General features: G+C 45.8%; 1 protein-coding gene across 1 annotated transcript; it reads right to left on the reverse strand.

Moving 5' to 3' along the window:
* Positions 1–19262: 19262 nt before the first annotated feature.
* Positions 19263–108779, reverse strand: LOC147668874 (uncharacterized). Its single transcript, XM_086948380.1, has 7 exons — positions 108694–108779; positions 107971–108033; positions 107237–107299; positions 99547–99609; positions 46437–46499; positions 46259–46322; positions 19263–19283 (listed from the first exon to the last, which is right to left on the reverse strand). Exons 1-7 carry the CDS (start codon positions 108777–108779, stop codon positions 19263–19265), a joined length of 423 nt encoding a protein of 140 aa, XP_086804506.1.
* Between the last annotated feature and the right edge of the window lie 35400 nt (positions 108780–144179).

The raw sequence follows: 144179 nt of genomic DNA on the forward strand, positions 1-144179 counted from the left end.
GGGGAGACTCAGCCAAAGGTGGGCAGGGTCCCCAGCAGAAGAGTGGGGGGGACAAGGGTAAACAGAAGGAGTCTCAGAAAGGGCCCCAAAGTAATCCCCAAGGGAACCAAGGGAAAGGTTCCCAGCCTCCCCCTGAGAAGAAGCCAGGGGCCCCGACGGGTAAACCTGTTCATAGGGGCCCCCTAACCTGCTACACTTGTGGGCAGGTGGGACACCGGTATTACGATCCCCAGTGTCCCATGAAGAAATCGAATGCACCGCCGAGTGCACCCCCCCGTCAGTTGGCGAGTGTAGCCCTGGGAGGGGAGGAGATGGTTGTCCAAGGTGGGAGGGGTCCCGCAGAAATGTCCCTGGTCTCGCTAGGAGACATGCAAATGGTCCCTCCACCCCCTCTGCCTAGTAACACTAGTAAATATAGGCAGTGGGTGACCATTAATGGCCATAGAGTGGAAGCTCTCAGAGACACCGAGCGAGTGTGACAGCTGTCAAGTGTCACTTGGTGTCCAGAGAGCAGGTGGTTCCCCACGCATTCTACCCTGTGATAGCTGCTGACAACTCCCAGAAAGAGTGTGAGGTAGCTCAGGTTTCCTTTGAATGGGGGGGAGTTTCAGGTACTCTTCAGGTCGCTGTGAGGCCCGCCATGCCTGTCGATTGTCTCCTGGGCAATGATTTAGAAGACTCCCCTTGGGCTAAGGTGGAGAGAGAGGCGCACTTGAAAATGTTGGGTGTGCCAGAGTGGGTGTGTGCAACCACTCGATCGATGACAGCGAGTAAGGGTGTTGATGGGGTCCCGGAGCCTGAAAGTACGGCCCAGGACCCAGCTGTGAAGAGAAGAGGCAGGAGGCGCGGGAAACCGGCCCCCGTAGTTCCCGTGGTCCAGGAGGAGGTAGACCCCGAGGGGGATGCCCTGGAGCCCACAGGGGAACAAATTGCCGAACTGGGAGATCTGCCCGAGCTGACCCATTGGCAGCAGGATGGTGGTCCCTCCAGGGAGGAATTCTGTGCCGAACAGAAGGTGTGCCCTTCTCTTGTGGGTATGAGGCAGCAGGCCTCAGCCCAATCCTCAGGTGATCAGTCAGGGTCACATTTTGTGTACTGGGAGAACGACCTCCTGTATAGCGAGCCTAAGGCTGCTGAGCCTGGGTCAGCCCGTGTGCTGGTGGTACCCCAGCGCTTCAGAGCCTTCCAACTGGGTTTGGCTCATGACGTTCCTTTAGCTGGACATCTGGGGCAAGACAAGACCTATGACAGGCTTGTCACCCATTTCTATTGGCCTCAGATGCGAAGGGATGTAGACATCCATTGCAAGACTTGTCGCACTTGCCAGGCAAGTGGGAAAAGCGAAGGAAGCAGAAGGTTCCCCTCCAACCTTTTCCAGTGGTCAGTACCCCCTTTGACCGGGTGGGTATTGACATTGTTGGGCCCCTGGACCCCAAGACAGCCCTGGGCAACAGGTTCATCCTGGTCTTGGTGGACCACGCCACACGGTACCCGGAAGCCATCCCTCTCAGAACAGTGACGGCCCCCTTGGTGGGACGGGCGCTGATGGGTGTTTTCTCCCGGATGGGGTTCCCCAGAGAGGTGGTGTCAGACCGAGGCACCAACTTCATTTTGAACTATATGAAGTCTCTGTGGAAGGAGTGTGGGGTAACCTACAAGTTCACCACTCCTTACCACCCTCAAGGAAATGGGTTGGTTGAGAGATTCAACCGTACCCTTAAAGGCATGATCATGGGTCTTGAAGAACCAATGAGGCGGAAATGGGACGTCCTCTTGTCATGCCTGTTGTTTGCTTACCGAGAGGTGCCGCAAAAGTCTCTAGGGTTCAGCCCCTTTGAGCTTTTGTACGGTCACCCGGTAAGAGGGCCTTTGAGTCTGGTCAAGGAAGGCTGGGAGCAATCTCCCAGGAAACCTCCCCAGGATGTATACAGCTACATGCTGGCCTTTCGGAACCAGACTCGGCGCTTCAGAGAACTTGCTCAGGCAAATCTGGAGGCCAGCCAGGAGGAGATGAAGCGTTGGTACGACCGGAATGCCACTCTGGTAGAGCTTCAGCCTGGTCAGGAAGTGTGGGTCATGTCCCCTGTGGAACCTTGTGCGCTCAAGGACAGGTGGACTGGACCGTTTAAGGTTGTGGAGAAGAAGAGCGATGTCACCTACTTGGTGGACTTGAAATCTCCAAGGAACCCCTTGCGGGTCCTGCATGTCAACCGTTTGAAGCCCCACTTAGAAAGGTCCGAAGTGGGCATGCTCCTAGCTACAGATGCTGGAATGGAGGAGGAGAGTGAGCCTCTTCCTGACCTCCTGTGTGCTAAAGAGCAAGACGGGTCAGTGGATGGTGTGGTCCTCTCTGACACACTGACCCTTGAGCAGAAACAGGATTGTCGCCACCTGTTGGGACAATTCCCGGATCTGTTTTCCTTGGTTCCGGGTGTCACTCATTGGTGTGTCCATGACGTTGACACTGGAGACAGCCCTCCTGTGAAGCACAAGGCTTACAGGGTGACTGACAAGGTTAGAGCATACATTAAGGAGGAGGTCTCCAAAATGTTTGCGTTAGGGGTGATTGAGTCCTCTAGCAGTCCTTGGGCCAGCCCAGTGGTCTTGGTCCCGAAGGCTGCAGCGCCTGGTGCTTCACCAGAACTCCGGTTCTGCGTGGATTACCGAGGACTCAATTCGGTCACGAAGACTGACGCGCACCCCATCCCCAGAGCTGATGAGCTCATCGATCGGTTGGGGGCTGCCCGGTACCTCAGTACGTTTGATCTAACGTCTGGGTACTGGCAGATCGCCTTGACTGATGGGGCAAAGGAGAGGTCCGCATTCTCCACACCAGATGGGCTATACCAGTTCCGGGTGATGCCCTTTGGGATGAAGAATGCCCCTGCCACCTTCCAGAGGTTGGTCAACCAGGTCTTGGCTGGACTGGAGGATTTCAGTGCCGCCTACCTGGACGACATCGCAGTGTTCAGCGCCAGCTGGGAGGAACACTTGCGCCACCTCCAGGAAGTGTTGTTGGCCCTGCGCGGAGCAGGTCTCACAATCAAAGCCAGTAAGTGCCAGATTGGGCAGGGTTCTGTGGTGTACTTGGGGCACCAAGAAGGGAGCGGCAAGGTTGCCCCCCTACAACCCAAGATTGATACCATCCTGGCTTGGGCGCCGCCCAAAACCCAAACTCAGGTGAGAGCCTTCTTAGGACTCACGGGTTACTACAGGAGGTTTGTCAAGGATTACGGTAACATTGTGCACCCCTTGACTTTGCTGACTTCCAGGAAGCAGCCACGAAACGTGATCTGGACTGATGCCTGTCAAACGGCCTTCGACACCCTGAAAACTGCAATGTGCAAAGCACCTATACTCCAGGCACCCGACTTTTCGAAAGAGTTTATTGTCCAGACGGACGCTTCAGAGCATGGCGTGGGGGCTGTTCTAGCTCAGGTGAATGAAGAGGGCCGAGACTTGCCTGTAGCCTTCATCAGTAGGAGGTTACTTCCCAGGGAAACGAGGTGGAGTGCGATAGAGAGAGAAGCATTTGCTGTGGTCTGGGCGCTGAAGAAGCTAAGACCCTACCTGTTTGGGACTCACTTCCGGGTTCAGACAGACCACAGGCCCCTCAGATGGTTGATGCAGATGAGGGGTGAGAATCCGAAACTGTTGAGGTGGTCCATTTCCCTACAGGGGATGGACTTTACGGTGGAACACCGCCCTGGTACAGATCACGCCAATGCTGATGGTCTGTCCAGATTTTTCCGCCTTAGTGATGAGGACTCCCTCGGTCAAGGGTAGTTCTCCCCACATTTCAGCTGGAGGGGACACGTGTTAGACCTGACATCATTGGCTTGAGTCTCTCCTCCATTTTTTCTGTTTGCCTCCACTGTGTTACGATGTTTTGCTGGTATATGCTTTGGGCGCGGTGTCACTGCTGATCAGTGCCACAGCGCAAGTGCTCCCTATGTTAAATTGATGTATCTAGTGTATCCATGTTTGGCTTATTTGGTTTACTGTCAGTCCCTAGTCTAGTGCACCAGGAGTGCCGGGGCTTGTAAATACAAATGCCGCTCGTGGGCTTGCAGCACGTGTTGTGCCACCCACAGGAGCGGCCTCGTAAAAGAATATCTACGGGTCGGTCATTGCGAGACCCACGTGCAGCCTCGTGCTGTCATGCAGGCTGCGCAGGTATACCTACTTGCCAGCCCCTTGAACCTTCCCTTGACTTCATGTTAGTCACCCCTATGGTAGGCCCACGGGCAGGGTGCATTGTAAGTATAAGGTAGGACACGCCTGACCAAGTTGGCATGTCCTAATAGTGAATTACCGCCATCTTCGTTCTTCACTATTGCGAGGTAGCCTGCTCTCCGTTGGGTAGAATGGGCCGCCGGGATTATTAATGCTATGATCCTAGCTGGCTCGGGGAGCATGGTGCAATGTCGAGTTTGGTATCCCTGAACTCGGGGTTTAATTACGCATCCGTTGGTGTGGATGGTCTTTGGACTCTGGGTTTGAAAATAACACTTTTAGAAAGTGTCTATTTTCTTGTCTAACCATTTCTGGTTTCTGCTGGTCTTGCGTGTGTGTGACAGGAGCTGGGTGGCTCCACAGGTCTGGATGAGTCAGTGTGGGATGAGTGGGACATTTGCGTTGAGAGTAGGGGGAGAGTAGTTGTTGATAGCCTGCCCTGCCTGATACAATGCTGGCTCCACCTCCTGCCAAGCGGCTGATGGCTCTGTGCCTGCCATGGACGATCCTAGCCCCACCTCCTGCCAGGAGGCCGATAGCTCTGCTCCTGCCAGTGTCAATGCTGGCTCCACCTCCTGCTGGGCGTCTGAGGACCCAGCCCTGCTCCGTGAATACGCCAGGTGCTTCTGCCTGGCTCCACCCACAACAGACCCAGGATGTTGGGAAAGTCCCCGACATGGACAAAGGGATCAAAGCCGGAAAGGGGTATAAGAGAAGGACCCCTGAACTAAGAAATCAGATCACTTCTGACAAGGAACCCTGTAACCAAGGACAAGAGGCCTGCTGATCTGAGGACTTGCCTACCCCTTCTGCCAGTGTGCTGTTTGCTGGGGGGAATCCTGCAGTGCTTCTTTATTTTTGCCGAGGAACCAGGAGAGAGGAACTTTGTGTGTACTCTCACGCTTGCTAAGAAAATCTTCAAGGGCTGGAAGAGTGCCAGTCTCCTGCTGAAGTCACAGGGCTAAAAGACTTCATCTGCTTAAAGTGCTATTTGCTGGAACTGTGAATCCAGCACCTCTGAAAGAACCAGCAATCTCGACGCCGACGGACGTCGCCGAATCCAGCTCGACGCGGTGGGTAACGGCCCCAGTGTCCCGCTTCCTCGACGACCGGCCGCCGGGCCCGACCGACGCCAGCAGCAACGCTAGTGAGTGGGAGTACGGCTCTAGCTCCAGAGGACCTCGTGTCTGCACCGCTGCTGATCGCATCAACTGTGTGCCCTCTCGACGCCGTGAGTGCTGCTCACTCTGTGCAACCGCATCATCGACGACGCCTGCTGAGGCCTGATCGACACAGAAGACGCGACGCCGGATTGCTCGACGCCGCTGATCATCGTGTGCTTCATTTTCCGAAGGTACTGTGTTGTTGGGGGTCCGTGTGACTCCAGGCTCGACGTAGCGCTCCTCGCGGTCGACGCCGAACCTTTGGATTAACTTTGCCTCGACGTCGTGTAGCCCCCGTGTGGGTTACCCTGTTGCTAAGAACTGTATTGCCAAGAAGAAGATTTGCTTGATACTAAAGACTTTTGTGCTAAAGAAGAACCTACCTTTGAACTATCCGATTTCCCTCCCCAGAGTATTTATTAAGATTGTGTACATTTTTGTCGTTATTTGGTCTTGTGCTAAGTCTTATATAAAAATACTTATTTTTATAATACTACTGTGTCGTGTCCATTTGTAGTGTATTCACTTTACTACTGTATGTGGTCATAAATGCTTAACACACAGCCTCTGAGATAAGCCTGTCTGCTCTGCCAAGCTACAAGGGGGTGAGCAGGGGTTATCGAAGGGTGTGATCCCCTTGCCCTGACTAGAAAAGGTGTGTCCCTATTTGTCAGAAGTGTATACCTCTGCCAACTAGAGACAGCCGGTTCTAACAACTACTAACTTTAGGACGCCTAAATGCCTTCTGTGAATACCGAAAGTCTTAAAATTACGATTTTTCTCAATTTAGTAGTAGTAAAGTTAGGACAACTAACTTTAGGATGCCTAAATGCCTTCTGTGAATACCAAAAGTCTTAAAATTACGATTTTTCTCAATTTAGTAGTAGTAAAGTTAGTAGTCCTAACTTTACTACTACTAAATAGAGAAAAATCCTAATTTTAAGACTTTCGGTATTCACAGAAGGCATTTAGGCATCCTAAAGTTAGGAGTCCTAACTTTACTACTACTAAATTGAGAAAAATCCAAATTTTAAGACTTTCGGTATTCACAGAAGGCATTTAGGAGTCCTAAAGTTAGTAGTCCTAACTTCTGTGAATACCGAAATGACTAAGTTCATTCTGTGAATACCAAAAGTAGTAAGTGCATTCTGTGAATGCCAAAAGTAGTAAGTTCATTCTGTGAATCGGGCCCCTAGTGTCTCAGATTTTTAGCAGTTTTGCTAGTTTGACCATAGAAGAAACCTAACGGGTGGGCTTTGATGTGTTCAGTTTTATGGGCTGGCAGATGTAAACGGTGTAACATCGAATGGGTAAGAAAAGGATTTTAAAAATTCACAACTACACAGTCCCCTGGAGAGCTTTTTTTGCTCCTGCCAACCCAGGCAAGTCTTCTGGTCGATAGTATTTCAAAATTTCAAGTCGCATGTCCAACCTGAATGTTTCTTCATTCAGTACACAACTTTATTTTTAAGCGACACCTGGCCTTTCTTCTGGTTGAGCACTAATTTAGGAACATTCGACAGCACTATAGTACATGGTGCTCCATCCAGGGGGATCTAACGCCATACGTCCTTGGACACTGTGCGTTGTAGGGGGCATATTATCAAGGGGGTTTATCTCCGCTTTTTTGGCTTTAAAAGCCAAGAAAGCGGAGATAAAATTACCTCCCTATTACCTAGCTGTCGCTAACACCAGTTAGCGACAGCTAGTAGGAGATAGCGACCATCTTGGGCCCCACTTTGCATGTCAGTGATATTTATCACTAATGACATGCAAAGTGGGCGTGCCAAGATGTTAGCGACTGAAAACAGTCGCTAACATCGCTGTCTCCTATTACCAACTTTTGGAGATATTCGTGCTAAGCGCGAATATCTCCAAAAGCTAACACCTGCCCTGAGCAGTTCTTAGCCATGTTATCCAATGGGAGGTGGATAACAAGGCTAAGAGCATTAGCTCGGTAATGCATGAATATCGCTGACTTTTCAGCGATATTCATGCATTGCGGCAATTTTTATCGCATTTGCGATAAACCTTGGTAATACCAAGGTTTATTTGCGGTAAAAATCGCCGCAGCTCAGCGGTAAATTTTTGTCTCTAACCAAGCAATAGCGATAATTATCGCTATTGCTTGGTAATATGCCCCTAGGTTTTCAGGACTAGAAGTCATACAGTACCCAAGATGCGAGGAGTCTCTTTGGATGCATGTTGTATAAAGTCTGGCGAGACCCCTACATGCCATTACCCCGTTTTTGCCCTTTATCAGCACATGACTTTCGATTGCTCCTTCTACTGTCAATGACCAAGCAGAAATGTTCCCAGTGTTTCCAGGCTGTACATTAGGAGCCAAAGTAGAGTAATCACCAAAGGCCTTACAAAAACCTCAGGAACCTGTCGTCCAAGTCTTTTATTTTGCTTGATATTTCGGAGCAAAAACTAGTAAGCAGTTTGAACAACTTATCCAATTTTTCAAGGCATGTGTCCTTAAGACTGCCCTCAAGCTCAGTCATATCTGGAGGGGATTTTCTATTTCTCTATATGAGACTTTTCCTTTCTTGTTTTTTTCCATCAATGAAGTATTTGGGGGAGTAGAGGGCCCTGAAATACTATCAGTTGTTGGATCTTTTATCATGCATCGATTTGTGGCACCAAGTGGAAGAGAGATAACTCGTCCTGTGGCTTACGTTCCATCTTGGGCTAAAGGGAGAGGGTGAGATGAGGTGGTGGAGGACTCCCCATTAAGATGTCGTTTGGGAAACAGATGTTACATCCAGTTGCAATGTCAAAGTCAAATGCGGAGTTGAGTCTCTCAAATAGCATCTAACCTGGCCTCCACCCACCCTATTTCAGAGTCAATTACATATAGGAAATTACGACAGGAAATTTTTGATAGACTTAGTTGTAGAATTGTTTTGCAGCGCTTTCTGCAGATAAATCACATTTGCGTGTCCTCATATTGTAACAAGCACCAACCAGTTAATTAGTGAGGAAAACATGATAGTTAACTTGAAGAGGCTTGATAACTTTTGGGGTCCTGGAGAGTCCAGGTGAATTTAGGGAAGTAGGTCCAAGAGGTGAGGCCCAGCCCAGCCTTGTCCAGCCATGGGCCTGCTTTGGCACAGTCACTCAACCAGGTTCATTCCACACGCTTCCTGTGCCGCCGGCTATTGCCGTTCAATTTATGAGCCCCGGCCCAACCTCCTGATGCAGCAAGAGCCCACCCATGGTTTTCCTGAAGCAGCTACAGTGCCGCGGGCTGTTGCCGTTCAATTTATCTGCCTCATGATGCAGTAAAGCAATGTGGGCTTGGTAGTCCGCAGAGCCCAACAACAGTGTGCCTGAAGCATGCCCCACGCTGCGGGCATTTGACATTTAATTCATGGATCCCAGCCCCAACTCGTGAGAACGTGAGAAAGAAAATCAATGTGGGCTTGGTAGTCCATAGAGCCCAACTGAGGTGTGCCTGAAACATGTCCCCGAATCAAAGTACCTTCACCTAAGAACAGCATCATTGAACTGCTAACCTACAGAGTCATCAGAGTCCAAAAACAACAACAGACCTACAAAAATCCCCAGGAGACAATACAGATTCACTATATTTCCACAAAATGAACCAATCATTCATATCGAAGACGCTGCATGCCATGGAGTGGTGTGGCTCACTGGTTAGAGGTGTTTGTACCGCGCGGCGGACAACCAAACCTTAAAGAACCCGAACCGGCTAACCACAGGTATGAGCTCTTATCCTTGATGGCACTAGGTGATTTGTATCAGCATAGATCTCGAAAGTTCCACTACGGACTAGGGTGCTAAGCTCCAATTTTGTATGTTTTCACAGAATCAACCCCTTTCCCGGCGATTTACCGACACCAAGGCACATTCTTTGCCACGTGCAGGTAAAAGTCTATCTCATGGTGTGGAGTCATTGCTAAAGGTTTATTCACACAACTATGGTATTTAACCCTGACACCCACTCTGTATATTGTTACAGACTCATTGTTCCCAGTCCCCGTCCTGAAGAGAACCGTCAATAATCCGGTTCGAAACGCGTCGACATTCCCACCCTGTGGTCATTCAAAAGGGTGCACCTAGGAAGAGAAAGTACATACCACCTGGGACCCTAGTGGTGCAACCCAATATAAATATTGAACCACAGTGTTATCAGGCAGGCAGGCGTACTACTCCATCTGTCCCCGCCTGTCCCTTGGTTTTACATCCCCATGGACTGGTTGTACCCTTGCTTTTTGTATGAATTTTCTCACTGTATATAAATGCAATTAATGTTTGAATATTGAATAACGTTATTGCTTTTTTGGTGTGTCATTTATAACTGTCTGTATTCAATTGTGTTTCTTTCACCTTGTAAATAATGTACATTGGTATGTGTGTATAAATGTAAATACTGTATTCATGTATTCACTGTCGTGACAGTCTTTGGTTTGCCCATGCGTTTTGAAAAATCTGAAAAACCAGATAAAAAATTAAATAAATTCGTTTTGGTATAGAAGACCTTGGCTACGTAGTACATATTGACTGCGTGACTGATACTCACGATACTAACTTTCCCTATCCAGCCATTCTGTTCTGTTTACTTTGTTGTTGAGATCCGGGCTGGGTAGACGTAGGATCCAAAACCTTTTTTGTTCTACAGTTTGGTTGAGCGGGCGTTGGCTCGCAAGGTTTCTTTCATTTTTCGACATAAAAGTGTAGTCGATTTTTTCATTGATTGTAGCAGGGGAGGCCTGTGCTTCCCCCCAAAAAAACCCAACATGGCTGAACAAGACACGTTATCGTTCAGTGAGGATCACATTAAAAAACTAATGTCTGACTCCACACTCTTTTCATCTGTCAAACTCAGCAGCACAGCCAAACAGCTCAATTATGCCGAAAAGTTAACCAGACTTCGGAAAAAACATGTCCGAACGGAATTACATGGCCACTTTCTACTTGCAAACTTGAGAGCTGGTACTATCCCATGGGGCCTCCAGATCAAAAACGTCCCTGTCATCTTCACCGATGACCCGGTCTACCGCAAAGGGTTCAGCTTTATCAGCACTAAATGCAGTAGGGACCTAATGGTTCACACAGTCGAGACTGCCCAGCGAATCCTCAAAAAAGAAGAAGAGGAAATTGAGGAACAACTCAAAGCCATTAGAGACAACCATACGGAAATAGAGGCTAAAGCTCTTCTTGAAAAAATTGAAAAGGAACTGGTCACGTTTCTAGACAACACCATCAATTTTAAAACAACAAAGTTTGAAAAAGATCAGAAGAACTTCAACATTGACAATGTGTATCCCTACCTAAAAGACGAATTCTATAGCAGATCGGACTCAATCAGGTATTTGAACTCCAACCAGGGGAGATCAAAGAGAAGATTCACTACCTTCTCGGAAACATCTTCCTCTGAATCGATGGAGGACTCCGATGCAGGAGAGGGCCCGTCGAATAGAAATCAGCAGAACAGGAACACCCCCAAGAGGCCTTTTTTAGGCCAAGGCCAACAGCCAAAGAGGACAAGATTCAAGCCCCAATGGGAAATGACCACACGCAAGAAGCATTACAACTCATAAAACCGTCGGCCATCATTAACATCTCTGAGAAGACTTTGTCAAAAGCTGAACAAGAGGTCCTAGAAATGGGCCTTTCCTTTGTCCCTGGTGTTGCCATGGACTTTACCAAGATAAAACTGGAAGTGATGGAATTCTTTCGGAAGATCCGACTGCGATGGTTTTTTAAGGATGCAAATGAACAAGTCACCACGGAAGCTTCAGGCTTGAGGAACAAATCCTCCTTCTGCCCAGCCAATCATAATGTTTCCAAAAACATTCTAGCGTTTGAACGTTCAGTCATGTCATCACTCAACGTATTAGAGAATCAACGCCCTTTTGTTCCAAGAAACATTACTAAAAAACACAGAGAAGCCATTCTAGAACTCAAGACGCAGAAGGAAGCGGTTATCAGGCAAGCGGACAAAGGTGGAGCGGTGGTCCTTTGGTCCAAGGAACTATACCGGACAGAGGGACGCAATCATGTATATAATCAGGAGTGGTACCGTAAGATCAGTCATGACCCAACTGCCCAAATTCAGGACCAAATAAGAGGACTCGTAAATGCAGCCAGGGACGCAGGAATTCTGGGACCAAAGGAATCACAATACCTGATCAAACAACACCCACGGACTCCACATCTGTACTTCCTTCCCAAGGTGCATAAAGACCCCAAAGTACCACCGGGGCGCCCAATAGTTTCTGGGTGCGGCTCTGTCCTCGAGCCCATTTCCAAATTCGTGGATGTATTCTTGAAACCGCTGGTTGTACAAGTGCCATCCTACCTGAGGGACACAATGGACTTTATCAACAAGGTCGAAGGCGTACCATTTGATCCTTCTTGTCAGTTATTAGCTACCATGGATGTGTCTTCGCTATACACCCAAATACCTCAACAAGATGGTTTGGATGTCATGGAACTCTATCTGGAGGGTCGACCGCGCCCACACAGGGTGCCTACAGAACTAATAATCTCTCTGGCTACGGTGGCCCTCAAGAAAAACTTTTTCACCTTTGAGGACGAAATGTTCTTACAAATTAAAGGCTCGGCGATGGGCTGTCCTTTCGCTCCCGAAATGGCCATCCTGTTTATGGGCCAGTTTGAAGAAAAATTCGTCCTGAATAACAACCCCTACAGAGATTCCATCGGACAATGGCTCCGATTTATAGATGATGTTTGGTGCGTGTGGAATGGCACATCTATACAATTGGAAGAATTTCATGTGTGGCTGAACAACAGGAGCCCGGATATTAAATTCAGCCTGAGCTATCATGAAAAAACCCTCCCGTTTCTGGATGTTGAAGTCTCAGTGAAAGAAAATGCATTGTCATGCTCTTTGTACCAGAAGAAGACGGATAAGAACAATGCTCTTCATTACAAGAGCTACCACCCGCGCAGCCTAAGGGATAATCTCCCTTATGGCCAATATCTCCGCGTGCGACGTAACTGTACTACCATTGAGCAATTCGAACTACATGGACAAGCCCTGACCTCTAAGTTACAGGAACGTGGCTATCCCCAGAAGCTCCTGAAACACTCTATGAAGAGAGCGATTTGGACACCCAGGGAACACCTCCTTGAGAAAAGATCCAAACCCGCGACGGACCGGATGGTATGCGTTTCCACTTTCGGCCCCCACACCAACCAGCTGCAAAAAATCATCAGACGCAGTTGGCACCTGGTCAAGGAAATCCTCCCGGACATAGGCGCCCCCCTTTTTGCTCTGAAAAAGAACAGGAGCATTGGGCAAATTATAACATCGACTAGACCGCAACCTAAAAGGGATCACCAGAATACCATCTTTGGAGCAAATCCAGTCACGGGGCATCGCAAGTGTGGGACCTGTTCCGTCTGCGAACTCACCATGGAAGGGTCACTATTCACAGATGGGAAGAAGTTCTGGCGCCACAAGGAACACACGAACTGTAAAACCAAGTACGCTGTGTATGCCATCCAATGCCCATGCAATATGCTGTACATCGGCAAAACCACTCAGGAGGTTCGCCAGCGCATCATCCAGCACCGCTCAAGAATCAACAATAAAATCCTGACAGCTCCACTTGTTTCACACTTTTTGCAAAAAAATCATTCCAGTCAAGATATCAGATGGACAGTCCTGGCAGTTATCAGGGGGGGCAGTGGAGACCCTGATCTGCGCTTGTCTCAGAAAGAAGCGTACCTCATTCTGAAGTTTGACACGTCCAACACTGGCCTGAACGAAATGTCTGAAATTTCCAGTCTGTGATCCACTTTGTAATTTTTCGGCTGAGCTTGGTTGTGCTGCTGTTTTTAACTCGGTTGTTTATTTTCTACATAATAGTCTGCACTTGTTGTACCTTTATGATTGCTGTTGCACTGCCTTGGCACCCTGTCCACCATTTGGCAGGTTCTGAGTATTCCTAACTCACTATGTCTGGTTGTTATAGTGCCCAACACGTTGCAAATCTGATTGTAAAGACCCATGCCCCGGTACGATCACACACTGAATTCACGATGTCTTGTGGATATAGTGTCCAACAAAAGCCTGTCAATATTTATTAAAAATGGCCCGAACTACACGGACCATGATCCTTCACTCACTCCGCCCCCTAGCCACCCCCACAAGCCAACCGGCCCGGGAGTTTTCAAATAATCAAGGTAACGCTGAGACACACTGACAGACTGTGCTTGTTCCAGTCCGAGACACTCCGAGTGATCGAATCCTCCTGATAAAGTAAGTGTACTGCAGGTTCCCTGCAAAACGCGCTAAGCGCCACATTGCTATGACCACCCGCCCCACTGGAAAGCTTGGTTTAATTACCTTTGCTTTTTTGTAACGCAGGTCCCTAGTCATTTATATACCAGCCCTGAAGTGATTTTTGACATCAGACGCTACACGTTTCACAAGCTACCTACTCAGGTAGGAATTGTTACTCGGCTCCGTAACTCACATATTTTGTGTCACACTGAAGTAGTAGTCTAATCTCGCGCACCGATTTCTGTGTGTCCTTTTCAGCTTGCACAACGAAACATAGTCAATATGTAAGCAGTTCCACTCACGTGTTTGTACCGCGCGGCGGACAACCAAACCTTAAAGAACCCGAACCGGCTAACCACAGGTATGAGCTCTTATCCTTGATGGCACTAGGTGATTTGTATCAGCATAGATCTCGAAAGTTCCACTACGGACTAGGGTGCTAAGCTCCAATTTTGTATGTTTTCACAGAATCAACCCCTTTCCCGGCGATTTACCGACACCAAGGCACATTCTTTGCCACGTGCAGGTAAAAGTCTATCTCATGGTGTGGAGTCATTGCTAAAGGTTTATTCACACAACTATGGTATTTAACCCTGACACCCACTCTGTATATTGTTACAGACTCATTGTTCCCAGTCCCCGTCCTGAAGAGAACCGTCAATAATCCGGTTCGAAACGCGTCGACATTCCCACCCTGTGGTCATTCAAAAGGGTGCACCTAGGAAGAGAAAGTACATACCACCTGGGACCCTAGTGGTGCAACCCAATATAAATATTGAACCACAGTGTTGTCAGGCAGGCAGGCGTACTACTCCATCTGTCCCCGCCTGTCCCTTGGTTTTACATCCCCATGGACTGGTTGTACCCTTGCTTTTTGTATGAATTTTCTCACTGTATATAAATGCAATTAATGTTTGAATATTGAATAACGTTATTGCTTTTTTGGTGTGTCATTTATAACTGTCTGTATTCAATTGTGTTTCTTTCACCTTGTAAATAATGTACATTGGTATGTGTGTATAAATGTAAATACTGTATTCATGTATTCACTGTCGTGACAGTCTTTGGTTTGCCCATGCGTTTTGAAAAATCTGAAAAACCAGATAAAAAATTAAATAAATTCGTTTTGGTATAGAAGACCTTGGCTACGTAGTACATATTGACTGCGTGACTGATACTCACAATACTAACTTTCCCTATCCAGCCATTCTGTTCTGTTTACTTCACTGGTTAGAGGTGGCAGACCTGGAAGCAGAAGACGGCCCGGGACCAGGGTTCAATTCCCGACGCGGTAGGGTCGTGAACCAGGGTCAGCGGACTCGATAATTCGCCTTGGTGCCTACTCTAACCAGGGATCACACTCTGCAACTCTGGGCATTAGCTTGCCTCATCTCCATAACGGCCCCCAACCAACGCCGGGGATGCCTGGTTTCACCTTGGAGATACAAAGGAGGGAACATCTCACAGGGAAAGCCAGGACGGGTTCCCCAGCGGTCTATAGCGCCAGGATGCCTCTGGGTAGCAGTGCGCTTTACAAGACACACATATTACATTAAATTACATTACATCTTCAAGGAGGTGGTGATGGCTGGGACACTGCTGGTATACTGCAATTATGCTTTGATTTCCTTGATCCAGCATCCACTTACTATCCTCCTGGTTCCTTCTTAAATCCTCTGCCTCGGTTGCATCGTGACCCGTAGCCTTTTATCCTAGAGTTGACTCAAGGTTGAAATATCTCCCTTGCAGTTCTTTTTCACTGAGATAGTACAGGGCCTGGCAAACGTTCGCCTAATATTGAGTGCTTGTAATAATACTTCATGTACCTAAAAATGATTAGCAAAATGTGGTCACAAGTTGTGAACCGACTTTTGGGGTATCAATTCTGATTATGGGAATACACCTATGAATATATAGGTACGATCACAAAATACGGACTCGTAAAATAACGTGCCTAATTAATATTCATTATGCAAATCACAATTTGCGACCTATGCGATTGACCGCAATAACAAGGATTGTGGCCTGCAAGGGACAGCATACCACCATAACTGTGATTGTGTTTAAGTAAATAAAAACGTTTTTTTTAAAGGAAAAGGGACTCCGTTTAAAACATAAAAGAGTTTTGTGTTTTTAAAAGTTTCGATGACAGTTGACATGGTTTCCCAGGACCACTGCCTACTCTCCCTCAAACTTTACATAAGATTCACAAAAGGTAAAGAGCTCAAGGGGGACCTCTTCCTTATTGCAAATCAGGCATCACCCCTTTGAAGTGTTGGTATCTGATCAATGGTTTGCCACTGCAATTGCATTCATAAACCTTTGGAATAGTTCTCTGCGATTCGTAAATATTCACACCCCCTCATATGTGTGATTTAGACAGAGTTGCATCGCCCTTTTGCAAGTCTCAATTAGTTTTCTGACTCGTAAAAGAACTTTAGGACATAAATACAAGTCCTTTTGTAGTTGCAAATACTGTGAATTTGCAAATCGCAGATTTTGCAATCGCTAAAGGGTTTTGTACATGATACCCAATATTCCCGTTATTTCTACCATACTGTTCAGTGATAGTCCAAAAATGTGTGTACACAAAGTGCAAAATTACCCTAAGGACAAAAAGTAAAAAATAATCCACCCTGTTTTCTAGACTAGGGACTTACAGGCCAGCCGTGAGGGAAACGGCTCGAAAACAGCTCTACTCCCTCCTGACACCTGCCGTGAGGGGAACGGCCACAGCATCTTCCGCAAATCACCTGGTGCCACACGCAGCTGGGGAACTTCATCACTGAGCTGCCCCGGGGCTACAAGTGACAGGACTCACGTCACACACGCGCCAGGAGGTGCCTTATCTTCAGGGAATGCCTCTCGCCCGCGAGTCATGTGCGGGAGCGACCGGGAGAAGCCTGGGACAAGGGCGGGCCATCTGTGGCCATCAGGGGCCAGAGGAGGCCGGGTCGGGCCACCCCACTGTGCTGGAAGTAAACGAACATGGGTAAGCGCAAATTACATACGCCGCTGGAACAGGGGGGAGAGCAAGCTAAGGTCCCCAGGAAAGCATCGACCATCATATCCTATTTAACATCAGCAGTGGGGGCATTGTCATCTGAAATTGCCTCAGCAGAAAAGGAACTCGGGCTGCACCATAGTAGTACTGCACTTCCGGCCTCGCCCATTGCTATATCCATCCCGGTGAATCAAGTTCCCTTGGAACCACGGGTAGTTATTATAAATCGCGAGGGCCCACAGGAGGTTGCCATCTCGGGTGATAAGGTAGCTGAAGAAGTTCGTCAGACAGGGATTGACTCTAGTAGCTCCCTGCCACATTCAGCAACTGACAAAGGGCATTTAAATCCCCAGAGACAAACATAAAAAAAGGGGGAAAAGGGTGGCCCTAAACAGAAACTAAACTTGAATAAATCTAAACAGCCTGCAGCCCATTGTGACATTAGTAACCTAGAGTCAACCTTACGGGATATGATGGATAACTTTTTTTCCACTCGGTTGGAGCTGATCCTGACAAGTATAGCCAAAGACATTATAGATACTTTGAACACTTGTGTTGCAAATCTTGTCAATAAATGTGAACGGATCAACATGGCTATACAGGGGCTGGGAAGTGTAGCAGGTTCCAATTATTCTCATGGTCCTTCTCCTGGTACCACTAATTCTAATCTTGGGATTTTAGGTACTCAAGTGACAGTGAAAGGGACGGGTGGACATAAGGCTGTAGATAATTTGAATCAGTCCCTAGGAATGATTAGGGGGTCCAGTGCTCCAGACCTGGAAGTGGGGGGGGCAAGCATGTGCCTCCAGAAAGAATAATGGTCAAAAACGGGCACCTCCAACTAGGAGTCATAAGGCTCATACTGAGCAACAAAGAAAGACCCATTTTGCAAACCAAACTTGCATCAATCTTCGCCAAGAAGCTGCCCCTTTGGTGTTGATTCTGGTGGGGATCCCCGCTCTGCTAGAGGGTGAGCATGAGACTACTGATACCTTGCTTGCAAATACAAAGAAATGGTGCGATCAGAACTGCACGGGAGGACAGGAAATCTCAAGCAATATTACAATGGCAAGAAGGGTGGGGTGGTTGGGGAACACACGCAAGGCAATCAAAGGCGATTGTGTTGTTTTTAATTTTAACAACTCGTCCCACCCACCACGACTACTTTGGAACACCTCTGAAATGTAGAGTGAAGAGGGGACTATCAGGGCACTCCCGTTAGGTTATTTTTATCCACCAATGAACAGGGGCAGTGATCCGCTTAAGCTAGTTCTTGGGCGTGGTGACAGTCCTGAAAATAATATTCCTGGTTCTCATAATAATGTGGGAAGGGAATGAAGATCTGTTGAAAATAATTTGAACTACGTCAATCAACCCAAACCCTGGACCACTCAGGTTCTCAGGAGAGCTTACCATATAGTTTTATCTAATAGATTTTCTTCTCTATCTCAGATTAACGATATAGAATGACTAAGCCCAAAGTGTGAAATGTCCTGTCCCCTACCAGGAGTAAGTGATCCTATGACTAGTGAGACAAATAAATTTCGATTAATGTCATGGAATATCTCGGGATTACAGTGGAAAAGGGGCGACAAAAACTGGCTTTCATCTTTAGTCCCTTTTGAGGTTGTCGCCTTCCAAGAGACATGGGATAAGGATGGTGATTTTTGGGTAGACGGTTTTAAGACCTTTTCACTACCAGCCCGCCCATCACCGGCAGCGAGAGCAAAAGGGGGACTTATGCTCCTTGTCTCAGTAAGACTAAAGGGTTTAGTGAATTTAATAGATTCTTCCTCCCCAAATCTACTTATAGTGGAACTTACAGCTCCAAGTAATAGCAAATTCTTAATAATAACTTTCTATAATGCGGAAGAGGGAGAGCACTGTAATGAACATCTTTCTTACTTGTCACAGTTTTTAGAAAATTACAAATCACAGCAAACCACTTTTGTGTATTTTATTCTTTTGGGGGATTTTAATATTCATCTATGTAAATCAAAATGTCATATAAAGGTACTCCAAGGCCCTGCTCATGCTACTTTACCCCACTTCGAACATACACTAAAGGGGGAGGCGTTGGAATTACTTTTGGCATCCAGTGATTTATATGAACTAAGTTTTTATGAGATTAGGGAGAGGGTTAATACATTCAAGGGTCGAGAAAATGATTTGATTATTGATTACATATTTTTATCTCCTTGGTTATTAAAACATGCTGTATACTCTCAGTTTAGTGACCATAATCCAGTGATATTACAACTGGATCATGGTTTTGAACTCTTAGACACTGGGCCTAACTCTAGAGGTCCAACCAATCTTAAAGCGAAAGCTCAAGGACGGAGGCTGAACTGGACCAAAGTAGTTCCAGCACTTCTCCTTGACACTTTAAATATAAAGGTTAAGGACGAAATATTAAAATGTTCTGATCTCTCCACACAAGACGAGGTAACCATTTCCGCCTTTGAAACTATTTGTAAACAGGTTGCCCTGGAATTAACCGTCCCCACTAGACCCAAACCCAATAAATTAAAACGTTGGTTTGATTCAAGATGCTCAAGGGCACATCAAAGACTGCTTAAAGCATTGAAAACACAACCTAGAAATAAAGAGTTGATAATTGAACTTAGGAAAGAATATAAAAATATTTTAGTAACTCGTAAAAATGAAATTAAAACCAGGGCGTGGGAGAGTCTGATGGATAAGGAAGTCCTAAAAGACAGTGCTATATTCTGGGCTATTATCAATAGCCCATTATTTACAGGTGAAGAGAATGGCTCCCAGGAAGTGAATATCTCAGAGCAGGAATGGATGTCCCATTTTGAAAATATATATGCCAGCAAAGAAGTTTTCCCGCCATTTGTGGCGGATACCAGTAACACCGAGGTTGCAAGTTTAGTGTTTAGCATTAAGGAATTGGAGCAAGCTATAATTGAAACGTCTAGTAATAAGGCCCAAGGGCCAGATGGCGTCCCTGCTGATCTTTACAAAAGTAAGCCTAAATTGTGGGCCAATATTTTGGCAAACTTTTTTAATGCTTCTGTTATTGTAGGGTTCCCCGAATCATGGGCCCACTCTGTCATTATTCCACTATTCAAAAAGGGCCAAAGAGGGGACCCACGCTGTTATAGGCCCATTTCCTTAATTGATTCATCTGTTAAGATTTTGGGTAAAGTTATTTTATCCAAATTAACGGCCTGGGCGACAAATAATAAAATTCTGACGGAGTGTCAATATGGGTTCAGAACTGGTAGGAGTACAGAAGATCAGTGCCTACATTTATATCTCCTAACCCAGAAATATACAAAAGCCTCCAATGTGTCAATCTACCTTGGTTTTATGGACCTCTCCACAGCTTTCGATCTAGTCAACAGATCGAAGCTGTGGAAGCTTTTACTGGATTTGGGTTTTGACCCTTGTTTGGTCTATTTTTTGGCAGCCCTACATAGGGACCTAAGGGCTTCGGTAAGGATGTCCCAGGAGGGAGCTTTCACTCGATCCTTTAAATCCGGTAGAGGGTTCAGACAAGGCTGTATTCTGGCCCCTCTCCTATTCACTTTATATGTGAATGCTTTGGACATACACCTGGAAACAGTTACCCCGGACGTCCCGTGTATAGGAGACAGTTCCATCCAGGTTCTCCTATACGCTGACGACGCGGTGCTGATTGCCCGCACCCCGTTGGCCCTACAAAGGTAATTGAATGCATTTGGGGACTTCATGGATTCCATGGATCTGGTTGTAAATAGTGCTAAATCACACACAGTGGCAATGGGTGTAGGTAGAAACAAGTTAAGATCTTTCTACTGTAAGGAGGTGGAACTTAAAAGGGTGAAGGCCTTCACCTACTTGGGGGTCTTGTTCGATGAACGATGCTCCTGGAACCCCCAGCTCTTAGTAAAAAAAGCCATGTTAACCAGAGCAACGCTTGCAGTCCAAAGCTTCGCACAATGAATAGGGGGGAGGCCTGTTGAAGCTGTACTTTCAATTTACAAGGCAAAATGTTTGGCTGTAGCACTGTATGGTTCAGCCATCTGGGGGTACAAATAGGGAGAAGATCTCCAAAGGGTTGAAAATAAATTATTTCGTCCCCTGTTATCAATCCCTCATTCCTCATCTACTTTTGCTATCCATCAGGAACTAGGGATGGGGTTTGTGTCAGATCAGATAAGTGTGGCCCCTCTCATTTGCTGGCTGAAAGTCTGGCTTAACCCAGACTTACTCCTTTACCAGCAGATCTTAAAAGATTGCCTAGGCTTGAAAAAGTAAAAGAAATAAAGTGGCTATCTTATGTAAACAAAGAGCTGCAGAAACTTGGGAGACTAGAGCTATTTGAAAATCCTGATGTTATTGTTAAGTGGGATATCCCATGGGTAAAGAAACACTATCGGGAGCTAAGATGTATGGAAAGGGAGGATATGGAATTAAAAAAACCTATGGTGAGGGCCCATTATATGCTAGTTACAACACCTCAGATTGAGCCATACCTGCAGCTAGTTACAAGACCTTTTCATCGCAGGCTGTTAACAAAATTTCATTTTAATTTAATACATTTTGTATTGGGTACTTATGAAGGTTGGAGTAACCCTACTGATATAGCCCTTTGTAATTGTGATGACAGTTCTATCCAAGACACAATGCACTTTACCCTTTTCTGTGGTCATTTTTATGAAATTAGATTGAAATTTATTTTACCACTGTTTAAGAGAACAGGGATTGTCCAGGCTAAGCCTGCTTTGCTTTATTTACACCTATTGGAAACTCCTTGGATTATTTTTAATATAGCGAGCTACTTTGTAGCAGACGTACGTCTTAAGAATCAAAGATGTCTAAAAAATGTAGTCCGCTGAACATTGGTTTCCCTTACAAATTCTCCTCCCCACAAGTTTTATTTAATGCAATTGTTTTTAATTTGTACTGTATTATAATCCCTCTTTTAAATTTTAAATTCATAGTTCTGTTTTATGAAATGTAATTGTTTCAACGATATCAATTGAACTGTAATGTATGAATTCTGTGATTTCTATGTACCTTTTATGATTTTAATTAATCAATTAAAGTGGTTTTGACTTGACTTCTAGACTAGGGAGAGGATCCCATGGTGTAGAATTATACAAGCTTACTTTGTTGTATGCATATTTCAAGGTGTGCTTGGGTGCCTTCTCGTCATAGTGAGGTTGACTGGAAATTGGAAAACACCAGAGGTAATTGGAGAGACAAGGTTAGAGAAGCAAGACTGCTAACACAGTCTGCAACTCTGTGAGCTACTCTTCTTGCTAGAGGGACAAACATATATTTTTTTTAAATAGCCACTGTTGTTGTGGCTGCCGTCAAATGTAGACATCAAGGCTTCCATTTAGATTCGGGCTAAAGGAGGGAGTACACCCTCTCCAAAGTACTACCCTCCAATTACATAACGGTGATGGAAAAGGGTATACGATACACCAGCCATCAGAATGGGGTCGATGAAGTGCTTGAAATGTAATTTTATAAAGCATGCAGTTTCCCCAGAATGTTTACTCGCATGGTGCAGAACAATAAACACAGGCAGTAACCAGCTAATAAAATGCCAGAGAAAAAATAAGCGGAAGTGAACAAAATAATTGTTTTTTTTTTCAAAACAGAAAACAGGATTTATTTTGGAGAACGAAATCTAGGAAATTTTGGGGCATATTATCAAGGGGGTTTATCTCTGCTTTTTTGGCTTTAAAAGCCAAGAAAGCGGAGATAAAATTTTCTCCCTATTACCTAGCTGTCGCTAACACCAGTAAGCGACAGCTAGTAGGAGATAGCGACCATCTTGGGCCCCGCTTTGCATGTCAGTGATATTTATCACTAATGACATGCAAAGTGGGCGTGCCAAGATGTTAGCGACTGGAAACAGTCACTAACATCGCTATCTCCTGTTACCAACTTTTGGAGATATTCGCGCTAAGCGCGAATATCACCAAAAGCTAACACCTGCCCCTGAGCAGTTCTTAGCCATGTTATCGAATGGTAGGTGGATAACATGGCTAAGAGCATTAGCTCGGTAATGCATGAATATCTCTGACTTTTCAGCGATATTCATGCATTTCGGCCGATTTTTATTGCTTAGGAGATATACCTTGATAATAGCAAGGTTCCTAAGCGATAAAAATCGCAGCAGCTAGGCGATAAAAATATCGCCGCTAAACCAACATAGCGATAATTATCGCTAGTTGTTGGTAATATGCCCCAGTGTTTCTCAGTTTGTTTATGGTTTGCACCCGGAGATTAGCTTGCATAGTCAGCCGAATGTGATGTGCTGGCAATGAAAGCCGTAGGATGAAATCGTGCATTATGCAAAGTATTGCAGTGATGATTTGGAAGCAAGGAGAAACTCCTGATGGCTCAGAAGAAGTCAGCAGAGTTTTTTGTTTTTAGAATGGCCCATATATGTCAAATCCATGTTGAGGTTCTTGTGTTTGTGATGGATTGCAGAAGGTTAGATATCAAGGTTGTGGTCAGGTTATGCAGAATGGGAATGGTGGCCCATAGGTTAGAAGGTGAGGGATACCGGTGGTCCCAAATCCATGGATGGGCATAGATATGTTGAAAAAGACTACTCCATGTCATTATAACAAGGTGGGCTATTTGGAAAGCAAATGTAGGTTGAATCCAAATCAAATGCAAATTGATGATCAATTGCAAAATATGAATGTGATGCCAGGTCAAAATATGCAAATGCATAACACCCATAACCCTAAAATATCCAAGTCTGGTTATTTCATCCAAATGTAAGTGACATGTGAATCTGAATTCTGGGGGGAGGGGAGTACTAGACTGCCCCCGGCAAGATGGCTGCACCTTAGTCCAGCTCTGCCGGCCAGCACTTGCAATCCGACTATAATCCTTTTCATCTGGCTACTGAAACACTCTACATTTAAATGCTGTGTATGGGGGTGACTGGCAATTCCCAGAACCCAGAAATTTGACTCCGGAAACTCGGTAGCCATCATTGACAGCCTCCAGCCATGGGCCACATGGCACGACTTCCGTATGCAGAGCAAGGCCCGTGCTGTTATGGAAGCAGGGTATAGGCCGGCAGGCTGCGAGATTGAAGCAGTGCCTGCAAGTTCTGTGGAGGCACACACCGGAGGAGTGCTAGTTAGAGATATACATGGTGAGCGGGTGCGACCGAGCCGGGAGACAGCTGAGGTGCGGGCTGGGACTGCATGGGCCAGGAGCCCTGGTGACATCATGCAGAGAAGCCACGTCGGCGTACCTAGGCGCACAGACACTATCCGGCAAGCCTGCTGGCAGACATAACATTATGGACAGCATTGCCTGTGAGAGGACGATGGCGCTCTTTACCGCTTGCCCTACTGCAGTGCACCTATATGACTGCTACAGAGGCAGCTGCAGCAGTACTGCTGGAATCCACAGTCCAGACCTCGCAAATATATAACGCTGTGAGCCCCCTGCTCACTTTGTCTCTATAATAAGACTCTGCGGGCTGATCTCCTTGAAACCGTTGAGCTGCTTCCATCCTCGCTGACAGTGGAAACCTGAGGTGGGCCCTTGTTGACTATCACTGTGCCACTTGCCTCTTGTCACACTTACATTGTGGGTGCAGAGGCTTGGCAGTCCTGCACTGGGGACTAGCCCTCAAAAGGCCATGTTTGCGCCATTCCCGCTGTACCCCATTGTGTAGAGTCCACTTAACGCTATGCTCACTTCTCTTGAACATCAGGTGGACATTGTTGTAAAGGCTTTTCTGTGCAATGCCTTCCTCAATCCAATCTCTAGATAATTTGGGACTGCTGGATGGGGTGCTATCAGGGCTGTCCATCCTAAAGTGCACTGCTGTGCTGCTCCAGTGAGGCCTCCTGCACGCAGTGAGCCCTGGTTCATGAGTTTGTGACTGGTGGCAGCTGTTGCAGGGAGAACCAAAGTGAAATTTCTGGCAATTATGGGGAAGGCGGACTGCACCCAAACGCGCCTACATTTTTAATCCAGGCACTCCATTAGGGTCCCGTGGGAGACGATGTCTGACCAGGAACAAGTGGTGGGATCGCATGGTGCGACTGCCCTGGTAGCCCGCTGGTGGCCATGCAGCACAGCCATCAGTCCATAGATGGAAAGACTCATTAAACCTCTGTCTAGACCACATGTCTACACAGCTTGACAAGCAAACGGCACACATCATAGCTGCGGAGCAGCAAATCTTCACCACGGAAGATGACCTCCAGTCAGTGAGCACATAGTGCCTGAATTCGGAGAAAGTCCTGTCAGTCATACAGGCCAAAAATGAGGATTAAGAAGCACACACATGTAGAAACAACTTGCGCATCACTGGCATTCCGCAATCCACCAACACAGGTAAAATAGAGACTTATGTAGAAACACTCCTAACAAAACCTTTTAACCCTGAACAGTTGTCACAGCTACTGGTGGCTGAGAGAGAAAGGCACGTTCACGTCTGGGTGCACTCCTGCGCCCAATAATAGTACAATTGTTGTTTATTTATGCGTTTTTATATAGCGCGGACTTTACCCGAAGCGCTTCACAATAGGAATAGTAGTGAAACATGAGGAAAAATTGCAAGTCAGCATGTTACAAAAGTAAACGTTACACTAAATAAGGCAATAGTGACAATTGTGCATGTATCAAGAGCAAACGAAATACAAGAGGTAGCAAACAATATGTTACAAGAGGAGAAAAAGTGACATGTGTGTATGTTACAAAAGCGTACGAAGTAGAAATAGAGGCATAATGCTGCACTAAATGGCAGATACTCAAAACACAAGAACAAACGTTACGTTACATGAGGCAATGGTGGCAGTTGTACATGTATCAGAAGCAAACAAAGTACAAGAGGTCGCAAACGATACATTACAAGAGGGAAAGTGACGTGTGCATGTTACAAAGGAGTACACAATACAAGTAGAAGTATAATACTGCAATAAATGACAGACTCTCAAACCACAAGAACACATTGGGAAGGCACTTCTATGGTCATGTAGAGTTTTCTATAATGGAAGAACTTCCTTCAGATGATAGAGAGGGCGTGAATTACATTTGGAAGTAACTTTGAAGGAGGAGAGCTTTGAGGTCAGTTTTGAAGGCCTGGGGAGAGGTGGTGGTCCGGAGCTGAGGCAGAAGTGAGTTCCAGATTATCATCGCGTTGCCTGAAAAGGATTGGGCCATCGACCTTTCCTTCTTAAAAGTGGGAGGTTCAAGCAATAGATTTTCCACATTACGAGATGGTCTAGAGCCTCCAGAAAGTTTCAGTTTATTCACCAGGTAGCGAGGAGAGGAGTGCAAGGCTTTGTGGGTGATACAGGCAGTCTTGTAGATAGACCTTGCCTCGATGGGAAGCCAACGGAGGGTGGATAAAATGGGTGTGATGTGGTCGCTTCTTTTGGCCCAATATATGAAACGAGCTGCTGAATTGAGAACAGATTTAAGGGGGGACAGGTGGGATGTGGGGAGGCCAGTAAGAAGAGAGTTGCAGTAGTCCAGTCGAGAGAGAAGGAGTAGTTTTTGTCCTGTAACTCCAGTTCTGTAGTACGGGTATCTCTGTTATAGTCATAATCTAGTGAATAGTCCCGCCCATGTGTGTGGACCCCGGAGCAATCAAAAATAATCTCTTAAAGTGTCGAAAAAATGCAGAACTGTACAGACACTTAAGAGAGAATTAAAGACAGATAATGCAGCCTATAAAACCAGGCTACACTGTCCAGTACTTCAACTAGAAATTCCAACAAAAATCCACAAACAGCAAAGCTTGTCCAGATTTCCCTTGCCTCAGGAGCAAAACCCCCTCTGGAATGATAGAGAGGAAGACCTGGACAGACAAGCCCCATGGGCTGCCATTATGTGGCTCAGAACAGGATACTGTGCCTTTAAGAGAACTTTCCAGAACTTCACAGTATCCCAGAATGCACTGCAGGTCCCTTTTACTTTCAGTTCTTTTTGAAGGCGTAACACGCCAGACCTGTAGCATCCCTTACATGAATATCTCTCTCCACCGGGGAGGAGGGAGGCCGCTTATGACTATAATAGAGATACCCCTACTACAGAACTGGAGTTACAGGACAGAAACTACTCCTTCTGCAGTAGGGGATCTCTGTGTATAGTCATAATCTAGTGAATAGAATGGCAAGCCGATCCCCACACCAAAGCGGCGGTGGAGAAACGAGAAATAACACCACTATTGTGCGAACAAATTTCGCAGCGAAGCCTGCCCAACCTGAGCGTCTGCCCTGCCATCAGTGTCCAGACAGTAATGCTTAGCAAAGGTATGAACCGACTTCCAAGTGGCCGCCTTGCAGATTTCTGCAATAGGAACATTACGGAGCAAAGCTGTTGTGGCAGCTTTGCCCCTGGTGGAATGAGCCTTAGGTTTACCCCCTAAGGTCTTATTAGCCTTTTGGTAACACAGTTGTATGCAGGGCACAATCCACCTAGAGATGGACTGCTTAGAGGTAGCAAAAGGGTCCTGACTAAACCATAATTGATAAATAATTGGTCTGACCTACGAATATCTTTGGTCTTATCCAGATAAAATTTCAACACCCTCCTAACATCCAGGGAATGTAAAGACCTTTCCGCTGGAGATGAAGGATTCTGAAAAAACGTAGGCAAAGTTATGGTCTGGTTGACATGAAAATCAGAAATAACTTTGGGAAGAAATTTAGGGTGAGTACGCATAACAACCTTGGCAGCATGAAATACAGTATAAGGTTCTTTGCAAAACAACGCCTGAATCTCACTCACCCTGCGGGCCGATGTAATGGCCACGAGGAACGCCGCCTTCCAGGACAGGTGCTGCAACGAAGCCTTATGAATAGGTTCAAAAGGCTCCTTCATCAATCTGGACAGCACCACATTCAATTCCCATGAAGGCGAAGGAAGCCGGACAGGAGGGAATACTTTCTTCAAGCCTTCCAAAAAATCTTTGAGCACAGGGATCTGGAAGAAGGAAGTCTGTGAAGGGCATTTCATGTAGGCAGTCAATGCAGCGAGATGAACCTTAATGGAATGAACATTAAGGCCAGACTGCGCCAAATGTAGAAGGTAAGGAAGGATGATGTCTTCCTTGCACATCGTCAGATCATAGTTCTTGGACTTGCACCAGATACAGATTCTCTTCCACTTGTAAGCATAGGAAGTCTGAGTGGAAGGTCGCTTAGCCTCCTTCAGTATGTCCATGCAATCTTCGGGTAGATTTAAATGGCCATATTGCACTATCTCAGGAGCCATGCCGCCGAACTCAAAGACGAGAGGTTGGGGTGCAACATCTGCCCCCCGAACTTCATGAGAAGGTCCGGCCTGCACGGCAGCCGTATGTGCCGCAGGAGAGACCGGTGAAGTAGGTCCGTGAACCACCACTGCCTGGGCCATTCCGGGGCAATCAGGATCATCAGCGCACTGGACTGGGACAGCTTAATGAGCACCGCCGGAATCAGGGGAATGGGTGGAAAAGCGTAGAAGAAAGCTGTTCGACCAGTTGATCCATAGCGCAATCCCCTGCGTCCCCTGCTGGTAGTACCTGGAGGTGAAGTCTCGGCATTTGCTGTTTTCGGCGGTGGCGAACAGATCTACATCTGGAGTCCCCCACCTTGCGAAGACTTCTCCTAGTACTTCGTCGTTTATGACCCATTCGTGGTTTTCCTGAATCAGTCTGCTCAGTGCGTCCGCCTGAACATTCTGCACACCTGGCAGATGGGTAGCCGTTATCGTCAGTCCTCTGGCCAGAAGCCAGTGCCAGATTGCCTGCGCCTCCTGCGACAGAGTGCGTGATCTCGAGCCCCCCTGCTTGTTGAGGTAATACATCGTGGTCGTATTGTCCGTCTGTACAAGCAGAGAGTTGGTCTGAAAGGACGGATGAAAGGCCTTCCGTGCCAAGTGAACAGCCCTGAGTTCCAGGAAATTGATGTGATACGTGGACTCCATCGGGGACCACGTTCCTTGAATTTGTAAGTCTCCGGAGTGCGCCCCCCAACCGTGGAGAGAAGCATCCGTCACGATAGTCTGAGTGGGAATGTCCTTGTGGAAGGGAACCCCTCTGAGGAGATTCCTCACTGAACACCACCACTTCAGAGACTGAAGAGCATGCAGAGACTCCTGCAACGGTCTCATGTGCAGCCGTGCGTGTGGCGTAGGAAGATACAAGAGGTCATCGATCCCAGTAGAGAAGACACCGTCCTCACTGTTGTAGATGCAGTGGTCATAAGAGCCTGAGCCTTCCGAAGGAGTGATAACCGTCGCTCCTCCGAAGGAGACACGCTTGCTGACAGCGTATTGATGGTGGCTCCCAAGTACTGAATGCACTGGACCGGAGTCGGGACAGACTTGGATATGTTGATGTGCAACCACAGCTTGTTCAAGAGAACGCACGTCTTATGGAAGTGTGCCTGAGCTTCAGAGAAGGAGGAAGCATTGATAAACCAATCGTCCAGGTACGGGTAGACAAACACCTTGTTCTTCCTTAGGTGTGCTGCTACCACTGCCATGCACTTCGAGAATGTTCTGGGCGCAGACTTCAGCCCGAATGGCAGTACTGTGTATTGATAATAATTGGTGCCGACTTGAATTCACAGGAACTTCCTGTGTTTGTGTGCAATGGGCACATTGAAGTATGCATCCTGTAGGTCTATTGCACATAGCCAGTCTCCCTGTTGCAACTGAGGGTAAATCTGATGCAACGACAGCATGCGAAACTTTTCTCTGCGAAGTCCAGAATGGGCCTGAACTCGTTCTTGTCCTTCTTGCGAACCAGGAAGAACAGGGAGTACAGACCTCTTCCTCTTTGAGACAGAGGTACGTCTTCTATTGCCCTTTTCCTTAACAGGATATCGGCCTCTGCCTGGAGCTCGAGCAGTTGAAACCGCAAGCTGACCGGAGGAATTGATGGAGGCGGGCTGGTGAACCGAAGACTGTATCCATTGCAAACAATATTCAGCACCCACTTGTCCTGAGTAATTTTTCTCCACTCTGCCAGAAAAAATTGAACGCTTCCCCCCACCGGAGCGGGTAATGGATGTAGGGGAAGTAACCGTTCAGGGTCGAGACCCGGCCGGGCCCTTGTTCGCTGTAGAGGACTGCTGTCCCCCTCTACCCTTCTGGCGCTTCTGGAAAGGTTTCCAGAACTGCTGCTGTTGTTGCTGCTGCTGTCCCGAAGACTGACCTCGTCCTCTTCCCTGTGCACCGAACTGTCTCTGGAACGGACGGTAGGCCTTCTTTTCTTTGGGCTTCTCCAAGCCCACAGTCGTCAGGGTCTCTGCCTCCGCCTTCATGCGGGCCATCTCATCATTGGCATGCTTTCCGAACAGGCTTTTCCCGGAAAAGGGCAGATTGCCCACCCGCTGCTGGGCTTCCGGCTTGAGTGATGTGAGCCTGAGCCAAGCATGGCGCCGCTGGTTGATCCCATGACAGTACCCTTGGGCAGCCAAAAGAGAGACATCCGCAGCCGCGCTGATGACCTGGTTTGACACCAGCATCCCCTCATTGAGGATCTCTTGGAAGTCCTCCCTCTTGTCTCGAGCAGAAGTTCCGTGAACTGTTGCAGGGAGTCCCAGAGGGCACGGTCATACCGCCCTAGCAACGCCGCATCACTGGACGCCTTCATGGCCGTGGAGCAGTCCCACAAGCCTTCCTTCCAGCCGAGTCGATCCATCGGCTTTCCTTATCGGGCGGCACGGTTGAGGACGGGGAGGTAGAATGTAAGTTCCTGGCCGCCGTCACTATAACAGAGTCAGGCACCGGATCTATCCGCAGAAAAGCCGGGTCCGAATCCGGGACCCTGTACTTCTTCAGAAGTCGGGAGGGAGCGGCCTTCACCACCGCTGGCGTGAGGAACAGCTCCTCCACAGGCTCTACCAAACCAGGCACTAGTGGCAGTAGAGGGCGAGACAAATGCTTCTTGTGAAGCGTTTCAAATATCACGGACGTCGTGGGTGTTGGAGCCGTCACCGTGATTCCCAATTTTGCAGCCCCCCTCAGGAGAACCTCCTGGAACGTGCTGATGTCGTCCACCGGAGGCACCCTTGTCCCCGGGGATTCCGACAAGGTCGGTGATTAGGTCCTGGTCCTGGACCTGGTGGAGTCCGTGCGGGATCTAGATCCCCGCCTCCTATGGCATCGTCTTGACCTGGTGGAGGATCTACGTCGACTCCTCAATCTCCCTCTCCGTCCGTAGCGTGATCGTGACTTCCTTGGCTTCAGTCGATCCGCCGGTTCCACCGGAGCGGGCGACTTTGGTTTGGCCGGGGCCTTCGACTTAGGGATCCCCTTGGGAGGGGTAGGAAGTCTGGGCAGTGAGACCGACCTCGGAGGGACGGAGGCGGCTTTTCTGGCAACTGAGTTCGAGGTACAGGTTGCGGAAGTGGTGGTAAAGGAGGAGGAGTAGGGGCCCTCGGAGGGAGACCCCTAGGCAATGGAGGCGGGGGTGTAACCGGCCTCTGTGATGGGGTATACACCGTGTAGTACACCGAGCCCGGTGATCCACCTTCCTTTCCAGCCTGGGACGTTGGCGAACCTCCCATGGCGTCAGACCTCCTTCCACGTCTCTTCGGCATCGAAGAACGGCTACCGGACGGCGAGCGTCGGTCCCTCGACGTCGAGCGTCTTTTCCTTGGCGTCGACCGTCTCTCCCTCGACGGCGAGTGCCTTCGCCTCGTTGCCGACCTCATCCGCCTCGACGACGACCTCCTGCGCCTCGACGGCGACCTTCTGCGCCTCGACGGTGACCTTCTTTGCCTCGACGGCGATCTGCGCCTCAACGGCGATCTACTCCTCGACGACGAGGATCTCCTCGATGACGATCTTCTCCTTTTCGCCGACGGCGAACGGCGGTGTCGCCTCGACGGCGAGCGCCGACACCGGGCCTTTCGACGTCGATCACTCGACGATGACTTCGACGAGGACGACGACGAAATCGTCACAGGAGACTTTGACGGCGGTCTGTTCAGTTCCTTCGACGTCGAGCGTCGACGTCGCTTCGCTCCAGACAACGGGGAACAGACTGTAGTCATCCCTCTCAATGCCGTAGTCGGTGCAATCGACCCAGATCGAGAATGAGGACGCTTGCTGGTCTTCCTGCCCCTGGGGAGCCCCCCAGAGGCCTCAGCACGGGCAGAGGAAGCCCCTCCAGACCCACCTTGCGCCTTCAGCCTTCTTTCCTCAAGGCCCTGAAGCCTGATCTTCTTTCTGTCCTTCAGGGTCCTGCCAGAGATGCCCTGACAAATCACACACTCCTCTGGGACATGGGAAGAGGGAAGGCAGAGGATACACACCTCATGGGGCTCGGATTTGGCCTTCTTCCTGGAGCACTCCGGACATTTGTCAAATAATGCAGGCATATTTGACATCAAAAGGGTGCAAAAACCAAGAAGAAAAGCACCAAAGTACTTTAGAAAGCACTCAACTTGAAATAAAAGTGAAAAATCACCAATAAACCCTTGAAAAGGGAGAGCTCAATGCTCCAGGGTCCTGCTTGCAGGAGCTGGAAAAAAGAACTGAAAGTAAAAGGGACCTGCAGTGCATTCTGGGATACTGTGAAGTTCTGGTAAGTTCTCTTAAAGGCACACTATCCTGATCTGAGCCACATAATGGCAGCCTACGGGGCTTGTCTGTCCAGGTCTTCCTCTCTATCATTCCAGAGGGGTTTTTGCTGCTGAGGCAAGGGAAATCTCGACAGGCTTTGCTGTTTGTGGATTTTTGGTAGAATTTCTAATTGAAGTACTGGACAGTGCAGCCTGGTTTTATAGGCTGCATTATCTGTGTTTAATTCTCTCTTAAGTGTCTGTGCAGTTCTGCATTTTTTCGACACTTTAAGAGATTATTTTTGATTGCTCCGGGGTCCACGCACATGGGCGGGACTATTCACTAGATTATGACTATACACACGGATCCCCTACTACATAACCAGCGATTAGACCAGGGTTTTAAGGTCATGCTGCAGGAAGAAGAGACAAATCCCCCAAAGAAGGCGCAGTTGGTATTGAGCAGACTTTGCAATGGAATTTATGTGGGAGAGTAGATTGAGTTTCGTGTCAAGTATGACACCAAGGGATTTTGCGCTGTCAACAATGATGGGTTTTTTGTTAAGTAGATTCATCTGATCCAACCATGATTGAACCGGGGGGGGGTAAATTGAGGAGGAGAGGAGGAGGAATTCAGTTTTAGTGGGATTCAGAATCAGTTGATGAGTAAACATCCAGTTTTGAATGGTGTCGAGAGTAGAGCTTAGGATGGAGAGATCGTGAGTGGAGGCAACCTTGAGATAGATTTGAGTGTCGTCCACATAGAGATGGTAGTGTATCCCGGATTTACTTAGGAGATTTCCCAGTGGTTCTAAATAGAGATTGAACAATGTGGGTGCAAGTATAGAGCCTTGGGGAACACCTTGACCTACCGCCAGAGGGGATGAAAGACTATTCGCTATATTGATCATTTGGGATCTATCAGGGAGAAAGGAAGTAAACCATTTAAGCACAGTGCCTTCCATGCCAATTCCTGTTGAAGAGTGTTAAGGAGAGTGTTGTGATTGACAGTGTCAAAGGCTGCAAAGACACAGTGCTCAGATTGCCTCGCGGGAAGAAAGACAGCATGTATCAGGGCAACAACATTGTTTTTTTCCCTGATTTTATAGTAGCAGTGCAGGTAACATGGAGAGTTCTTACTCATCAAAGAAACAGTTCCAAAAGGCCAGAATTTCTTATGCTATGCTTTACACAGCACACCTACCTGTACCGACTTCACGGGCGGCCAAGGACTATCTTAAGACTATCACCCAGAAGCAACAAGTTCAGCCTGTGGAAGACTTTAATGATGGCAACCGACTTCACACTTAAGATACAGCACTTTGCACTAGTCCATATAAATGCTACATGAGGTGGGACATGCGTGGGGATGATCTTGGGGGCCAAGACTTCCCTGCGATAAGCCCTGCCCTAAATTTCTGGCTCCACTATGCTGGCGGGAACACTGTTGCTTTCTGTCCTAGCCGCCTGCTGTCACCTGGCTGACTGCTAGGAATCCGGCAGCACCATAAAGGGAACATGTATGCTACCTATTTATGGTAACTTGTTGACTGAGATGATGCTTCCTGTTATGTTTTTGTTTGTGTTCCCTCCTTTTTTCGATCGTGGAAATGTCTTTAGGATGGTTGGGTTTCTGAAGTGGGTGGGTTGTTTGGTATGTGTTGTTTTTCTGATCTTTACTCTTCTGGAAGTGATGCTGTGCAGATCATAATATTCTAATACATTGTCAGTACCACTGAAGGTCACTATTTTACTGTCTGTTTTATATGTTCTGAAAAAGCAAGTTAAACCAACTAAAAAAAAATGTTAATCTGAACAGTTCAGAAAAACATTTCATGAGCCATGACAGTTTCCAACATTTCCCGACCTTTAACTTCAGTATCAGAGATCCAGGTTACGCTCAGTCACACTAAAGATGCCTGGGAGAGGAGGAAGATTGCGTGCTTGATGCAGTCTTTGAATGTAGACCAAAGCAGCCTTATGGGGATGTGGAGATGAATGGCCACCAGTGTCATTTCTTATTGACGCCGAAGCCACCAGCTCTACTGTCAGAACTGTAGCGGTCCTAAACCTACCCCTCTTAGTAAAACAAGTCCTAATTGTAAGTAGATTGTGAATTCTGTTTCAGCTAAAGTCCATGTGAAGATAGGTTCCCTTGAAGAGGAACATCAGTTTGTAATATATGATTTGAGTCCAGTCAATGTATTTGGCTGTGATCCCCTCTGCAAATTGGATTGCATGAGCTATTGTTCACTGGATGATGTTGAGCTTCGGACTCACAATGAGGATTTAGATCTTAAACTGAGTGCACAAAAGTCATCCATTGAATTATTTCCGGCTTTGACACTGAAGACTTACCTTTGACTTAAAAGACTCCAAGAGGAATTAAGCATGGGATTATACTGGGAAAGATATTGGCCTAATAAAAGATGTTGAACCTGTGAGAGTAATAGTCAAATAGAATCCAGAGGATTCTCAAATGCCCTGGTACCTCTCACCAGAGAAAGTGGCTGGAATTACTCCCGTAATAAAGTCAATATTAGAGCAAGGCATCCTAAAAGACTTTTAGGGAGCCACTGCAATTTTCATATAATGGGTTTGCAGAAACCAAACAAGAAATGGAGAATTATGCAGGGCTTTCAATAGGTCAATAATATTGTTGTCCATTGTCCTGTGGTATCAAATCCTGCCATGCTACTGTTGCAATAATAGCTTGCAATGCTGAGTGGTTCATGGTCATCAACCTGTCCCAAGCATTCTTGTCCACTTTTCTGCATGAGGACAATCAGTTCCTCTTTGTATTCCAATTCCAAAATAAAGTTCTGGCATGATGCCGAGTCCCTCAGGGGTATACAGAATGCCCATCAAACTTGAATCAGACACTAAAAAAGAATCTCAAGACTTGCAGCTGCCTTGCAACTCAGTCCTGGTTCGGTGAATCGACGACCTATTGGTGGCACCAACAGTGCAAGATGTAGGCAGGCAACACACCATCTTTACAGAGGCTTACCCATAAAGAAGTGCCTGATCTGGAACATTTGTATGCCTCCCTTCCTCAAGCTGAGAGAATGTCTCTTCTGTACCCCGGCTCTAGGAATGCCTATATTAGAAGGGTTTTGTTTTGTATTGCAGTGAAAGGGAGGGGTGTTCCCTCACTGTACTCACACAAACCCATGGAATTTCTGAAGGACCTGTTGCATATTTCTTTGCCATTCTTGAACCGGTAGTCGCAGCATTACTGAACTGCCTAAAGCCCGTGGCTGCAGCTAGAGTCAGCATTCAATAATGTGAGTGTATAGTAATGGACTTCAGTCATACAGCTATGGTTCCACAGTCTCTTGAGATCTTTGCTCACCTGCACTCAAGCTCAGCACTTAGCCATACCCATTGCGCAAACATCACTCTGTGGAGGTGCTCCTGTTACAACCCTGCCACACTGTTGCCTTTACCTGTGACTGATGAAAATGATGATGAGGTTGACCATGACTGTTTGGATGTTACAGAAGTGTGTACCAAACAAAGACCTGACAATCAAGATGTTTCTCTGGAAGAACCTGATTATATGTTGTATGTGTACGGCTCTTGCTTAAGAGAAGAACGAGAACTTTTAGAAGTAGTTTATGCCATTTGCACCTTAGAAGGAGTAGTGGGAGAATCCTTTGTGTGATGTGACCTATGCACAGGTGACTGACCTAATAACCTCACTGAATACGAATACTGGTTTAGTGTGGTCTACAATGTTGGACAGTTACAGTCCCAGATGGGCTGATTGACTTATTTTGGCTCTATCTGAAATGTAAATTAAATCTTTTGACGAGGGTTCATTGACTTCCTCTGGTTCAATCTGAAATGGAAATTACATTTTGGACCTGCTTGAGGATCTGCAATTGCCCACTGAAACAGCAGTTGTAAAATGTGCAGCACACAAGAGGGGATATGATGATTTTGGGACCACTGGCAAACGCTACATGGATGAAGTAGTCAAATAATGCACTCTTGGATCTTGCAAATTCAATAGAAACTTTCGAATGATTCTGAAAATGATGCTGCCACAACCCTCTTGTTTACTGTTGCTGATATGTGGGAGGAGATCAAGCGTTTAGAGGAGGAAGTTATAGAAAGTGAAGAGGAGCGATGGGTCAGAGCAGGGTGTGTGAAGAATGGAGTTGAAATTTGGGTTTCCAAAGACGGGAGACCATTGTCTTGTTGGATGCCATGTTGTCCCTATGGTCAAACATCTTCATGGCCCAACTCATATACCGAGAGATACGAATGAATAAGATGCATTGATATGATCCTCTTTTTCATGTAATAGTCACCGATGTGTCATCTGTGAGCAGTTAAATGCAGGGAGGAGAACCGTGGTGACACTGAGTCATGTAGGCAGAACAGGTGGTCTCCATTGTATTCAACTCAATATTTTCAGATGCCCGTTTGTAAAGGGCTCCACTACCTACTGTGCGTTTTATCACTGGATGGACGTATATCCAACTACGAGGAATGACAATCTCACTGTGGCCAAGCTGTTATTGTGGGAGTTGGTCCACCGATTAGGTCAGCCGATTTCTTTGTAGTCATATCACTGGAGTAATTTCAACAAGATTATGTGCATGCTGTGTGTAGCCCAGCAAGTGGATTAGAGACTTCATTGTAGTTACTGTCCTGAAGCATCAGGTATTGTTGAACAGATCAACAGGATGCTGAAGTACCAACTTGCCAAAGTGTGTGCGTCCACATCCCTTATGTAGCTGGATGTTCTTCCCTTGGTGCTGATGAGTCTCCAAAGTACCTCTGACCGGAGGACAGGACTGTTCCCACATGAAATCTTCATGGAAGGAACCATGAGACTTGAGCTGTGACGGCTCCTGCGCTTCTGAAGATGATTTGGTTCTTGACTACTCTAAGGAATTGTTTTCTGTCTCTATCACGTCAAATAAGCAACTCCCCTTCCAAGCTAAGACCAGTGCCATGACCTTAGTAGACTGGGTCCTGGTGAAGAAATATGTCAGGAGGTTGTGTCTGGAGTCCCACTGGCATGGCCCCTTATAAGTCATTCTGGTGACAAACACTGCTGTGAAATGTGGTGGCCTTTCAAAATGGGTACATGTTTTTTGCCCCTAAAGAGTGGAAGAAGCTGGCGAATAGGTGGTGACAACAAGCACTGTTTTGCAGAGTCAAGCTCCTTAGCACCCTGGACAACTAGAGTGGGGAGAAGAGTATGTCAAAGGGTCTCAAAGTCAACCAGAGATCAGTGCTGAGCCTGTGGTAAATGAGCCAAGAGTAGCCACGGTGAACCAAGTTGAAAAGACAGTAAACAATAACTCAGCCCAAAGAAGGGCCAAGAAGTGCAGGCAGAAGGACGTCAAGTTGAGAGAAGTAGACAAGGAAATGTGAGAGACTGAGAGATGTTGTGTTAGAGGAGCACATCCAGGAGACAGTCAATGAAGAAACAGAGACCAGTGAGTAAAGTGATAGTGAAGATGAACAGCCGGCAACCAAGGGATCAAAGATAAGACAGGTGCCTAGTCGAAGCCACTCTGCTCCTTGCATATTTTGCTGAGAGCAAGCCATGCTCGAGAATACCCAAGACTTATAATCAATAGAAAGGGCTTGAAAAGTCTCAGTGAATAGGCCTACCACAGTGAAAATTGATTGATTTTGATTCAAGTTCAAGTGAACTGTTACAAACAAGCTGACCTTTTCTGAATTTATGAAACATCTTAGGGCCCAGGCACCAGTAAAAGAGTAGGGTTGTCATTTTAGAAGACGTTGGTGTAGGGCGAGGGATAACTTCTGCTAAATATATACTTTTCTCGAAGTAATCAACATTTTGCAGATGGGCACAAGTAGAAGCAGACAAAGATAGCTTGATTTAGTTTTTGATATTTGTGTTCCTTGAAGTCTGACTCTGAAGAAACCATTTAGTCTATTTCACCAACCCAATGTTGAGTCATATTAACTATATTGGCAGTCACAATTTTTCATAATCTGCCTTTAAGTAGGCTTATGTTCTCCTGCTAAGCATGCTTTCGCCATAGCTTGCTATTTTAACTTATAAAGGCAAGCATTATCAATCAATCAATCAATCAAGAGTATTTGTAAAAAGCGCTACTCACCCGCTAGGGTCTCAATGTGCTGGGGTAGGGGGGGGCTGCTACTGCTCGAAAAGCCAGGTCTTGAGTTGCTTCCTTAGGGAGAGATGGTCCTGGGTGAGTCGTAGGTGGGTGAGGAGGGTGTTCCAGGTCTTGGCCGCCAGGTAGGTGAAGGATCTTCCTCCGGTGGTGGTTCTGCGGATTCGTGGGACGGTGGCGAGGGCGAGGCTGGCGGAGCGGAGCTGGTGGGTTGGCGTGTAGAACGTGAGGCGGTTGTTGAGGTATTCGGGGTCCAAGTCGTGGAGAGCTTTGTGTGCGTGGGTGAGGAATCTGAACGTGATCCTTTTGCTGATGGGGAGCCAGTGCAGGTCCCTCAGGTGGGCGGAGATGTGATTTTGTCGGGGGATGTCCAAGACGAGTCGTGCTGAGGTGTTCTGGATGCGCTGGAGTCTTTTCTGTAGTTTGGCGGTGGTCCCAGCGTAGAGGGCATTCCCATAGTCCAGACGGCTGGTGACGAGGGCCTAGGTGACCTTTTTCATGGTTCCAGTGGGGATCCAGCGGAAGATCTTACGGAGCATGCGGAGAGTGTTGAAGCAGGAGGAGGTAACGGCGTTAACTTGCTTGGCCAGCGTGAGGGAGGAGTCAAGGATGAAGCCCAGGTTGCGTGCATGGTCCGTGGGCTTGGGTGGGGGGCCCAGAGCAGGGGACCACCAGGAGTCGTCCCAGGCGGAGATGGATGGGCCGAGGATGAGGACTTCTGTCTTGTCTGAGTTCAGTTTCAGGCGGCTGATCTTCATCCAGTCTGCGATGTCTTTCATTCCGTCCTGGAAGCTGGCTCTGGCGGAGGTGGGGTCGTTGGTGAGGGAGAGGATCAGTTGGGTATCGTCGGCATAGGAGATGATGTTGAGGTTGTGCTTGCGTGCGATGGCTGCGAGGGGGCTCATGTAGACGCTGAAGAGGGTAAGGCTGAGCGAGGAGCCTTGAGGTACGTCGCAGATAATCTTGGTGGCTTCTGCGAGGAAGGGCAGGAGACGGACTCTTTGGGTTCTGTCGGAGAGGAAGGAGGTGATCCATTCCAGGGCCTTTCCTTGGATCCCGGCGTGGCGGAGGCGGGTTGTCAGGGTGCGGTGGCAGACCGTGTCGAACACAGCCGAAAGGTCGGGCAGGATGAGGGCGGCGGTTCCTCCGTTGTTCAGCAGGGTCCGGATGTCGTCGGTGGCCGCGATGAGGGCGGTCTCGGTGCTGTGGTTCGCTCGGAATCCGGACTGCGATGGGTCGAGGGAGCCGTTCGTCTCCAGGAAGGCTGTCAGCTGTTTGTTGACGGTTTTCTCAATGACTTTTGCAGGGAAGGGGAGGAGGGAGATGGGGTGGATGTTCTTGAGGTCTGAGGGGTCTGCGGTGGGTTTTTCAGGAGGGTGCTGATCTCTGCGTGCTTCCAGCTTTCCGGGAAGGTGGCGGATATGAAGGAGTTGTTGATGATGTCCTGAAGTTTGGGTGCGATGATGGAGTCGGCTTTGTTGAAGATGTGGTGTGGGCAGGGATCGGCTGGGGAGCCCGAGTGGATGGTGTTCATCGTGTGGGTGGTATCTTTCGTGCTGACCTGAGTCCAGGCGCACATGGTGGTGGTGGGGGGTGTAGGTTCGGTGGTGGGGTACGTGTTCTGAGTGCCGAAGCTGTCGTGTATGACAACGATCTTATGGTGAAAAAAGGTGGCCAGAGAGTTGCAGAGGTCTTGAGAAGGTGTGATGTCGTTGTTGCTGGCGTTGGGGTTGGAGAGCTCTTTCATGTCGTTGAAGAGTTCCTTGCTGTTGTGGGTGTTGTTGTCCAGTCGTCCTCTGAAGGATGACCTTTTGGTGGTGCGGATCAGCTGGTGGTGTTTCCGGGTGGCGTTCTTGAGGGCTGTCATGTTGTCCATTGACTGGTTGTGGCGCCAGGCTTTCTCGAGGTCACGGCAGGATTTCTTGGAATCTTTGAGATCGTTGGTGAACCACGCTGCTTTCTTGCTGTTGAGGTTGCTGGGAGGGTTTTTCAGTGAAGCAAGGGTGTCGATGCAGTCGGTGATCCACTGTGTGAGATTGCGGGCTCCTTCGTTGGGGTCCGTTGTGTTGGTGGGAGGGTTTAGGCGCAAGGAGGTGGTGAGTTGGTCGGTGGTGATCTTGCTCCAGCATCTTCGGGGGTTTGTTGAGGTCGGTCGTGGGTCGTTGCTTTCCTGAAGTTGAAGTGTACGCAGCTGTGGTCGGTCCAGTGGAGCTCGGTGGTGTGGCTGAAGGAGATGTGGTTGCTGGAGGAGAAGACAGGGTCGAGCGTGTGGCCGGCGTAATGGGTGGGGGTGTTGACCAGTTGCTTGAATCCGAGGTTGACGAGGTTGTCTAGTAGGGCAGTGGTGTTGTTGTCCTGGTCATTCTCCAGGTGGAAATTGAGGTCTCCTATGAGGATGTAGTCGGGGGAGGCGAGGGCGAGTGGGCTGATGAAGTCTGCGATGGCCTTGTTGACATGTGAGCATGGTCCCGGGGGTCTGTAGATGAGGGTTCCTCTGAGGGTGGTCTTGGGGTCGGTGTGAATTTGGAAGTGCAGGTGCTCTGCAGTGGCGAGGTTGTCTTCTGTGTTGGTCGTGATGCGGATAGTGTTTCTGTGGGTGATGACGATGCCTCCTCCAGTCTGGTTGACGTGGTCCCTCCTGATGATCTTGTAGCTGTCCGGGATGGCAATGGCGATGTCGGGGGCTGAGGAGGCGTTCATCCAGTTTTCCGTGAAGAAGGCGACGTCTGGTGCCTTTTTTTTCCAGGAGGTCCCATAGTTGGACTGCGTGCCTGTGGATGGAGCAGGTGTTGAGCAGGATGCACTAGAGGTGGTTGTTGTTGGCAGCTGTTTTGGCTGGCGCAGTGCAGGACCGAGTGCAGGTGAAGTAGCAGGCGTGGCAGGTGAAGGCTGGATGTTGGCTTGCGTTTCGGGGTGGCTTGGTAGCAGGCTGGATGTCGGCCGGTGTTGAGTGCGTGGAGCGTGGCGGCGTCGTAGCTCAGTCGGGTTGGCTGGCTCTGGCAGGGTCCAGGGGTTCTGGCGCTGGGCGCGGTCCAGGCACGGATGGGCGTAGACGGGCTTGCCTTCGGCGCGCCCGCTGCGTGTGGCCGCTGCGCGTATGCACGGTCCCCGCCATTTATGGCGAAGTGGGAAGGAGGTGTGGTTGTTGTTATCTCCGTGCACTCCTTTTGTGAGGAACCAATTGTATCAAAAAGTTTTGTTTGGCGCAATCCTTGTCGCACTGTGCCTTGCAGTGCCTTAAATTGTTGAGAGAGAATGTGATGGGAAGATCACGAAGGGTGCGCTCATTCAACATGAAACTGCAGGATTTCTTCACTTATTTAAGTATCTTCCAAGTAGAGAATCAGACACTGGTTTAGATCATCCAATCATTTTATTCATTTCAAGTTGATGTCATTATTCACTATTTTCGCAGATTCATTGTAATCATGAGAAATTCATTAGCATTACTTCATGCCCATTGCATTTCGGGTTAAGCGGGGTAACCCTTCGTCAGGGGCCCCTGCAGGGATCCTGCTCTAAACAGTGGGAAGGAGGAGCAGCTGGGAGGCGGGATTGGGGTGGCGAATGGGGGGCGGGAGATAGGAGAAGGGGGCGGGCCGCAGGACAGCAAGGGCGGGGAGCAGAGGAGGGGTTTGGAAAGAGCGGGTAAGCGGAGTGGGGGAGAGCGAGGGCAAACCTGGGCAAGCCTGGAGAGCGAGGGCAAGCCTGGTCAAGCCTGAGGAGCGATGGCAAGCCTGGAGAGCAGGGGCCCTAAGGAGAGGCGGCAGCAAGAGGGCCACCAATATATATTTATTATTATATTACATGTAGAAGAATCCTTATGAACTATAGGAACAATGTTTTCTGTTGCATGAATATTCTAAAGTCATGCATAGGTATTGTTTCATTATCTGTGTTTACTTGCCTGCATCTACTGCGGTGACCTACCATCATTTACCCCTCACAGACCCTTTGTCTTACAGTAAAATGCTTAGTCTTCTTTATTATCCAGGTTGTTTTGAATGTTATTTGTCAAAGGTTGACCTGGTCCTTGAACAGGTCCCCATGTATAAACATTTGAATCCTTATTGTAATGCTAGATACATGGATACAGTATGGCATTTATTTAGGTCTCTGCGAAAGATTGATGTTTCCAGTGCTCAGAAAGAAGGGTTGATATGTAAAATGACTACACCTTAGAAAGTGTTCTTTAAAGAATTGGAGGTCAGAAGGCAAGGAATTGAGCACAAGGTAAAGAGAGGATCTCAGACAGAGTGGGGACAAAGAGCGAGGAAAGCTAAAGGATGATGAGTTACACCCAATGTTGAGTTTGGATTGGCAAAAACATGGAAAACTTTGTTTTACTAGAAGAAAGGAAAATATTACAAATACTTAGATGATGGGTTGACATGAATACTTGCAGACATTCAACGTTCTGGGAGTACAGGAGTTTGGTGGAAGGGATCCTTTCATTCCTGGAGTTTAATATATGTGTGGGAAGAATCACCTTCCTGCAAATTGGGTAGGCAGATGTTACCTAGCTTCATTGTTTCCTAAGGTGTATCATGTTGATAAACTGGTTGATAAAGGAGTGGTCTTTCATTGAAGACACAAGCGTAGTGCTTTGGAAATATTAGGAGACACATTTTGTGCTCTGATTCCTTCTGTAGGAGCAGTTTTGAAAGACCTGAATATTATCAAGCTATCTACTTTGGTTGATCAACTTGCATCCAACACTGCAGGAATGTTGTCTGCTAATAAGTCAGAATATGTGGCCATTAAGGCCATGGTTTTACAGTATAAGCTTGCTTTAAATATCTTACTCACAAAAGATGGCGGAGTCTGTTGCATGTTACGCATTCAGCAGTAGTACAAGTACCTGCCGAATCAGAACAAAGAGATTTACAAAGTTGTAAATAACAGTACTAGGATTTTGGAAGATTTGAAGGAGTTGGAAGCATCAGGTGTCTGGGGGGCTATTGAGAAGGGTTTTTCCGCAATAGATAATTTGTTTAGTGGTATAGGTAGTGTAATATTGGGGACTATTTATTTATTTGGAAAGTATTATAAATCGCAAACATGAGCCTTGCGGGTATCGATGCGCTGTACAAAGTGGCAAAAGCATGAATAAAACCAGCACAGTGGAACAAATGACATGGATAAGTCAACACACTGTCAAACAAAAGGGGGTAAACGGGCAAGGCCCGGCCCAACTAGTACAGTTTCAGACGAGCCCCTGAGCGAACTAACAATTTAACAGACAAGCATAAAATAAATCTCAACACCATGGAAAATACATATCAAATCTGTAAATAGGGGGGCTTGAGAAGGTATACAGGTTGATGCTGTTAATGTTTATTCAGGAATATCCATTTGGCATGTTTCTTGAAAGATGCAGTGTAAGGATTGGCTCTGATCTCGGGAGGAAGAGCATTCCAAATTCTAGGAGCAAGACCGGAGAAGGCACAATTGTAAGTTCTTTTCGAATTTGGGAGGTTTCAAAAGTAGGGCAGACGTACTTCTTAAGTTCCGACAAGAGCCAGAAAGTACAAGCTTGTTCGCCAATTAAGCCGGAGTGCTGTAATGTAATGCTTTATGCACTAGGCAGGCTACCTTAAAATATATCCTAGCTTCAACAGACAGCCAATTGAGTTGCATAAAGTCAGGGGTAATGTGATTGTGTTTTTTGGAGCCTGTGATGAGCCTGGCCGATGCGTTGAAGGTCGATCTGAGCGGGGGACAGCACACTTTAGGAAGCCCAGCAAGGGTCACTAAACCATATTCCAGTCGCGAGATAACCAGTGATTGTACTGCAGGCCGGATGTCTTCAGCTGGAAGGAAATGCTTGATTTTCTTTAGGGTGTTAAGTTGAAAGTTGACTTCCCTAATAGTAGCACTGATGTGAGCTTGCATATTTAGGTATTTGTCCAAGAGCTGTGAGTTCTTAAGCCAGTCTAGGGTAGGTGCAGAGTGGTTGTAGGGGGCAATCAGAAGGAATTCAGGGGCATATTTCCAAGGGCCTTATTGTTGCTTTAGCAGCAATTTTTGCCGCTAAAGCGACATTTCTTTTATCGCCCTATCAGCAAGCTGTTGCTAACAGGCGTTAGCGACAGCTTTCTGGTCATAGCGGCCGGTTTTCCTGTCGCCTTGCATGCCAGCGATAGTTATCGCTAATGACATGCAAGGTAGGCGTTCCCAACTAAAAGTGACTGAAAACAGTCGCTAACACAACTTCCCCCTATTAGCAAAGCAGGCGAAGCGATGAAAAAAGTCACGCTAAACATGATTATCGCTAGAATTTAAAACCTGCTAAAAACATGACTCACCTGTTTCTTCAATGGGAGGTGGATTGTCAGGCTAAGTCCACCATGGAGTTAATGCGTGAATATCGCTGGATTTCCAGCTATATTCACGCATTTAGCCGCTATCGCTGGATATTTTATCGCATTGGAGATAAACGTTGCTAACAGTGTGTTATTTTCGCGATAATATCCAGATAGGCGTCAATAAAAAAACTGCGCTAAGCACGATTTGCGATAATTATCGCAAGTTGTTGCTAATATCCCCCTCAGTTCTGGGAGCATTTAGCAAAAGATGGTTCTGGGCTAACCATATAATTATTGACATTATAGCTATCTCTTCATTTTTGTGTATGAGCTGGATTGGAGGGCTGACTGAAACAAGTGTTTCAAAGAGCAAGAGAGGAGAATTGGTAACAGGAAAAGGGCAAGAGAGGAGAATTGGTAACAGTAAAGTGGGAGAAAATTAAAGAGAAAAGAAATAGAGCTTGAAGAGCTGCAGTGTCACATTTATGACAAGCTCAAAGACATTGAGCATCTAGATGTAAGCAGCAGAAATCTCAAACAGTCATGAGGGACTTATGAATGTTTGTGTGATATGGCTCTTTGAGCCATCAGAGGGCAGAAATTAATGGCTCTTTGTCACTATTTTTCATTTTGCTTAACACAGGTATTATATGTATCCATATTAAAGGTGTGACATTCATGTTATAGTTAACCATAATTAAAGAGTGTTTACATTATGTTAGCCATAGTCAATGTAGGCCTCAGTTCAACTACTCATGCTAATACTTCAAATGTGTTTTTGTATGCTGTGCTCTCTTCACTTTTCTCTTGTTTAAGGAGACAAGCTATGGTAGTTATAATTGTTGCTGTTTCTGTGTGAATTGTTTAATGATGTGAGTTCCACCGAAAGTTGAATGTCTACGACTGTGTCTGGGGCAGGCTAACCGTGACATATCATCCTTTGCAGGATAACTTCTGAAGGCCATGCAGCTATGAGTTTACTTGTGCTATCACTGTGGAGGAGGATGACGCCATCTGGAAATGCTGGATTTTGATTGGCCCCAACCTCTTGGGAACCGAAGGGAGTTGTTCTGCTCTGTAGATTGGATGTTTAATTGTGTATAGTAGAGCTAGGAAGAATCAGATATGCTTTTCCACTTGTTTGAAAGCAGATACCCCATTTCAAGCTTGTGAGACCTGGTACCTGTTACTTCCCCTGCTCAAAGAGTAAGGCGTTTGAGCAAATCCTTCTCATTTACTCAATTGAACCTTCATTTGGTTCTGCCCTTAGGAGCTTTACTTGCTGACACCTTTTGCTTAACGTCTCTGACTTCATTTGAATCCTCAGTTTAGCATTAGAGAATTTCCCTGCAGGAGAAATTGAATTTTATTTGATTTGCACATGACTATTTTTAAATAGTTTGCCTTTATATTTGCTATTTTGCCTCACTTTGGATTAGACCAAAGAAGGCCTTTATAAGGTGATTATTGATTTATGACTAATCTGAACAATTTGAGTTTGTAACTTTGCTAACCTGGAAATAATCCTTCATGGTTTGTAAATCTACACTTCTTTGTCTATACTGATGTGCCTTGCATTTATACTGCTTTGAACTGTGCAAAATACGTCCGGCACTGCTTTACCTGCAACCTACCATCTTCAATAAAGCTATAATCTGTTAACCTTAATGAACTGGGTAACTGGCTCCTGCTTACCAAGAAGAAATCTTCAAATTCAATTAGAATGTCTTTGGTGCAACAGAGTGGAGGGAGCTTCAGCATACATATTTAGACTCCAAGTAAATTTGTATTGATTGCTTACCTTAGGCTTCTTGAGTTTTTCATTCTTCTCTTCCTCTTCAGAACTCTGAGTTGGTTCTGATTCCTACATAGAACAATTAGGATTTGTTAACATTTGCTTATTAGACACTGCATGCAACATTAGTTTTTTTCAGGATTCTTACAAAGGGACTATATAGATATTGATATCAAGATAATAAAAGTCCACTAACATAAACACCACAAATGCTATTACTTTATTTATTGTTTTACTAACACAACAGATATAATAAAATAACTTTTTAGCAATGTTAAGATCCCTTGCAAATAGTCATTGTGTGATTGATTAATTTTATTTTATAATTATTTCTAAAATCAGGCTAAATTCAAAATGTTTTTTAGACAGCAATTTTCAGATTCAGGGAAATGGCAAACGGGTAATTGTAGCATGCTTAGGCCCAAGATACAGGAAAGGGAGGGATCTGTCTCTGACTAGCCCTATAGGAAACACTCCAGAGTCAACATCCCACCATTGTATGGCTAAAGGACCAGTACTTAAGAAGGACTCCCAAGTCAAATGGACCAGTTCTACAAGCAGGACTCCAGAGATAACTCACTGCCATCGTATGGATGTAGGATTTTTACCCTTATTTTTGGTCAGTTCCCACAGTTGATGAAATTATAGCTAAGGGCAGTGCAGGAAGCTGCCTTCTACATGCAACAAAGACTCAGAGTTGGGCAGAGTAGTCTCAGCTATATGATGTGAGATATGTTCCCCTGCCATTCCTTCAGTGGATCCAATCTGGTAGTTATGCGTGTCCATTGCTATACAACCCCAGCCTTCCCAGCAGTCAGGGAGAAGGCCAGGGTTATCAGTGGATGCCCTGATTGCTGCTTTCTCCTTTCCCAGACAGGTGTGAACCAGGGTAGAGAGGAGAAGTTAAAGAGTTCTTTTGGAAGGGGGTGCTCAGAGAAGGAGAAGGCCATGGTTTCCGCTGGTTGGTCCAATTGTTGAACTTATCCTTTCCCAGGAACCATATGGAAACCAACCTGGAGTAGGATAAAATAGGTCAAAAGGAAGGAAGGTTGCACCCTCTGCTGGAAAGAGAAAGCAGGACATTGTTTTCAAAGAGAAATTAAAGGGTGAAGGGAAAATACATGAATTAATTACCTTATGATGTACAGATAAAGGAGATAAAGAACAATGTGATGTTCAGCAGCTGTTGTGCCAGCTGTTATTCCCAGTTTGCTGAATTAAATTAAAAGTACTCTCCTGAGATTGTGTATATAGGTTAGTACATCAATGTCTTAGTTGGTGAGTTTACTTGTAAATGTCAAAGGATGAGCGAGTTTGTGTTACCATAGATATGGAAGATGTTATTACTCTATTTTAGCATTTACTCTGAGGAGTACTCTTCACCGTAACCTCTTAAATCCATTTAGAATCTTCTTCCTAGACTACTCCCTTTGATGTAATAATAATCTTCCCTTTTAACGCCCTAAGAAATAACAGTGAACACAGCACTTTAAATTATCCTGTAAAATAACATAACAGCAACAGCGGAGCAAGGGTATCTATACACACACAGACACTCATTTTATTATTTTCATTGATCATATACAGCACTCCGCTGGCTTATGGCAGGTTTGTGCTATAGAAATACCATATCCATACAGACATACATACACACACAGTACAAATACATTATAGGTAGAATCAGTTTATGTTTTTACACACAGACAATTCATGTTCCCCTCAAATACAGGAAACACAATGCATGAGCAGCAGCAGTGCATCCTTTATGACACACATGAAACATGTATATGACATGCAGAAGCAGTGCAAGATTCCGAGACACACACAACCGATGCAGCAGCCCCCTCTACCCCGAATCTCAGAACAGTTACAGCTGAGATCAGCACAGCAACACAAGTTGCCCTTAGATATAAGAAAGTGATAGCATGTGCAGGAGCAGCAGACTTCCCTTACATAGAGCTAAGATACTCTAGGGCATTGTGCTGATCCAGATTTTAGGTCTCGCCTAGTGTTGCAGCACATGCGCTGCTCGCTGGCGAGAGATTTTGTGGATGAGGGGTTTTCAGAAGGGGACTCTAAGCCCCGCCCCTCGTTTTCATTGGCTTGGGTCACCATTTATGCTAAACGGTGACCTGCCATTGGAAATGGGAGATTTTTGTTGCCAACCTTTTGCCTTTACGTCCAGCCCATCCAGACTGGCTCGTCTGCTTTAGTGGTCGCAAAGCAATTTCTTATCTTTATTAGGGGGCCAGCTGTTTTCACTCAGCCGCGTGAATATTTTCGCATCGCGCTTTTACCTAAAGTGGAAGAGCAGTGCAAATATAAACAAGCAGCTGAGTGAAAACAGATGGCTGTCACTTGTTCTTTGTTTGTACGCTTGCAATGTGTGAAGTTTCAAAGTGTGTAATGTGTGACTTTTCATTTTTCCGCTCTCCCCTCTGAGCTGTTTTGCCCGCTTCTCTAACATATTGAGGGGTCTCCGCCCATCCTAACTCAAGCCATAATCGGCTGTCCAGACTTCCACTGATCCATCATGGATAGGACAGCCCCTTCATGTATTGGTACATGCACAATTTTGACTTTCCCATTCTCAAGAACTAGCCATGTGCAGACACGAACACACTTAAACACCTTCAGGGAACCAAGCATGAGCAGCACAGCGCGCTCTGTGCTGAATGTTTTAATTAACGTTTAGGCTCAGCTGAGGTATGCTGCGGGGGGACCTGGGTTGAATGATACCGCAATGACCTTAAGCGCTTTATGTGAGCATCAGTTACTTATTCCACAGGATGGTGGAACCTACGCCGCTCCCGTTTCTTTGAGCTCCAAAGGCGGCAGCTTTAGGCGCTAAGTGACAACTTCTCCCTTGCTGAAGAACTAGCCATGTGCAGACACAAACACACTTAAACACATTCAGGGCACCAAGCGTGTGAAGTACAGCACGCTCTGTGCAGAAAAGTTTTAATCAACGTTACGTCTCAGCTGAGGTACGCTGCGGGGGGGACCTGGGTTCAATAATGCCGCAATGACCTTAAGTGCTTTACATGAGCACCCCTTACTTATTCCACAGGATGGTGGACCCTACGCTGCGCCCGCTTCTTAGAGCTCCAAAGCCAGCACTTCTAGGAACTACGTGACATCCTCTCCCACATTAACAGGCTGGTAATATTCTATTGGGCAAACTCTCTTCTCGAAATTTAACAAATACTAAATTAAACATGTTCAGTGCTGACCAGTAATACCCTCAAGATACCATGCTCCCCGCTAACCGATTCATTTTACAAGAGCCTTCATTCACACTTCCGGCCCGCACTCTCCTTTACAGGCCGAAGCCTCCCTGTGACCTACTCACAGCCTCTGAGTGCTGCTAAGACCCGGACCTCAATGGAGATTTTCATGTCCCTTTCACTGCGACTCAGGCATCACCTCCATACCCTGGATGCCACTGGATATCGCGCCGATGCCGAGATCCAAACCCGGTTCCTCAGTTTCCAGGTCAATATCTCCGGCTGTAAGTCGACATCCTCACTTACTTCCAGTTCTCTGGTGAAGCACCTCGAGTAGTGCTGTGGGACACGCCCCTTCAGGAAACCGCCCAATAATCAGGTAAGGGGCAGAGCGGCACTATATTTCTACAGCACGGTGTACCTCTGTAGCGCCTAAACCCTCAGTCGCCTAAGCACTGACTCAGCTTCTTCTAGTATTGTGCAGGATGTGGCCTAACGGTCAGAGGCTCCGACTTTGGTACTAGGAAACCAGGCTTGAGTCTCGACGTGGGTTCCACATCTTGTGATTCTGGGCTAATAACTTAATCTCCACATGCGCTACATAAAAAAACGGCAAAATAGGAGCTTTGGTGCTTCTGGCCCATCCAGGGAACCAGTGTCGTAGTCGCTCTGCGTTATTGCCCATGAAAGATGCCTTTTTGGGTTTCTGTGGAACTGTGGGAGATTTGCTTCAATCCAGTGAGGGGGCGGTTATCCACATTTTGTGCCAGATTATGATACTTTCCAACCCTTTGATTGGATGATATAGTCTGCTGGGTTTGCCCCCTCAGTTGGCGCTGTCAGTACTCACCTCCCTCTTTACAGTTGGTTTGATCTGAGCTGAACCTGATGTCGAAGCTCGTAGGGTGTAGTGTAGGCGGGGGATAGGTCTCACCATTCAGTCATAGATTTTGTTGTAAAAGGCCATGGCCACCGTAGAGAGGTTTGACAAGGTAGAGATTCCAAAGAGCGCCCTAAGTTGCAAGATCTCACCTCCACCTCAGGGTGAGGTCAGCGAGGCTGAAACAAGTGCCACCTGCTTGGCTGGTTGGTGGGTGGCTGCCATGCCTTGTGAGTGGGGAGGGTAAAAGATTAGATGTTAAAACATACTAGAATTGCCATATATTTTCTATTATTAGCGTGATTTTGCTGTTTATGTAACAGTGTGTTTCTTGTTGAAGTTGGGTGTTTTAAGCTGTTTTCTGTGGACCGGTGATGTCTGGCCTCCTGATTAGTTGGGTCCGGGTTGCTTAAAGGAGGCACTGCCAGCACTTTGGTCTGGACTCATTGTTGTGCGGTCAATGTGGATCTGAAAATGGTTACTTTTCTCATGTGGTGGCACAGATGAGCTGAAAATAGTGAAATAGAATGTGAGAGCCACCCGCCTCCAGGGACCCCTCTCCCCTCCCGAAGGCGACAGTCCATGATATTACTTTTTATCTCCAGTCATCCTGTCCATTTCCTCAGAAATCTAGCTTTTTATTGCTCTGCATTTCCCCTTCTTTCTCACGTATTGGTTGGTCTGATCACGGGAGGTTTCCGAATGCCTCCATCCCCAATCATATGCCATTCACGCTGTCCCATTTCCTCAAAACGATCTGAGAAATATAAGAATAACATCTTATTTGAATGTATTCAATGTGCTATTATGATGAGAATATTGCTTGCTTAATCTCCACAACGGCCCCCGCGGCGGGATGCCTGGCTTTCACCTTGGGGATGCCCTGTAGGGGCTATCTTACAGGGAAAAGCCAGGACGGGTTCCCAAGGCAAGCACCGAGATACCTCCCCAGGTGATCGAGCGCTATATAAGAACATACAAAAAAAAAATATTAATTTTATCTTACAATTTAAATTAGAACTGGGGTGACACTATAGAATTTTTGCAAAATGTTTACGATGCGATTGTTCGATATTCCTTTTTATGATGGACACATGCTGATGAGCTTTGCGGGGGTCAATAGGGGATCAATGCTTCACTAAGGGAAAAAAAACAATACATTTTTCAATGACAATAGCCCAAAACAATGTAATTGCGAGACCTATTGCATTGTAAATGCTTGTTTCTTGTTTCCAGGGAAATATCTTCAGAGCATCCCTGCATCCCTCCTTCAGCATCTCTGTGGAGATTAATGTGCAGCAGGAGGCATAAAGTGATGTGTGTGGGGAGTAGGGATTAAGTGTAACAAGGAGTGAGTACAGAATATTTTGCTCTGGGGGCACATAAGGGCACCACAGGGATGCAGAAGGATGTGGAGTTCAGAGGCACAGAAGGGATGCAGAGCGCTAGATAGTGGGACACATAGTGCTGTGTAATAGGATGCACATGTCGACATGCAGCAGGTATGCACAGGGTGATGTTGCACATGATGATGTCAGGGAGTTGTCAAGTGGTTGGCAGCTCATCCTATCCTGTTTTTATTTTTATGCATTCTGGGACTTCTAAAAAACTAGGGCATGATAAGCTGTTTGTGGCCGACATTTTGGTAAACAAAAGAAGATGTTCAGCTTTTCTAAGCATTTGAGTGGGAGAGGAACAGGAAGTTATAAATGGTCATAAACCCAGCTTGAAATATGCTTACTTTTAATAGTAGCCCTTTACCAGATAACACAGAAGTGCTCACATAGACTCACAGCCCTGTGGTACCAGAGAGAATCAGATATGCATACTTACACAGCAGGTCCAATGCATGTGTGACACCTGTTGGGTGTCAGATACACTGTAGGTTCCTGAACAGATGTTGGAAAAGAGGTTCCCAGTACAAAAACAAATGCAGAAGGACCAGCATCAGTCTTTTATCTTCCTAAGCACCACCCAGATGTTTCGGGCGAATGTCTGTAGGAGCTAGAGCTGGTGTGCTATTGCACAGCCATCCACTACTCAACATCCCACCCCCCACAGATGTGGACTATTGAACCTTAGCGCATCGGGGTGAGAAACTTAGATGTCAGAGTCCTAGAGATTAAAGGGGGTAGCTAGTGTGTGCATCATTTGGTAGTGATACTGGCTGATTTGGACGCTTGTTTCTTGAGGAAGCTTCTCCTCCTAGTCATTTGGGCAGATAGTAGTAGGACCCTTTCTTCTCAGTGACAGAGGTATTCTCTGCCTGTCAGCTCCAAAGGGAGTGTGCAGGGATGGGACATATTGAGGAATGTAATTCATGCTTTATCTCGTTATCCTTTTCAATTCAACTAACAGACTCACAATTCCACTGCTCTAATTAACTACATATTCACTATACTAATCCACCACTAATCCTTTTTGGGTTCTGGAGCAGCATGGTACTGCCCAAAACGTGCTTTGACACCTTGTCAGGGGTACTAAACACTATATAAATGTAATTACTGTACAATTTTAATACAATGAATCCGAGGTGTAGCAGCCGGGATGAGTCCTGTGTACTGCTTCAACTAGGTTGTCATTCTGGTAACACTGTAGCCTCAGTTGTTGTATAGCATTTTAGGACCCTACTGTAATTTTCCCGATTCATGCCCTGACATAGGTATAAATCACCATATCCTTACATAGGCATAGAAATCATAACCATGTTTAGACATAGCTCAAGCAGCCCAAATACGACAGGGCTACTTCCACTCGTTCCGAAAATCCACAACGATTTCTTGGAAAACTCGGCTTCAGCAGCTAGGGAGTTCCCCTTGCTCGAATACTGACTTGTCCAAGAACTCATGGAGTTTTCAAAGAACTGAGACTCTTTGATGACATTATTATGTCCACCTTTACGTCAAACTCGGCATCTTCATGGTATAAATATGCGCACACTTGCCATAGCAAACACACGGTGGTTTGGAGCAGTTCGACTATCTACTTGCTCGACGCATCCTGCTACAGCAAGTGCTGAAGGAAGCCGACCCTCCAGCAGACGCACTGAGAGAGACGCTGTCTTTTCTCTTGCCGAGAAATCCAGCTCCAGTATTTCCAAGCTACCCTTACAGGTTTTTGGGAAATCGTGTCCTTAGCCTGACTTTCTTCATTCTAAACCAAGGTACAGACCTGATTAGACCCTTAGAGAAATCTTGGATAGATTCTTGGCAAAGAATACTAAATTTATGCTACACCTCACTTACTTCTTCCCTCATACTAGACTTAGGTTAGGTACATATGGGTAGGCGTATTTTATACGCACCAGTTGAGTACTTTTTAGCCTTTGTTATTTATGTACGTATTTATCTATGGTCTAGGAGCCATACCATGCTCTTGGAGTATTATTTTATCCTACTATTTTGACTTTACACATTAAACTTTGCGAACGGTATTACGATTGTAGCAGTTCATTTATTCTGCTTGAGAACGAAGACTGTTCAATAAATACCTTTTATTGAAAATTCCCGTCTATCTACTTCTCTGAAAACTCTGGTGAAACTAAGCATGCATGAATGACTGAGCAAAATATCTATCTATTGTTTCCATGACTCTGAAGATAGATTTTATCTTGGGGAAACAAAGTTGTCATGTTTATGCTGTTGTCAGAAACTAAATCCCTTCTTGTGAACTCGAGAAAGTTTCTAGTGAACTCTGAGCTAGCTGGCACTCACAATTAAGTCTAATATATTCAATAGAGACCTAGTAGACACAAGTCCTACGTCACATCTATAGGATATATTATTCCAAAGCGCAGAGATTATTGGGAATAAAGGAACTACACTACATGGCGCCCAATGTTTGGTAAGGCACTAATTTAACGCTCGATACTAGAGTATCTCAGTCATGCTTTTCACAGAGACCCCTTTATCCCGTAAAATACTCCAATAGACGTCTGGAGTTGGTTAAAGGATAAAATATCCGCCATAACTGAGTATGACGAAAATTCTATTTATTAGTTTTGGTTTGTTCAACGTTGAAGGATACAGTGATCCAAAATATTGTGCACCTTATCTTTATTTCCTTGAAACTTGCTCTGCAAGACTTTCAACAAAATGTCGGATACCGACGAGGATATTCCCAGGGAGAGTGGAACTGCAGTAAATGCAAACCACCAGGTCTTGACGTTACAGGTTTCCGACATGACGATGCTATAAACATCTCGGAAAATGTGCGGAAAACAATAGCTATAAAGCTTATAGAAAATGGCCTATCAGCAAGAGGTGGTAGGGTAATTTTCGTCATAGAGGCACATGAATATCGGCAGACAGAGGTATTCTATTCATGGATTATCTTTCCACAAGCAAATCCAACAACACATGTGCTCCACTTCTATAAGATAGAGGAACATACAGCGGGATACGTTGCTTTCGAGGACATTGAAATTCCACTAACTTACCAAGAGCATCAGCTCTGGTTTAAAGGCGCCCTACAACATCAAAATCACATTACCAGGCTTGGTCCACTAGGTAGACCAGGAGCAACATGGCCGGTACTAGCTAGCTATACACCACATCCTGCCATTGAACAAATGACAGGTCAAGAACTATTAGCTCAGCTAAAACAATTAATTAACATCCATAGAAAATTGGTACAATATGTAATGCGGACTCTAACAGTCCAACCTGCTATAAGAATTCCACAGCACACCCCTCATCAGGGAAACACAAACAAAATTACACCACAGACTATACAATAAGTTATCGGTAAATTACCGACAAAAAGGGAACAAATTCCATTCTGGTTAGCTCAAAAAATTACACAGATCGAGGCAGTATTTCCTGATAGTACACCTCATGGTAAACACAGGATTCTTACAATCTGTTTACCAATGGGGATTGCACCACACCTGGAGGACTGTGACACTTTGGGTACAGTCTTTGCTGCAATCTACACAAAAACACATGGTGTTCCGTCTATGGCGGTAATACCAGACGTCCTGAAACAGATTCAAAATAAATACGGGGCAGAGCCTGCTTTAAATCTGGGTATGAAATTACTGAAAGATTTCAAACAGGTCTCTGCTATAATATTAGCTAATATTAAAGGTGAAGCAGCATCCGTGGCAATCCACCAAAAACTAAAAGAACTTTATGTAACTGAGCAACGATATGAACTGGCCAGAATAATAGAAAAATCCCATGAAGAGCTAGGAAGAGATAGTTTTGGAGGGAAGCCAGTAAACCCCGAACTGACAGAAAATCCTGAAAAAGTTTTTATTAAAAATACATTCACTACTCCTAAAAAGAAGTGGGAAAATACTAGACAGACACTTTCTTAAGAGAAGCGTTCTCAATCCAGAGGTAGGTCTCCTCAAAAGGAGCCCTCTTAAAAGAGGTATAACCTCAGAATCAGGGATAATTTGAGAAAACCTGATACCAAGATACTGATACCCGTTCCTCTTGTACCTTTCAGACTTCCTCGCAGAAATCCGAAAGAAGAGAATGATCAGAGCACAAGGAAGAAAGCGTGAAATCCAAAGACGATCAACACGTTCCAAAAAATAAGAAAAGTCAATTCACTAAAAAGAAGGTAGCAAGTCTAAAAGTCAGATATGCAGAGGATCTTGAGGACACAACTCAAGAACGGAGAGTGGGCCAAGACAATGCTAGACAGCGCAGCAGAGGTTACCATAGCTCTCAAGACCTGAAGGATCATCTGGAGACAGTGGACCTGAATGAATGCATTCAGGTTGAAACTGCAGATACCAGGGTTAGTGTACCACATAAGTTATATGAAGTAACACTCTGAATAGACGGGGACATAACTAGGAAAAGAAAAGCACTCTTTTGGGGAAAATCTATCTAAGGGTTATGACATTCTTCTGGCTGAAAAAGACTGGTCACCTGAATTTGTCAGGGAGTACCTACATGGCGAAGAGATCATTATGCCAGCCTTCTCAAATCATATTCCTATTCACAAAAAATACACTTCTGCCAGAAAATGAGCTGTGGCCCAGGCTCCAGCTTTATATAAAAAGTATGTGGTATGGGATGAGGATTCTCCTCACCATAAGATCCAGTTAAAAAATCAACCCACTGCTCAGAAGCAGTATCCGGTTAAACACGAATCTAAAAAACAGGTCAGGGAGATCCTATATCAACTTGAATTCCAAGGGGGGATTGAAACATGCACCTCATCCATTGACAATCCTTTGTTTCCTGTCTCCAAACCAGACAATACATATCATCTAGTTTTGGACTACAGACATTTAAATTCCTGTTGCAAAATGTTTGCAGTACAAAATGCACACAGTGCTGCACTAATAAATAACATTGTACACAAAAAATACAAAACAACATTAGATATTTAAAACGGTTTCTTCTGTCAAAACATTGCACCTGACAGCAGGTCCTTGACCGCTTTCTCAATAATCGGGACACACCGACACTTTTGTCGTCTCCCCCAGGGATTCAAGAACAGTCCTGGATTATTTTCAGCCAGAGTAACAGAGTTAATACAAACGTACGATGATGAGGCATTATCTAATGTCGATGACATCTATCTTACAGACGATGACTTGGACAGGCACTTTACCAGGGTGAACACCATAATACTTGGATTCGCCTCAGAAGGCTACAAATTCAACTTTAAAAAATCAAGAATTGCCCACCTCAACGTCCTATTCTTAGGATACAAACTTTCAAGTGAATGCAAAAGCCTGGCAGCAAACTTTCTAGAAAAATGTGTGCTGCTCCAACCTCCAAAAACGCTGAAAAACTTACAGTCAGTTCTAGGATTCCTGAATTTCGGAAGAACTTACATTCTGAACTACACAAAAAGGGTTAAACCTCTCCACGAATTAATCAAACCTGATTTCAAACCTACTAATTGGACTCAAAAACACACAGACATTTTGCGTTCAGTGCCAACAGACATTTTAGCAACAACACATTTACAAACATGCGAAAACTAACGCAACCTTGTAATCCGAATCATTCCAGGGAGATGCGGATTCACATACCTAACCTTTAATGAAGGTGAAAAGGTACCAATAGATTACAAATCACACTTGTACACACAAGCTGAAATGAAATCCACTTCAACAGAAAAAATTCTGACAGCGGTTCAAACTGAGGTAGCAAAAGAGAGAGCCCTTGCACAGGGTAAACATATAAAAGTCGTTACTCCTGTACCTGCCTTAGAGGCAGTGACAAAGGCAAGCATTCCAAATGCAAAAGCTCTACATCCAAGATGGATACAATGGGTTAATTCTCTTGCTGCGACAGACGTTGAATACATTTTTGACCCTTACTTGAAGACACAAGAAAGTCTCCAATACGAACAAGAATGTCCTCTGCCCACTGAAATTCTGCCTCTAGAACATTACGGCTCAGCACAGCCCGCAATTGGGGGGAAAACAAGCTTACAGTGCTGCGTGCGCGATTGTTAAAGGTCACTGTTGCGATGGTAAATTCAGACCTAGGGTCACAAAAACTCAATCCCTAGGAGACTGTACAGCTCAGCGAGCTGAACTACAGGCTTTCAAGATGGCGCTTGAAAATACAGATTGCGAATTCCCCACACTCATAGTGTGCGATTCGTATTACTGTGTCCAATCTTACAATGAATATTTGCAGATATGGGTTCAAAATGGTTTTAAAGACGAAAAAGGTGGCACAATCAAGAACAAAATGCTTTGGAAACAAGTAGTTATTTTACAGAAAGAACTACAAAAGACTCACGTGATCCATACACATCATCAGCGTGATGGCGTTCACGTTGAAGGGAATTCATTGGCTGATGAAGCCGCGAAGGCAGCTGTGCAAACGGCTTCCGTTGCTGCAATCACTCATTCAAAAACAAAAATAGACGGTGAAACCATGCTAGCTGTCAATGCCACAAGCAAAGGCAGTGGAGCTGCGTTACCTCTAAATTATCCACTCAAATATACATACACAATTGATGCAAACTCCATTCCTTTTGCTCGAATCCCTGGAGTGGGGGATAGGGTAATCCCAAACAGGAATCGGAGAGGTGCTTTGATTCAAGAAGCAGAGAGGGTCTGATACATCAAGGTATCTCTCAATCTCTTTTAGAATTGCACGAGATGTACTGGCAGCTGGGAATGAGCGCACACATTTACGAATTTGGTATTAATTGCGATGTCTGCTATAGAGATCACAGCTTGGAGCGCCACCAGTTTCCTGACTACAGTGTAGCCAGCCCAGTACAGACACCATTGTTAGATAGCATTAGACTATCTACGCTCAGACGTCCCCAGGGCCAAAAGCGGTCCCACAAATACTATGACAACATTCATTTGGATGTGGCCTCAGCGCTCGGCTGACGCCCGAAGTGTTATAAAAGATTTGCGAATCTTTATCGGCACATACGCAATCGGCAAGCTACATTCTGAAAAAAGTGACATAAAGCAATCTATAACAGCAAGGGAATTAGGTTCGGGTGACGGGTGGGTCAAACATCTAATAAGTGGCCAACGTAGTCTTAATGACCTGCCAAGAAATTCTCTGGGTGGAATCACTCCATATGAAATCCTTTTTGGTACTAGAATGATGGTCGAAGACCTCGATCGTCATACTTCAGAGGTAGAAGAAAAACCCTATGATATCTAAGGCCCTTTGGCTGTTTTGCAGGACTTAAATGAAACATGAAGAAGTCTAAGCAACACATTACAAAAGCCAGCGATCAATGAAGAAAAACCACCTGTCCCAGCAAGAACTGTCTGGATTCCAAAGATTGGGGATCTGGTCAGAGAAAAAATAGCTGATAAGAAGGAATTTTGGCCTTCTTACAGAAAACCAGTACCTGTACTAGCAGTCCAGGGATCGAGAACAGTGTTTCTGCCGCCACTTGCTGGAAGAAAGGAGAACCGGTCCGGATCAATTGATCTGGTAAAACCACACCATGTGGTTGATAATAAGTAGTAGGCCCAGTGGTCTCCAAAGATGTAGTAGACGACCAAATCTTGCTACCATCCAAGAGTTTAAACTGAAAGACTCATCACCTTTTTTTTTTAAAACCTTTTTATTTTCATTTTATTATCAGGCAACTACAGTCTTCTCCATGTACAGTGATATAATACAATGTTCAGACACTGCCTACTCCATCAGGTCGTTCAATACTGTTCAATCTCCATTTCCGTAGTAAACAACCCTCCCTCACCTCCCCCATCTCCACCTTCACAGTAGACAGATACAAACTTAGTAGAAGGTCTCCCCTCCAGTCAATGGCTACTTTCAGGGGTTAATGGCGCACATGGTGGTTCACAAACATACCCCCGGGATTCATTCCACTCCCCCCATATTCTCGTCCACTTTTTGGGGCAGCCCCGATGGGTGTAAACTGCTTTTTCAGCTAGCATAGCTGTGTCCATATCATTCTCCCATTGTGACTGCGTGGGTAGTACCCCAGATCCCCAGGTCCTTGCTATATTCTGCTTCATTGTGGATCAGCAACTGCACAGACGACCTCGCCCCTCTGAAGACCCCGCCTAGCAGACCCGGCAGCAAGAAAGCCCCATGGTTCACCGACGAACTCAAGAGCTCCAAGAAGAACTGCCGAGCACTCGAGAAAGCCTGGCTCAGAGACCCAACACCGAACAACATGACTGTCCTCAAGCTCGCCCCCCGAAAACACCACCAACTGATCCACGCCACCAAAAAAACTGCATTCAAGGAACGACTGGACAACAACGCACACAACAGCAAGGAACTCTTCAACATCATTAAAGAGCTCTCCAACCCCAACGCCGGAAACAATGACATCACCCCTTCGCAAGACCTCTGCAACTACCTCGCCTTCTACTTCCACAACAAGATCGCAGACATACACAACAGCTTCAGCACTCAACCGACGCACGCCACGACTGAACCACCGCCCCCCACCACCACCCTCTGCGCCTGGACCCTGATCAGCACGAAGACACCATCCGCACGATGAACTCCATCCACTCCGGATCTCCGACCGACCCCTGCCCTCACCACGTCTTCAACAAGGCCAACGCTGTCATCGCATCCCACCTGCGGGACATCATCAACACCTCCTTCGACACCGCTACCTTCCCTGAGAGCTGGAAGCACGCCATCAGCCGACCCCACCGACCTCAAGAACTACCGCCCCATCTCACTGCTCCTGTTTCCTGCAAAAGTCGAGAAGACCGTCAACAAGCAGCTGGCCGCCTTCCTCGAGACGAACGGATCCCTCGACCTCTCGCAGTCTGGCTTCCGGGCCAACCACAGCACCGAGACCGCCCTGATAGCAGCCACCGATGACATCCGAGCCCTGCTCAACAACGGAGAAACAACGGCCCTCATCCTCCTAGACCTCTCCGCGGCCTTCGACACTGTCTGCCACCGTACCCTAGTGCGGCGCCTCAGCAACGTCGGAATCCAGGAGAAGGCACTGGAATGGATCATCTCGTTCCTCGCCGGAAGGACTCAGAGAGTCCGCCTCCCCCCGTTCAGATCAGAAGCCACCAAAGTCATCTGCGGCGTTTCTCAAGGCTCCTCGCTCATCCCAACCCTCTTCAACGTCTACATGAGCCCCCTCGCAGCCATCGCACGCCAACACAACCTCAACATTATCTCCTATGCCGACGACACCCAGCTGATCCTCTCCCTCACCAACGACCCCGCCATCGCCAGAGCCAACCTGCACGAAGGGATGACAGACGTAGCCAAGTGGATGATGAACAGCCGCCTGAAACTGAACTCGGACAAGACGGAAGTCCTCATCCTGGGATCTTTACCCTCCGCCTGGGACGACTCCTGGTGGCCCCCCGCCCTGGGCAGCGCACCCAAACCAACAGACCACGCATGCAACCTGGGCTTCATCCTGGACTCCTCCCTCTCCATGACCAGACAAGTCAACGCCGTCTCGTCATCGTGCTTCAACATCCTGCGCATGCTACGTAAGATTTTCCGGTGGATCCCCACCGAGACCAGGAAGACGGTCACCCAGGCCCTCGTCACCAGCCGTCTGGACTACGGCAACTCCCTCTACGCCGGAACCACCGCCAAACTCCAGAAGAGACTCCAGCGGATTCAGAACGCCTCAGCACGACTCATCCAGGACATCCCCCGTCGCAGCCACATCTCCGGACACCTGAGAGATCTGCACTGGCTCCCCGTCAACAAGAGAATCACCTTCCGTCTCCTCACCCACGCACACAAAGCCCTACACAACCAAGGCCCAGGATACCTCAACAGCCGCCTCAACTTCTACTCTCCCACACGCCAGCTTCGATCGACTGGCCACGCCCTCGCCGCCGCCGAAGAGCCACCACAGGAGGAAGGTCCTTCTCCTACCTGGCTGCCAAGACTTGGAACTCCCTCCCGACCCACCTCCGCCTGACCCAGGACCACCTTGCCTTCAGGAAGCAGCTCAAGACCTGGCTGTTTGAGCAGTAGCGGACCCCCCCTCCCCTTGCGCCTTGAGACCCTCTGGGTGAGTAGTGCGCTATATAAATGCTTTGATTGATTGATTGATTCGTTGTCACCATCCCCAGTGTTGCCCATGCTTTCAGCCCCGTGTTCAGGTCCGTTGGTTGCCATATATTCAATAGGCAGCACTTGGGTCTGTCTGGATCTCCACCCCACCCACTTCTGAGATCTGATTTACAACTTGCTCCCAGTAGGATTGGATCTTTGGACAGTCCCATATTATATAAAAGTATGTTACAATTTGTCTGCAACCCCTCAGACAGAGTGAATCGAGTGCGTGACCCAGTTTGTGTATCGTGGTGCGGGGGTGATATATACGATGCAGCACTGTGAGCTGTACTAATGTTAAGCAGGACAGGATCGCCGCCTCCCTGGCCGATGCCAACGTGTTCATCCAGTCCGAGTCCTCTGTGTCCTCCAGTTCCACCTCCCATTTGCTACGTAAGATTACCGTGGGATCTGGGAGATTATTTATTAATTTACAATATGTCTGTGATATGGCTTTTTTGTCCATGTAGTCTGTGAGGAGTCTATCTTCGAGGGGTGAAACGTCAGCCAGTTTAGTTCCTGGGGGATAGCGCTTTGGAGTGCATGTCTGATTTGGATGTAACGGTATAATTCCGGGTCTGCCTGTCCGTATTTCTCTTGAAGTGCTGTAAACTGTATGATTTCCCCTCTTACCCAAAGATTGCCAATGTTTGTGATGCCTATTAGGTCCCATTGTTTGAACCCTTTAGTGTTTACCAAGGTTCCCAGCCGGCGCGTCTCCCAGAGTGGAGTGGCCAGTGCAAGCTTCCCCTCCCATCCCAGAGCTCTCTGTGCAGTGTGCCAAATTTTGATCGTGTGGGCCATAGGACCTGTCAGGGTGTGACGTCTCCTGTTTGTGTAAAGGGCCTTCATCAAGCGATCGACCGGCAACACGTCCCTGTCTAATCGGTATGCTGGGTCGTCTTTTGGTGCATGAAGCCATTGATTGATGATCGCTAGCTGTGCAGCCCAGTAATACAACTTGACCCTTGGTAGGGCTATTCCCCCGTCATACCAACTGCGTATCAATTTGGAATGTGCTATGCGAGCAGGTTTCCCATCCCATAATAAGGAAGCGATTTCTGCATCAATGGCCTTAAAATACGAGAGTGGGGCCAGGAAAGGGGTATTTTGGAGTGCGTATAGGAACCTAGGGAGTGCAATCATTTTAAAAAGTACTGCCCTTCCCTACAGTGTCAGCGGGAGGGACCTCCAATGTGAAACGTCAGCCTTCAATCTCTGTAGGTGTCTCATCAGGTTTTCTTCCACAAACACATTGTCCTGGGGGGTGACATATATTCCTAAGTACTTAAATCCACTGGTCACAATTTGCACGGGACAGTCTAGGGTAAGTGTTGGCACTTGGCCGTGCAACAGATAGAGCAGTGATTTCGACCAATTTATAGTATAGCCTGACTTCTCCCCATACGCTGTGAGCATATCTAAGAGGGCCTTCAGGGACTCTGTCAGGGACGTCAAATATATCAACACGTCGTCCGCGTGAAAGGAGATTCGGTCTTCCCAGCCCGCCTCCCATGTTAGCCCCTGGAGCAATGGCGTCGTGCGTATCCAAGTTGCGAGAGGTTCTAATATTAAGGCAAAGAGGAGCGGTGAGAGCGTGCAGCCCTGCCGTGTCCCTCTGCCTAGTGCAATCTCCCTTGATATATAACTATTTGCCACCACATGTGCCAAAGGTGCAGTGTACAGCAACCTAATCCACCCACAGAATTTGGGGCCAAAACCCATCTTGCGAATAGGAATGGCCATTCCACGAGGTCAAACGCCATTGTCGTGTCTAAGGAAAGGATGGCCGCATCGTCTTGGAGCAATGGGGTACGGGCTAGAACCCCATTGAGGCGCCGCAGATTAAGGGAAGTGTTTTGGCCAGGCAAAAAGCCTGATTGGTCCGGGTGGAGCAGCGGCATAAGATGGGGCTGCAGTCGTAGTGCTAGTATTTTCGCCAACATCTTTGCTTTTGCGTTTATTAGGGATATTGGTGGATGGGAAAAGGGTTGCTCTGGAGGCTTCCCCGGTTTGTGTATCGTCACAATGGTGGCCAACCTTTGGTCCCTGGGTAGCGTCCCCTGTGTTAGTCAATCAGTGTACATGGCTATCAGATGGGGAGTTATCTTACTTGCTACCTTTTTATAGAGTTACACCGGTAAACCATTGGGCCCCATTGCCTTGTCTGTGTGCAGCGCCGCTAGTGCCTTTCCCACCTCCTCCGCCGATAAGTCGGCTTCAAGTGTTTACATATCTTCTATCGATACAGTGGTCAGTGGTTTTTCAACTAAAAACTGCTTGCACTCCTCTTCTGTCGCTTCTACTCGCGGTGTGTATACCCGCTCATAGTAAGTTGCCAACTCTTCCACAATCAACTGCGGATCTGTCGTTAGTGTACCATACTCTAGTGTCAGTTGGGCAATCCACCTATCCGCCCTCTCCTACTTTTCAAGCCATGCAAGCATTTTCCCTGTCTTGTCTCCCAGTTCGTATACCTTGTGCATGGTGTCTGAGTGCCTCGCCTTTGCCATGTCCTCGGCATACGCCCTGAATTCCTGAGCTGCTAATGTCAGGGTCTGTGCTGTGGTCTCATTGGGGTCCATGGCGTGAGCCCTTTCCGCCTGCAACGCTGCCGCTTCTAAGGATTCAATGAGTTGTCATTGTTCCCGCTTGTATCGGGTGATAGTCGAGATGTCTTGCCCCCGGATGACTGATTTGTATGCCTCCCAAAGTGTGCATGGTGAATCTACTGTCGCTGTGTTTTCGGAAAAGTAGAGGTCAGTGGTTGTTACTAGGGCCTTAGCAATTTTACGGTTCTGGAGGTAGCCAGGATATAGGAGGTAGATCCGCTGTCTTTTTGGGAGCTGTGTAGTGTAGATCAGTTGCATCGGGGAGTGGACCGAGATCCCCCTTGCTAAGTGCTCAATCGCTGTGACCTTCTCCGGGGCTATCGCTAATGTCAGCATATAGTCTATACTGGAGAGACTATTATGTGCTCCCGAATAGAAGGTAAATTGCTGTTCTGTGGGATGTTTGAGTCTCCAAATGTCCCATTGCGTCAAGGAAGTCCCTAAGGGCCTGATTGGATCTATTTTCCTCTCTGGGTGGGTGACGGTCGATGGCTGCATCACATACTGCATTAAGATCCCTAAGATCAGTTCACCCTCGGGTAAGTCTAGTAATAGTTTCCCAAGATCGTGTAGAGCTGTCTGGTGAAGTGTTGGGGGGATATACACTGAGATCAGATTGTAGATACGCCCTTCCCATTGACAAGTAAGTGCGGCAAATTGCCCAATGTCATCCATCCATGTTTTCGTGACCACCAGCGGAGAGCTTTTATGAATTAGGATACCAACCCCCCGGGATCCTGAGGAGAATTCTGCGTGTGCGGCCATTTTGAATCCCCCTCGGTTTAGTGCTTTACTTGCCATCCCCGTCAAATGTGTTTCCTGAAGTAATACCACCGCAGGGGCCTTTCTTTTTAGATATTGCAGGAGTAGACCCCTTTTAATTTTGTGGCCCAACCCGTTCACATTCCATGATATGACAGTCAGGGGAGGGGTGACCATTCGTGGTGTCTGAGAGCTATGTCCCGATACTTCGCTTCTTGGCATAGTGTTCGTGAGGTGGATTGTGTCTTACGGTCTCGTTGTTTATCACCTGCAGCATAAGGGCACTCCGTCTGTACGGAAGCCCGTCATTATCATTAAACCACATCTTTATTAGTGCACCCAGTGCCCGTGTCCATGTTAGTGTCGGTCTGAGGAGAGACTGTGTAACTTTAACCTGTAAACAAAATCGCACAAACTTTACATTACATAAAACCCCAGCCCCCCACCCTGCCTCCCTGCCCGGCGGATCCAAAACCGTCCACCTCCCCAACTGAGCAGAGCGCTTATATTCCCCCGTAACCTGCTTAACTTAACTTATGAGGGTGAGACCTCGGTGACCCTTACGAAGGCCCCCTCTAGTAATTAGTCCTGTCTTTGTACTTAAGTTTGATAGTTCCTACCTGCTGCAGTCTTCATCGACTGTCTGGCAGTGACTGCCGTATACTGCAGTAGACTCCAATTTCAACGTTACCCCCGCCACCCCCAGCAAAGCCTGCTTACGGGTCGCATTCAATGTACATGACAGTGCCTCCGGGACTTTGGTTAAAACTTTACTTTGTAGTCTGTGTTGAGATCACCTGTGCCGCCCATCCTTCAGTGTTCATCCACCGTGCGATGCCTTCCTTCATCCGGATCACTGCGTGCCATACCTTGATTCCTGGGTCCACAGGCCGGTCGCCAGCCCAACAGCTAGTCCCTCGCCTCCCCTGGGGACTAATAGAACCAAATCTTTCCTTCGGATTCCACGCGTAGTCGTGCTGGAAAAATCATTGAGTACTTGATTTCTCTGGTTCGAAACTCCTTCTTTACCTCTGTGAAGCTCCTCCGCTGTGGCGCCACGGCTGCTGTGTAATCAGGGTAAAACGTGACTTCCGAATTCTCGATCATGATCGGCGGGACAGTCCGTGCGCCTTGTAATATGACGTCACAGTCACGAAAGTCAAAAATTCGTGCCAAAATCAGGCATGGTGGATTCCCTGGGCGCGGTTTACCTCCCGGCATGCGGTGGGCCCGTTCCACCAAAAAGTAATTAGATAGACCTCATGGTTTAAGCTGGTTTTGAATTATGTCCTCCACGAATAGGTCAAGGGCCGGACCCCCGGCCGTCTCCGGCACGCCAACCAGGCGTACATTATTGCGTCGGGATCTACATTCTTTCTCATCCAGCTTAGGTGGGGTTGTCCTGCTCCAGTGTGCACACTCTGACCTTTAAGTCCGCCCTGTCCGCGGAGAGCCCCGTCGCTGTTTTCTCCACTTCTCCCAAGAGGTCAGATACTTTGGCGAGGTCAGCTCGCATGAAAGAAATGTCCGTAGAGATTGTGCCCATGGAGGATTGCATCGTCTGCAGCGTCGTCATTACATCTTTGAGGGTGATCTCACCGGTGGTGCCAGGGCTGTAGGGCGCGTGGGTGGATGGCTGCGGTGCGTTCACTTTCGTCGAGTCCGCGCTGTCTTTGTTGTAGGCATATTTCTCCAGTCGGGGAGCCTGCTGCTTCCGTGACCCCATGCCGCTCATTGTTGCTTGCTGTGGCGCACTTTAATTTGATCTACCTGGGGCTAATGAGTAGTAGTATTCCACTCGGTATCTTCAACGCCCTCATCACTTCGGCGCCGTCCTGGGACTGGAGCTAGGTATTCCCGCCCAGCGCCCCCCTATCTGGGCCTTCGCCTTTCACATCGCCTCTCTGCTGAGGGCCCCTGGATGTCTATGAGTGTCTCTGGTTTCTGCGCCACATACGTTAGTAGGCACACCTGAGCAGTGTGTCTCCGATTACATGGCGGCCTGTGCAGCGGTTCCTCCCGGGTTTTACACTGGCATCGAGTACTTCTTATGGTTGTAAGGCCTTACTGCCAGATGAACCCCTTTACTTATGCGGCCGGTGTGTCCTTGCTCCACTTTGGAGGGGTGCCGTTTGCAGTGGAGCAATGAATGGGTCTCCGCTTACCTTCTCAGCGGCTCCAGGGCCCCGGGGGTGCTTCAGGCCACCCGCTCCGCTCCTGCCACAATTCTGGGCCTGTTCATGTCCGCTGCAGATGCAGGAGTGCTTCCCCACCTTGGGCTGATGTCATTGAGGGTTCCGGTGCGCGTCACCGGCCAGGCAGCCGCCTCCAAAGTTTAACGCCCTTCCCGCCGCACTGGCCTCAGGGTCTCAGTCCTAATTTAGTCCCCGGCTCCGGCGGTTACAGCAGGCCGCGATTTTCACGGCGGCGGATATTGGCAGGGGCAGGGTGCCCCGCGACGCAGACAGGCTCTTCTTGTAGCGGAGATGGTTCGGTTTCAAATCTGCTGCAGTGGCGTTGTTTTCGGGCAGGATAATTACGCGGATTTCATGGGGAAGCTCGTCGGGTCACAGAGCTCTCCTAAGCTGCGGCCATCTTGGCTGGATGCTAGCCACGCCCCCAAGACTCATCACCTTTGAAGAATCTGCAGTGAGAAAAGAAGGACTATGCAACAAAGCCATGGAACTTGTGCCTCTTGAAACCCAAATAACAGTTCGTCAAGAAACTTCCATCTACAATGATGTAGCATCTGACTATACTAACATGTCAAGGGAACAAGCAGCTCCAGCGATTTCAAATAATCCGGATGCAATACCAACAATTGATAGAACTGCCTCTGGGTATTTTATCAACGTCGATACCTTTTCTGAGGATCCCAGTGAGCCTGAGACATCGGCAACAAAAAAAACTTTCAAGGAATAAGTAACAGAACTTTTTCACCAGCTTACAAATATATACCTGTTATCACATGTGCTGAACTTTGGATTGTGTTAGGTGTACTTTTTCTCCTACTATGGCTCATTCTTGTTTTGAGTTTGGGAAAGCTAATAGATGGAAAATATAGTAAAATGGGCACAGTAAGTAAGAAGATCAACTTGCTCCTGAAGCCACACAAATCATCTCATCGTGAACAACGAGACCTGTCATTAGTGAACATCACAGCTGTTCCTCTACCCGGTGGAATAGCATGGGATAAAACTGATTATGACATTTATGGCCCGGTAGAGCTGCTGAAGATTCCACACCATTTAAGGTTTCCTTGAGTGATTTTGTTTCACCGAGTACATTTTCTGATGATTGGGACTTTGAAACTGTTAATAACATGATGGCAGACTTAGAAATGTCAGCAAAATTTAGAGCACCCTGAATACTTAGAAGGTTCATCAAAATATGAAGAAATGTATTGTTTTAATCATTTTATTTATTTATTTATTTTTTACCGATTTATAGAGCGCATTGCTTCCCGTGAGCGTCCCAGCGCTAATGATAGAGCAGAAAGGATGACAAAGGGTAGTTTAAGGAAACAGCCATGTCTTCAGAAGTTTGCGAAATAAAAGCAAATTAGGCTGGACCCGGATGTGTAGTGGCAGTGCGTTCCACAATTTGGAGGCGTTAAATGTAAAGAGACGAACTCCAGATCGAACCCTCTTGATCCTGGGTATAGACGTCAGGTGCAGGTGTGTGGAGCGAAGGGTTCTATTAGTTTTGTAGGGAATGACTAGATCCTTTAGAATGGGAGGTGCTTTCCCATGTAAGATTTTGTGAGTAGTACAAAGGGCCTTAAAATGCACTCTTTCTTGAATGGGCAGCCAATGAAGTGACTTAAGGGCTGGTTTGGTTGAGCACCGGCTGGTCGTGCCCGTAAGAAGTCCGGCAACAGCATTTTGCACAACCTGGAGCTTTCCCATCACTTTATTAGGGGCCCCACGTATAGGGCATTGCCGTAATACAAAAGGGACAATACAAGTCCTGAATCAGCAACCTTTGGGAATGAGTGGGAAGTAAAGGTAGGATTTTTCGGGCGGTGCGTAAGAGGCCGTAGCAAATACCAGCAGTTTTTCTGGCTTGGGTGGTAAAGGTGAGGCCTTCATCTAGCCAAATCCCCATACTTTTAATTTCATCCTTTGGGGTTGGGGGTTGACCCTTACAGGGAGGCCATAAGGTCTCTGGGCGAAAATGTGATTGATTGCCCAGGACCAGGACCTCCGTCTTGTCACTATTTAATTTCAGATGGGACCTATCCATCCAATAGAGGTTGGTAGGGGAATGGTCCTGCTGACTTAAGGATACAACCAACTGAGTGTCATCCGCATAAGTTAGTAATTTGATATGAAATGGGATGACAATCTTCTCAAGGGGGGACATGTAAACATTAAAAAGAGTTGGATTCAGGGACGAACCCTGAGGAACTCCACAGTGTATGGGTGTTATTTTAGAAGTAAAATTACCGTCTGCCACCTGAAAAGACCGGCCATTCAAGAAGGATTCCAGCCAGGACAAAGCAGATCCTGAAATGCCCAGACCCTCAAGTCTGTGGACCAGGGTCGAGTGGTTAACGGTGTCGAAGGCCGCACTCAGATCCAGGAGGATCCCTGCCACTGATCCTCCAGAGTCTATGATCTTTCTGGCCTACTCTACTACCGCAATTATTGCGGTCTCCGTGCTCTGGCCCGGCCTGAATCTCGTCTGTGAAGGTTTAAGTAGACCGTTAACTTCAAGGTAGATGGATAGCTGGTGATTAATGAATTTTTCAGCAACTTTGCTGATGCTAGGCAGCAAGGACAAGCGCCTTGAGACCCTTGCGGGTGAGTAGTGCGCTATACAAGTATCAATTGAAGGAAATTGGCCAGTAATTATTCAGCTCAAAGGGGTCCAAATAGGGTTTTTTAATCAATGTTTTAATAATTGCCTTTTTCCAACTCGGTGGTACAGTCCCATGGTATAGCGAAATGTTAATCAATTTCGCCATATAGGGAAGGATGGTAGGGGTCACTAATTTTAAGATGTTTAGTGGTGCAGGGTCGAGTAGAGATCCGCTTTTAATTGATTGCAAAACAGAGAACAGAGTGTCTATTGTTATTGGCACAAACCGATCCAGTTTGATCTCCGATGTCTGGGATACCAAAATAGGTAGGTCTAGCGAATCGATGGTATCAATGGTGTGCGGGGGAAGAGAACTAATAATTCTTTTGATTTTAAAATCAAAAAACTCAGCTAGTTCATTACAGTGGCTGACCGATGGCTCTACAGGGGAAGGTGGGTCAGTAATTTTTAAAAGGGTTTTTGCTATTTGAAAGGTTTCCCTCGAGGAATTGGTCGATAACCTGATTTTTTCTTCAAAGAAAGTAGACCGTGCAATTTTAAGGGCCTTTTAATATTTAAGGATCATACGCTTGTATTCCAGCTTCTTGAGGGGATCGAAGTTCTTCCTCCATGCCCTTTCAGTTTTTTTGCAAAGTTTTTTTTAGTAGTCGTACTTCCGTGGTGAACCAGGGCGAGGTAGTTTTACCTCGGGGGTTGCAGGTGGGTTTTTTCGGTAATGCTGTGTCCAGTGCCTTTCCGATCCACGTTGAGAACTCAACATCTGCTGTTACAGGATCCGTATTGCACGATGGAGGCGAAAGCTCCAGGATATCCTTTCATTTTTCCGGGTCAAGTTTGGCCCAAGAGCGAGTGGATCTACTGGGTGCTGGGCTGGGGCGGTGGATGGTAGGAAACCGCCAACAAAGTGGTATAAGAAAATGGTTTGACCACGGTATCGGTATGGGAGTGGATATCCTGATGTCTGGTATGTTGGAAAAGATGGGGTCCAGGAGATGCCCCAAAGTATGGGTGGGATGGAGATTTTTCAGTTGAAGCTGGTGGGTTGCTAGGTCCAATAAAAGTCCGGAGGACAGCTTGTCTCTGACCTTATCGAAGTGGATATTAAGATCTCCAAGAATCATAAAATTTGAAAGAGGGGTGGCCAGGATGAACGAATTTTCCAGAAGTGAGCTACAGAATTGTCCCAGGGCGCCTGGAGGTCGACAGATGAGAATTCCCGAAAGGGATTTACATGGGGAGGCTTGGATCGTGAAGTGAACATTTTCGCAGTCTGAGAGAGGGCTGCCGTGAAGTCGGCAGGAGAAATGGTCTTTATAAATTATAGCGATTCCCCCTCCCTTTCCCTTTAGATGGACCACATGTTGAATAAGGAAGCCTGGAGGAAGAGATTTTATAATATCTGGGTCTGAATCAGGCCCTATCCAGGTTTCTGTTAGAAAGAGGATCTCCAGCTGGAGGTCCTCTAAAGTCCTATAAATTTCTTCGGCGTGTTTTGGTAATGATCTACAGTTTACAATGGCCATATTTACAACAGTATAAGGAGCTGGACAACGTTCATTAGCTGCTAGCCTAAAGGGGCAATGACGGCAATGGTTAAAGGGACCATTCATTAAAATGGAATGTGAGCAGAGGGATGGGGCAAGTTGTCCTAGCTGGAGCAGAGCCTCTCTGGAGTATTCGAGTGGCACATGATGGTCAACTGCCCTAGTGCTGAGCTCTGAGCTTGGCCTGGCGCGGACGGGCGCAGACGGGCTAACCTCTGGCGCACCTCCGGCGCGCCATCGACGCGCCCACTGCGTTCGCCCGCTGCGCCTATAAGGTAGGAGGGGCATTTTGTAGTGCTGGGCCTTAATCGCCCTGAACACTAGCAGGCTGACCTGAGGTACGCCCAATATGGCGCCTGTGGTGAGATGGGTCGTGCCTGGTCCCGCGTTCAAAGTGCTCTAAATCGGCAGTAACGAACCGCGTGGACTCTCTGGGCAGGCAAAGGAGTAGGTAGGGGCAAGGGCAATATTTTAAAATTCAAAATGTAGCAGCACAGCGATCTCTGTAATTTTAAATTTATATATGCCTCACAGAAGCGATCTAAAAATGGTACAAATTAAATCAAATCACACCATAATACAAATTCTAAAAACAGTTCTGGTCCCTGACTCCCGGCTTCCGCCTCAGAAGTCTGCTTACTATCACTGCGTTGAAGCAAGTGCAGTCCTATATGTAGTGCTGGGCCTTAATCGCCCTGAACACCAGCAGGCTGACCTGAGGTACGCCCAATATGGCGCCTGTGGTGAGATGAGTCATGCCTGGTCCCGCGTTCAAAGTGCCCTAAAACGGCAGTAACGAACCATGTGGACTCTCTGGGCAGGCAAAGGAGTAGGTAGGGGTAAGGGCAATATTTTAAAATTCAAAATGTAGCAGCATAGCGATCTCTGTAATTTAAAATTTATAGATGCCTCACAGAAGCGATCTAAAAATGGTACAAATTAAATCGAATCACACCGACATCATCATTATTTGCACAAATCTGCAAATCCTAGAAATGTGTTAACTTATAATCAATGGGAACATTGTCCAAAGCCACCAAAAAGTAGCTCTAAAATATTCTATGGAAAATGTCCATACTTCTCAGGCTTTAATGTCACAAATCCAGAAACCTTTTACTTTAAACATGTTAATAGAAAAGGCATGAAAAGTATGGTAACTAATACTAAGCAAATATATTCTGCGGCCTTTTATGCTCAATTGTCCACATTAGGCTTTGACTTTTGGAGAGACAACATTGAGACAAAAACTGTCTGGGGCACAAAAGACTGGCAGGTACATGGTTTAGAAGTATTGTTCAGAGCCTGCATCATCCCAGAACAAATAATGTTCTTAAATGAAACTGTTCAACAGACATCTTGTCTTGGCCTGGCAAAGATAAAAGATTTAAACAAACCATCCTTACCTAAGCCCACACCTGATAGTAATAGAACTACAGATGAGGAGGTAGACGTCAATTATATTTTACAACAAAACAGAACTAATCCTGAATGGAAACAATGGTTAATCTGGCCCAAGACATGAATAACTGTCAAGATAGATTCCTGAACAAGACACAAGGGTTTACAATAACCAGGCCAGATCCAAGATATGTCCAGAGACAACATCCTGGGATAATAACGACTTACAGTGTAGGAAAACTGTGCCTTGAATGGCTACAAAAATCCACACTCCCACAAATAAAACAACACTTAACTTTACTTAACAAGCATTTACAATGCAACGGTCTCGCCTTTGCAAAAGTTAGAGCTATTGGCATTGTAAATGACAAAATTTTAATTTATGTGTTTGTTTTGAAAACAGATAAATAAATAAATGGCATTGTCATTTACAATGCCAATAGCTTAGTCTCTCGCAAATGCCACACACAAACACACAGACCCACACCCACACAAACACAGAGCCCCAACACACACAGAGCCACACACACACACACACACATACACAGAGCCACACACACACACACACACACACACACACAGCCACACGCACACACACAGAGCTACACACAGAGCCACACAGAGAGCCACACACACACACACACACAAAGCAACACACACACACACACACAGTCATATGACAGCAGCGCTTCGTTAAAGATGATGATCTGCTTCCTGACAGTCTGGGGTACTCACTACAAGGCGTCAGACAATCTTGAATCAACCCTCCTTAACCACACACTAACACACCTCACTAGCCGCCCCATCATCACTCATTACAGAATTTTAAAAAAACGGCTATTTACGAAAAGGGTGGAATGGCCCTCGTTCAGAATCTGGGTGATGTGTTAGGTATAATAAAAAAAGTACCGCAAACATAGACTGGAACGACCATGGGCTGTGAATGATGGTTACGGTTTATCAGTTACTTTCTGTGCCTTTAATACACCACGATTCAGAAAAGGGGGTGGTGATGAACAGAGTGTCTGAATTAAGCAGACCACTCTTACCCAGTCCAAAGATCAGGGCTTGATCCATCACCGTTTTTTAGCTCACTGCACCATCCCAGCTCAGAACCTGGCTACATGCAAATTAGTCTGTTCCTGTCCCAGTGCATGATGGGAACAGGGCAAACCAAACTACCAAGCCAATTATTATACTGGAAAGGAAACAAGCTTCCAGGGACCGGTTTCTGGCATTTCAGCCGTCGTTGGCCCGGCTTGCTTGAATCCTGATGGTGCAATGAGCAAGGGACTCACATCTGAGTATACCCTTCCATGCTTATGGTGGACAAAATGATTCAGAAAAGGGGGTGGTGATGAACAGAGTGTCTGAATTAGGCAGACCACTCTTACCCAGTCCAAAGATCAGGGCTTGATTCATCACCGTTTTTTAGCTCACTGCACCATCCCAGCTCAGAACCCGGTAGCTTGTCTCCTTTCTGGTGAAGAATTGGCTTGGTAGTTTAGTCTGCCCTGTTCCCATGATGCACTGGGCCAGGGACAGACTGATTTGCATATAGCCAGGTTCTGAACTGGGATGGTGCAGTGAGATAAATAATGGTGATGGATCAAGCCCTGATCTTTGGACTGGGTAAGAGTGGTCTGCTTAATTCAGACACTCTGTTCATCACCACCCCCTTTTCTGAATCGTTTTTGGCCACTACAGGTGTGGCAGGGTATACTCAGACATGAGTCCCTTTCTCACTGCACCATCAGGATTCAAGCAAGCCGGGCCGACGACGGCTGAAATGCCAGAAACCGGTCCCCGGTAGCTTGTCTCCTTTCTGGTGAAGAATTGGCTTGGTAGTTTAGTCTGCCCTGTTCCCATGATGCACTTACGCTCCAATTGGTGTAGCTCCAGATGTTGAGTTCTGAACTGGGATGGTCCCTCTCTCCCCAACGATATCTGCATCAACGAGCTAGACGGTAACATCTCTCACTGGCTCACGTCAGCTAGCGATATTTTTGCCCCTCTAACCAAGTTTCCTCGTTCTCGGCACAGCAACTCCCACAAGTGGTTTGACTCCCAACTAAAAACTCAACATCTGGAGCTACACCAATTGGAGCGTAAGTGGAGGAGAGATTACTGTACCACAGGCAGAGATACTTACGTAGCCGCTCGTGATAAATATAAAAAAGCCATCATTGCGGCCAAAACAGCATATGTCTCTAAGAGAATTTCGTCAGCCCCTTGTAAGTCGAAGGAGATTTTTAAAGTCCTTGATGAATTCACCTCTGACTCTAGGACGCTCCCGAGCCAGGCTCCTACTCAGGAATCTTGCAATGCTCTTAGTACATTTTTCCTAGAGAAAATTGTTATGATTAAGGACACTATCCCGGTCACCTCTCCTGGCACTGACATTGTCTGTCCCCCTCATAATGCACTTTCCTTTACACTTTTCCCTCCTCTTGACCCAGAATCCTTGGCCAGACTGGCCGTTCGTGTCAAGTCTGGCTCACCTGACGATTGTTGTCTACCATCTATACTACGGGACATCTGCCTTACCTTACCTGACTGCATTCTTCCTCTATTGAACTCCTCTCTTTCTTCTGGCACGGTGCCCAGCTCCTTCAAGGAGGCCGTTCTGGTGCCTCTATTGAAGAAGCCAGGAGCTGACCCCGCAGTTTTGGCGAACTACCAGCCTATCTCTCTTTTGCCTTATTTCTCTAAAATTCTGGAAGCCCACGTCACCGCCTGCCTCTCACAGTTCATCGAGAGCTCCAACTTTCTCGACTCCAACCAGGCTGGTTTCAGACCCGGCCACTCCACGGAGGCAGTAATCTTGGCCGTGGTGGATGCTCTGAGAGACGGCGCCGACAGGGGTACCCCCAGGCCCTGGTTCTTTTAGATCTGTCGGCCGCTTTCGACACAGTGGACCATGACATCCTTCTCCATCGTGTCGAGCAGGCCGGCATCCAGGGCCTGGCGTTGGCATGGGTCGAATCCTTTCTGACTGGGAGGTCTCAGACAGTCAGCCTGGGTACCTTCAGGGCTCCCAAGGAACGTTCTCATTGCGGGGTTCCCCAGGGCTCCTCTTTATCCCCCCTTCTCTTTAATCTGTATCTTCGACCTCTTCTCTTTTCTTTGAGGCAGTGGGACGTCACCGTCTTTAACTACGCTGATGACCTGCAACTCATCTTTCCTCTTAATTCTTCTTCTGCTATCACTAATTTCCAGGCGGTCATGTCCCACACTCTTCAGTGGATGAGCCAGAACCAACTCAAACTGAATCCCGGGAAGACGGAGCTCCTTCTCCCTGGTAAGAGCTCTAACCACTGGGGCCCGCATTTTTGGCCGGCAGAGCTAGGCCCTCCTCCTACCCCTGTGGCCTCGGTGAAGAGTCTCGGGGTCATTATTGACTCTGAGCTATCCCTTAAGCCCCAGATAGGGGCGGTGGTTTCCTCCTGCATGTAACAGCTGCGCAGGATTAGGAAGGTGGCCTATCTCCTGACTCCCGAAGTTTTGATTCAAGTCATCATGGCTCTTGTCCTCTCCCGCTAGGATTTCTCGAATTCTCTCTATCACGGTCTGCCCAAGGTCCTCCTCTCTAGATTACAGATCGTCCAGAACCAAGCGGCGAGATTGGCCTTCGGGATCCCGAAATGGCAATCCGCTAAACCTCTTCTTACCAACTTGTATTGGCTTCCTGTCATTTCGAGGGTAGCCTTTAAGATCGGCTGCCTTGCCTTTAAATCTCTAACTGGTCCCTGCCCTGCCTTCCTGAAATCCCTTATCAGTCCCTACTGTCCCTCACGCAACCTCAGATCCTCTCACCTTCGTCTCCTGGTTGTCCCCTCTTTCAAACTTTGCAGAATCGGAGGTCGGAGATTCACACATTTGGCCCGTAAATTCTGGAATTCTCTCCCATCCTCACTTAAATTCTCCAATTCGCTCTTCCAATTCCGCAGATCTTTGAAAACATGGCTCTTTCCACAATCTGGCTAACTCCCCCCTGCCTGCCCCCAGCACTAGATCAGCGCCAGGAAACCCACGGTGACAGAGCGCTTTATAAGCTCACCTTCACATAACATAACATGGTGCAGTGAGATAAATAATGGTGATGGATCAAGCCCTGATCTTTGGACTCGGTAAGAGTGGTCTGCTTAATTCAGACACTCTGTTCATCACCACCCCCTTTTCTGAATCGTTTTTGGCCACTACAGGTGTGGCAGGGTATACTCAGACATGAGTCTCTTTCTCACTGCACCATCAGGATTCAAGCAAGCCGGGCCGACGACGGCTGAAATGCCAGAAACCGGTCCCCGGTAGCTTGTCTCCTTTCTGGTCAAGAATTGGCTTGGTAGTTTAGTCTGCCCTGTTCCCATGATGCACTGGGCCAGGGACAGACTGATTTGCATATAGCCAGGTTCTGAACTGGGATGGTGCAGTGAGATAAATAACGGTGATAGATCAAGCCCTGATCTTTGGACTGGGTAAGAGTGGTCTGCTTAATTGAGACACTCTGTTCATCACCACCCCCTTTTCTGAATCGTTTTTGGCCACTACAGGTGTGGCAGGGTATACTCAGACATGAGTCCCTTTCTCACTGCACCATCAGGATTCAAGCAAGCCAGGCCGACGACGGCTGAAATGCCAGAAACCGGTCCCCGGTAGCTTGTCTCCTTTCTGGTGAAGAATTGGCTTGGTAGTTTAGTCTGCCCTGTTCCCATGATGCACTGGGCCAGGGACAGACTGATTTGCATATAGCCAGGTTCTGAACTGGGATGGTGCAGTGAGATAAATAACGGTGATGGATCAAGCCCTGATCTTTGGACTGGGTAAGAGTGGTCTGCTTAATTCAGACACTCTGTTCATCACCACCCCCTTTTCTGAATCGTTTAATACACCACGGTACCAAAATGACAATCATGAACGATCGATAGACAATTAGGTAAAGAAATTTAAAGAGTAAGGTAGTTCACCCTCCTGGTCACACCACGTTTGCACAACACGCTTTCTCCCATGAACAACAGGCCAAACAACAAGCAGGCGCTTAAGGACGGGTAAAGAAGCGCGCCAGGCTGGCTGGCCTCTCCACACCGGCATGGATTCTGGCTAGTCTTGGATTCAAAATATTAACGGGATCAGAAAAGTGCCACCGCGACAGTTTTATGAGCTGTATAACTGATAATTTGGCTATAACAACTCATGTTGTACGTTTTTATTTTTTCAAATTCGTAATAATGCTGCCGTTTTGGACCGTAGTGCATGTCAGAGTGCTGTCAGACCCTGGGGAGGGCAGCGACAGGGCCCAAGATGAGGAGGGAAAGAGTAATTGTGAGGAGCATGGGGTTGGGGTGGAGAGGGTTCCCGAGTGGTCTGGAGTGGACAAGAAGAAAAGGGGGGTGAAATTTGGAGAAGGGGGCGGGATGAATATTCAGAGCACAACAGATTGAGGTCAAGGGTCAGATAAATGCAGATTTAAGTAAGAGATCAGTATGGGTAGTGGGCAGACATTGATGGCAGTGTTTCTGTGGGTCATCCGCACTATGGGACTAGCCCTCCACGCTCCAGCGACAGTGAGGGCTCATGCTAGGGTAGGAGTGCTCAAGCACCGAGGCTGGCTGCTCCAGTGAGGCCTCAGGCTTATGGAACTCAAGTGGCTAAAGAGCCAGGAGCTCGCACAGGCATGTTCATTTTATAGCTGTTTTCTGGTACTTCTTGTCCTGCGTTTACTAAACTGCGAACCCAAAACAAGAAGTAAACTACTCGCACATGATAGTTCCCAGTGAGTTCACTATTGTGTAAAGCTAAAACATAGATAATGTATAAAAAAAAATAAAAAAAACGCATAACCTATGTCTGGTCAAAATGTTGAGTCTGTCTGTCCAATGAAAAATAATCTTAATATATAACATGCATTACATAAAATGTTCCATATCAGAACAAAACTGCACATAAGAGAAGATAGAATACCAATCAATCAACCTAGAACAGAATAATACAACTCACATTCATAATAGGTTAAGCTATACAGTGGAAACACACTGATTGCTCCAGCTTAATAAGCACACTACCCTGCTCTTGCCCTTAGGACATCTTCCTAAGAGAACCCTAGAAGAGGTCATTCTCAGATTGGTAATCCTCTGTGGTGCCTCATGCTCTAGCATGCATGGTTTCAGCTGGGTTAGCAGCACACAAGGTGCATGGGGAATAACCTCCATCATTTATCACACAGGGGACTTGAAAATACAGGGCAGGATTAACAAAAAAGGCGATGCCACTATGGTGAGCGGATGAAGTTAAACTAACATTTTAAATCTAGTTTTCTAGCCCTTTCTGCCCTCAGAGAGTGTCACATTTTCTAATTTGTTGATTGGATAACTGGACACTCACTCACACACAATCACTATATATTTGTTCTGGCGGGGGAGACCAGGAGCCATAAGAAGGATCTCTTGAGTAGCAGCTGTTCTGTTGTTTTTTGGAATGTGAGAGGGAGTAGGAGAATTGAGCAAAAGTTCATGATTTCCTCCATAGTTTAATTTTTTTTCAAATGGGAGTAAAATTGTGCGTATAGCCCTTAGTATGTACGTTCATACTCCCAAACTGTTTCTCTTTATCAACACAAGCTTGACCTTAGCTACAGTTGGCAAAACTAAGCATTTAACTTAATTTTTCTTCTTTAAAATACGTTCAGTGGAATGCTGGAAAGCACTTTTAGTATATATTTGGAGACCGAGGCGCTGGAAGAGGCAGCATGCTATTGTGCATAGGCTTCTAGGCACTGCCTCCAAATTCACAGCCTGCTTTTACTCTCACCATACTTACATGTCCTCATTTGGAGGTTGGAACCTGCATACCAGGGTTCTAACACCACAGAAGGCACATTGCTTTATATCACCCTGCTTCCTATTGTAAACAGACGTTTTAAGGCATGATCAAAGTAGGCTCTGGCCCAGGGTCACTGCATTTCAGGGCCCCCCTGATCGACTCAGCTCTGTTCTGCAGAGAGTGTTATTCTTGTGACTGTGAATAATATTTAAACAGATTGTTTTAAATACCGTTTTCCTTTCATTTATTTTTTTATGTGGGTGATTTGTGAGAGTCTACAACAAACATTTGGCAGATAAATGTGTTTGTGTTTAGTGCAACATCCATAATGTTTATTTTTCAAGTCAAGTAAAGTCAAAAAGGCTTTATTTCGATAAAAATTATCATAAAAGCTTCACAATTTACAAGTATGCATGTTGAGGCACTACGTATTTTAATGTCAGATTCTCGCCCACTGTATGTTTGTACCCTCTCTAAATTCTTATCGTGGGCATGGTGTATTAGAAGTAAAAGGCTCAAAGAAATTGTTTAATTCCTTTTTAACCATTCTTTTAGGTTACGCTCTTTTTATCTGTAAATTAAGACTTTTTTAAGCCGAATGTAATTAAATTGTTGTATCGTCTTTTCTTTTTAATCAAATGAACTTGCGTACTTGTAAATTGTGAAGCTTTTATGATAATTTGTATCGAAATAAAGCCTTTTTGACGAATGTTTATTTTTAGATCAAAACAGTACTTGACACATAAGTAATAGGAGTGTGTCACAGAGATTATTTGCAGCAATATTACACATCTATATCCCTGAATATTAGATGTAAACACATTTAAAATGTTGGTTATATAAAAAGCAAGGGTTCAGGCAAAGAGAATGCACCTGCTTACACCTGTGGCGTGTAAATAAGAGTGATGGTGCTTGTGATTCCAAGGAACACAACCCTATTTGTTCCTTCAAGGGCAAAGCCCAAAAATTGCAATGAATGATAAGAAATCAGCACATTGGATGGGTGCTGATTTCTTATCATTCATTACATTTAAAATGTTGAGTGTGCCTGTGCACTGTAAGTGAGCAGGCCAAAGAGTGCATGAAAGAGCGGAAATTAGATCATAAGTTCACATTTATTCCTAACAGGGACCCCCAAAATACGTTTGGCCCAGGGCTCCCAAAATCCTTAAGGTGTTCCGGATTGTCAACATGTGTAATGTAGATGAATGCATGTACTGTGCAAACTAAGCTTGTCGTCTGGTGTCTACCAGACTCCAAGCAATATTTCCATCCTACACCATCTCATGACTGTTTTCAAAGTCTAGTTTGAACCTGGCCACATATCCACAGTACTGCTCTATATACAGCTGCTTAAGTGTTGAATTCCTATTTTGACATTACAAAATCGTTCTATGAAGTGTTCTGCTTGTCTTTGGAGGGACGTTCTAGGTATATAAATACCCAGGGCTTTAAGTGGGATGAAAAAACAGGGGGTCGGGGTCTTTGAAAGTGGCGTGGCCAATGTAATTAAGGGAGTGGCTTAAGAACACAAGCTAAAAATATGTGCTTAGCATAGTGTGCGACCCGACTTGTATTTTGCTGTTTCAGTTATTGCATACATATATATGATACAAGTAACCTCATACCTACAAGAAGTCAGGACTATTGGCTTTGTGAATGGTTGTTGGTTGCATGGGATAAATAAGCAGCAACTATGGCTTGTATATAATATTGAAAAAGCTTCCACTTAATGCCCTGGTGACACCAGGACAATGTTGCTGCTCCTAAGTTTCAAAAAGAGAAGGAAAATCCAGAAAATGCCTCCATCGCTCACCTGGCATGATGTCATGCTGTAACTTCTCCTGTGGTGAGTAGTATGCAGTGCGTGCACGCGCACATGGTTGTGTCTGTCACTGCAGCCTGGAAAAAAAAGGACCGAATGTGCCAGTGCACAAAACAGACCCCATATAGACCCGTTTCCAGGCCCCTTTTAGAAAACTGCTATTGTTCAGCACCGATGAGACCCAACCCACCTAAAGCCCTATAAATACCTAACATTTAATAAACAGCCAGGGCATATTACCTTAAACGCCTGTACGCGACTGTCTCGTAGAGGAGGTGCGTTAGCACAGCAAGCTATCTCATTAGCACTGGAACACGTGATCTGCAGGTTCCATTCGGATCACTGCAGCATTTACAGCTTCCTGAGCTGTCTCACTGTGAGTGGAGCCTGTTCATGGCAGTTTCCATGGTGTGTGATCAGTGCTGCACTCTGGGGTGTTGCCAGCATCTCTGAGCTCTTAGCATATTATCGACCTTTCTTCCAGCGCATCTCTTGTGCCTCTATAATGCCCCCCTCCCAAAAGGAGGGGGGCATTATAGAGGCACTAGAGACGCGCCGTGTTTTCAGCATCTTTAAGGTGATACGCAGCAGTGATGCATGGGTGAAATCTGACCCACATCCTCTGCCAGCACAGGCTCCTCTGTACCCTGTCCATGATCAGGGCTCGCAGCACACCTTGCCACATCCACCGGTATCCACCTGCCCACGAACTGCAGCCACCCACCACTGCCGACTGGCAGCGTGCCACCAGCCGCCCGTACCATCCCCAAACATGTTATACCAGGCGAGCACAGTGCCACAATAGCACACAGCTGGAACCCGCAAGCGTACAGAACCCCGCATCTACACACCGCCACGTCCACCTACACCCTATGCATTCCATGTGGCACCAGTCAGCTCACAGCTACAAAGAGCAGCAGCAATCTCTGGCCATAGAAAGGCTAAGAAACCTCTACCATCCATACACAGCAAACCCCATGCCTCCTCTGGCCCCAAACCACAACAGAGAAAGAAGACACGGCTCGCTGCCCCGCAGGCAGCGAAGAGTAATTCTCTTGGCTGGGCTGAAGTGAGCCTGCTGCTTCCATCTTGCTGTTCTTACTGTGAGTTTTTTAAAATTCCTTTAAAAGCAGAACTGAAGGGACGGCTTGAAAGCTGAAACTGCGGGGCAGCGCTTTGCAGGGCTGGCTGCCTCGTGTGCGTGGGAAGCTGAAACCTCCCGGGGAACTCGCAGCCTCATCAGCAGAGCAGAGCTTCGCGGCAGCAAGGGCTTCATGTCTGTGACCTTGGAGGCCTGGTAACGAGAACGCGGCACACGGGGTACAGCCCCCGGAGAGTGCAGAGTCCGGCTGACCAGTAGCACAGTTATAACTGGACCCAGCTGCGTGCATCCGGTTTGAAAACTGGATTACACCGCATGAAAATAGAATTAACATTCCTTTCTGGTTAAAAAAAAAATCAGCTGAAAGAAATAGACACCATTACAGGTCAATGACCAATTCCAACCAGCAACACGGGCAGCTGGCAATGCGGACAAGATAATCTACAGAGACCAGAGACCGGCATTAGACCACCTATGGGGGCCAACTCAGCGAAAATGCTCAAAGTCCTTCTGCACACCCTTTCACACAGCAAACACATTACCAATATCCGTATTCCATTAAACTAATTTAACTATACCATTACAAAAATACAAACAGCTACTACACGTCTAGCTAGTCTCTCCTAAAAAAAAACAAGCCATGAGCGTGCACGCTCCCGAACTTCCGGTTTCGGGATGTGCGCGCTCACGGCTGTCGTGGGGCGGGACTTCCGTCTTTGCGAGAAGCCTGCGCCCACGCCACGGAGTGGATGGCCCAGAGGAGCGGTGGCAGCAGAAGTCAGGAGTGGCGGCTGATGCGGTAAGTGGGGCTTGCCACGTGTTTGTGTGTGTGTCTGAGCGTGTGTGTGTCTGTCTGCGCGTGTGTCAGTGTGTGTGTGTCTGCGTGTGTGTGTGTCTGCGCGCGTGTATGTGCCTGCCTGTGTGTGTGCGCGTCCACAGACCCTGGTCGGCTCGTGCACCGCTCTATCTCCCTTGAGAGAAAACTCTGCAACAATAGGTCTCGATGCCGAGACCTAAAAATGACATTGACTTACGAGAATTCTTACTTGGACCTCGCAAACCACGTCATAAACGTTTCATATACACCGGTATTTACACTGCTTATAATTAAGCATGGAAAGTCACGCAAATGGAAACTGCAGAACGAATACAAGAAATTGATTGTATTAATTTAGAGAAAGCACTCTCTGTAGTTGACAATGGATTAACAACTCTGTCGTCCAGAATGTATTCTTTGGACAGCATTGTATCCTCTGCCATAGAGATAATGGAACAAGACTTGCTAATGCTACAACATGGCCAGTCTCAATTACGTCCTATAATGCTGCTTGGCTGGATGTTACAAAACCTTTGTTCCGGCAATGTGCCTTGGCGTCTAATCAACACCACGTCATTGTTTACTGTATTTAACCTTACAGATAAACAAATCTCTTTGGCACAGAGGGGAGCAGACTATACGGTGCTGAGCATAGAAAAACTGGAGAGATTACCATTGACCGTTTCTGAGAAACCAGCTGTTGAATGGATAATACATGGCACCATCACGATACCAGTGACGATTTTCCAGTTTCAGTATTTCTTAAAACACATACCAGCAGGCCTGTATGAAAGGTTGGGTAAATAGTACATAAAGTCGACCTGGGATTTACCATACACACACAAATGTTGGAGTGGGGAAACTGAGGTATTTCTTAGTGGTAAAAATTGCAAAACCACATTAAGCGGTACACTTTTATGTCAAGGCATTAATTTACATGGAGCCTGTGAGGGTTCTTCAAACAACTTATCATGCCACCTGCAGGGTTTCCCGGCAGCAGTGATAGATCCAATATTTAGGCAGCTTTCCAATGCAAGCTACATAATGCTGAATGATCACAGCTGTTGTGGAATGATGCCAGGGACGGCCTATCTCGTTAGTGTGTCAGCCAGGGTCACTTGTTGTATGTAAGTATTATTTCCAAAAACTAAGACGGATGGGGAGTCGCCACTATGGCCTTCACTGAATATCTCTTCTATATGAACTGATACTTTAAGCAGAATGAAAGCCATTCTTTTACAAAAAACTGTGCCACTGACCTCATCCAGAGAGACGTATGATCTGCAAGTTGCAAGGTCCTCTGCGGATATACATGCATTATTATCAACAAACTACCCCATACAATTGGCAGAAATGTTAGGTCGTATCTTAAACATGTCCGATACCAGTGGCATTGTACATGAATTTAAGATGGTTTTTTCGGGCCTGTTCGCACCCTTTGAAGTAGTCCTGGGCATTTTTCCTAACTTCGTGCACTCTGTGTTCGACGGCCTGCCTCTCATCTTGGGACTCGTAGCAGGGATACTGTTTTTATTCCTCCTGCTCCATTATGGCAAGTCCAGTCACCAGCGATACCCAAATTACCATGGAGAATTCTTTTCTGGCAATGCAGTATTGTGAACGCATAACACAGATCCTTGGCTTGGCTCGTTTGAGAGATCTGAATACCACGTGGTCCTGTCATTCAGACCAATCTGGCAAGATTGCATCTTACCTGTTCTACGATGCCTGCTTTGTGGAGAGGAATGCGGGGTTGGAAATCTGTCTAACACTTCCATCAGCTATGCCAACGGATGTTGACGCATTACTGGGTCCGGTAACAGCTCATGTATTGTGATGCCCACAAAGGCTACCAATCCTTTTGTATCGCTTTGTTCGCCCTAAGTTGGCAGGGTATGCTCAGACGTGATTCCCTTGCTCACTTGGCCACTGGATTCCAGATAGCCTGGCTGATGAGGATTATTAATCCGAAACTGGTCCCAGGATGCTTGTTTCCGGTCCAGGGAAGACGTGGCTTGGCAGTTCGGGCTGGACTGTTCCCATGAGGCACAGGGTCAGACTGATTTGCATATGGCCATGTCTGAACTGAGGTGGCTGAGTGAGCTAAAGAATGGTGATGGATTAAACCCAGATCAGTTGACTGGGGGTGAGTGTTTGATTTGCTCAAATGCTCCGTCCATCATCCCCTTTTGTACCAATCCTGATGACGGCATTCATTGAGATCTCACCGGCAATTCCAGCTGTAGGTGTGATACGAGGACCACCAGGCACACAGGTACCATCAACTGCGAATATTGCTAATGCGACTTACGCTGACTCTTTTTTTTCCTCTACGACTTGACTGTTTTTCCAAAACTGAACTTTGGCACAAAGTAATATGCTTAAAGTAGAACAATTCTTAGAGAACAAGAATTCTTTACTTCCTAGACATAATATTGACCTAATCCACAAACCAAAACTGTTTGTATATTCTGCTATGGGATGGTCTCGACTATTCTTCTGTAAATAAGAGCCATTTCATAAATGTAATATCGTGATTCATTCGGTTATCATTTCCAATATGATATTATGTGCTTACGATGAAATCATTGCTTTTAAATGTGTTCAGTACAAATGCTAATTTTTTTCATGTACAACCATTTCAAAATGCATTTTGTATGTATCTTTGGGTGGGGTTGAAAACACATGCTCTAGAATATGTTTTAGTGCTTGAACTTAGTTGAACATGATAAACGTGGAGGGGGTGTTGTATAGCATTTTAGGACCCTATTGTAATTTTCCCGATTCATGCCCTTATATAGCTATAAATCACCATATCCTTATATAGGCATAGAAATCATACCCATGTTTAGACATAGGTCATGGAGTCTAAATACTGCAGGGCTACTTCCACTAGTTCCGAAAATCCACAACGAATTCTTGGAAATCTCGGCTAAAACAGCTATGGACTTCCCCTCGCTCGAATACCGACTTTTCCTAGAACTCATGGAGTTTTCAAAGAACTGAGACTCTTTGATGATGTTATTATGTCCACCTTTACGTCAAACCCAGCACCTTCAAGGTATAAATATGGCCACACTTGCCATAGCAAACACACAGTGGTTTGGAGCAGTTCGACTATCTACTTGCCCCACGCATCCTGCTACAGAAAGTGCAGAAGGAAGCCGGCCCTCCAGCAGATGCACTGAGAGAGACGTTGTCCTTTCTCTTGCCGAGAAATCCAGCTCCAGTGTTTCCAAGCTATCCTTGCGGTGTTGGGAAATTGAGTCCTGAGCCTGACCTTCTTCATTCTAAACCAAGGTACGGAGCTGATTGGACCCTTAGAGAAATCTTGGATATATTCTTGGCAAAGAATACTAAATTTATGCTACACCTCACTTACTTCTTCCCTCGTACTAGAATTAGGTTAGGTACATCGGGGTAGGCGCAACAGTTGAGTACTTTTTAGCCTTTTTTATTTATGTATGTATTTATCTATGATCTAGGAGCCATACTATGCTCTTTCAGTATTAATTTATCCTACTCTTTATACTGTACGCATTATACTTTGGAACTAGTATTACAATTGTAGCAGTTCATTTTTTTCTGCTTGAGAAAGAAGACTGTTCAATAAATACCTTTTATGGAAAACGCCTGTCTATCTACTTCTCTGCAAACTCTGGCGAAACTAAGCATGCAGAAATGACTGAGTAAAATATCTATCTGTTTTTTCCACAACTCTGAAGATCAGTTTTATCTTGGGGAAACAACGTTGTCATGTGTATGCAGTTGTCAGAAACGAAATCCCTTCGTGTGAACTCGAGAAAGTTTCTAGTGACCTCTGAGCTAGCTGGCACTCACAATTAAGTCTAATATATTCGATAGAGATCTAGTAGACACAAGTCCTACGTCTCATCTATAGGATATATTATTCCAATGCGCAGAGACTATTGGGAATATAGGAACGACACTGCACAGTGGTGGGTTAATATCATAATTACATTCATATTGGTGAATTCCAAAGCATGCGGCTCAATGGTACTTTGACTCCTTACATTTGTCTATGTGCTCATTGTATTATCGTCGTCATGCATCGATGTCCTATGGACAAGGTTTTCTGAGTATTTTGGATGAGGCAACCCTTTAGGGCTAAGGGGGAGGCTGCTCTCTTGGAGGAGTAAGGAGTATAAGTTATTTACAAAGCAAAATCAATGTATTGGTGTTAATCCAGTGTTTAATTGTAGCCAGTGGTTGCCAGTGGGGGTCACTAGCACTTATTATTGGGGACCAGCACTTATTTTTCCCCATCAGATATTTACCTAGCACAGGAAAGAGAAAAACACACAGAAGGGAAAGACAGAGGAAAAGAAAAAAACAGAATGGTTACAAAGGGAGAAATCAGGAGCATGCAAGAGTGGGATAAAGAGGAAAGGTTTGCCTGGTAGTGGATTAAAGAGGCATTAGATAAATTTAAGACTACCAGCATTGATATTCTGCATCTCAAGGCTTTTACTCCAGGGCTGCAGGCTTTTGGAGCAGAGCTTCAGGCCCACGCACTCTTTCTTTTACAAATTAGGCAATGATTAATCAGCTGTTCTACTTAGTACCTTCTTCAGGACATGAAATAGTAGATTCTGTAATTTGCTTAGGTCTTTTGGGGTGAGATACACTGATGTTGACTACATCCCTGGAGTAAGATGTTTTAAATTCCCTTCCATATTTGCGTATTAATGGTGAAATGGCGTCAATTAACAACCTAAACCTGTGCTGCCAGCAACCTGGTTTTAACACTTGCAACTGTGGTTGCTCCAACCCGAATTGAATGATCGGTATTGTTACAAAGTAGACTTCTCAGTGGGTGGCTATTTGTTCTTCCATATTAGAGGACTCCCACTCATAATAAGCCATAGCTATTGTGGTTAAGGTGATATTCAGATAGGGCCTCATTGGGTTTGACAGTGCAGGAGTTGATTGCCCGCTCCCACCACCGCCAAACCCAGGTCCAAACCACCTGCCAGATCCAGAGTTTTCTCCTGTCTGGTGGGTGGATCTTTGGCCTTCCCAGGCTGGTGCCTATGAAATAGGCACTGAAATGTGAATAACAAAGGCAGTGCCTGCACGGCATGGACTGCTGCAGTCCATGCCGTGCAGGTACTGGTTTACATGCACACAGGGGGGCACATGTTGTGGCCCCCAGTTGCATCCACATGGCAAGAGGACGAAGTGGGCTGTGTAGGGTCTCCTTTGTTTACTCACTACCACACTTTTCATAGTGGTTGCACTGCCAAGCATATTGTGGTCTCAATACTGCTGCACCACCTCCAGGGAGTCTGATCTGTTGCGGTGTTTCCAGGGAGGCCCGGCTGCCCTAGTCATAACGGCACGGTTGGAAGATGGCAACCACTATGCCCCCTTGAGCCCAGCTCTCTGTGGACCACCAGACTTGCAATGAAGCCTTAAGGCTAGCTGGGGGGCAGAACTGAAAAATACTGGTAGAAGACAACAATTTTTACATTTTCTATTACTTTATTCACTACATTTTGGCTACATTTTGGCTATCAATTTCAGCTAATTATTCAAGATGTATCCATTCTGGAGATATATTGAAATTTGCACAACCTCACTTGAAGTAAATGTTTCTAGCTAAAAGCGTTTGTGCTGAAGGCTTATCTAGGTAAATGTTGCCACTAGTTGTCTGTTTTTGACTTTTTTTATCATGCAACTCTGATATTTCATGTATGTTTTAACACAATGTTTTAAAAAAGTTTGCATACTTCATAAAGTTATAAATGTTTGCAAAGTTTTAAAAAAAAGTCATGAAGCTTGAGGGCTTTACTTTTTTCAAGACTCTTGAAAACGAATTTGTGGGGCTTTTTGTTCCTATTTTTTTATGCTTCAATATTGCCATCTCGTTGGCACCTTCAAGTAGGATTGAGCCAGGTTGGATAGAGCAGCATCAGGGATTTGGTTGAGCGGGATCAAGCTTAATTTTGAGGATATTTTGTTTAATATGGTGTGCTGGTTCACGTTTGTTGATTTAGTGCAAAGGAATTTAAAGGGAATCAGGAGGATGTGGTCTGACCAGTTGACTGTGATGGGGCAGTCTCTTTTGACTCTTCCTTTTTTGTGATAATCCAATTGAATAGATGACTTTAGAGCATGTAGCACATGAGCAAGCGGGTTACCGGTCATTTATGCTGATGACGTTTTCCAGGTAGTTATGCTGCTACTTGGTCATGGGGATTTCCCCAATGGAGGTTGGACTCCAGTAGAAAAATGTGGAATGAGGGGGAGCAAGGGTTTACTGCATGATTATTTCTTCTACAAGGGAGTGTGGTAGATGGTGTGTATTATTATAGGAATGCATTCAGTCCAGTTCAGATGACAGTAGGATTGTCATTAGAGGTTTACCCTGAATTGACATTTTGTGAAATTCCGTGGACAACAACTCCTCATCCTCGTCTACCTTTTTGATCTGCATGTGTCATTGCAAAGCTGGGAGGCAAGTGGAGATCCAGGTTGGCTGGTGACCAGTCTGATAGCCAGATTTCCATGCAAGATCTGGTGAACTATTTATCTCCATTTTTAATATAATTATGTTTGGATGCGGATCTGAAGTTGAGGCATATACACTTCAGTTTGCAGGACACAGTATGGGAGATCATGGATAGTGGATCAGGATTCAGGTGAGGTTTTTATGATTGACATATTTCTTAGAGGATTGGAGGGATAAGGGCTATTCGATGTGAATTAGGGATCTTAGTATAGTCTTACTGGTATATCTGGGGGATTGGGCGTCATTGTTATAGGAGATGAGTAGATTCTCTATGGTATTTCAGAGATATAGGTGGTTCTACTACGACTATGGCCATTGTTATTGCATGGAATGTGGTTAGTGTGAGTGCTTGTGTCATTGAGGGATGCATCTGCTGGTAACATGTATTCTGGTTAGCAGGAGTGAGAGCCTGTTGTGGTTAAAGGAGGGGAGGGTGCTCGCTAAGAGAGAGGAACTGGCAGAAGCATTTTAGTTTGGTGTGGAGAAAGTTAAGCCTCACCTCAATATAGTTCGAGTTCATTTTATGGAGGGTGAAGGGGAAATGAGCATGCATGGCTGAGTTCATGGACCGGGTGCGAATACTGGAGTAAGATTCAATTCGGGCAGGGTTAAGAAGCAGGGCTCCAAGGTAATGGGAAACAAACTGATATGAGCATTGGAAGAGGGTCCAAGCGGTGAGGTCAGAAGAAGAGGGGAGGCATAGTGAGCTTGAGAAATGGGTACATGACGTAGGGGGAGAAAATTGAAGCAAGATATATTCAGGAAGGAATGATTATGTGGAGATCAAGGGGAATGCAAGTCTGGTCTGATTTGAATTGCCTGCTTTGACTGTTGGTCAAGAATTAGGGGCACATTCACTATTATGTCAAGGAACGTGGCACAGCATGGGAACTTGTGCCACTTTGCATGAAAGAGAGAGAGCAGACATGGTCTATATATACAACTATATGGAGTACTTCTGCTCTCTCCTTGTTCTGGTGCATTATGTGCTGATTAGCGCCAATGCAGGCACTCTTGCACCATAGTGTAGGAGTGCTTGTATTATAGGCAGTATTGTTTTTGTGTGCCTTTCGCCACATAAAACAATCCAAAAAAAAGCATTTTCCTCTTTCTATGTGTTTTATGTGTGATGCCTTCTGCAAGGAAAGGAAATAATGAGAAAGAAGAAATATGTTGCAACGTTGCTGCAGCATTGCATTACATTTCTTTACAAATTCACACATAGTGCTGCATATAGCCCCTTACGTGGCTTTGTAAATCTGAATTAAGTCTTGAGTTGCCTTTATGATGACAGGTTATTTAGTGAGATAAGACTTCCAGGAATTGAAAGGAGGCATCACTTCGTTCTAATGTTCATTGATTGGATGGTAGACTTTTGCAAATATTAGTGGGATGTTCATATTGTTTATAGTTTTTGGAACATTAAAATCATATACCTCGAATAGCATTCATTTTCATAGATGTCTATATTATCAGATGGTCACAATGACCTGGACTGAAATTTGTTAAAGGTATAATTTCCTTTTTTTGTCAGTTCATCTAAGATCGTTTGTGTCCTTGGTGTTTCTAGTACAATTTTGAGTTACAAAAAAAGTGTATATGCCATATAAGTAACCCACCCCATTTTTTCATCCGCCTAAAGCTACAGAATTTGCTTGGTGTCAATGACCTATGAAAGGGAGCTCTACTTTGGAAATCAGAGTAGCCTTCTATTTACTTCTGGTGATTCCCCTTTCCTGATGGAATACTCAGGGGCAAATTTGGACTACCACGGACTCCCCCTCCACACACACAATATTGATAACCACAGAATATATATCATTTTCATTAGCGGAATACCAAAAAGTAATTAATGAGGAACCTATGATGGTGCCTTCAATTTGTTAAACAAATAATACATCTGGACACAAGTCCACCACTAGTAATAGTATAGTGGTGGGAGCAGAGTTGCTGAATGCTTCTCCAGAGTACCAAACTCCAAACCAAAATTGCAGCTTTGAGTTCACTCCACACTGTTGAAGAAAGAGACAAGAAAACGTTTTGGATATCTTTTTTGTGACTCTGTAGCAACGGTGTTGTGGGAACTTGCAAGGCATCTCATCCACTAGGTGACATATTATATCTTCCAAATGAAAATTGAAAACAAATCTTAGCTTCTCAATCTAGGATTGAGTCCAAAACTTGCCTGACGAAACATACTTGTAGATGAAGGCTTCCCAACGGCCGAGAAGACCCTACTGGGACTGGGATTAACACTAGGGAAACATGGCATAGCTCAGAGCTGGAGGAAGGCTACACCACCCAGTCTGGCTCAATAGAGACAAGGCATGGACAGATGTTGCATACTCCAGAGGTTGTCCTCATGTACGCTGTATGACCTGGGGCGACTGGGAAGGATTCCAGGCAAACTAATGATGATTAATGTTACTTATACTAGAAACAATGCAATGTCATTACCAACATTCACCAATATGACTCTAATCCACATCTGAAAAGATGTTAAGAGATGTATAAAATGCATGCAGGGTATGGTTTGAGAAACTTGTATGTCTGTGCATCATGTTGCCACACATTTATGGTTGATTTATGTAAGTCATTGAAAAATATAAAACAGTACACTTTTATTTATCATCTGTTGGGAACAAACAAGAAAATCAACATTATTCCAATCTGCAGGAGCCCTGGGAGTAATAGAAGTATTCTGAAGGTGCAAAATGCCTAGGATGAGAAAAAAGGGTTACAGGAACCATAGCAATGGTACATGCTCTACTCCACAAAAATTGGATCAGGGAGCAACAAAATCTAGGTCCCTTGCTATCTCTATGGCAGTCTCGGAATGCCCCGTTGTGTTGGGAGAGATCAGGCCTCTGCTAAGTAGGATTGACGTGAAGGGTTCCAAGATGTCACTGGGACTATATTCTAGTTGCATCATGTCAGAGAATGGATATAGTTGCTGGTGACAATACACAAGGTGGGTGAGCCACATCTGGACCATTGGAGCTTGCGATCTGCCCAGTGAATCCACACCCTGTGTTTGGCCATAAGGAGCATGATGGTAACTAATATTCGGTAGTCATTCGGTACATCTCGGATAAAAACCAATGATCGGAGAAGGAGATTTATGCCTGCTAGTAACGTCTCCCAATGTTCAGAAAACTTCAGTCCAGAAAGTGAAAACTCTGGGGCAATACCAGGAGAGGTGGATGAAGTCATCATGGGGTGCCTGGCAGCATTGACAATTAGACCAAGGTGTGAGAGTTGCGTGGGTGTGCAGTAGAAGCGATGTGTAAATTTAAAGTGCATGATGCGATGCTGGTAGTTAGGGGAAAGTAATTCCAGCTGGCCACAGCAAAAGGCCCACTGAGCGTCAGTTAAGAGAGCGTCAAGGTTGCCGTCCGAGGCTGCCGAGGCCCTCAGTGGTGATCCTGGTGCAATCTGTTGGGTGTGAGTGTATAGGCGCATGATCATTTTACTTTGAGAGGTGGCAGTGTAGACATATTTAACACTGTAAGAGTCTGGTGAGGTGCAGAAACAGTAGAGTGTCCTGCAGCTGGAAGTACAATAGAGTGTCAAGCAGCGCAGCAGCAAACTTGGCCGTGGCCATATGGGAGCAGGAGGAAGTGTTCATCAGGATATAGATCGGCAAAAGTGTGAATACCTAATGTACTTGCGAGTCTCATCTCACCTCTGTCATGTAGTGGTGGTAGTTGCGAGTGGTTAGCTGCAGAGACAGATGGGCATATAATGATGGGGTATTGGCTCGTTTACAGCGTCTGGTCCATGCCCAATGAGTGCATTGTGTCGCATTAATCACATGTCTCCGTGGTTTGTAGGGGAGAAATAACGCTGTGGAGAGTGGCCAAGGAGAAACTGTTACATGTAATTGAAAGGGAGTGGGGTGGGTCAAATAGTGGACATACTCGGCTTGGGTGCACCATGCATATAGCTGCATATCCGGGGTCCCCAAACCTCCTTGCAATTGTGGCAGCATTAGCATTTCGTAAGTGACTCGAGGCTGACTGCCTAGCGGCCCATATCAGAGAGATCACATTGGACCACAGGCATCTAAAGAAGCAAGCAGTGAGAAGGATTGGGATATTGATGAATAAATAAAGGAATTTAGGCTGTAGCACCATCTCATCCAGGGCAATGTAGCCCATCAGGTATATGGGCAATCCAGCCCACACCAGGTTTTGGCCCTCAAGCCACTCCATGACTCTTTCATAGTTATCTCTCCATAGTTCCTCAGGGCTTTTGCTGATCCAAATTCCAAGGTATTTAGTTAGGCCAGTTGCCCACGCCAGTGGATATTCATAAGGGTGCAGAGTTCTCCATTAAGGGAAAGAGGATCGATTTGGCCCAGTTTTCCAGTATGCTTGTATAGCCGGCAAATTGCATCACCTCACGTATTAGCGTGTTAGATTGGACTCTGTGTCAGTCATATAGAAGTTGACATCATCTGCATACACTGATATAATAAGGCTGCGGGATGAGAAGCTTAGGCCTCTGTCTGCATTATGTTGGTGAAGGCAAGCAGCAAAATGATCCATAGCAATGGCAAACAGCAGGAGTGATAGTGAGCAATCCTGCCTTGTGCCACATGTGCTTAGGAAGGGTTTGGAGATTTGACCACTGAGCCGCCTTCGAGTGACAGGGAGAGTGTATAAGAGTTGGATCTGTGCAAAGTTTTGGTGATGAGGCCAAGCCTCTGAAGTAACAGGAAAAGGAACGACCATTCCAATGAATCAAACACCTTTGTGGCGTCCAGTAGGGCGGCCGCGGCTGAGACCCTTGTGTGTAGGTGGTGCATTTCTGCAAAAAGGGTCTAGAGTTCATGGGATGTCGACCTCCCCAAGAGGAAACCAGACTGGTCAGGTTACACCATAACTGGCAGTAACAGTAGCAACTGATTCGCCGAACACCTTGGCGAAGATTTTGTTGTCAGTGTTGATAACGGATATAGAGCCATAGGAGTCACAGAGGTCTGCTGGCTTATCGGGTTTGAGAAGTGTGATTATGATAGCCCCTCTTAGAGACCGAGGGAGGAAGCCTATTTCTAGTGCGTCTTGGTACATATCACGAAGCCTGTGTGCCAGGATCTGGGAGTATTCTTTATAGAACACTGTAGTAAGCCCATCAAGGACAGGAGCTTTATTGGCTGGCAATCCAGAAATTACCTGGGCTATTTCCTCAAAAGTGATCGGGGAATTCAAGAACTCTTGTTGGGCGACAGAGAACCAGTCTAACAGGACTGTGTCCAAGTACACCTAAAGATCCATGGGTTCCATCCTCTATGTATCAGAGCAGAGGCGGGTGTAAAACAGCAACATAATGTGTAGGAGGTTGAAGGGGGAGGAGCAGAGAAGGCCCTCCGTAATACGGAGGTCTGGGATGAAGATAGAGGCATGGGGTTTACAAAGCAGTCCAGTCAGAATTCTGCCTGGGCAGTCGCCCTCACCATAAAAAAATAAACAAAACTAAAGAACAATTAAAAACAAAACACTGTACTTGCTTCCATCACTCCATCTATCATTACTACTCCTAGGAACCGCGGAAACTTTGAAACCCTTGATAGAATACTTTGGCAGATCAAAAATGGTAACTATCTCTTCTGGGTCCTCTTTATACCTATGTCCAGGACAAATAGCAAAAGAGCTCAGCTCAGTTCTCAAATCTTTGCAATCTCTCTTTCACCTGGTAATCTGTCATAGTCCTGCCCTTACTAAAGAAACCCTCTGTTTTGGCCAATTACAGTCCAGCTCAGTTTATCTACTTTACCCAGCAAAGATCATAGAAATTTCTGTCAAAAGTACACGTTCTGCCTATATTGAAGCTTACTACATTTTAGCCTATATTGTCAGGATTCCATATCTCTTTCACACTCTAGTCCTAATTTTAGAAAGTGAGGACATTGGGATGCCACCTGACATAGGCGGAGATGAGACACTCCATTTTAAACACCTCTCTACGTTATTTTAGACTGTCGCACACTTAATCCTGTTGGAACAGTTTACAGCAGTAGGCATCTCAGGAAATATTTAAAATGTCTCTCTTCTTTTTGGATTGGAGGACCTTGGGCAGTAGTCCCTCAGGGCTGACTATTTCCAAAGCATTACATTGGGCAGTACACCAGAAATCAGCCTTCAGTCCCACCCTTTTTAACACTGAAACTGCTCCCTCAATACTTCGATTGAGTCCTTCAGCTTCATTTATTTCTATACACAGAAAATTCACAGCTGATCTAAAATCTGAAAAGAGCTAGGTTAGGTGTTTATGGGCACAATCTCGCATTTGTGGACTTCTCTTCCCTCTGTTTGAATTCAGACAAATAATGTTAATGTTAATTTGATTTATAAAGCACACAAATCACCACGGGAAAGGTATTTCGGGGCAACACAGCAAAATGGGTGGAGGAGTAGCCTGAAATAATTCAATTTTGAGGTTTCCTAAAACTGAAAAGATCTGTGCATTGGCGTATATGAAGTGGAGGCCAGATAAGAGAAGGAACTCCCTCCTGAGTGAGATTTTCGATATGTGGAACTGCTGTCAGGGCTTTTTCACTAGATCTCAAAATTTCACCAAGAAAATAGTGAACAAGCTTTGCAAAAAGGTAGCAGTGAGTAAGGCAGCAAACCTTGAAGATGATTCTCTTGCGAATCAGTAGCCAATTAAACGAGTGCAGAAGAGGGGCAAATGCCATCCTGGCTGGAAGATTAAGAATGAGACGTGCTGCTGTATTTTGAACAACTTGCAGTTTGCTTATAGCAGTCTCATCTATAGAAGCAATAGAGCATTGCAATAGTCCAAGCAAATGATGACAAGTGCCTGGACAAGTGTATTCCTCTATGAATATGGGAGAATGGGGAATATGCTTCGTTACAGCCTTAACACATGAAAGCAAGTGCCAGTAGTGGCTGCAATCTGTTCTTTCATGGTGGATTCTTGGTCAGGGTGGATGACTACATTTCTTACAATGAGTTTTGAAGTAGGGGCAGGACTAAGTTCAGATGTCCAAAGATGCTGGGCATTGCAAACAGCATGATTTTGGTTTTGTTGGCATTCAGTTGGAAACAATTTGCTGTCATTCAAGAGGCAATGGCTATCAAACCTGCTAAGAAACAATCTTTAACATTCTTTAGATCTTGAATAAATAACAGTTGCGCGTCATCAGTAGATGACAGAGGAAGAAAGCCAAACTGTTTGACAAGGTTGGCAAGGGGGGGCCACATATATGTTGAAAAGCGTGGGGCTCAGACATGAGCCCAGAGGCAGCCCTCTATCCACTTTCAGGGTACCCGATTTATAAGCTCTCAATGAAATAGTTGTAGTGCGATCAGATGAAAATAAGAATTACTGCCTTTACTTAAAGCCTTACTGTTAAAACTGACTTTCTGGCCCTTGGATCATGTATCTCCTCCTGCACCAGCTTCAACTGCGTTCATTCATCATATAAGTTTTGACATGAGCCATGTTGTACTCCCCAAATGACAGTGGCAACAGTTTGGCTGCTGTTGATTCTCTGCAAGGTTTAACCACTTCTTTCTTCTAATTCTCATAAATCAGTGATTCAAGATCCTGTTATTTCCGGGCTGGACTGCTGTAATTTCCTAAATTTCTTACTCATCCTGCTAACTTCAGCTCATTTAGGAAAATACTGGATAGATTAGTGCATGGATTAAAATGCAACCATCTCTGTCCATCTTGAATTCCTACAGTGCGTCATCAAGTTTCTCTGTTTAAATCATAAATCACTCAATGGTACAGATCCAGCCTATTTCTAAAAGCATCTCAGCCCTTATAACCATATTCATCATTGATGGTCCACTAAGGTCAATCTGATCATCACTGCCAGATGCAAAGGAACCCAAGCTGGAGGCCACATATTTGTGGTAATGAGTGCCAAAGCTTGGAACAAGTTTCCGCTTCACTGAGATCAGTGGCTAACTGCTCTGTTTTCCACAAATGTCTTAAAACACATCACCTCCCCACTTATTTAGCTATTCCCTTTTAGTTTTATCTTTAGTTTGTAACTTTATGTCTGTTAGCGCTGGAACACCTGGGCAGATAAGCACTTTATAAATCTGCTATTCATTCATTCATAATCATAGCACTTGTAACCTTCTTTGCCTTCTCTATCCACTAAGCAGCCAGTTTGATTACTTACACTGGACAAATACTCCTCACCACTTATATGAAATATTAGATCATTGGAATGTTGGGAGCTCCATTGCAGACAATGGAGTGCTCCCTGCTTCTACAGGCTGGTAAAGGCCTGCAGAGCAACATTCCAATGTTCTACAAAGGCTTCTAGAAGCTCGAGGTGATTTATATCCCCTTGAGCTTCGAGAACCCTTTGTTTAATTTATTAGAACATTCTTCCCTCTAGTGGCAGGATGTTCTAATAGCCTTATAGCCCTTCGTAGCAGGGCTATACCGGCAATTAAAGTCCTGCTTTCTCGTTAAAGGCCCGAGCCGAACGCAAGGGACGTGCGTTCGGCTCGGTCCTTTAACGATTCAGCGGGCCTTTAATAGCTGGTATAGCGGGCTATAAGGCTATAAGGCTATAATAGACATTGAAATGTTGAAAGCTCCATTGAAGACAATGGAGCAGCAGCATCCCATATGAATAGGTATATTCCCCCTGCTCTCAACATTTAAATGTCCTAATACACAGCCTCTCCCTTTCTCTTTCCCATGGCTTTCGAAAATATAGAAATTAGGCAAAGGCAAGCGAACGTCAGAGGCCGTGCAGGAAGACAAACGCAGATGTCACCCATCCCTCCTTCTGTAGCTCAGTGGTACTAAGGCTTCAGACGGAGGAAGGAGTGAATGCTACTCAGCTCCCGGGTCTCCCTAGCTTGGCAAACTACAAATAGCAGTTCAGCCAAGCCAGGGAGTACCAGGGGCTGACTGGAGCCTCTTTTCATAGCTCTTGCTGTGTATGCTCAGAAGCTAAAAGCCATAATTCTGCACGCTGATGTTAGCTGTAGAACATTCACATCACCAGTTGTGAACAAAGGCTTCAGAGCTGCTGGGATTTCTGCCCCCCCCCGGGCTCTATGGGGCATTTGTTTTATTAATTGGAGCATTCTACCCTGATGGTGTGGAATTTTCTAAAAGCTTTATAGCCCACCAGGCTGGACTATACCGTCAATGAAAGGCCCACCCACGATTTAAGGCCCTCGTCATTTGCTCGGGCCTTTAACTCTAGAGCACCCCTTTAATGGGTGGTATATGGATATTTGTTGTGTAAACATTGATTTGGTTGCATTTATAACTTACTTCAGGCTGAGGTTCTTCTTCCTGGGGCTGTGACTCTGGTGAGCTCTGAGTTTGTTGTGATTCCTAAATGGACAAATTATGATATGTTATTAGCAATAGTTTTTACAGAATTCTGTCCTACCAAATGAACATAACACAGATGGTTAAAACTGTATTTCTTCAGTTTTGTTCCGAATGAATTCATCCAAACACTCTTTGGCCCCAGCACTGGTCCAGGTGCTTTTAGCTAAATCGAGAGTTACAAAGAGCATTTTCTTCACTCATCCCCCCAAACATTCTCCACCTGAGGACTGAAGAAATTACTGGATGTGAATGGTCCAAAATATTGTTAATTCCAGTGGGAATCAGTTGTGTTATTCTTGCTTTTGAGCTGCCTGTAATCGAAAACTCTCTGATCTACTGATGAAGTATTACATTAGGAGGAGAATCCACCAGTGAACCAGCCACCCTAGAAATGACATAGTGGAGGATGTTGATCTTCGGAAAACTCCTCTGGAGCACTCAACTCTAAAACAGAACTGTGCCATGAGCTCACTCTACACTGTTGAAGGTTGAGACAAGGATACTTGACGGATATACTCAGTGTGTTTTTGTGGCCAGTGTCTTCTCAGTATGACCACTCCACACACTGAGACTGCTAGGCAGATTTCTAAGACTGGCTAACTCATGCCTACTATGCTGAGAACATTGTTATGTTTAAATACACAACTTACCTCACGCTGCACTTCCTCTTCTTGGGACTCTGATTTTGGGGCACTGCGTGTCTGTTTTGACTCCTGATTAAAATATAATGATATGTAAAATGTTACTTATGAGGTGCTGCATGCAATACAGGGTTACTTCAGGATATTTGCACAGGGAGCTATCATATGGTTACTGTTAGAAATGGCGGTCTCTAGTTGGCAGAAGTAGGGACCTTTGTCCAAATAGGGACCCTTGCTTCTAGTCAGGGTAAGGGGGCACACTCCTAAAATAACACCTGCTCACCCCCTTGGTAGCTCGGTACAAGCAGACAGGCTTAAATCAGAGGCAGTGGGTAAAGCATTTCTGAACACATACAGTAACACAGTGAAAATACTACAAATGGACACCACACCAGTTTAGAAAAATTAGTAATCTTTATCTAAACCAAAACAAGACCAAACAACACAAATCCACAATACAGTTTCAAAAATATTCCTAAAAATAGGTTATTTGCACAAATCAAGCTTCTAGCAACAAATTACTCCACCTGGAGTGATTACGACGTTGTGACAGATAAAAATCCCAAAGAACGGCGCCGACCGCGAGGTGCACGGTATTGTGCCCAGAGTCAAGCTGTCCCACAAATAACAGTACCTTGGAATTGATGAAAACAAAGGTGGTGCACAGCTTCGGGGAGGTGATGCTTCATTGGTGCCCGCTGCCTCAGTTCCTTATGACCCCAGATAAGGTGATGCCTCTGTTCCTTACTGCAGCACAGGGGAGGTGAGACGTCGATTCCTAACTGTGTCAGGGAGGTGATGTCACGGTTGGCGGCGAGGTGTCGGTTCCCTACAATAGAGCAATGTTGATGGATTCGGGAGTCACCCACGTCGAGGATCGGCTCCGCATTGATGAAGCACCGGTGTAGCCGATATCGGGGCTCCGGTGCAGGCAACGGCCTCGCTGACGGCTTCGGAGTTAATGCGGTACAGGTTTGGCAGGCGCCTGGCCTACGATGCAAGTCGGGGCAATGCCTTGTGCTCTTCAAGAGCGTTTCCCACGGCTTCGGTGCAGGTACAGTGTCGCTCGCCGGCGTCAGTGTTGCAATTTCCTTCTTTGGCAGCGGAGACAGCAGTTCCAGATGCAGAGTGACAAAAGGGATGAAGTCTTTGTTTCCCTGAGATTTCAGAAAAGGAGGCAAGCTCAGTTTCAAGCCCTTGGAGATCTTTTCTTCAAGCAGGTGACAAACCAAACAGCAAAGTCCTTTCTCTCCTTTCCTTGGCAGCAAGCAGCCACTGCAGGCCAACCCCAGACAGCAAACAGCATAGGGGCAGTATTCCTCCTCAACCTTTCCAGATCTTCTCCATGGCAAACGTTCCTCATGATTTCCCAGAGGTGATCTAAAAGTCTGGGTCCCCTTGTTTTATCCACAAAAATCCTTTGTTCTCTGAAGGCAGAGAGTGTCTGTGCCCATACAAATGTCCTCACTGGTGCTGTTTCCTGGCAGGAGGTGGAGACAGCATTGTTGAAGGCAGGGGTGGCGCTTGAGAAGTAGAGACCTACTGTAAGGGCAACGGTCACATCCAGCAGTGCCCATTCTTCGCCGTGAGGGCAACAGCTCATCTTTTGCCATCCATTCCGCGCCGTGAGGGCAACGGCCAATGACTACAACTCCCAGGTGCCCCTGGGTCCACGGCGCACCTCTGACACCACCGCCTGCGCCCGGAGGCGATAGAAAGCGGTGGAAATTCTCCCGCATTGCGGGACGCGCGCGGATGGCGCCGGGAGAAGCCCGGGACAGGGGTGGGGCCGTCTGCGGCCGTCCGAGGTGGAAGAAGGCCGGGCAGGGCCACCCCTCTTGCCTGGATCTTATCATTACCTAGATTAACTGTGGTAACTACTTATTAATATTTTCAGTCAAATCATGGTCTTATTGTGACTTGTTACCCCACATTGTCGATTTGAATCTGTCATTTATGGACCATACTTTCTCCCATCTGTTTTAGCAATTTGAGTAATCTATTGCATTTTAACTAATTTTCATTAGTGATTTGTGAATCCCCTGTAGAGTATTATGGGCAAACCAAATCCTCTAATTTCTCGTCGCCTAATTAGGCAAACGGTAGCATCCTCAATCCGACTCCCGAGTCTGACAGCGATTGATAAAATGTTGCAGAAAACCATAGGGGAGGTTTCGACAGCTATAGTGAATACTGAAATACGCTTGTCTCTAACCCCTGCCTTGCCCCCCCACTGCCATCTGGGGACATATCACTAGACACTGTTAACTCACCTGACTCAATGCTAGTGTCTTCTTTTGTTGATCTTCCATGTGCTCAGATCTTGCCATCCTCTAGTTCGCCTACTAACTCTGTATCATCTATTATCCCCCCGACTGTTAGAAAGGCATCTAAGCCTCGCTTGAGAAATAAAAAATTGAGACCTAAAAAAACACCTTAAAGTCTTTCCCCTACTCCTGATTACCTAGTTGATGAGTCAGGCCCCAACTTCTCCACCCTAGCTCCTCCGGTCTGGGCCTCCTATTTAGACTAGATCTCCAAGCCCAAATGGAACACCTTATCAATTCTCATTTTAAAACTCTGATGAGTAGAATTGATAGAGTTGTCTCCCTGTTAAATAACAAAAGTGGAGCAAGAGAACATCTATCCACCTCATCTGGAATCATTACGGGGAAAGCGGTTCTAAATAATTCTAAGCAGGCAACACAAGGACCTAGCCTAAAGGTAGGCACTAATTCTGATATTCTAACACAAGGGACAGCACAAGTTAGTTTGTGTGCACTTGCCCCACAAACAAATGCACCTAGGGCCTCTCCAGTCCCAGCCTCTCTGGGTCCCAAATCCTACCCCCTATTCCTAAAGCCTAAAGCGGCTGAGACCCTTGTGTGTAGGTGGTGCATTTCTGCAAAAAGGGTCTAGAGTTCATGGGATGTCGACCTCCCCAAGAGGAAACCAGACTGGTCAGGTTGCACCATCACTGGCAGTGACAGTAGCAACTGATTCGCCGAACACCTTGGCGAAGATTTTGTTGCCAGTGTTGATAACTGATATAGGGCCATAGGAGTCACAGAGGTCTGCTGGCTTATCGGGTTTGAGAAGTGTGATTATGATAGCTCCTCTTAGAGACCGAGGGAGGGAGCCTATTTCTAGTGCGTCTTGGTACATATCACGAAGCCTGTGTGCCAGGATCTGGGAGTATTCTTTATAGAACATTGTAGTAAGCCCATCAAGGACAGGAGCTTTATTGGCTGGCAATCCAGAAATTACCTGGGCTATTTCCTCAAAAGTGATCTGGGAATTCAAGAACTCTTGTTGGGCGACAGAGAACCAGTCTAACAGGACTGTGTCCAAGTACACCTAAAGATCCATGGGTTCCATCCTCTATGTATCAGAGCAGAGGCGGGTGTAAAACAGCAACATAATGTGTAGGAGGTTGAAGGGGGAGGAGCAGAGAAGGCCCTCCGTAGTACGGAGGTCTGGGATGAAGATAGAGGCATGGGGTTTACAAAGCAGTCCAGCCAGAATTCTCCCTCACCATAAAAAAATAAACAAAACTAAAGAACAATTAAAAACAAAACACTGTACTTGCTTCCATCACTCCATCTATCATTACTACTCCTAGGAACCGTGGAAACTTTGAAACCTTGATATAATGCTTTGGCAGATCAAAAATGGTAACTATCTCTTCTGGGTCCTCTTTATACCTATATCCAGGACAAATAGCAAAAGAGCTCAGCTCAGTTCTCAAATCTTTGCAATCTCTCTTTCACCTGGTAATCTGTCATAGTCCTGCCCTTACTAAAGAAACCCTCTGTTTTGGCCAAGTACAGTCCAGCTCAATTTATCTACTTCACCCAGCAAAGATCATAGAAAGATCTGTCAAAAGTAACCGTTCTGCCTATATTGAAGCTTACTACATTTTAGCCTATATTGTCAGGATTCCATATCTCTTTCCAACTCTAGTCCTAATTTTAGAAAGTGAGGACATTGGGATGCCACCTGACATAGGCGGAGATGAGACACTCTATTTTAAAAACCTCTCTACGTTATTTTAGACTGTCGCACACTTAATCCTGTTGGAACAGTTTCCAGCAGTAGGCATCTCAGGAAATATTTAAAATGTCTCTCTTCTTTTTGGATTGGAGGACCTTGGGCAGTAGTCCCTCAGGGCTGACTTTCCAAAGCATTACATTGGGCAGTACACCAGCAATCAGCCTTCAGTCCCACCCTTTTTAACACTGAAACTGCTCCCTCAATACTTTGATTCAGTCCTTCAGCTTCATTTATTTCTATACACAGAAAATTCACAGCTGATCTAAAATCTGAAAAGAGCTAGGTTAGGTGTTTATGGGCACAATCTCGCATTTGTGGACTTCTCTTCCCTCTGTTTGAATTCAGACAAATAATGTTAATGTTAATTTGATTTATAATGCACACAAATCACCACGGGAAAGGTATTTCGGGGCAACACAGCAAAATGGGTGGAGGAGTAGCCTGAAATAATTCAATTTTGATGTTTCCTAAAACTGAAATGATCTGTGCCTTGGCGTATATGAAGTGGAGGCCAGATAAGAGAAGGAACTCCCTCCTGAGTGAGATTTTCGATACGTGGAACTGCCGTCAGGGCTTTTTCACTAGATCTCAAAATTTCACCAAGAAAATAGCGAACAAGCTTTGCAAAAAGGTAGCAGTGAGTAAGGCAGCAAACCTTGAAGATGATTCTCTTGCGAATCAGTAGCCAATTAAACGAGTGCAGAAGAGCGGCAAATGCCATCCTGGCTGGAAGATTAAGAATGAGACGTGCTGCTGTATTTTGAACAACTTGCAGTTTGCTTAAAGCAGTCTCATCTATAGAAGCAATAGAGCATTGCAATAGTCCAAGCAACTGATGACAAGTGCCTGGACAAGTGTATTCCTCTATGAATATGGGAGAATGGGGAATATGCTTCGTTACAGCCTTAACACATGAAAGCAAGTGCCAGTAGTGGCTGCAATCTGTTCTTTCATGGTGGATTCTTGGTCAGGGTGGATGACTACATTTCTTATAATGAGTTTTGAAGTAGGGGCAGGACTAAGTTCAGATGGCCACCATTTGGGTGTCCAAAGCTGCTGGGCATTGCAAACAGCATGATTTTGGTTTTGTTGGCATTCAGTTGGAAACAATTTGCTGTCATTCAAGAGGCAATGGCTATCAAACCTGCTGCGAAACAATCTTTAACATTCTTTAGATCTTGAATAAATAACAGCTGCGCGTCATCAGTAGATGACAGAGGAAGAAAGCCAAACTGTTTGACAAGGTTGGCAAGGGGGGGCCACATATATGTTGAAAAGCGTGGGGCTCAGACATGAGCCCAGAGGCAGCCCTCTATCCACTTTCAGGGTACCCGATTTATAAGCTCTCAATGAAATAGTTTGAGTGCGATCAGATGAAAATAAGAATTACTGCCTTTATTTAAAGCCTTACTGTTAAAACTGACTTTCTGGCCCTTGGATCATGTATCTCCTCCTGCACCAGCTTCAACTGCGTACATTCACCATATAAGTTTTGACATGAGCCATGTTGTACTCCCCAAATGACAGTGGCAACAGTTTGGCTGCTGTTGATTCTCTACAAGGTTTAACCACTTCTTTCTTCTAATTCTCATAAATCAGTGATTCAAGATCCTGTTATTTCCGGGCTGGACTGCTGTAATTTCCTACATTTCTTACTCATCCTGCTAACTTCAGCTCATTTAGGAAAATACTGGATAGATTAGTGCAAGGATTAAAATGCACTCATCTCTGTCCATTTTGAATTCCTACAGTGCGTCATCAAGTTTATCTGTTTAAATCATAAATCACTCAATGGTACAGATCCGGCCTACTTCTAAAAGCCTCTCAGCCCTTATAACCATATTCGTCATCAATGGTCCACTAAGGTCAATCTGATCATCACTGCCAGGTTCAAAGGAACCCAAGATGGAGGCCACAAGTTTGTGGTAATCAGTGCCAAAGCTTGGAACAAGTTTCCCCTTCACTGAGATCAGTGGTTAACTGCTCTGTTTTCCACAAATGTCTTAAAACACATCCCCTCCCCACTTATTTAGCTATTCCCTTCTAGTTTTATCTTTAGTTTTTAACTTTATGTCTGTTAGCGCTGGAACACCTGGGCAGATAAGCACTTTATAAATCTGCTATTCATTCATTCATAATCATAGCACTTGTAACCTTCTTTGCCTTCTCTATCCACTAAGCAGCCAGTTTGATTACTTACACTGGACAAATACTCCTCACCACTTATATGAAATATTAGACATTGAAATGTTGAGAGCTCCATTGAAGACAATGGAGCTGGTATATTCCCGCTGCTCTCAACATTTCAATGTCCTAACACACAGCCTCTCCCTTTCTCTTTCCCCTGGCTTTCGAAAATATAGAAATTAGGCAAAGGCAAGCGAACGCCAGAGGCCATGCAGGAGGACAAACGCAGATGTCACCCATCCCTCTTTCTGTAGCTCAGTTGTACTAAGGCTTCAGACGGAGGAAGGAGTGAATGCTACTCAGCTCCCGGGTCTCCCTAGCTTGGCAAACTACAAATAGCAGTTCAGCCAAGCCAGGGAGTACCAGGGGCTGACTGGAGCCTCTTTTCATAGCTCTTGCTGTGTATGCTTAGAAGCTAAAAGCCATAATTCTGCACGCTGATGTTAGCTGTAGAACATTCACATCACCAGTTGTGAACAAAGGCTTCAGAGCTGCTGGGATTTCTGCCCCCCCCCCCGGCTCTATGGGGCATTTGTTTTATTAATTGGAGCATTCTACCCTGATGGTGTGGAATTTTCTAAAAGCTTTATAGCCCACCAGGCTGGACTATACCGGCAATGAAAGGCCCACCCACGATTTAAGGCCCTCGTCATTTGCTCGGGCCTTTAACTCTAGAGCACCCCTTTAATGGGCGGTATATGGATATTTGTTGTGTAAACATTGATTTGGTTGCATTTATAACTTACTTCAGGCTGAGGTTCTTCTTCCTGGGGCTGTGACTCTGGTGAGCTCTGAGTTTGTTGTGATTCCTAAATGGACAAATTATGATATGTTATTAGCAATAGTTTTTACAGAATTCTGTCCTACCAAATGAACATAACACAGATGGTTAAAACTGTATTTCTTCAATTTTTTTCCGAATGAATTCATCCAAACACTCTTTGGCCCTTGCACTGGTCCCTGTGCTTTTAGCTAAATCGAGCGTTACAAAGAGCATTTTCTTCCCTCATCCCCCAAACATTCTCCACCTGAGGGCTGAAGAAATTACTGGATGTGAATGGTCCAAAATATTGTTAATTCCAGTGGGAATCAGTTGTGTTATTCTTGATTTTGAGCCGTCTTGTAATCAAAAACTCTCTGATCTACTGATGAAGTAATACATTAGGAGGAGAATCCACCAGTGAACCAGCCACCCTAGAAATGGCATAGTGGAGGATGTTGATCTTTGGAAAACTCCTCAGGAGCACCCAATTCTAAAACAGAACTGTGCCATGAGCTCACTCTACACTGTTGAAGGTTGAGACAAGGATACTTGACGGATATACTCAGTGGGTTTTTGTGGCCAGTGTCTTCTGAGTATGACCACTCCACACACGGAGACTGCTAGGCAGATTTCTAAGACTGGCTAAATCCTGCCTAAAATGCTGAGAACATTGTGCTTTGTGTGTAAAGTATGAATATGTTTAAATACGCAACTTACCTCACGCTGCACTTCCTCTTCCTGGGACTCTGATTTTGGGGCTCCGCGCGTCTGTTTTGACTCCTGATTAAAATATAATGATATGAAAAAAGCTACTTATGAGGTGCTGCATGCAATACAGGGTTATTTCAGGATATTTGCCCAGGGAGCTATCATATGGTTACTGTTAGAAATGGGGGTCTCTAGTTGACAGAGGTAGGTACCTTGTCCAAATAGGGACCCTTGCTTCTAGTCAGGGTAAGGGGGGCACACTCCTAAAATACCCTCTGCTCACCCCCTTGGTAGCTCGGCACAAGCAGACAGGCTTATATCAGAGGCAGTGTTTAAAGCATTTCTGAACACATACAGTAACACAGTGAAAACACTACAAATGGACACCACACCAGTTTAGAAAAATAAGTAATCAAAAATATCCTTCAAAATAGGTTATTTACACAAATCAAGCTTCTAGCAACAAATCACTCCACCTGGAGTGATTACGACGTCGTGACAGATGAAAATCCCAAAGAACGGCGCCAACAGCGAGGTGCGCTGCATCGGGCCCAGAGTCAAGCAGTTCCACAAATAACAGTACCTTGGAATTGATTAAAACAAAGGCGGTGCACAGCTTCGGGGAGGTGATGCTTCGTTGGTGCTTGCGGCATCAGTTCCTTATGACACCAGAGGAGGTGATGCCTCTGTTCCTTACTGCAGCACAGGGGAGGTGAGACGTCGATTCCTTACTGTGTCAGGGAGGTGATGTCACGGATGGCGGCGAGGCGTCGGTTCCCTACAACGGTGCAATGTTGATGGATTCGGGAGTCACCCATGTTGAGGATCGGCTCCGCATTGATGAAGCACCGGTGTTGCTGAAATCGGGGCTCTGGTGCAAGCAACGGCCTCGATGACGGCTTCAGAGTCAATGCGGTACGGCTTTGGCAGGTGCCTAGCCTATGATGCAAGTCGGGGCGGTACGTTGTGCTCTTCACGAGCGTTTCCCACGGCTTTGGTGCAGGTACAGTGTCGCCCTACGGTGTTGGAGTTTCCTTCTTTGGCAGCAGAGACAGCAGTTCCAGATGCAGAGTTACAAAAGGGATGACGTCTTTGTGTCCCTGAGATTTCAGAAAAGGAGGCAAGCTGTTTCAAGCCCTTGGAGATATTTTCTTCAAGCAGGTGACAAACCAAACAGCAAAGTCCTTTCTCTCCTTTCCTTGGCAGCAAGCAGCCACTGCAGGCCAATCCCAGACAGCAAACAGCATAGGGGCAGTATTCCTCCTCAACTTGTCCGGCTCTTCTCCATGGCAAAGATTCCTCTTGATTTCTCAGAGGTGATCTAAAAGTCTGTGTCCCCTCTTTTTATCCACAAAAATCCTTTGTTCTCTGAAGGCAGAGAGTGTCTGTGCCCAGCCAAAACTAGTTCTGTCCTCACTGGTGCTGCTTCCTGGCAGGAGGTGGAGACAGCATTGCAGACCAGGCCCAAGCAGGTGAAAGGAAATCTCCTCCCCCTACTCTAAATGCAGCCCAGTTACATTCAGTCCAGCCCTGACTCATCAGCCTTCTGGAACCACTTCCCCCCTCCAGCCCCTGTCATCCAAAACCCAGATATGCAATACACAAACCTAGCAGAGGCACACTGGATAGTTAGGCAAGAAAATACCTACTTTCAAAAAGTGGTATTTTCCAACACAGAATGAAAAAATCACCCTCACTAAAAGATGGTCTTTAACATTCTGAGTTCAGGCATACTAAACTTTACTTTTCTATCAAGTTCAAGTTCAAAATACTTTATTCGAATAAGGACCATCCATAAAAGTACATCACACACAATTTAATAACACAAATAAATAATCACAGCGGAAATTCATTGCCATTTGGGCATAAATAAACGGTATTTTGAAGCAAATAAAACGAATTTCAAGGATTACATATAGTGTTACGGGCCAAAACTGCAATTCTCAAGAAAGTGCAGACGCAAAGGATTAACTCTTCATCTGCCAGACTAATGCGTGCAATTTGTTTTTTAAACGGAACTAAAAGCCATTTGGCGTACTTTCTATAAAACTCACAGAAAAATAAAAAGTGTAAAATGGTTTGACCTCTCTGTGCATCACAGGGGCAGGGTAGGGAATCAAGATTTGCTGATACCCTAAAGGTAAACAGAGCAGAAATTTTACAGTGCCTGCCCTTAGGCGGAAGAAGAGATCCCTCTCCTAGTGACTCATGGGCAGCGTGAGGTAGATAGGTAAGGTATGTGTGGTAATTAAGTTCAAGGAGACCAAGTAGAAGTCTGAAGGTTTATTAGGACAGACAGCTTCATTATGATCAATGGTCATATCATTAAAAACAGATTCTCTCTCCGTCCTTTCCGTGCCATAGAGTAGTGTAGAGTGCCGTCCTAAGGGTGTTTTTATGTACGGTCTCAACTGTACTTGGGCTTAGACAGACCCTGCCATAATTGGCAATACATAGGCTCTGTTTCACCCCAGACAACCACAGGATATCTAGCCCTTTATCACATCTGATACAGTCATTTATAATCTCTCTTGTGAGAGAGGCTGACAGATTTTTCTATATTGCAAGCCACAATAAGGCAGGGCAAGCCCCTATAAAATCCTCAATTGAGTTCTCAATTGGCAAATGTACTGAGCGGTAGAGATTAGAGCACCTAGTAACTTCCTATAGAACCTATTTTCTTTGTGTTGTGTACTATGGTTTCTGGCGATGCCCCAGACCTCAGCATCATAAGTAGCTGTAAGTAAACACTGAGATTTAAAAAAAAAATTAAATAGCTAAAATAGCCCCAGTTCTCTTGGGCAGGGGGAGACTAAGAATGGAGTTAGTGGCCTTTGAGAACTTGATTGCTCACGAATATAGAGTTAAGTGTGTGTTTCCTTGGACCGCAATACATTATAAAATATTTTTTTAAATTAGTACTGAAGTCCAAACTGGTCATAAAGTCGACAAATCCCTACACTAATGTGCGTAAGGCGTTGGGTCACTTTTCTATCTTGTTCCCAGGGTCAGTTATGTTTATAAGGTGTTATAAACAAACTCCACATTATGTCCTATAGGAACAGATAGCCTTGCAATAGGGAAAACAACATTGCAGTATTTCACTATCAGGACATGCCACACACATCAGGGCATGTCCTACCTATCACATACAAAGCACCCTGCCCACAGGGTACCTTGGGCCTATCTCAGGGATGACTAATATGTAGAAAAGGGAAGGTTTAGGGACTGGCAAGTGTGTGCACTTGCCAAGTCAACACAGCAGCCCCATATTGCCCACAGGCTCTGCAATGGAAGGCCAGAGTTAGATTTTACAGGTTGCTTCTGTGAGTGGCACAATCAGTGCTGCAGCCCATTAGCAGCATTTGATTTACAGGCCCTGGGCACACACAGTGCCCTATGCTAGGGTCTGACAAGTAAATCAAATAGCCAATCATTGAAACACTAATCCAGAATAACAATTTACAAAAGGGAGCACTTGCCCTTTGGCACTGAACAGCAGTTGCAAAGTGCCCAGTGCATCTAGACCAGCAAAAATTGAGTCCAACACACAGCAAGACACAGGAGGCAAAGGCAAAAATGGAAGGGAGACCCAAGCCAATGGTGCCAGATTGAACAGTTACAAATGGGGAGACAAAAGGAGCACGCTTGTCTGCTCTGTTCTCTTGTCCGTCAATAAAGTCTCTATTATTTAGGTTATACTATTCCTGTCCTAGAAATAGCAGCCCCATGTCTTTTGGCCATTACCCAGTCCTCTCAATTTCCTTTCTAACCCCAGGGATATCTTACAATATATCTGAGGGGAGGTCAGGTTTTCTATCCAAACTCCAGATTGACTAAATTCGGGGATAGAGCATCTATTTTAGGGGTGGGGATGTTACAGATTTACCATTCCAACTACAATCCAAGTAATATTGGGCAAAATGCATATAGGTAATGGGTTCAAATTCAGCATTTATATACATAGATATATGTAGGATCAAATGGTTCAGAGTTACTATTTCCATTCCAAAATAATCAACATTGTGGATGATGTTGGACTCAGGGGGTCCACATTTACTTTTCCCACTCCAAACTATGCAACATTTGGCAAAGTGATGAACTTTGCTGCAGTTGAGATATGGGGCCTAATTTAATGTTCCCACTCCAAGCTGAGGCACACCGATGAAAGTATTGAATTATTGGAATTGGGGGTGGGGTGAATAAAGTATTCACAATGCATATAAAACCAAATTGTAGAACATGTCCATTTTATTATTCATACTAGTAACTAATTAACTCTAAAGAAAAAATGAAATTTGATAATATATATTTGAATATATATAAAGTAAGTTACAATCCCAAAGCAGCAAAATATTACTTATGAATGTAAAAAAAGTAGAAAAATAACAATGATTAAATAAAAACCTTTAAAAGAAATACAAATCGAGATAATTAAAATATATATTAACGTATTTTTATAAACTTATAAAAAGGCTTCTTCAAAAATGTTTAAAAGAAAGAATAACATGCGAATATTTGAAGCAAACAAATTCAAATATAATCTTTTAAAATTTCAATCACTCCAAGCCCTTACAAAACTTAACAACATGAGCAATAAACACATAAAGAAAAAATATATGCAGTGCATCTGCCAAAACTGTTTATAAAAGTAGGAAAAACTGTAGCAAATCGAATGCTTTTATGAATTTGTATATATTTTTTAATGTTTTTAGAATTATAATGAGATGATTGTATTGCCTGTTTTTATGATTTTATACATCTAAAATTGAATAAAGCTCGTTTTGACTTGACTTGATATGCAGTGTAATTGACTTTAAAAGAATGTAAAAATATTTTAGTAAACGCTTTTCACCCTAAACCCCTATAAACCCAGCATGCTAAAAAAAAATAACATGAAACTTAAAAATGTATTGTTAAAAATGCATTTTAAATTAGAAAATATATTCAATGAAAAAAAAAATATAATACATTAATTTAAAACAACAATACCACATCAAAGCCCCTATAGTACCCAACAACCCATAAAATATTACATTTATAAATTAGTTAAATATTAAGATTAACCATACGTATAAAGAACTCCTAATAAAGGAAAATGTTTCAGAAAATTAATTGACATTTAGAAAAAAAACATTAACAGAAAATGGTAATGTAATAGAGTTGTAAAACTGGTTATAAAATGATATACTTACCTTTTCATATTTAAAACTTCAATAAAAAACAGACCACAATGGTATGAATTTGATATGTATTATAAAAAATTGTGCCATCGATATTGAGGATCCACACGTAAATATACAACTTATTTCACCCTGCAATTCTTCCTCGGGCTGTGAGCTTCGAGTTTGTTTTGATTCCTGAACAGATAAATTATGATACGGTAAAGATTGCTTGTATGGTGTCACATGCAGCCTGGAGTTTTTTGCTGGATGCTCTCCAAGGGAGGTAACTAATTTTTATGTACAGAAGACAATAAGAGCACAATTGTGTGTCACCAGGCTGTTTGCTAATTTCTTCATCAAACAAGAAGAGTTAATGAACTGCTTTTAATTTAGGGTATGCACTTTTTGGTCCTAAAATTCGTAGAACTTATGGGCTCATTATGATGAAGGAAGGAAAGCCACCGCCGGGCCAGCAGTGGCAGACCTTACGCCATCACATGGTGATTTACCCACCGCCAAACAAGGATGGTGGTGAGTACTGCGCCGGACAGGAAGTCCGTCCGCCGCTTTTCTGCCAGTGGCAATCGCACCAATTGCGTGGTGGATGAAGCAGGCCCACTAATAAAGTGGGGGTGCCTAGCACAAACCGTCCGCCATATTGGGATGTGGGTTTTAGTAGGCCTTTTCATGGCAGCGATGCCGCCATGGAAAGGCTGGCAGGGATTGGGTTTGGAGGCCTGTTGCGGGCCCCCCTTGTGAGGGGGGTGTCGCTGCACTGCATTTCTATTCACCAAGTGGTAGGCAACGCGTGGTGCCTGCCACATGGTGCAGGGAAATGCGGTGCATGCACCTTTATCATTGCAGTCGCTGCTGCAGCCAGCAGCACCACCTGCAATGATAAAGGCTCAGGATAAAGGCTCAGGATAAAGGCTCAGGATGCGCCCGCCAGTATGGCGGGCACATCCTAATAGCAGTAGTGGGACCGCCGCATGTCTGGCCGGCGGTCCTAAACACCGCTATGGTGGCGGGCGGACCAAGTCCGCCCGTCATCATAATGGGCCCCCATGTTCTTTGACTCTGACTCTGGCTATCCAGTGCATTTTCTTATTCTGTAGATGTCTCATAATTTTTGAGAAGCAGGCTTCAAGAATTTTTCCTCAGCTTTTGCAACAGGAGTATTTTAGGTACTATACTTTTTAACGTAATGTTGATGTTGTTCATAGTTGTTGGATGACTTGTTGCTTATTAACAATAGTTTTCAGACACTTCTATGCTATCAAACTGCTCAATTGAACAAAACACTAGCAGCCTGATTCATGATCGGGCCGTTTTGCGAGGCTCAAATAGCGAATCATAAGGAATCGCTATTTGAGACTCGCAAAACGGTAATCATGTAGGAATCGCAATATTAATTGCGATTCCCACTGATTCCTTATTTGCGATTAGCTAATTGCTAATCGCAAATAAGGAATAACTCCCCATGCATTCCTATGGGCCAAAAGGCCCATAGGAATGCATGGGGAGTATTCCTTATTTGCGATTAGCAATTTGCTACTCGCAAATAAGATAGCGATTTAAAGGGTGCCAGGGGTGTCCAAAGGACACCCTGTAGCACCCCTTAAATGCAAATTGTAACAGGTGTTGCGCACACACATGTCCAAAGGACATGTGTGTGTGCAACATGCAACTTAGAAAAATGCTTTTAAAAGCATTTTTCTAAGTTTTTGCTATTTACCGAGAGGTCTGACCTCTCGGTAAATAGCGGCCCAAAATTGCATTTTCGCAATTTTCAAATGCTTCATGAATTGCATTTAAGGAATCTCAAATAGAGATTCCTTAAATGTAATTCCTCGCAATTTAGCGATTTAGCAATTACCGATTTTTGCATTTGGGATGCTGAATCCCAAATGCAAAAATCGCACTCGCAAAGGGCCGGATTCTCAGAATCCGGCCCTTTGCGAGCCGATTTAGCCTTCATGAATAAGGCTGTAGGGGCCTAAATACAATGTTGGTCGGAAAGCATCCGACCGACATGGTAGGTTTAAAGTCTGTGTGAAATCAATAAGGACCCGCCTATTTGTGAATTTGCATAGACTCAAGACTGTAAGACAGGGTACAAACCCTTTAGTTTGTTCTTGAAGCCCTGACCCACCAACCTGGTTGGTGGCATGCTTCATCATCGGGCCCACCCAGTGACACCGAGTGTGTCCCGGGTGTGCTTCGACGCCTGAATACAGCGGAGCAGGTATGTTTCTGAGTGTGCAGTGTAGTGACGTGAAGGTGAAAGTTTAAAAGCTATATAGGGATCCCAGTACCCGAGGGTAAATTATATTTTAATAACTGGGTCACTGTTAGCATTAAAAAAGGCTGATGGATGTTATAGGAGTGTTAATTAGGGTCTCCTACATTCAGGTATGGTCTACATGTTTCAGCCAGGTTACTTAATTTTAAGTGATTGTGTCATTTTGAAAATGTGTAGCACTCGCTAAGGTGCTTTACATGTGTCAGGGGGATTCCCTCTTAGAGCATTAGTTGGCTTGTTACCAAATTAGCCCCATGTAGTAGTCCGGCAGAGGAGTGGACCGAAACTTTCGGTCAGTGTCTGCGTTGAACCTCTTGTTGTCTCTGCGGCCTCCGTAATATGATGACGGCGGTCGGAGTTTAATCCGGCCAGGGAATCCGCCGCGGTTACAACAGGCTCAAGGAGCCCATAGGCCAGTCGGAAACCCCTCATAATGCCTTAAGGACGGCCTCTCTGCCATTGGGATTATGATGTTGGTTTCCGACAGCCAATCCATGTCGGCCTTTCCGTCATGATTGGCTTTCGGAAACTGAATATGGGAGCCCCTAGCAGGGACCCCTTCCCCCCTGGCCCTCCGCTTTGTGCCCTGGGGGGCGCCCTCAACATCCCTGCGCCGGGTCGCAGGCACCATGACCTATGTCGGTTGGTTCCTTCCACAACTATCGGACGGAGGCAACTCCAACCGACATCGCAATGAGGGCCATATGCTTAAAACTGTATTTTTTTTTTTTTATTAATTTATTCAACACTCCTTGGCCCTAACACTGGTCCTGGTGCTTTTCCCCTAATCAGGAATTATAAGAAAGGAAGGAATACTGCACTCTCAATTAGTACCCCTCCCACCAGTGAGCTGGTGAACTTACTGGGTGCAAATGGGTTACAAAAATCGTGAACTATTGTGGGAATCAGCTGTGTTATTCTCAATTCCTTTGACAATTCACCAGCAAACCAGTCACCCAAGCAATAGTTTATTTCTGGAAGCTAACCTGTTGAATGCTTCTCTGGAGCACACAAACTCAAAAACAGATCTGCAGCCTTGAGCTCACTCCACACTGCTGAAGAGTGACACAAGGACACTTTAGGGATACCTTTAGTCTGCCTTTGAGACAAGGCTTCTGGAAGCTGAGCCAAAGCACTTGCGATCTTCTCTGTGCCCCCACTATCCCCTTAGATTGCCAGGCTTTCTTACATTGATCAACTTTTGTTCACCACCCCTACAAAATGCATACATTTGCGTGTAAAATAGGAGAATGTCTGAGTCCACAACTTACCTCACTCTGAGTTTCTTCTTCCTGGGGCTGTGACTCTGGTGAGCTTTGAGTTTGTTTTGCTTCCTTAATGGAGAAATTATGATATGTTAGCATTCACTTATGAGATGAGGCATGCAGCATGGGGTTACATCAGTAAACTCGCTCTGGAAGGGACTTAATAAAAGACAACGTGGTCTCGACAATAAAACAGGGCATAGGCTATTTTATCTTTTTCTAGTATCTAATAATTATCATTGCAGAAATATAAGGTTCACTTGGAAAACAAATAGAATTGCACTAAAGTCTGTGATAAGAGAATTTACTTAAGAAAGCTGATAGTAACCAACTTTCTGAATACGTACCATGAATAGAGGGGTGATACCTACCCTGAATAGAGGAGTGGAGTGATTTTAATGCCTATTGCTGGAGCACCAGGTACTGAGAAGCCTGGGGGTGCTGACCACTGTGCAAGCTTAAAGAACTACAGAGATAGCATTTTGAATCCATGAGTCAGCCTGCTGATAGCTTGCCTGGACCTGTTATGCCTGTGCTAGCCATTGGTTGCAAGCTGACCTGCCTGAAAAGTCTTGCGTGGCTTGTAACATCCACAATCTATACCCATTGACTGCAGGATTCTGGTTGTATCTTGAAATTGTAGGTGATCAATAATTAGGGCCTGCTTACAACTTTGGTGGAGTAGCAGCAGGCAGCCAAGGCAGCGCCCTGCTGCCACATCAAAAAGCTGTCTGCACACTGCCTGGTGGATTACAAGTTTAAACCTGCTGGGCAATCCCGCGGTGGCGGTCCTGCGGTGGCAGTCCCTCGGCAGAGACTATTAAATCCAAGCCAAGCGTGGTTTGTAAGATCCACAATCTATAAACCAGCAACTGCAGGATTCTGGTGGCATCTTACCAATGTAGGTGATCAAGACTTAGGGCCTGATTATAACTGTGGCGGAGAGGCAGTGGGCCGCCACAACAGCGCCCCACTGCCACACCACCAAAGTCATCCATACACTGTCCGCTGGATTACAAGTTCAAATCTGGTGGGTAGTCCTGCGGTGTTCCGGTGGGCAGTTCCACGGCGGTGTCTTTGCAAGGCTCATAGCAGAGCGTTAAAGAGGCACTGCTCTGGGACCGCCAAAGCACGTTTCTGCAAGGCATGAACTATTAAGACCAAGCAATGAAAACTGTGAGGGCCTCACACCACGGCCAGACCACCAGGGATCGCAGGTCCCTGGCGGTAACAGCAGTTTTTTGGCGGTCCGACTGCCAAATTCATATTACAACGGCTGGACCGCTGGTGCACCACCGTGGGTTTGGGGTCCACTGAGAAATAGTGAACAAGTTTGCAGAAAGGTAGCTAGGCATTTTGCCCTGCAAGGATTTGTGAGTCAGGCAGCAAACCTTAAAGATGAGTCTCTTGCAAATCGGTAGCCAATTAAGCGAGCACAGTAGAGAGGCAGTTGCCATCCTGGCTGCAGATTAAGAATGAGGCGTTTTTGCTGTGTTTTGAACAACTTGCAGCTTGCTTAAAGCAGTCTCATATTTAGAAGCCAATAGAGCATTATAATAGTATAAACAACTGATGAAAATTGCCCGGACAAGTATTTTCCTCACTGAATGTGGAAAAAGGGGGAAGACTCCGTAATAGCTGTAACATGTGAAAGCAAGTGCCAGTAGTGGCTGCAATCTGTTTTTCATGGTGAGTTCTTGGTCAAGGTGGACACCTACATTTCTTACAACGAGTTTGGGAGTAGGGGCTGGACCAAGTTCAGAAGTCCACCATTTGGGTGTATAAAGTTGCTGGAAATTGCCAAACAGCATGATTTCGGTTTTATGGCATTCATTTGGTGACAATTCTCTGTCATCCAAGATGCAATGGCTATCAAACCTGCTGAAAAACGAGCTTTAACATTCTTTAGGCCCAGAGTAAATAACAGGTGCGTGTCATCAGCATGTGACAGAGGAAGAAAGCCAAACTTTTTGGCAAGTTTGGCAAGGGGGGTCACATACATGTTGAAAAGCGTGGGGCTCAGACATGAGCCCTGACACAAACCCTTTATCCACTTTCATGGTATCCAACTTATAAGTTAAAGCCTTGCCATGACATCTAACTTTCTGGCCCCTAGATCTTGAATCTACCCCAGCCCCTCCTCAACTGCAGACATTCATCTTATTATTTTTGCCATGAGCTATGTTTTACTCTTCAAATGACTGTGGCATCCTTTCGGCTACTGTTGATTCTCTGCAAGGTTTAACCCCTTCATTCTCCTAGTTCTCATAAACCAGTGATTCAAGCGCTTGTTATCTCTGGACTAGACTGCTGTAGTTCTCTAAATTTCTTACTTAGCCCTCTAACTTCAGCTCATTTGGTATATGGTGGATAGATTAGTGCATGTACTCATCTCTGTCGATCCTAAATTCCTGTACTAGATATCAGTTCACATGCACTGTCATCAAGTTTCTCTGTGTAAATCATAAATTACTCAAAGCTACGGATCCAGCCTATTTCTTTTTTTTATTTCAGTAATTTTTTTATTGAAAAATTATATTTACATGGTGCAGAGGATATACATGGGAGATAGCTGAAAAACATAGACAAGCGAAAAGACAGGGATGGGCGTTCGGGTGGGGGGGGCAAGCATTGGCTTGCGGCTATTTGTCCATCTTATTCTGCTTCTCGTCGTTCCTTTCGGCATACCCCATTCCCCCCTACATAATGTCCGATTGTCTTTTCGCACCCCTGGTGGCGTGGAGAGAGAGGTGTAGAGATATAGAGAGTAGAGAGAGTAAAGAGGCACAGTGTGTTACAGAATAGGTGATTTGTGTAATGCTGCCTTGTCCGGGCTCTGGGCTTTCTTCCCGGTTGTCCCCCTAGCGTTCAGGGTGGCTTGTGTGAGGACAGCTAGTTGTCCAGCGAGAGCCACATTTCGCTTTTCTTTCGTGAGTTTGGTAGGCTACTGGTTGTTATGGTGTCAGCTCCCCGCAGGAATATGACCCAGTTGAACCAGGCTTTGAAGGTGGCTTTTGCAGTGTCTTTCCAGTTATTCAATACCGTCTTGACCGCCGCTGTGAGCAGGAGGTCAATTAGGTCCTTGTCTTCTTCGGATGTTATGGAGGGATCGGTGTACCCCAGTGCCAGATAGTGAAAGTCAAGTGTTAGTGTGGCTCCTGTGACGTCGTTGATTAGTGTGTTTATTGAGTCCCAGAATTTTCTGACCTTGGCGCAGTGGAAGAGGAGGTGTGCCAGATCCCCTTTCTGCTTATTGCAGTTCCAGCAGGAATCGTTTTCTCGGATACCCATGGAAGCTAGGCGGGCTGGGGTCCAGTAGGCCTTGTGTACCAGCCAGCATTTTGTCTGATCTAGGGTTGTTGTCACCTTCCTTCTTGATGTGGAGGACCAGAGGTCAGCCCTCTCATCCTCACTGAGCTCCCTCCCCGCCACTGTGCCCCAGTGGTTTGTGATTTTGTTATTTAGTTTAGAGGTCTTGGGGCACAGGGCTTTGTACAGGTGCGCCACTTGGTGTCCTATTATGTTTAGGCTAGTGGCGTATTGTAGTATTGAGGGGGTGAGTTTGTTTATGTCTGCTTTGGTGATTGCGACTCTGATTTTTAGGAAGTTTTACAGCTCTGCGCTATCAAGTTTATGTTGCTCTTTGAGTGTGTCAAAGGTCGTTTGAGTTTCTTTGTGCTGTAACTGGCTTACTGTGGTGATGCCGTGTCGGTACCACGTTTGCATATCTAGTGTGTTGTTCCTGTATTTTATTCTAGGGTTGTGCCAGAGGGATTCTAGTTGGGTGTGTCTAATGCTGGTGTCTAGTAGCTTATCTATTTTAAGTAGGGCCAGTCTTGTGTTCCTTAGGATTGGGTTTTGTTTGATTGCAGGGTGTTTCGTCGCCGTGAGCAGGGCTATGGGTTCCATTCCACCTAACAGTCTCCTTTCTAATGAGAGCCAGGCCGGGGTGTAGTCGTTCTTCGAAGTTAGCCAGTACAAGCCTTGTTTTGCTATGCAAGCTGTTTGAAATATTTTGAAGTTCGTTATGTTAAGACCTCCTAGTGTCTTGGGGAGTCTAAGTTTTTGAAGGCTAATTCTGGGTTTCTTCCCTCTCCATAGGAATGTGTTAAGTAGCTTGTCCAGCTTTTTGTGGAAGTCTGCTGTGTTGGTCAGTGGTAGCACGTTGAGCATGTAGTTAACCATTGGGGTGACCATCATTTTGATAGTCTCTACCCTCCCCCACCATGTGGTGAATTTGGGGGACCATCCCTCAAGCTTCTCCCTGATTTTGTTTAAGATTGCTTGTTCGTTCTGGTCTAGCGTGGTGCGCAGGTCTCTTTCGAAGAGGAGGCCCAGGTATTTGATGGCTTTCCTTTGCCAGGTCAGTCCTGAGGACCCTAGCGTTGTTCTGTTGGTGTGGATGTTCAATGGTTTACACTCAGATTTTTCTCTGTTTAATTTGTATCCTGACACCTGCGCGTATTGGTCTATAGTGTTCATTAGAGCTTCGACAGATCTCTCTGGGTCTTCTGTTACAATGAGGACGTCGTCAGCGTACGCTGCTAGCTTGAAGGTTTCTCCCTCTATAGGTATGCCCTTTATGTCTGGGTTTGCTCGTATCATGTTGAGTAGGGGTTCTATTGCTAGCAGGAAGAGGGCCGTCGAGAGCGGGCATCCCTGTCTGGTCCCTCGTTCTAGGTCTAGCAGCTCTGACGTGCCTCCGTTTACTACCACTCGGGCCTTGGGTAATTATATAGGGCCATTACCATCTTCCTGTAGTTGGGGCCTAAACCGAATTTTTGCATGCATTGGTCCAGGTACGACCACGACACTCTGTCAAAAGCTTTTTCTGCATCAAGGGCGATCATGACCGCCGCGTTGTTGCTTTTGGCTGCGTGGTTGATTATGTGGCAGAGTAGTCTTGTGTTGTCGTGGGACATCCTGTTCTTCAGGTAGCCCACCTGTGCGCAGCGTATGAGGGTGGGTAGGTATGTGTTAAGTCTGGTTGCCAGGATCTTGGCATATATTTTGCAGTCCACATTTATGAGTGAGATTGGCCTGTAGTTCTTGGGGTGTTGTGTGTCCTTGCCTTCCTTTGGGATAACGATAATGTTAGCTTCCGCCATCGATTGGGTCATGCGTCCTTTGTGTACACAGCTTGTAAACTCTGATATCATCGTGGGCCTGAGTGTGGTGATGTAGTGTTTGTAGAACTTGGCTGTGAAACCGTCTGGCCCTGGTGCTTTGTTATCTTTAAGACTTTTGACCGCTCTTTCTATCTCTTCGCTAGTTATTTCTGAGTCAAGCCTCTCCCTCTGGGCTTCAGTCAATTCTGGTGTTGTGATATGTTTCAAGAGTTCTTTACCCCGATCTTCGCTTAGTGTATCGTCTTTTTTGTAGAGCTGCACATAGAAGTCTCTGAAGGTGTCAAGTATTCCTTTGTTTGTCATCTGTGATTTGTTTGTGCTGTCCCTGACGGCTGCAATCGTGTGTTGCCTCTGTTTGCCCTTGAGGTAGGATGCCAGTGCCTTCCCTGCTCTATTGGCGGTGCATAGATTTATTGCTTTGCATTTGTTGATCCAGGTCCCTGCTCTCTCGCTAAGGATCTTGTTCAGTTCGTATTTTGTCCTTGTTAATGTCGTAAGGGTGTTTCGGTCTTCTAAGTTGGCTATGTGTCCTGTTTCTAGTTTTTTAATTTCCCGCTCTAGGTCAGTTATCTTTTTGCCTCTTTCCCTATTCTGTCTTCCTTTAATACTGATTATTGTACCTCGTATTGTGGCTTTCAGTGCATCCCACAGGGTCTCCCTGTCCATGTCTGGGCTGTCATTGTTTGTGAGGTATTCTTTTATGGCTAGTTCTATTTCAACACTGTTGTTTGTGTTTTTGAGTAGGTCGTCCTCAAATCTCCACCTGCGTGTCGGACGTTCATTGTGTTTGCCCGTCAGTGTTAGGCAGATGTGGGAGTGGTCTGAGATCAGGCGCGCAACACCCATTGGGCTCACCGGGCTTCAGCTCCCCCTGTCGCCTCCTCTGCCCGGGCTAAGATTACACGCACTGAAATGGTGCAAGAAGGCTGCGCATCCGATCCAAGAATGTGATTTTTTAAATGCTTTCTGAGAGGCCCAGCAGCCCGAGCCAGACAGCCAGCCTCTGAACAGTTTCAGCGAGTGAACCCCCCTGCCCCCACCTCTTGTTTTCCTTTAGAGTGGCGCAGAGGTGAAATCATTTCCTGAAGGCAGGGATTTCACCTAAGCACTTGATGGGTTGTGAGCATGGGGTGTGAAGATGTGCACAGCAGGGGGAAGGCATGGCCAGTTAAGGTGATGCTTTTCCTTTGTAAACGAATTTCTGCTGGCATCTTAGCCCAGGGTGTGCTGTCTGTGCACTTGTATAGATGTGTATTCCATACAAGTGCACAGACAGCAAACCCTATGACGCCATCAGGAATTAATTTACAAAGGAAAAGCTTCACCTGCACTGGCCATCCCTTTCCCCCTGCTGTCTGTGCATTTGACCCACATTGATCTACACAGTGAGACCTTCGGGAGGGGCTGGATGCCAGGACACAGTGCTGCTGATCAGCCTTACTCCACAGTATAGTATCAGAAGAGCAGGCAGCAGTTTTTTGTGTAAGTTCCAGTAAGTTTAATGCATTTTTCAGCACAGCATTACCTACTGCCTGCATATCTAGGTTACTGTGAATGTTGTTCTTGACTTACATACATAGAAACGTCAAAGAGGACAGTCCCCTCCAAATATGCAAATGTAGTGTAAGTTTGTAGTGTTCATTTTTTTTGGGGTGCTAGTGGGTAATTTTAAAGTTCAGGGTGGGTGTGGGTTTTAGGGTGCCAGTGAGTAATTTTATGGTTCAGGGTGGGTTACGGGTGGGTTACGGATTGGGGTGCCAGGGGGTAATTTTAGGGTTCTGAGCGGGTATGGGTTTTGGGGTTCCAGGGGGCAATTTTAGGGTTCAGGGTAGGTATGGGTTTTGGGGTGCCAGGGGACATTTTAGGGTTCAGCGTGGGTATGTGTTTTGGTGTGCCAGAGGTAATTTTAGGGTTCAGGGCAGGTGTGGGTTTTGGGGTGTCAGGGGGCAATTTTAGGGTTCAGGGTGGGTATGGGCTATGGAGTGCCAGGGGGGAATTTATGGTTCAGGGTGGGTATGGGTTATGGGGTGCCGGGGGGAATTTATGGTTCAGCATGGGTATGGGTTTTGGGGTGCCAGGGGTAATTTTAGGGTTTAGGGCAGGTGTGGGTTTTGGGATGTCAGGGGCTATTTTAGGGTTCAGGGTGGGTATGGGGTGCCAGGGGACATTTTAGGGTTCAGCGTGGGTATGTGTTTTGGTGTGCCAGGGGTAATTTTAGGGTTCAGGGCAGGTGTGGGTTTTGGGGTGTCAGGGGGCAATTTTAGGGTTTAGGGTGGGTATGGGTTATGGGGTGCCAGCGGGGAATTTATGGTTCAGGGTGGGTATGGGTTATGGGGAGCCGGGGGGGAATTTATGGTTCAGCATGGGTATGCGGTTTGGGGTGCCAGGAGTAATTTTAAGTTACAGGGTGGGTGTGGGTTTTGGGGTGCCATGGGATTAATTTTAGGGTTCAGTGTGGGTATGTGTTTTGGTGTGCCAGGGGTAATTTTAGGGTTTAGAGCAGGTGTGGGTTTTGGGATGTCAGGGGGCTACTTTAGGGTTCAGGGTGGGTATGGGTTATGGGGTGCCAGGGGACATTTTAGGGTTCAGCCTGGGTATGTGTTTTGGTGTTCCAGGGGTAATTTTAGGGTTCAGGGCAGGTGTGGGTTTTGGTGTGTCAGGGGGCAATTTTAGGGTTCAGGGTGGGTATGGATTATGGGGTGCCAGTGGGGAATTTATGGTTCAGGGAGGGTGTGGGTTATGGGTTGCCGGGGGGCATTTAAGGTCCAGCATGGGTATGGGGTTTGGGGTGCCAGGGGTAATTTTAAGGTTCAGGGTGGGTGTGGGTTTTGAGGTGCCATGGGATTAATTTTAGGGTTCAGCGTGGGTATGTGTTTTATAGTGCCAGGGGTAATTTTAGGGTTTAGGGCAGGTGTGGGTTTGGGATGTCAGGGGGCTATTTTAGGGTTCATGGTGGTATGGGTTATGGGGTGCCAGATGGGAATTTATGGTTCAGCATGGGTATGGGTTTTGGGGTGCCTGGGGTAATTTTAAGGTTCAGGGTGGGTTTGGATTTTGGGGGGCAAGGGGGAATTTATGGTTCAGCATGGGTATGGTTTCTGGGGTGCCAGGGGTAATTTAAGGTTCAGGGCGGGTATGGGTTTTGGGGCTCCAGGGGGATGATTTTAGGATGTGGGGTGGGTATGGGTTTTGGGGTGCCGGGGAGGGATAATTTTAGGGATAGGATGGGTATGGGTTTTGGGGTGCCAGGGGTAATTATAGATTTCAGGGCGGGTATGGGTTTTAGGGTGTGAGGGGGTTAATTTTAGGGTTCAGCGTGGGTATGTGTTTTGGTGTGCCAGGGGTAATTTTAAGATTCAGGGTGAGTATGGGTTTTGGGGGGCAATGCATCAAACTAACAAAAATGTGTGCTTTAATTGTTGTCCAGTTTCAAATGCAGAATTCACCACATTTTTTTCTCAGCTTGACCTGAGCATTAACCTATCCTGATTATCTGCCATTTTAGCTCCGCCCCATTGATTTACATTAGCCACGCCCCTTCATCTGCCATGTTAGCCCCCCCCGAAATTAAGACCTAGTTGCGCCCCTGTCTGAGATGGTCCTTGGACCTATCTCTGTGTGATCTATGAGGTGCGTGTGTGTGTCTGACATGAAGATATAATCAATTCTACTGTAGGAGTTGTGTGGAGGCGAATAGAAGGTATACTCTCTCCCATCCGGGTTTTGTAGTCTCCATGGGTCTCCGAGTCTTAGTTTTGTGCATAAGTTCCGTAGGGTGTTACCTCTATGTGTGGTCTGGTTGTTTCTTTGTGGGTGTCTGTCTAGGGCTAGGTCCAGTACCTGATTCATGTCTCCGGCTACAATTAGGAGCTCTCCTAGTGGTAGTGTTCCCAGTTCCTTGCCAGTCTGTTCCCAGAATGCCTTGTCTTCGGTGTTGGGGCCATAGATATTTGCCACATGTATAGGTTCCTCCCCCCTGAGCAGACTGGTGACTAGTAATCTGCCCTGTGTGTCCGACTGCAACTTAGCTAATGTGAGTTTTGACTTTTTACTAAGTATTGTGATAACCCCGTTCTTTTTGTTCCTTGCCGGTGATCCTATTACCTGACCTATCCAGCTGGCCTTTAGGCGGTCTATGTCTTCTACCTCTAGCCTTGTCTCCTGCAGGACATAGATGTCACTTTTAAGCTTGGCCAGGTGGTCTAGGACCTTCCTCCTCTTCACTGGGTGGTTGAGACCCTTTACGTTCATGGACACTACCTTGATGTCAGTCGTGAGATTATGTTGCGAGTTTCGTGTCATCTTTCGTTCTGTCTAAACTGGCGTGTTGCCTGGTTGTATTTTGATTGTCTTCTTATCTTTGCTCTGTTCTTAGAGTTCCAGTGTGCACTCTCTAGGGATAGGTGATAGGTGTAGAAAGATAGGAAAAGAGAAAGATAGGAAAAGAGAAAAGAGTAGTATCAGCCCATTTGTGTTCTCCCCGCACCCCCCTCCCCCTCCTTGCCACCCTCCCCTCCCTCCCCCCTCCCCCCCTTACTTGCATAATGGGTGTGCGACAACAAAGCTACTTTGCTCCGCGTCTTCCTGAGGTAAGTTGCTGATTCCTTATTCCTTCAGCGATCAGCGATCAACCGTTCCTTTGTCTCTGAGTCTTGTGCAAGTTTGTGGGGAAGGCGTCATTCTTCCTTCTCGGTTTAAAGTTGTTTGTTGCTTTTGCTGCCTTCCCCTTTTGATTCTCTGCTTATCAGCGCTTGAGGTAGCCTTGAGGTAGCTTCTGTTGGTTTGGTGTTGTTTGTGTGAGGCTCGTACTAAGATTTTAGTATGTGGGTCCTCGGGACCTTGAGGTAGATCGTTGTTGTCTGTATCTGGATACCCGTATTGGATATCGGCATTGATTAGCTTCGAATGAGGTAGTGTTCCTGTTCTCTGAGGCATTTCCTAGGCTCTATTTCATTCCGATTTCCCTTCATCGCATGGCGAGGCACTTCTTTTTGGGGCACTTTGGCCCTTCGCGTACATTTCTTCGGCCGGTGGTCCTCTCATGTATCGTCTCAGATCCTCCGGATCCTCAAATACCATTGTTCTCCAGTTGTCCGTGATTTTAAAACGGGCAGGACCAGTGAAAGTGTAGTTGAGATTTCTTTTTCGCAGGGACTCTCTCATGGCCAGGAAGCCTTTCCTGGCTTCTACCGTTGTTTTTAAATAGTCTTGTGTGAGCACAATCTTGCTGCTTGCCCATGTAAGGTTTTAGTTCTTCCTGGCAAAGGCGAAAATTGCGTCGGTGTGGTCAGCTCTTAGTGGGCAGCAGATTATTGCTCTAGGAGGCTTCCCTGTTGCTGGTTTCTCCGCCGGCACTCTATATGCTTTGTTGACTTCAAACTGCCTCTCAAAATTCAGGCCTTTTAGTTTAGGAAGCATGTCCTCCAGCATGGCTGCGCAGGACCTTTCCTTGTCCTCCATACCTTCTGGGACACCCAGGATTCTGATGTTTCCCCTTCTGGCTCTGTCGTCTTGTTCGGCCAGCTGCTTCTGTAGCGCCTTGGCAATCTTTGCGTGCTCCTCCGTGGCCTTGATGTTCTTGCTCGTTGCGTCTTCGACCTCACTTATCCTTCCCTCTGCCATTTCCAGTCTGGTGTTTGTGTTATGCTGGTCGGCTCGAATCGCCGCCAATTCTAGCTTCATGTTGTCGATTGTTTTTTTAGTCTCTCTTGCTACTTCTTTCACCTCGTTGATTCTTTTCAGAACTGTCTCCAGGGTTGCCGTCTCTGTTTTGAGCTTTGCCGGCGAGTCCAGAGTGTCTTTTTTTAGTTTTTTCTGGTCATTCGAGTTTTTCCCTTCAGCCATCTTGTTCGCTGTGTTTTGCACGGGCTGCTTGATTCCTTTGTGTCCGCTCGCTCTCTGGCTTGTGTCGGCTGAATAGCTTGCGCTATATAGTTTGTGCGGTAACGGCTTGGTTCCCTGATGTTCCGAGTCTTAGTTTTATTCCTTGTTCCTGCCAGCGCTTGCCTTGTCTCGTTCGTATTTAGGCCCCTTTGATTGCTGCGTGATCTTCCACCCTGCTAGGTTGTGGCCTTAGCTGGGCTTCTCCCTAGAAGTGGTTTTGTTTCCTGTGCCCTCTGTTCTGATTGTGTCCCTCGGACGGCAGGTGAGTGGCTGTCCAGCCACTGCGTGGTTCAAACCCCCACGGCGTTGGCACTCTGTACCTTCCGTGGTCGTTGATCAGGTTCGGTTACTCGTGAGCATATCTTGTTGCCTCCTGTGTCTGTTTGGCCCACCTGCTTCTTTCGGCCTCACTTGCTGCATGTTCTGTATCTCCTCTATCGACCCCCTGTTGCCCGTTGCTAGTTGCTGGTCTAGCTCTGTTCAACATTGCTAAGCGCGTTGCTATGCGCGTTTATGCCCCACATCTGAGCCGTCGCTGATCGGCAGTTCCCTAAGCGGCCTCTCTTCTTTCTCACGATCGCATTGCTCGCATACTGTTCTCTTGAGGCGGCGTCGGCAGTATCCGCAGTGTCCTTGCACCGATCGTGCGCTGCTTAGCGCTGCTTAGCTCTGCGCATGCCCCCAGGCTCTGGCGCTTCCGCTTCCTGCTTCGTTGAGCTCTCCTCCTTCCGCTTCCTGTAATGGCCGCCCCCAGCGAACAGTTTCGTTTTCGTTTCCTTTCTCGAGAGCCTCCCGGTGAGTGCGTGAAGCGTACCTTTTGCTTTTGCTGGGTCTTTGCTTTCCCTGTTCCGGCTTGAGTTCTTTCCCGTGCCTCCGCACTTCCGTATGTCTTGCCTGTAGCTGTGTTCCGCGGTGCTCGCTCTTGCCAGCCTCCGTCTGCCTCAGCTCGGGGTGTTACGATGTAGCGATGTAGCTTGCAGCGTGTGTCGCTATATGTTTAGCGTTAGCTGCTCGGTGTGGGTTTTGCCCACTTTGCCGGACTTGGCTTCTCGCTCACGGGTTGGTTTACTTCTGCCCGGTCGCCATCTTGCCTTTTTCCTCGCTTCTCGGCTTTAGCTCTTTTGGGGTCTTTCCTGCTTGTTTGTGCCCTCTTTTTGCTCCTTTTGGTGTCTTCTTGTAGCCCTCTCCTTCATGTATCGCTTGTTTCTTTTTCTGAGGTTAGACCCTCGGGTTTGGCTGTGTAAAATCGCCTTAGTTGCTCAGGATTCACGGAGCTAACGGACCTAGACGACCATCTCCTTTGTCGTGCAAGCCACGCCCCGGATCCAGCCTATTTCTAAAAACAAGTCAGCCCTTATAATCCTATTCATCAGCTTCGACCAACTAAAGCCTATGTGATCATCACTCCTAGGTGCAAAGGAACCCAAGCTGGGGTCCATGAGTTTGTGGCAATCATGGCCAAAGCTTGGATCAAGCTTCCCCACTTCACTGAGATCAGTGGCTAACTGAGCTGTTTTCCACAAATGTTTTAAAACACATCACCTCCCCACTTATTTCGCTAGTCCCTTCTAGCTTTATCTTTAGTTCTTAACTTTATGTCTGTTAGAGCTGGAACACCTGGGTAGCTGAGCGCTTTATAAATCTGCTATTTATTCATTCATTCATTCATTCATTCTAAATCCAATCACTTGTAATCTTCTTTGCCTTCTCTACCCCCTAAGTAGAAAGATTGATTTATTACACTAGTCAAACAGTGCTCACCACTTATATGAAATATTAGAACATTGGAATGTTGAGAACTCCTTAGAAGAGAATGGAGCAGCAGCGGTATAGGCCCACTGCTCTCAACTTTTCAATGTCTTAATACACAGCCTCTCCCTTTCTCTTTCCCCTAGCTTTCGAAAATATATTAATTAGGCAAAGGAAGGCAAAAGGCAGAGGCCGAGCTTGAGTACACATGCAGACTTCACCCGTCCCTCCTCCTGTAGCTCAGTGGTACTAAGGCTTCAGATGGAGGGAGGGGTGAATGTTGCTCAGCTTCTGGGTCTTCCTCAGTTGGCTAAGTACAAAAAGCTGTTCAGCCAAGCCAGGTAGAACCAGTGGGAGACCCAGCTGCACCGGCAGCATATTGAGCGCCTCACACCGCAGCAGCCAAAGTCAATATACAGCAGTCTGACCGCTGGTGCAGCGGTTGCCGCAGCGCCACCATGGGTTTGGAGGTCCACTGCAAACTAGTGAAAAAGCTTTGCAGAGAGATAGCTCAGCACTTTGCCCTGCAGGTACTTGTGAGTCAGGCAGAAAACCTTGAAGAGGATTCTCTTGCGAATCGATAGCCAAACGAAAGCGAAAGGCCGATGCTGTGCAGGTGACACACGCAGACTTCACCTGTCCCTTCTCCTGTATCTCAGTGGTACTAAGGCTTCAGTTGAATGGAGGGGTGGATGCTTCTCAGCTCCTGGGTCTTCCTGGCTTGGCTAACTACATAAAGCAGATCAACCAAGCCGGGAAAAATCAGGGGCTTACTTCAGACACTTATCACAGATCTCGCTGTGAATGCTCAAAAGCTAAAAGCCTTAGCTCTGTGCGCCGATGTTAGCTGTAGAACATTCACAGCCACAGCTGTGCACAAAGGCTTCAAAGCTGAGGGGATTCCAGCCCCCTCAGGCTCCATGAGGCCTTTGTTTTACTAATTGGAAAATTCTGCCCTAGTGGGGCTGAATGTTCTAAAAGCTTTATAGCCCACCAGGCAGGACTAGCCTGGCCGTTAGAGGCCCACTCCTGTGTAAAAGGCCGGAGCGCGCCTTTACTGGCTGGTATATGAATATTTGTGTGTAAAAATTGATATGTTTAAATGCATAACTTACTTCAGGCTGGAGTACTTCTTCCTGGGGCTGTGACTCAGGTGATCTCTGAGTTTGTTGTGATTCCTAAATGGATAAATAATTATATGTTATTAAAAATAGTTTTTATAGACTTCTGTGCTACCAAATGGCCTCACTGAACATAACTCAGATGGTTAAAACTGTATTTCTTCAGTTTTTTCTGAATGAATTCATCCAACAGTCTTTTGGCCCCCTCGCTGGTCCGGGTGCTGCTTTTAACTAAATCAAGAGTTACAAAGTGAGCTCTCTTTCTCCACCCCACAAACATTTCCCCACCTGAGGGCTGAGGAAATTAGTGGATGTGAATGGGCCAAAGTATTGTAAATTACAGTGGAAATCAGTTGTGGTATTCTTGATTTTGAGCGGTCTTCTAATGGAAAACTCTCAGTTCTATAGATGAAGTAATACATTAGGAGGAGAATCCACCAGTGAACCAGCCACCCTAGAAATGCCATAGTGGAGGATGTTGATCTTCGGAAAACTCCTCGGGAGCACCCAACTCTAAAACTGAACTGTGCCATGAGCTCACCCCACTCTGTTGAAGGTTCAGACAATGATACTTGACAGGTATCCTTAGTGTGTTATTGTGACAAATGTGTTCTGAGTTAGGACCACTCCACACAATAAGACTGTCAGGCAGATTTCTAAGACTGGCCAACCCATTCCTACTACCCCGAGAATATTGAACATTTATGTGTAAAATATGAATATGTTTAAATTCACAACTTACCTCACGCTGCACTTCCTTTTGCTGGGGCTTTGATTTTGGGGGTCTGCGTGTCTGTTTTGAATCCTGAATAAAATAATATGATATGTAAAAAGTTCCTTTTGAGGTACAGGGTTACTTCAGGATATTTGCTTATGGAGCTATCTTATGGTTTCAAATGGGAAGACAAAAAGAGCATGCATGTCTGCTCTGTTCTCTTGTTAGTGAATGAACTCTCTATTATTTAGGTTATACTATTCCTGTCCCCGAAAAAGCAGCCTCAAGTTTTTGGACTATGACCCAGTCTTCTCAATTTCTTTTCTAACCTATGGGATGTCTTACAAGTGTTCAGTTAAACAGACTGCATTTAAGCTTATCTACAGTTATTGTAACTGTTGTATTTGAATTCCTGTGGATTTTAAGATTGTGTTAATATTGTTTGTGGATCTGTAGATTAACATTAATTTTCAGAGACTTCTATGATATAGTATGGCCACTTGACCTTACTTTATAATGGTCAAATCTATACATCTCCTGTTGCTTTTATCAATTAATCTAACACATTTTGGCACCATTACTCGTCCTGGTGTTTCCTGGAAACTATAAGGTATGCTGATACACTGTCAGGTTGATCCATCCCCTTGGGTAATTCATTACCTGAAAGCTAAAGATTTTGCAGGCAACCCCATAAACAGTCAACACGATTTTTTACACTGACCAAATAGTGCTCAGCCATCCCACCGGAATATGAATCTTCCATATGTAAAATGTGAATATGTTTGAATATAAGGATTTGCTAAATTCATGTAATTTGCTTTTGCGTAATTATGCAAACTTTTGACAAAATTACATAAAATTATAAGTAGTTACGTGAAATGCTTTATTGTAGCCTGAAATGTATCCTCATTTAAATTCTTAATGCGATGAGCATTTTGGGGTTAAAAAAGTGCCAGGAACATAAGCTCCACAAACAACCGCAACTTGTGTTCTGTTATTCCTATAGACTCGTGGTAAATTTTTACTGCAATATGTGCATTTATGGTAAAAGTGTACTATAACTGGTACATAATTAAAGAAAGTGGCATAATGGTGTAATGACATGAATTTTGTGAAACAAGTGTAAAGTAAAATTCCTAAAATCACACTGGCATAAATTATATGTTTGTCAGGGCTATTTGAATATACAATGGTAGTCTTGAATATCAACTACACAAATATTGTCCTACTAATATACTGAGGTCAACATATTCATTACAGAAATATTGTAAACCCTAACGTTATTAATAGCATAAAAAAGTATTGATTCCAAAACATTGTTTCCCATAAATATATAGTAATATTGAGTTCTAAAATTATCCTTCAAATTAACAAACATAACGAAACAAAAATACAGCATACAAAATATTGATATATTGAATTTAGAAATATTAATTGCATTGAATTAATAGTAAGTTTACCTTTTAATATGCTGGAATAATTTACAAGAATATATTCTAAAGTAATACAAATTGATAAATGTTGTTATTATTCTTTAAAAATGGGTATTTTTAATTACAAATAACCCACAAATATTAAATGTTTTGCAGATAAAAATATTTCCAACATATGAATCAATTAAATTAATTTGTTTAAAAATCTTTTTATCAAAAAATAACAATAAATGTAATCATAAATGTATTTTTTCTTCTAAATCTACAAAAATGTAAAATAATGTTTTTTTAAAATATATTTTAATTTGTAATAAATTAAAATATACCCGAGGGGAGGTCAGATTTTTTATTCAAACTCCAGATAGGCTAAAGGTGGGGAAAGAGCATCTATATCGGGGGTGGAGATGGTGGAGATTTACCATTCCAACTGCAATCTAAGGGGCTCATTACGATGGCGGGCGGACATCAGTCCACCCGCCATTGTTGCAGTGATGGGACCGCCTGCCTGCCACGCAGTGCAGGGAAATGCAGGGGGGGTACCCAGTGCAGCAACACCCCCCAACACGGGGGGCCCGCAACGGGCCCCCAAACCCAATCCCTGCTAGCCTTTCCATGGCGTTCTCACCACCATGGAAAGGCCTTTTACCACACATCCTAATTTGGTGGACGGTGCCTGCTAGGCACCGCCACCATTTTAGTGGCCCTGCACCATCCGCCAGGCAATTGGTACAACTGCCTTTGGCGGTGAAGTGGCGGATGGACTTTGCATCTGCTGCGGTACCCACCACCATCCTAATTGGGCAGTGGGTAATACGCTTAGTGATTGCGGAAGGACTGCCACCGCTGGCCTGGCAGTGGCGGTCCTTCCGCCAGTCATCCTAATGACCCCCTAAGTGGTGGAGCCCTTATCCCTGTGATGACCACAGCCCGGCAAAGCTATTGCCTCGTGGGATGAACTGCACCCCCTGAGGCGTTTCCAATAAAGTTAGCCCCGGGCATCTCAGCCAGAAGCCCTGCAGCGCCAGAGGTTTCTGTCAATCAGACACCGGAATTTCATCCACCAGTTCACAGTTCGTTAGAGGGTGGATGTGATGAATTGTGTAGGGGTGGGGTAGATGATGAAGGCAGGAAGTTTAATGCTGAAGTCTACGTAGTAGGGAACAGCCAGTCGGCGCTGCCGTGACCCTCAGAGCACACATGACCAGCCGCCCAGAAAACTCATGAATGGCCGGGCATTTCCATTCGTGCCACCCCAGCTGGCCGGTGGTTGTCCGAGCTGTAACGTTGAGGAAAGCCGCGCCGGCCTCCCCAAATTGCTCCGCTCGTCTCGCCTCGCTGCTAGAAGTGCCTTGCGAGTGTTGAGGACTTTTCGTATTAGTTGCTGCTTTTTAATGAATGCATTAATTTGCGCCCATCACTAAAATTTAGCAAGAGGTGAGGGAGTGGCTGCTGGAGGCAGGCGCAGGGCCACAGAAGGCCAGACGGGCACATGGTAGCCTGTGCAGACTGTGGAAAATTAGCTGCACAAACATTTCTTTTTGTCAGAAATTTAAAAAGAGAAAATGACTTTGTAATCCTTAGTGTTAACAAAAAAAGTTATGTCAGACACAAGCAACAGCCGGGACAAGGGATGCACAGTGCAACCGCTCCTGTGGAATTTACTTGCGCTGTGTATACTGCTTCCTTTTCAGAGGATCACAATCACTGAGCTCATGAGTGTGACCCTGGCACTAGCCCGGGGAGGAATAATATGACATTATTTGCACAAAAAAACCACAGATACAAAGGCTGGGCTCGAAAACAGAAGCAAGTGTCTCCCGCGGGGCAGATCCCCCTCCCCTACACACACACACCAAACAAAATTATATAAATAAGTCTGTCATCGATGTGTGCAGTTGCAGTGTCCAAACATTTTTTCCGGGGCATAAAAACAAGGCACAACATTGCACAAAGCATTTTTTTACAGAAAGTCGATGGAAAAAATGTTAGCATGAACAAGTGACCTTTCTATTCTTTCGACAAATAATAATGCGATTCAGTTAGCAGATACTGGAAACGTGATGGCCCGGAATGGGAAAAAAGCACCTATTCCCCTTTATGCATCCATGAAAGAAAAAAAATGAAAAGATAGCAGCGTTTGCGGCCCTGCAGCTTGTGTGATCTGGTGCAGTTACGGCCAGCCCTCAGTGTCAGTCTGGCTGACTGTCTGAGCCATGGAGCTGTGAGCTGTAAAACAGGAAACAACTTCGGAGTTTTTGAAATACAACCAGCCTGAGCTCGCCTGGCTGTGACCTATAACGTAACTTAGTGACGGCGTGGATCAGTGTGTCTTAACCTCGTCCACACTGACTCTCTGATGCTTAGGGGCCGATTCCGATCCTGGAAAAACGCTGTACAAATTGTGGTATGGAGCGTTTTCCCCATACAATTCGTACTTGGAAGGAGGCCCCTACAACCTAGGAAGTACGATCCGTACAAATAGACGCACTCCATACAAATTGTAAAAAAGACCATACAACTCGTATATACTAGCGATTCCGATTCGGATTGCTCTGTACGCGACGTTCCCATGTATTCCCGGCAGCAGTTTACAACCCGGCAAGTACGATTCGTACAAACGGCACTCCGTACGGCTCTTTTTTTACTGTAGTGTTTTATCTAGGACCCCGATCAATATCATGACCTTATGCCCCTATACGGCTATAATCGATACATATCCCTATAATTGCATAATATCCAAAACCATATTTCAGCAAGTCGCCTCTGCAGTCCATGTCAGTCCATGACTCAGCAGGAGTCACTTCCTTGGATTCCTAGATAGCACACCGAGTTCTTTCGACACTTCAAACCTCCAGCAACCTGGGAAAACCCTGCTTGCCTTGTTTTGATTTGTAATAGAACTCCTAATTAGCACTGTAAGAACAACCAGTTCTTAGTGACATCTTTATTGACATCTTATATCCAAAACTTACGTCAAACTCGGCCCCTTTCAGGTATAAATAATACCAACGTTACCTTAAGCAAACACAGCGGTGGTGGTGAATACAGGAGCAGAAACAGCTGTCCCCCTGAAGAAAGCCCAGCAGATGCAGAAAGCCCACGGACGCTGCCCCTCCTCTTTGATGCGCTGAGAAAGACGTTGTCTTTGCTCCTGCCGAGAAAATCCAGCTCCGGCGTTTCCAGCCTACCCTTGCGGTTGACTGGAATATCGAGTCCTGAGAAGAGATACCAGACCTCCAACATTCTATTCCAGAGGTATGGTGCTGACTAAACCCTTAGAGAGAATTCTTGAAGCAAACCTTGGCAAAACCAACTTAACTTAACTTGCTACTTACTTAATCCCTTCCACCTGTTAGGCTTAGGTCAGGTACACTGGTGTAGGCGTAGTTAGAAGCATCAGTTGAGATTGTTAGCCAAATGTATATATGAATGTATATATCTTATTCCTTTTAATCATTTTATGGCTAAGAAACCATATCAATGCTTTTACAGTATTACTTTGTGATACTCATACTACTGTACACACTTTTTATAATAACAAGTCTTGCAATTGTGGCAATTCATTTCTCTTGCATGAGAAGAAAGACTGTTTAATAAATAATACCTTTTATTGAAAACGCCCGTCTCTCTGTTCTCTGCATACTGGTGAAAGTAATCTTGCACAACTGACTGAGCGAAATAGCTGTCTATTGTTTCACACGACTCTAGAGATTGACTCTTATCTGAGGAGCAAAGTTGTCATGTTAATGCGGTTGTTGGAAAACTGAATCCCTTCTTGTCTGAGCCACAGAAGCTGATCACTTCCTATTCAGTCAATAAAGTTTCCAGTGACCTCTGAGCTAGCTGGTACAAACCCAAATAAGTCTAACATAGTCAGTAGAGGCCTAGAAGACCGCACTCCTACGTCTACACTGCTGTTTATGTTATTCCAATGCGCAGGGCCTATTGGGAAAATAGGAACTACACTACATGGCGCCCAACGTTTGGTAAGGTGATAAAACTAACGCAAGACGTTAGAGTAACTCAGTCGTGCTTTTTCACACAGACCCTTTTTCCCATAAATACTCCAATAGACGTCTGGAGTGGGTGAAAGGTTAAAATCCGCCTGAACTTAGTAGGAAGAGATTCCTATGTAGAGTTTCTGGTTTATTCAACGTTGAAGAATACAGTGTTCCAAAATATTGTGCACCTAATCTTTGTCTCCTTGAAACCTGATCTGCAACAAAAGACCTTTCTGACAGTAAAATGCCAGAAGGCGGGAACAACGGGACCGCTGCAGCCGCAGTAAATGCGACTCAGCAGGAATCAGATGAAACAGGGATTTATCCACCGGGTGCAATTATCATCCCGGTAAACGTAAGAAAATCTATAACGTTAAAACTTATAGAAAACGGACTGACACCACAAGGTGGTACAGTCATTTTCGTGATAGAGGCACACGAATATCGGCAGACAGAGGTATTCTATTCATGGATAAAACTTTCCAGCGGCAAACGCTACAACACAAGAGTTTCACTATTACAAAATAGAGAAACCACCGGAAGAGTATGCTCCTTTCGAGGAGATTGAAATTCCATTAAAATACCAAGAGCACCTGCTCTGGTTTAAAGGCGCCCTAAAACATAATGATCACATTACCAGGCTCGGTCCACTAGATAAACCAGGAGCAACGTGGCCGGTCTTAGCCAGCTACACACCACATCCGGACATTGATAAAATGCACAGCTAAAAATACTGATTAAAATACATAGACAGTTAGTCCAATATGTAATGCGGACTGCAACAGTCCAAACAGCTGTTAATGTTCCACAGCTGACCCCTCATCAGGGGAACACGAATACAATTACACCACAGAACATACAATCATGTCTTGGTAAAACACCCATAAAACAGGAACAAATTCCTTTCTGGTTAGCACAGAAAATAACTCAAATAGAGGCAGTATTTCCGAATACTACCCCTATTGAGAAACACAGGATTCTGACCATCTGCCTTCCAATGGGGATCGCACCACATGTGGAGGACTGTAACACTTGGGGTACAGTCTTTGCTTCCATTTACACAAAAACACATGGTGTTCCGTCCATGGCGGTAATACCAGATGTGCTAAAACAGATTCAAAATAAATACGGTCCAGAACCTGCTTTAACTCCTGGTATGAAATTACTGAAAGACTTTAGGCAGGTCTCGGCTATATTATTAGCCAACATAAAAGGAGAAGCAGCATCTGTGGAGATCCGCCAGAAATTGAAGGAAACAGATATAACAGATCAACCAATTGAGCTCACCAGAATCATAGAAAAATGCTATGAGGAACTAGGTAGAGATAGCTTGGGTGGGAAACCAGTAAAACCCCAACTACTCTAAAATCCTGAAAAATTATTTATTAAAAATAATTTGAACACTGTCAGGACCCGACAATCGGACTCACAGATATGTGGCTCTGTAGCAGTCCAAGCTGATCATATTATCCCTGTCTGTTTAACTTGGTCAGAAAAGGTCCGACTCTGGAGAGACAAGATGGCCGCCACAGTGGCCGTAATGATGTGAGGTCAGCGCGCTAGTCTTTCTGTCACTTTTGTTTCTGAAGAGTATGAGCTGAGCGCGAGCGCTAGAGACTACGCACTTCACCAGAACCAAAGACCGAAGAGGACCTACGTTACAGTGCTGAAGGAAATTCCCTAAGCCTTAGTAAAAAAGACTGTTGTAGTACTCCATTCGCTTTTAGAGTGAGTGTTGAGGAAAGACGAGTTACGGCGTGTTAATTCAAGCGCGTAACTCATTCCCCCTGATTCCCGTGCCCGAGTGAATTCGTTCTGAGGAAACGAGTTTTTTTTCCTGACGTCGTTGCAGAGGTTGGAGGAAGTCGAAAACGACGTGCAAGAAGGAGTTGGAGTTATTGCCCGTTTGAGGAGAAACTAAAAAACCGTGTAACGGACCAAGAAGCAGAAGCTAAGTACTAGTACTTGTGTTTGGCCATACTGAAGATATTAAAATCGAAGTTCTTCACAGAGCTAGCTGAAGAGACTCTCTGTAAAAGTTTCCTAGGCAAATAAGAAGGATTGAAAAGACTATCGTAATGTTGTAATGAGAGGTTGAAATTCTAAGAAGAAGACAAGAAATCGCATAGATATTTACCAACCATAGATTATTACTGAAGCTGAAGCTATCCTGTAAAAAAGAAAGAAAGGAGAACGTTTCAGTCAGAAGAAGAATCAATTTTCACAAGATACCAGAATCCCAAGATAAGGAGCTCTCATCTAGTTAGTGAAGTAAGTGGCAGCAAGATAAAACTGATAAGACAGGCCAATAGTGTAGCAGTAGAAAGGCAATAATATTTATCCCCTTTTATTTAACCACTACAGTGACAACTAACTAGAAGAGGGAGAGAGAAGTTTAACACACTACTCCTAAGAAGAGAAGCCAGGTCCAGAGACATAAGGGTGGGTTAACTTTTCTTCCGTAGAAATAGAAGGTCTAGTATTAAGGAGAGTAGGGAACTAATGGTGTGTTAAATCTTTCAGTTTTCCGATATACAGACACTCCAGAAAGAAGTAGTCTGAGGAAGCAAGTCCGGACCAGTCTCTTCTTTGTTTATTATTTTATCCACACCCCCTTCCCTGGAAATAATGTAAGGAGGTTCTGTATAGACCTGCTGGCATTGTTTTTAGGGATTTGGGTATTAGCATCTCTGCTCCTGTGCAAGAAATTCGAGAAGATATAAGGTACATTACTTGGAGCCCTGACAGAGTGAAGTGCCCAAGTTTATTTTGCACCCGAGCAGAGATGGCAGAAGGAATTGATGTCCAATCCTTGGGAACCATCTTAGATGCTATTCACAAGGAACTGGGAGCAGTTAGAGAGGAAAACCGAAATCTAGGACAGGAAGTAGTGAGTGCCAGGAAGGAGACAGCAGAGTTAGCCTTGAGATTACATCAGTCTAGTAGTTTAGAGAGAGAGGCCATGAACCCAGTATTAGAGGCTACCAATAGGTCGACCACACAAGTCATACATTCCTTGTCCCCAGTCATACCCTTGGCCGCTCCAGAAAGGTTTAATGGGGATCCGCAGAAAGCGCAGATATTCCTCTCACAATGCTCTCTACATTTCCTATGTCGTCCTTCTATTTTCCCTGACGCGCAGTCTAAGGTGGCCTTTATTCTCTCGTACCTAAGTGGAGATGCGGCCGCCTGGTCCATGCCTTTAGTCACCCGAGAAGACCCTCTGTTAAGGAACTTTGAAAACTTCAAACAAGAGTTTCTTCGCATATTCGATCGTCGGAGGATTTCACAAGTGGTGGACAATGAATTGCTTGATTTGCGACAAGGAAACCGAGACCTAATAGCATACTTGGCTCAGTTCAACAAGTTGGTCGTGGAGACCGATTGGCCCGAAAGCAAGCGAGCAGCAGTTTTCTACTGTGGATTGAGAGATGAACTGAAAGACACTTTGGCTCAAATTCCGAACCGACCCACCGAGATCTCAGCCCTCATTGACTTGGTACTTGAAATAGATTTCCGTCAGGGAGAGCGAAAGGGTGAAAGGAAGAAGGATTTTCGAGCAACCATTCCAAGGTTTGACAGAGCCCGATCTGAAGGAACAAGAATTACGGAAGCGACACAGGGTTCTGAACCAATGCAAATTGGAACCATCAGAGGTCCATTGACAAAAGAAGAAAAAGATAAGAGAAGAAAAAATAACTTGTGCATGTATTGTGGGTCAGGTGGACATTTCGTCCGAAACTGTCCAAAAAAGCCTAAAGGAACCTTCAAGCCGAAGGAAAACTAGCAGCACCACTGGTGGGCGGAGTTGAACGGGTGGGTGCGATTTCAGAAGAAACTCCAAAGGAACATCAGGTGGCGAATACCTTGCAATCTGCGGCTCCACATTTAATCCTGTCAATGAAGGTTAAATTCCGATTGACGACCCTAACTGAAGTATCAGTTATGATAGATTCGGGAGCGACAGGAAATTTCTGTGATTTGTAATTCGCGGACAAGGTGGGAATTCAAGCAATAAGAAAAGTGAAGAGTGAACCAGTCCGAGCGGTAGATGGTACTAACCTATCATCTGGCCCTATTGTGAGTCATTCTGAGTTGATTCAGTTGAGCACCAACGACGGGCATCAAGAAAAAATTCAGTTTAATTTAATAGATGCCCCTCAGTTCCAGCTAATTCTTGGGCTGCCATGGCTCACGGAGCATAATCCTACGATTAACTGGAGCTCCAGAACGGTAGTAATGGATTCAAACTACTGTTGTGAGAATTGTTTTGATTCAAGAACTACAGTTATGGAGAGCAACCCAGCTCTCTCCTTGTGCTCTGTGGGGCATTCTATGTGTGCAATTGATACGTGTCAGGTTCCAGAGGAATATATAGAGTTTGAGAATGTATTCAACGAGGTGGAAGCAGAACACTTACCACCACATCGGGTTTATGACTGCAAGATAGATTTGGAGCCAGGAGCGAACTTGCCATGCAGTCGTGTTTACGCATTAACTGAAAAGGAACACCAACACCTGAAGGAATACCTGGACAAATACTTAGCTAACGGGTTCATTCGACCATCACAATCACCTGTCTCGTCACCTTTGTTTTTTGTGCCAAAGAAGGAAGGGGAATTGAGGATGTGCATCGATTATAGAGCCATTAACAGGATAAGAAAGAAGAATAGATACCCCTTACCATTGATTTCGGTCTTACTGGACCAAGTGAAGGGAGCTCAAATTTACACAAAGCTGGATCTAAGAGGGGCCTACCATCTAATTCGAATGCGCGAAGGAGATGAGTGGAAGACGGCCTTTCGGACTAGATTCGGGCTATTTGAGTACCAAGTAATGCCATATGGATTGTGTAACGCTCCAGCTGCTTTCCAGCATTTTATTAATGATGTCCTCAAGGAGTTCATAGATCAGTGTGCCATTGTGTACATCGACGATATCCTGATTTATTCGCCCGACGTAACAAAACATCATGAGCAGGTGAAAGGAGTTTTGAGGAGACTGCAAGAGAATAAGTTGTTCGTAAAACTGGAAAAATGCGCCTTTGATGTTTCTCAGGTAGAATTCTTGGGATTTGTCCTTTCACCATCTGGCATTTTAATGGATCCTCGAAAGGTGGAGGCGGTGACAACTTGGAAATCACCAACGAATGTGGAGGAGGTCCAAAGTTTCATTGGGTTTGCCAATTTTTACCGACGATTCATTAGTGAATTTTCTAGGAAGATCCTACCTTTCACCAAGTTGCTAAAGAAAGGAATAAAATTTGAGTGCTTAAAGGAATTGGAGGAGGCATTCCAATCCTTAAAAGAAGCCTTCACTACAGCACCTGTGCTACTTCATGCCAATCCGTCAGAACCATTCTATGTAGAAACCGATGCATCGGATCAGGCTCTAGGAGGGGTTTTGTCTCAACGCCACAAGACCACGGGTCAGCTGCACCCGGTAGCATATCGATCTAGGAAACTGACCCAGGCGGAGATCAACTATACCATTACAGAAAAGGAGTTACTGGCTACAAAAGATGCATTTAAAGAGTGGCGACACTACCTGATGGGAGCCCAGCATCAAGTTACTGTATTTACTGACCATCGAAATCTAAAATTCTTAAAATCCGCCAGAACGCTCACACCAAGACAACCCAGATGGTCCTTGTATTTTGAGGATTATGACTTCGTCATTAACTTTTCGCCCAGGAGCGCAAAATGGAAAGGCAGATGCGCTCTCAAGATTAGGTACAGAACCACAAAGAACAGTCACAGACGATCAACCGATCATTCCTGAAACGAGGTTCATTGGAGCCACGGTCTCGATCAATATGCAAAAGGCCATTGCAGAGAACATGAGTCCAGAGGCTATGCAGGACTGGGTTAAAGAAGATTCCAGCAGAACCATCATTCACCAACTGCCATACCATGGTGAGGCCTTGTATGTGCCAACGACTGAACTTCAGCAACAAGTAATGCACGAGTGTCACGATGACAAGTTTGCTGGTCACAAGGGAGAAAACAAAACTGAAGAATTAATTAAGAGACACTACTGGTGGCCTCGGATGTCGGCGGATATAGAGAGTTATGTTAAGGCCTGTGAAATCTGCGCGCAGGGAAAGTCAGAATGACAAGCACCCAAAGGATTGTTACTACCCCTGCCTACCCCCCCCTACCCTTGGCACACCGTTACACTAGATCTTATTACTGATTTACCTTTGAGCCGGGGTTTTGATACAATCCTAGTGGTGGTGGATGCATTTTCTAAAATGGCCCATTTCACAGCCTTAAGGGGAATCCCTTCCGCCAAACAGTTAGCAGACCAATTCAGTTCCCAGATGGTTAGGATCCATGGTATACCCAAGGTGGTCATCTCGGACAGAGGTTCCCAGTTTGTGTCCCACTTCTGGATGGCCTTTATGAAAGGTTTAGGAACTGAGGCTAGGTTCTCCACGAGTTATCACCCAGAAACTGATGGGCAAACGGAAAGGGTGAACCAAGAGTTGGAACAATACCTTCGGCTATTCCTTTTGAAGGAGGAAGTAAATTGGTCAGACTATTTGTGGTCAGCAGAATTCGCTCATAACAATGCCAAGAATAGTTCGACAGGATTCTCCCCCTTCTTCTTGAATTATGGTAGACATCCAAATGCGTCTATTCGACAGATGGAGGTGGCAGTACCTGCGGTCAAGGAATTAGTTTCGCATTTGAATCAGATTCAGCAGGAGGCAGTGGATAATCTACAAAGTGCCAAGGAAAAATATAAGATATACGCGGATCGAAAGAGACGAGCAGGGCCTCCATTGGCGCTAGGAGATAGAGTGTGGTTGAGTACAAAACATTTGAGACTGAAAGTTTCAACCTCGCTTTATTGGCCCTTATCCAGTGGAGAAACAAGTCAATCAGGTCACCTATCGATTAACACTGCCTTCCAAGATGAAGATTCATCCAGTCTTTCACGTATCGTTGCTTAAAAAGGTACCAACAGAACTGAGAACTCAATCACCCCCTAAGCCGATCCAGTTCAAGACAGGAACTGAGTTCGAAGTAAAGGAAATACTGGACTCTAAGATATCCAGGGGGAAGTTATACTACCTCATCGACTGGAAGGGTTATGGACCAGAGGAGCGATCATGGGAATTGGAAAAAGATGTTCATGCTCCCCAGCGGATTCACTCCTTTCATCAACGCTTCCCTCACAAACCCAATCGGAAGGAGCCTGCCTTGTTTGGGGGTACTGTCCGGACCCGACAATCGGACTCACAGATATGTGGCTCTGTAGCAGTCCAAGCTGATCATATTATCCCTGTCTGTTTAACTTGGTCAGAAAAGGTCCGACAAGATGGCCACCACAGTGGCCATAATTATGTGAGGTCAGCGCGCTAGTCTTTCTGTCACTTTTGTTTCTGAAGAGTATGAGCTGAGCGCGAGCGCTAGAGACTACGCACTTCACCAGAACCAAAGACCGAAG

Source organism: Lissotriton vulgaris, unplaced genomic scaffold, assembly GCF_964263255.1.
Source record: "Lissotriton vulgaris unplaced genomic scaffold, aLisVul1.2 SCAFFOLD_2497, whole genome shotgun sequence".
NCBI lineage: Eukaryota > Metazoa > Chordata > Amphibia > Caudata > Salamandridae > Lissotriton > Lissotriton vulgaris.

Excerpts from the sequence above, each read along its gene's own strand:
- LOC147668874 (XM_086948380.1), bottom strand. The coding sequence starts at position 108,779 with ATGGGTGACTCCCGAATCCATCAACATTGCACCGTTGTAGGGAACCGA. Across the intron at positions 99,610-107,236 it reads AAGAAGAACCTCAGCCTGAA|GAATCACAACAAACTCAGAG; the intron begins GTAAGTTATAAA and ends TTGTCCATTTAG. Across the intron at positions 19,284-46,258 it reads TTGAAGATGGTAGGTTGCAG|GTTGTGTTTTCAATGCTTTA; the intron begins GTAAAGCAGTGC and ends CTTTATTTCTAG.